General features: G+C 48.3%; 5 protein-coding genes across 10 annotated transcripts in view; 3 read left to right on the forward strand and 2 right to left on the reverse strand.

Moving 5' to 3' along the window:
* DNAJC19 (DnaJ heat shock protein family (Hsp40) member C19) overlaps window positions 1-8,131 on the forward strand; it is an 8,699-nt gene extending 568 nt beyond the window's left edge. The window contains exons 2-6 of the mRNA XM_073582170.1: window positions 2,813-2,864; window positions 3,142-3,215; window positions 3,483-3,559; window positions 4,393-4,463; window positions 7,895-8,131. Coding sequence (XP_073438271.1) covers window positions 2,813-2,864; window positions 3,142-3,215; window positions 3,483-3,559; window positions 4,393-4,463; window positions 7,895-7,965 — 345 coding nt within the window. The 3' untranslated portion in view covers window positions 7,966-8,131. The remainder of the gene's footprint in view (window positions 1-2,812; window positions 2,865-3,141; window positions 3,216-3,482; window positions 3,560-4,392; window positions 4,464-7,894) is intronic.
* Window positions 8,132-31,324: 23,193 nt separating this feature from the next.
* Window positions 31,325-33,959, reverse strand: LOC141095829 (E3 ubiquitin/ISG15 ligase TRIM25-like). The gene has a single exon (XM_073582174.1). The coding sequence runs from the start codon at window positions 33,839-33,841 to the stop codon at window positions 32,219-32,221; it is 1,623 nt and encodes a 540-aa protein (XP_073438275.1). The 5' UTR covers window positions 33,842-33,959; the 3' UTR covers window positions 31,325-32,218.
* A 29-nt stretch (window positions 33,960-33,988) lies between these two features.
* SELENON (selenoprotein N) lies at window positions 33,989-79,159 on the forward strand. Of its 2 annotated transcripts, none has more exons than XM_073582172.1 (2): window positions 33,989-34,213; window positions 72,235-79,159. In XM_073582172.1, exon 2 carries the CDS (start codon window positions 72,237-72,239, stop codon window positions 73,929-73,931), a length of 1,695 nt encoding a protein of 564 aa, XP_073438273.1. In that variant the 5' UTR covers window positions 33,989-34,213; window positions 72,235-72,236; the 3' UTR covers window positions 73,932-79,159. The 2 variants fall into 2 exon arrangements, with proteins under 2 accessions (XP_073438273.1, XP_073438272.1); XM_073582171.1 differs by lacking the exon at window positions 33,989-34,213 and adding an exon at window positions 42,719-42,786.
* A 3,035-nt stretch (window positions 79,160-82,194) lies between these two features.
* On the reverse strand, window positions 82,195-105,248 carry SEC22C (SEC22 homolog C, vesicle trafficking protein). Of its 4 annotated transcripts, none has more exons than XM_073582175.1 (8): window positions 105,098-105,248; window positions 90,683-90,765; window positions 89,736-89,947; window positions 86,876-87,039; window positions 85,939-86,094; window positions 84,359-84,474; window positions 84,097-84,162; window positions 82,195-82,469 (listed from the first exon to the last, which is right to left on the reverse strand). In XM_073582175.1, the coding sequence occupies exons 3-8, from the start codon at window positions 89,909-89,911 to the stop codon at window positions 82,269-82,271; spliced, it is 879 nt and encodes a 292-aa protein (XP_073438276.1). In that variant the 5' UTR covers window positions 89,912-89,947; window positions 90,683-90,765; window positions 105,098-105,248; the 3' UTR covers window positions 82,195-82,268. The 4 variants fall into 4 exon arrangements, with proteins under 4 accessions (XP_073438276.1, XP_073438277.1, XP_073438280.1 ...); XM_073582176.1 differs by lacking the exon at window positions 105,098-105,248 and adding an exon at window positions 104,969-105,058; XM_073582179.1 differs by lacking the exon at window positions 105,098-105,248 and adding an exon at window positions 105,030-105,048.
* A 19,994-nt stretch (window positions 105,249-125,242) lies between these two features.
* NKTR (natural killer cell triggering receptor) overlaps window positions 125,243-133,490 on the forward strand; it is a 46,272-nt gene continuing 38,024 nt past the window's right edge. For both annotated transcript variants that reach the window (XM_073582180.1, XM_073582181.1), the window contains exon 1: window positions 125,243-125,398. The gene's annotated coding sequence lies outside the window, so the exon portion shown is untranslated. The remainder of the gene's footprint in view (window positions 125,399-133,490) is intronic.

Consider the following 133,490-nt stretch of genomic DNA (forward strand, 5'->3'; position numbering starts at 1 on the left):
GCTGGGCAGGATGCTGCGGTGTTACCCCTCTGCCCCCGGGCCCTGGTGCTGGGGTGGATGCAGCGGTGTTACCCCTCTGCCCCCGGGCCCTGGTGCTGGGGAGGATGCTGCGGTGTTACCCCTCTGCCCCCGGGCCCTGGTGCTGGGGAGGATGCTGCGGTGTTACCCCTCTGCCCCCGGGCACTGGTGCTGGGCAGGATGCTGCGGTGTTACCCCTCTGCCCCCGGGCACTGGTGCTGGGCAGGATGCTGCGGTGTTACCCCTCTGCCCCCGGGCCCTGGTGCTGGGCAGGATGCTGCGGTGTTACCCCTCTGCCCCCGGGCCCTGGTTCTGGGGAGGATGCTGCGGTGTTACCCCTCTGCCCCCGGGCCCTGGTGCTGGGCAGGATGCTGCGGTGTTACCCCTCTGCCCCCGGGCACTGGTGCTGGGCAGGATGCTGCGGTGTTACCCCTCTGCCCCCGGGCACTGGTGCTGGGCAGGATGCTGCGGTGTTACCCCTCTGCCCCCAGGCACTGGTGCTGGGCAGGATGCTGCGGTGTTACCCCTCTGCCCCCAGGCACTGGTGCTGGGGAGGATGCTGCGGTGTTACCCCTCTGCCCCCGGGCACTGGTGCTGGGCAGGATGCTGCGGTGTTACCCCTCTGCCCCCGGGCACTGGTGCTGGGCAGGATGCTGCGGTGTTACCCCTCTGCCCCCGGGCACTGGTGCTGGGGAGGATGCTGCGGTGTTACCCCTCTGCCCCCGGGCACTGGTGCTGGGCAGGATGCTGCGGTGTTACCCCTCTGCCCCCGGGCCCTGGTGCTGGGCAGGATGCTGCGGTGTTACCCCTCTGCCCCCGGGCCCTGGTGCTGGGCAGGATGCTGCGGTGTTACCCCTCTGCCCCCGGGCCCTGGTGCTGGGCAGGATGCTGCGGTGTTACCCCTCTGCCCCCGGGCACTGGTGCTGGGCAGGATGCTGCGGTGTTACCCCTCTGCCCCCGGGCCCTGGTGCTGGCAGGATGCTGCGGTGTTACCCCTCTGCCCCCGGGCACTGGTGCTGGGCAGGATGCTGCGGTGTTACCCCTCTGCCCCCGGGCACTGGTGCTGGGCAGGATGCTGCGGTGTTACCCCTCTGCCCTCGGGCACTGGTGCTGGGCAGGATGCTGCGGTGTTACCCCTCTGCCCCCGGGCCCTGGTGCTGGGCAGGATGCTGCGGTGTTACCCCTCTGCCCCCGGGCCCTGGTGCTGGGGAGGATGCTGCGGTGTTACCCCTCTGCCCCCGGGCCCTGGTGCTGGGCAGGATGCTGCGGTGTTACCCCTCTGCCCCCGGGCCCTGGTGCTTGGCAGGATGCTGCGGTGTTACCCCTCTGCCCCCGGGCACTGGTGCTGGGCAGGATGCTGCGGTGTTACCCCTCTGCCCCCGGGCCCTGGTGCTGGGCAGGATGCTGCGGTGTTACCCCTCTGCCCCCGGGCACTGGTGCTGGGCAGGATGCTGCGGTGTTACCCCTCTGCCCCCGGGCACTGATGCTGGGCAGGATGCTGCGGTGTTACCCCTCTGCCCCCGGGCACTTGTGCTGGGCAGGATGCTGCGGTGTTATCCCTCTGCCCCCGGGCCCTGGTGCTGGGCAGGATGCTGCGGTGTTACCCCTCTGCCCCCGGGCACTGGTGCTGGGGAGGATGCTGCGGTGTTACCCCTCTGCCCCCGGGCACTGGTGCTGGGCAGGATGCTGCGGTGTTACCCCTCTGCCCCCGGGCCCTGGTGCTGGGGTGGATGCAGCGGTGTTACCCCTCTGCCCCCGGGCCCTGGTGCTGGGCAGGATGCTGCGGTGTTACCCCTCTGCCCCCGGGCACTGGTGCTGGGCAGGATGCTGCGGTGTTACCCCTCTGCCCCCGGGCACTGATGCTGGGCAGGATGCTGCGGTGTTACCCCTCTGCCCCCGGGCACTGGTGCTGGGCAGGATGCTGCGGTGTTATCCCTCTGCCCCCGGGCCCTGGTGCTGGGCAGGATGCTGCGGTGTTACCCCTCTGCCCCCGGGCACTGGTGCTGGGGAGGATGCTGCGGTGTTACCCCTCTGCCCCCGGGCACTGGTGCTGGGCAGGATGCTGCGGTGTTACCCCTCTGCCCCCGGGCCCTGGTGCTGGGGTGGATGCTGCGGTGTTACCCCTCTGCCCCCGGGCCCTGGTGCTGGGCAGGATGCTGCGGTGTTACCCCTCTTCCCCCGGGCACTGGTGCTGGGCAGGATGCTGCGGTGTTACCCCTCTGCCCCGTGCACTGGTGCTAGGGAGGATGCTGCGGTGTTCACCGTATAAGATAAATATTCTGATGCTTTATTAGTTCTGACCGTCTCACGCTGCGATACCAAATGTTGTTTCTTTTAGATATTAGTTCTCTTTTGGGAAAAAGAGGATGATGTGAAATTTTATAAACGTTATATTGCCCACCCCCGTTTTATTGGTTTCTCTGGGAGACCTGAACCTGTGATCACTTTTACAATACAGTGTAATACTGCAATGTATTCTATAATCCTTGATCTCCTATACCACCATCCGCATGGGACTGAGGGGGCTTGGATTGGACTCTTTCTACCCCCTCCCCACTGGGCAGAGTGAGGCCCCTCAGGCACCATGAACTCAGCTGTTTGGCTGTACACTGTAGTGGCCGTACTCGGTACTGCAGCTCAATCTGCTCGTACAGAAATGAATGTGATCTGACCTGCAGTACTGAGAACATCCACTGGATGGCGCTGTGCTATTTTGGCTGCAAACAGATGATATTGATCCATTATCCTACAACATGGCAGGTAAACGTTTGTTTCTTTTTTTTTTTCTCCCCAGGCGAGCTCATTGATCGCAGCCGGTCTCACCATTGCAGTGGCGGGATTTGCAGGTACCGAACACACTGATAGAAGAATTAAAGTTGAATAAATGCATTATACAAGAACATGGCTGCTGTCTTCCAGAAACGGTGCCACCTCTGTCCTTGGGTTGTGTCTGGCATTACAGCTCCATTGAGGCTGAGCACGTTCTGTGGATAGGTGTTTCTGGAGGAAAGCAGCCACGCGATGCACATATGAGAAGCGCGGAGCTGCTGTGGATAGCGTGGAGCTCCTCCGGAGGACTCGGCTTGTCACATTACATGTTGTCTGTGTCTTTCTTGCCTCCAGGCAGGTACGCATTGCAGGCCTTCAAACACCTGGAGCCTCAGGTCAAGCAGGCGATCCAGACCCTGCCCAAGTCGGTAAGAGATCTACCATGCATCCTGGGCATCATGCACATGGTCATGTTAGGTGATATGGTCTGGAGCTGACGGCATCTCCAGTCTCTGGGCAACGTGCCTGATCATCGTCCTCACAATCACCCGCCAAGTGGGCAGCTTACCCCCTTATACAGACATTGCTGTGTGGTTCATTCCTCCTCTCACACAGATCTGTCCTGAGACGACTACAACAACCCCTTTTTTATAATTTTTTTTCAGCAGGTAATTGAATGTTTCTTCTCCTTTTAGGCATTTGCTGGTTATTACAAAGGTGGATTTGAACCCAAAATGACCAAAAGGGAAGCTGCACTGGTCCTCGGAGTGAGGTAGGTGCTGGCCGTACATTAAAGGGAATCTGTCACCCTTTTTTTTTTTTTTTTTGCCTATCTCCTGCCGGCATTGACATCAGAGGCTTATCTACAGCATTCTGTAATGCATTCTGTAATGCTGTAGATAAGCCCCCGATGTAACCTGAAAGAGAAGAAAAAAGAGTTAGATTATACTCACTGGAGGGGATGGTCCGATGGGTGTCGCGGTCCGGTCCGGCGCCTCCCATCCTTATATGGTGACGTCCTCTTCTTCCCTTCCTGTCGTGGCTCTGGCGCATGCGCACTGCTCAGTCCTGTTGAGGGCGTGGCAGAATACTGCAGTGCACAGGCGTCGGGTGAGGTCTGGCGCCTGTGCACTGCAGTATTCTGCCACGCCCTCAACAGGACTGAGCAGTGCGCATGCGCCAGAGCCACGACAGGAAGGGAAGAAGAGGACGTCACCATATAAAGATGGGAGGCACCGGACCGCGACACCCATCGGACCGTCCCCTCCAGTGAGTATAATCTAACGTGTTTTCCTTCTCTTTCAGGTTATATCAGGGGCTTATCTACAGCATTACAGAATGCATTACAGAATGCTGGAGATAAGCCCCTGATGTCAGTGGTGGCAGCTGAGAGCCAAAAAAGGGGTGACACATTCCCTTTAAGGGATGGTGTATACTGGATACAATTGAAGCAAACCCTCAGCTGTGCAGGCAGAACGTTCAAAGTGCCAAATGCAAACTAATGTCCAAATTCACTGAAAGCAAGCAGAGATTTTGCAAATAGAGAAAAAGTGGTGGTGGATGACTTTTCAACGCTGGCGTTGACTCCCATCTGTTTTCTTGTAGCCCCACGGCAAATAAACTGAAGATCCGGGAAGCCCACAGGCGGATCATGCTGCTCAATCACCCCGACAAAGGTAAAGCAAGTGTGGGTCCCTTAACCCCTTTTTCGCGCCCGCCCCGAGACCGTTCCATACAGGGCAGCTGCCCGTTGTGTTGTATATCCAGGTCTGATTACTGCTGCTTAACCATTTAGATGCCAATGGTTTACACTGACAATGACGGCGGCATTAAATGGGTTTATCACCGCCCACATACACAATCAGGCGCCCTTTGCTTTCATCCTTTTCCTCCCCTCTTTAATTATTTCTACGCTTATTTTATTTTAAGTGAAATATAAATAAACTAGGTGAAGAGCCCGGCACTGCCCGGGCATAGTAACTAACTGTGGTTAGTTGTAGCAAATCCCATAGTCCCGTACCCATATACCCATCACACATCCTCCATCCCATAGTCCCATGCCCATACACCCATCATACATATCCTCCATCCCATAGTCCAGTGCCCATATACCCATCATACATATCCTCCATCCCATAGTCCCATGCCCATATACCCATCATACATATTCTCCATCCCATAGTCGAGTGCCCATATACCCTTCACACATCCTCCATCCCATAGTCCAGTGCCCATATACCCATCATACATATCCTCCATCCCATAGTCCCGTGCCCATATACCCATCATACATATCCTCCATCCCATAGTCCCGTGCCCATATACCCATCATACATATCCTCCATCCCATAGTCCCGTGCCCATATACCCATCATACATATCCTCCATCCCATAGTCCCGTGCCCATACACCCATCATACATATCCTCCATCCCATAGTCCAGTGCCCATATACCCATCATACATATCCTCCATCCCATAGTCGAGTGCCCATATACCCATCACACATCCTCCATCCCATAGTCCAGTGCCCGTATACCCATCACACATCCTCCATCCCATAGTCCCGTGCCCGTATACCCATCATACATCCTCCATCCCATAGCCCCGTGCCCGTATACCCATCATACATATCCTCCATCCCATAGTCCCGTGCCCGTATACCCATCATACATATCCTCCATCCCATAGTCCCGTGCCCGTATACCCATCATACATATCCTCCATCCCATAGTCCCGTGCCCGTATACCCATCATACATATCCTCCATCCCATAGTCCCGTGCCCGTATACCCATCATACATATCCTCCATCCCATAGTCCCGTGCCCATATACCCATCATACATATCCTCCATCCCATAGTCCCGTGCCCATATACCCATCATACATATCCTCCATCCCATAGTCCCGTGCCCATATACCCATCATACATATCCTCCATCCCATAGTCCCGTGCCCATATACCCATCATACATATTCTCCATCCCATAGGCCCGTGCCCATATACCCATCATACATATCCTCCATCCCATAGTCCCGTGCCCATATACCCATCATACATATCCTCCATCCCATAGTCCCGTGCCCATACACCCATCATACATATCCTCCATCCCATAGTCGAGTGCCCATATACCCATCACACATCCTCCATCCCATAGTCCCATGCCCATATACCCATCACACATCCTCCATCCCATAGTCCCATGCCCATACACCCATCATACATATCCTCCATCCCATAGTCGAGTGCCCATATACCCATCACACATCCTCCATCCCATAGTCCCGTGCCCATATACCCATCAAACATCCTCCATCCCATAGCCCCGTGCCCGTATACCCATCATACATATCCTCCATCCCATAGTCAACCATTATGACATCATAATGAGCGGCGGCGGGGCTTGCGACCTATGATGACATCAGCGTCGCCATGGCAACCGTTGTGACATCATAATGAGGGGCGGGGCTTGATACGCACACACTGCTTCCCCAGTATTAAATTATTACACAAAAAAAGAAATATTTAAAAAAAAAAAAAAATCTAAAACAACTACTTCTTTTTCCATCCAGAATACAGTACTTAAAATATGCATGTTTGGAATCACTATGAAAGTAACCCAGACAGTAATATATTAAAAAGCCAGAATTACAAGTCATCGCACCCTTCACAAAAAAAAAAAATCCAATGAAAAAGATCTAAACGTCAAATTTACCCCAAGAATAGTAACAATAAAAGATTCAGGTCACCGAGCAAAACACGAGGCCGGACGCACCTCCAATAAAGGATAAAAATCTGAGACCAGTCACTCTTCTTCTTTTTTTTTTTTTTTTTTTTTTTTCTTCTTTTTATGTACAAAGATTATTTTATTAACTGCTAATATAATTTTTCACTACAAAAATCCACTGGTCTGGGGAAAGAAAAAAATGCGATGTAGTTTTCTTTACCATTTTACTTGTATTTTTTTTTTTCAGTGCAGTAAATCCTTTATATAGTAAATTAATGTAGAACGGCATCGTGTCCCTCCCAACAAAAAAAAAAAATCAGTGGAAACCTGGAACACCATGTGGAAAAAAAAGAAAACTATCTCTGTCTCAAAAGGTTTGCTGTGACATCTTAGGGTATGTGCACACGTTGCAGATTGCTGTACGGAATGTTCCGCGCGGAATCAGCATCTTTTGACAGAATCTGCGCATTTTTTTTTATGTGGATTTCCTGCGGATTTCCCCTGCGTTTTTACACCTGCGGATTCCTATAATGGAACGGGTGTAAAAACGCTGCGGAATCCGCGCAAAGAATTGACATGCTGCGGAAAATAAACCGCTACGTTTCCTTGCGGAATTTTCCGCAGCATGTGCACAGCGGATTTTATTTTCCACAGGATAACATGGTACTGTACATCCCTTGCGAATCTGCAGCGGATCCGCAACATGTGCGCATACCCTTAAGGGTAAAATCTTTTTAAATGTACAGAGGATGAATTATAAAAATGGGAATGTGCTGCTTTAATGACAGAGCTGATGCCAGTCTTCACCTGTGTCCTCCTGACAACACTTCCTGTCACAGGGACAGTGAGTGGCTGCTTTCTACCACTAATAGTGGCCCCTGTATGTGTATAATATGTAGGCATTGATGACGGTTTGGATGACAGGAAGTGTTATCATGGGTGCACAGAAATAAATATGAACATATGGGGTTGGTGCAGAATGTAGGGTCTGAAGCCTGTCATTCAATCATTTTTGTGACCCTATGGTAACACTTATTGTCATAGGTACAGTGGGTACAGTTTTTCTTAATAAATTTGCAAAAATTTCTACATTTCTGATTTTTGTTCAGTGAAGATGGGGTGCGGAGTGCACATTAATGAGAAAAAAAATGAACTTTTTAGAATTTGCCAAATGGCTACAATGAAACAAAGAGTGAAAACTGTAAAGGGGTCTGAATACTTTCCGAACCCACTGTACATTGTGTGGAGCTCCCTGGATGGTAATTTGCAGCTTCACAATTTCCTTGCGACAGGAAGAGTTGTCATGGGGACGCAGAAGTCGCTCATTTGTGCGGTGTGATTGGCTGTTGTCTAACGCCCCTCTCCCTGTTTTCCAGGCGGATCTCCGTATATCGCGGCCAAGATTAACGAAGCAAAGGATTTGCTGGAAGGACAAGCGAAGAAGTAGACCGGAGCAGCCGTCCCTGGACTGTTTTATACCTCGAGCTTCCGGGATTTCTGGGGACTCAGTTGTCAATAAAGGAAACTGAATTGTGATCACGGGCCGAGGACGGTTTATCATGTTCTAGCTTGAAGTGGCTGATAACAGAGAGCAATAAAATGTATATATCTTTCCTCCGCTGAGTTCTCCCCAAATCAGAAAGTGGCCGATAACCAGGAGAAATACAGTCTAGCACCCGTCCGCTATTCAGGGTCGTCGTCAGTCTGAAGTGGCTGATAACAGAGAACAATGTACGGCATTGGTGAATACAGTGATATACATGGAACTGTTGGCTACGTTTCTAAAAGTGATCACTGAGGATCATGGTCCACAAAATCAGCCAGGGGGGCAAATGTGCACTATGGCAGAGAAAGGGGACTGTGCAGTGCATGCTGGGAATATTCATCTCCCTCTGTAGAACATGAACCAGCAGGGGCTGACCGTGACAGGGTGGGCCGTTTATATGGATACACCTAAATAAAATGGCAATGGTTGGTGATATCAACTTCCTGTTTGTGGCACATTAGTAATGGGAGGAGGGAAACTTTTCAAGATGGGTGGTGACCATGGTGGCCATTTTGAACTCGGCCATTTTGGATCCAACTTTATTTTTTCCAATGTGAAGAGGGTCATGTGACTCATCAAACTTATTGAGAATTTCACAAGAAACCCAACGGTGTGCTTGGTTTTAACGGAACTTTATTCTTTCATGAGTTATTTACAAGTTTATGATCACTTATAAAATGTGTTCAAAGTGCTGCCCATTGTGTTGGATTGTCGATACAACCCTCTTCTCCCACTCCTGACACAGTGATAGCTACACCGCAGAAGAAATGCTAGTCTAAGGGGGTCGGCTTCCTTGTAGGAATGCTCGGACCTGACACCCATAATGGGGTGGTGCACCATCTTGCTGGAAAATCTCAGGGAGCGCGCCATGTCCAGCGCATAAAGAGGCAACACATCATCATGGAGCAATGTCAGATATCCAGTGGCATTGAGGTTTCCATTGATGAAGAATGGCCCCACTATCTGTACCCCATATACCACACCATGCCATCTATAATGGGTGTCAGGTCCGAGCATTCCTACATGAACAGTTTCCTGGACAGTGGATTGGTCGTCGTGGGCCAGTTGAATGGCCACCAAGGTCTCCCGATTTGATCCCCTTCTCTTTGGGGTCATCTGAAGGCAATTGTCTATGCTGTGAAGATACGAGATGTGCAGAATCTGAAACAACGGACACTGGAAGCCTGTGCTAGCATTTCTTCTGCCGTGTAGCCATCAGTGTGTCAGGAGTGGGAGAAGAGGGTTGTATTGACAATCCAACACAATGGGCAGCAAGTGGTCATAAACTTGTAAATAACTCATGAAAGAATAAAGTTGCGTTAAAACCAAGCACACCATTGTTTTTCTTGTGAAATTCTCAATAAGTTTGATGTGTCACATGACCCTCCTCCCTTTGAAAAAATTGAAGTTGGATTCAAAATGGTCAACAAGGTCACCGCCCGTCCTGAAAAGTTTCCCCCCTCCCATATACTAAAGTGCCACAAACGGGAAGGTGCTATCACCAGCCATTCCCATTTTATTTAGGTGTATCCATATAAATGGCCCACCCTGTAGAATTATGAATACAGCTCTGGTTGTAAGTACATTGTGGGAGATGGAGACTTCTTCCCCTATGTATGTCGGGAGTGACCACTCCATCTCCTTCAGTGCAATGTAGCAGATTATCTTTATAGACACTGAACAAGCAGGATGGGGACGAGACTTGAGCTTGTTCCAGAAGCAGAATTCTGAATACAGCTCTGAATGTAACAAAATCGATACATAAAGTCTAGAGGAATATTTGGTCCTGCGGTAATGTGACTGGACGGCCCCTTTAAGCAGCGGATCCTTCGCTCTCATGGCACGTGCGTCCTCCGAGGTGATGAAGAGGACGAGGGTGTCCTTGAGGATCTCGGAGCTTTTCTTGCACATCTTATGAATTAAACATTTGGTCTGTGGGGAATTGACTCCGCTCACATCCTGCTGACCCGACGCTCTGCTGCCGCCGGCGCTGCCAGGGAAGGGCGGCTGCTCGCTCAGACGCCTCCTTAAGATATCGTCTGCTTGGCTTTTACATTTTAGGTAATTCTTGTGAAAAGATGAAGCTTCACTTATCTTTATTCTGCTCTAGTTACATCCAAAGCTGCAGGAATACAGCTGTGCCTTGTGGGAGGTGTAGTGATTTTATTTCTCCTTTACCAAGATCTCTGCTTGCTGTCAGTGAATGGAAACGCATTAAGAGAGAATGCTGCAATTGTGATGAGCGATCTCAATACTGTGCCTTTGTTGGCATGACTCCATTCACACTCAAAGCAGCATTCACAGCCTCTGGTTAGCTCTGAGGCTATGTGCACACGTAGTAAATTTCCCTGCTTTTTTTTTGTTGACAAAACCGCACCTCTTGGCAGAAACCGCATGTGCGTTTTTGGTGCGTTTTTTACTGCGGTTTTTCCTGCAGTTTTTTGGCAGAATTGTCTGCGGTTTTGCACTAGAAGAAATTAAATAAAGTTGGACAATACTGTACTCAAGAAAAAAAAAAGTGATGTCATTTCCTGCTCCAACCCCCCCAGCCTCCATTTTGCTTTTACCAATAAGAATGATGACTGACAGAAATGAGCAGCAGAGTGCCCAGCGGGATGAAGATTTCAGCGTGCAGCGCCAAATGGTCCGCAGGCCGTTCAAACCCAAAATTTTTTTTACGTGGGGTCCCCCTATATTTTAGGGCCAGAAAGGCTACGCAGACAGCTGCGAGCTGATATTCATAGCCTAGGAAGGGGCCATGGATTTTGGCCCCCCCCCCCCCCCCCCCGGCTACAAATACCAGCCCGCAGCCGCCCCAGAACCGGCGCATCAAAGATGCGCCAATTCCGGCACTTAGCCCCTCTCTTCCCACTCCCGCACAGTGGCGGGATGTGGGGTAATGAAGGGGTTAATGTCACCTTTCATCGGTGACATTAAGCCCGGTTAATAATGGAGAGGCGTCAAGAAGACGCCGATCCATTATTAAGCCAAAAAAGGTAATTTTGAAATAAAACACACACCAAAAAAAAAAAATTTAATGAAATAAAAAAACACAAGTTTTTGACAAAAAATTCTTATTTTTCACTCAATCCAACGCCCTCGTTCTCCTAGAAAAAAATTAAAAATAACAAACCAAATTTATACTCCCTGTTCCGTCGCAGTCCATAAACGAGGGTCCCACGACGATCTGCCATGGAGAACAGTCACATCCTGAGATGTGACCATCCTCCATGGCTGCAGAAACACACTGACAGGAGCTAAGCTCCTGCAGTGTGTTACTGCGCATGCGTGAGAGAGTTTACCGGAGTTCATTGACTCCGGTACTCTCCTTTACGGCAATGCTGCGTGGGAAAGGTCTCACGCAGCTACATTGCCGTAAAGCGAGGTCCCGGAGCACCCGAACACCGGAAAACTCCATGAAAAACGGCAGGAGCATCGCTATGTGGTGAGTATGTTTATGTTGTATGTCCTTTATTGTATGTTGTATGTGTCATGTATTTTTTTTTAACCCTTTACTGAGCAATTGTGCACGGTCGCCGCAGGGACTACTCTCCCATACAGCGACTGAGCACAATTGTGGGGCTACCGTCGCATGGGGACTGACGCACACAGACAAACACATACAGACGCACACAGACTGACGCACACACATACATACATGCATACATACCAAATCTATGAGACGGCCCACATCGATCCCCATGCGACGGTAGCCTTCCATGACGTTATGGCGACTTCCTTCTTCTTCCCTACACTCCGCCCACGCACTTCCTCTTCCTCCCGACATCACTTCCTTCTGCTGCGTTTTTTCACCCAATTCCGCAGCAATAACCGCAGATATTTTTATCTCTGCGGTTTTGCTGCGGAATTGTGTGACTCAATGGAAGTCAATGGGTGCAGAAACGCAGCAGAACCGCACAAACAATTGACATGCTGCGGATTGTAAACCGCAGCAAAACCGCGCGGAAAAATCCGCAGCATGTGCACGTTTTTTTTATTTTCATAGGAAATAAAGGGTTTGTAAAACGCAGCAGAATCCGCAAAGTGTGCACATACCCTGAAGCTGCTTAACTGAATGCTGCCCTCTGCTGGTGCAGTAAATGGGAGGGAGGCACATCTGTCGGCAGCATCCCAGTTGCAGCTCTGGATGTGATTGAAGCATAAGGCCTGCTCTAACAGTTGTGGCCAAAAGTATTGACACCCCTGCAATTCTGTCAGATAATACTCAGTTTCTTCCTGAAAATGATTGCAAACACAAATTCTTTGGTATTATTATCTTCATTTAATTTGTCTTAAATGAAAAAAACACAAAAGAGAATGAAGCAAAACATTGATCATTTCACACAAATCTCCAAAAATGGGCCAGACAAAAGTATTGGCACCCTCAGCCTAATACTTGGTTGCACAACCTTTAGCCAAAATAACTGCGACCAACCGCTTCCAGTAACCATCAATGAGTTTCTTACAATGCTCTGCTGGAATTTTAGACCATTCTTCTTTGGCAAACTGCTCCAGGTCCCTGATATTTGAAGGGTGCCTTCTCCAAACTGCCATTTTTAGATCTCTCCACAGGTGTTCTATGTGATTCAGGTCTGGACTCATTGCTGGCCACCTTAGAAGTCTCCAGTGCTTTCTCTCAAACGATTTTCTAGTGCTTTTTGAAGTGTGTTTTGGGTCATTGTCCTGCTGGAAGACCCATGACCTCTGAGGGAGACCCAGCATTCTCACACTGGGCCCTACATTATGCTGCAAAATTTGTTGGTAGTCTTCTGACTTCATAACGCCATGCACACGGTCAACCAGTCCAGTGTCAGAGGCAGCAAAGCAACCCCAAAACATCAGGGAACCTCCGCCATGTTTGACTGTAGGGACCGTGTTCTTTTCTTTGAATGCCTCTTTTTTTCTCCTGTAAACTCTATGTTGATGCCTTTGCCCAAAAAGCTCTACTTTTGTCTCATCTGACCAGAGAACATTCTTCCAAAACGTTTTAGGCTTTTTCAGGTAAGTTTTGGCAAACTCCAGCCTGGCTTTTTTATGTCTCGGGGTAAGAAGTGGGGTCTTCCTGGGTCTCCTACCATACAGTCCCTTTTCATTCAGACACCGACGGATAGTACGAGTTGACACTGTTGTACCCTCGGACTGCAGGGCAGCTTGAACTTGTTTGGATGTTAGTGGAGGTTCTTTATCCAACATCCGCACAATCTTGCGTTGAAATCTCTTGTCAATTTTTCTTTTACGGCCACATCTAGGGAGGTTAGCCACAGTGCCATGGGCTTTACACTTCTTGATGACACTGCGCACGGTAGGCACAGGAACATTCTGGTCTTTGGAGATGGACTTGTAGCCTTGAGATTGCTCATGCTTCCTCACAATTTGGTTTCTCAAGTCCTCAGACAGTTCTTTGGTCTTCTTTCTTTTCTCCATGCTCAATGTGGTACACACAAGGACACAGGACAGAGGTTGAGTCAACTTTAATCCATGTCAGCTGGCTGCAAGTGTGATTTAGTTATTGCCAACACCTGTTAGGTGCCACAGGTAAGTTACAGGTGCTGTTAGTTACACAAATTAGAGAAGCATCACATGATTTTTAGAACAGTGCCAATACTTTTGTCCACCCTCTTTTTTATGGTTGGTGTGGCATTATATCCAATTTGGCTTTAGGACAATTCTTTTTGTGTTTTTTTCATTTAAGACAAATTAACCCCTTCACGACCCATGACGCCTATGTGGCGTCATGAATTGATTGCCCCCCTGCGGGTCGGGTGACCGGGGTCACTGAAAGGTCACCCGACCCGCACACAAAGGACCCTTCAGAGTTAACACCTGGGGGTGTGGCTTAGCCCCCACGTGCCTACGATCGCTCTAATTGGCAGTTTCACTTTTAACAGCCAATCAGAGCGATTGTAATATTTCACCAATGAAAATTGGTGAAATATTACAATCCAGCCATGGCCGATGCTGAAATAGCATCGGACATGGCTGGACACCGAGACCCGACCCCCCCCCCCTACACACCGACTGACGGCACTGATCGGCTGCCGCCACCGTCTGATGGCACCGATCGGCAGCTGCCGTCATAATCTGCCCCCCCGCCTTCCCTCCGCCCCCCCAGCCCTCCGATCACCCCCTCTCACCCTCCTTTGTGCCTCCGATCTCCCGCTATCCGTCCTGGTGTCCCGCCGTCCAGCGTCATGGGCGCCTCCATCTTGGAAGATGGCGGGTGCATGCGCAGTGCGCCGAATCGAATCTGCAACGCTGCAGATTCATTTATTTTGATCACTATAATAAACTTTCATAGTGATCAAAATAAAAAAAAGTAAATCACCGCCCCCCTTATCTCCCCCATAGGTAGGGACAAATAATAAAAAAAGCAAAATATATTTTTTTTTTTTTTCCATTAGGGTTAGGGTTAGAAATGGGGTTAGGGTTGGACTAGGGGTTAGGGTTAGAAATAGGGTTAGGGTTGGGTTGGGATTATGGTTAGGCTTGTGGTTAGGGTTAGAGTTGGGATTTCATTAGGGGTGTGTTGGGATTAGGGTTGAGGTTAGGGTTATGATTAGGGTTGGGATTAGGGTTAGGGGTGTGTTGGGGTTAGGGTTGGAGAGAGAATTGAGGGGTTTCCACTGTTTAGGCACATCATGGGGTCTCCAAACGCGACATGGAGCCACCATTTATTCCAGCCAATTTTGCGTTCAAAAAGTCAAACTGTGCTCCCTCCATTTCGAGCCCCGACATGTGCCCAAACAGTGGTGTACACCCACTTATGGGGTATCAGGGTACTCAGGAAAAATTGCACAACAACTTTGGGGGTCTAATTTCTCCTGTTACCCTTGGGAAAATAAAAACATGGGGGATAAAATAATTATTTTTGTGGAAAAAAAATGATTTTTTATTTTCACGGTTCTGCGTTATAAACTTCTGTGAAGCCCTTGTGGGTTCCAAGTTCTCACTACACATCTAGATAAGTTCCTTGGGGGGTCTAGTTTCCAAAATGGGGTCACTTGTGGGGGGTTTCCACTGTTTAGGTACATCAGGGGCTCTCCAAACGTAACATGACGCCCACAGACCATTCCATCAAGTCGGCATTTCAAAACGTCACTACTTCCCTTCCGAGCCCCAACGTGTCCCTGAACAGTGCCCCCCCCCACATATGGGGTACCAGCGTACTCAGGACAAACTGGACAACAACTTTTGGGGTCCAAAATATCCTGTTACCCTTGTGAAAATAAAAAATAGTGGACTAAAAATCATTTTTTGAGGAAAAAAAAATATATTTTATTTTCACGGCTCTGCGTTATAAACTTCTGTGAAGCACTTGGGGGTTCAAAGTGCTCACCTCACATCTATATTAGTTCCTTGGGTGATCTAGTTTCCAAAATGGGGTCATTTGTGGGGGGTTTCCACTGTTTAGGTACATCAGGGGCTCTCCAAACGTGACATGACGCCCACAGACCATTCCATCAAGTCGGCATTTCAAAACGTCACTACTTCCCTTCCGAGCCCCAACGTGTGCCCAAACAGTGGTCCCCCCCACATATGGGGTACCAGCGTACTCAGAACAAGCTGGACAACAACTTTTGGGGTCGAATTTATCCTGTTACCCTTGTGAAAATAAAAAACTGCGGGCTAAAAAATCATTTTTTGAGGAAAAAAAAAGATTTTTTATTTTCAAGGTTCTGCGTTATAAACTTCTGCGAAGCACTTGGGGGTTCAAAGTGCTCACCACACATCTAGATAAGTTCCTGGGGGGTCTAGTTTCCAAAATGGGGTCACATGTGGGGGGTTTATACTGTTTAGGCACATCAGAGGCTCTGCAAACCTAACATGACGCCTGCAGACCATTCCATCAAGTCGGTATTTCAAAACGTCACTACTTCGCTTCCGAGCCCCGACGTGTGCCCAAACAGTGGTCCCTCCCCACATATGGGGTACCAGCGTACTCAGGACAAGCTGGACAACAACTTTTGGGGTCCAATTTATCCTGTCACCCTTGTGAAAATAAAAAATAGCAGGCTAAAAATTTATTTTTTGAGTTAAAAAAAATATTTTTATTTTAACGGCTCTGCGTTATAAACTTCTGTGTAGCACCTGGGAGTTCAAAGTGCTCACTATGCATCTAGATAAGTTCCTTAGGGGGTCTAGTTTCCAAAATGGGGTCATTTGTGGGGGAGCTCCAAAGTTTACGCACACAGGGGCTCTGCAAACACGACATGGTGTCCGCTAACGATTGGAGCTAATTTTCCATTCAAAAAGTCAAATGACGCTCATTCCCTTCTGAGCCCTGCCGTGCACCCAAACAGTGGTTTCTCCCCACATATGGGGTACCAGTGTACTCAGGACAAACTGGACAACAACTTTTGGGGTCCAATGTATCCTGTTACCCTTGTGAAAATAAAAAATAACGGGCTAAAAAATCATTTTTGAGGAAAAAAAAATATTTTTTTATTTTCATGGCTCTGCATTTATAAACTTCTGTGAAGCACTTGGGGATTCAGAGTGCTCACAACACATCTAGATAAGCTCCTTGGGGGTTCTAGTTTCCAAAATGGGGTCACTTGTGGGGGTTTCTACTGTTTAGGCACACAGGGGCTCTGCAAACGCAACATGACGCCCGCAGAACATTCCATCAAAGTCTGCATTCCAAAATGGCGCTCCTTCCCTTCTGAGCTCTCCCGTGCTCCCAAACAGTGGTTCACCCCCACATATGGGGTATCGGTGTACTCAGGACAAATTGCACAACAACTTTTGTGGTTCAATTTCTCCTGTTACCCTTGTGAAAATAAAAAATAGTGGGCTAAAAAATCATTTTTGAGCAAAAAAAAATGATTTTTTATTTTCACTGCTCTGCATTATAAACTTCTGTGAAGAACTTGGGGGTTCAAAGTGCTCACCACACATCTAGATAAGTTCCTTCGGGGGTCTAGTTTCCAAAATGGGGTCACTTGTGGGGGAGCTCCAATGTTTAGGCACACAGGGGCTCTCCAAATGCGACATGGTGTCCACTAACGATTGGAGCTAATTTTCCAATCAAAAAGTCACATGGCGCGCCTTCCCTTCCGGGCCCTGCCGTGCGCCCAAACAGTGGTTCATGACCACATATGAGGTATCTGTGCACTCAGGAGAAATTGCCCAACAAATTTTAGGATCCATTTTATCCTGTTGCCCATGTGAAAATGAAAAAACAGGCTAAATAAAATTTTTGTGAAAAAAAAAAGTACTTTTTTTTTTTTTACGGATCAATTTGTGAAGCACCTGGGGGTTCAAAGTGCTCACTATGCATCTAGATAAGTTCCTTGGAGGGTCTAGTTTCCAAAATGGGGTCACTTGTGGGGGAGCTCCAATGTTTAGGCACACAGGGGCTCTCCAAACGCGACATGGCAACCGCTAAATATTCAAGCATATTTTCCATTCAAAAAGTAAAATGGCGCTCCTTCCCTTCTGAGCCCTGCCGTGCGCCCAAACAGTGGTTTATGACCACATATGAGGTATCGGTGTACTCAGGAGAAATTGCCCAACAAATTTTAGGATCCATTTTATCCTGTTGCCTATGTGAAAATGAAAAAACTGATGCTAAAAGAAAATTTTGGTTGGAAAAATTAAAATGTCCATTTTTTCATTCCATGTTGCTTTAGTTCCTGTGAAGCACCTGAAGGGTTAATAATCTTCTTGAATGTAGTTTTGAGTAGCTTGAGGGGTGCAGTTTTTAGAACGGTGTCACTTTTGGGTATTTTCTGCCATATAGACCCCTCAAAGTGACTTCAAATGTGAGGTGGTCCCTAAAAAAAATGGTTTTGTAAATTTTGTTGTAAAAATGAGAAATCGCTGGTCAACTTTTAACCCTTATAACTTCCTAACGAAAAAAAAATGTTGTTTCCAAAATTGTGCTGATGTAAAGTAGACATGTGGGAAATGTTATTTATTAACTATTTTGTGTCACATAACTCTCTGGTTTAACAGAATAAAAATTTGAAAATTGCAAAATTTTCAAAATTTTCATCAAATTTCCATTTTTTTCACAAATAAACGCAAAAATGATCGACCTAAATTTACCACTAACATGAAGCTCAATATGTCACAAAAAACAATCTCGGAATCGCTAGGATGCGTTGAAGCGTTCCTGAGTTATTACCTCATAAAGGGACAGTGGTCAGAATTGCAAAAAATGGCCAGGTCGTTAAGGTCAAAATAGGCTGGGTCATGAAGGGGTTAAATGAAGATAATAATAACAAAGAATTTGTGTTTGCAATCATTTTTAGGAAGAAACTGAGTATTATCTGACAGAATTGCAGGGGTGTCAATACTTTGGGCCACAACTGTATTTCTGCGGACCCCTGCAGTATGCTATGGGTTAGGTGTAATATGCAGAGCGCAAACTTGTTGACTGTTTCCACTTACACGATATTGGCAGTTATTGTGGTCTGGGGTGTTACGGCTTCTCTTCCGGATCCCTGATGGATGCTTTTTCCAGCCTGTAGTGTGGATTGAGTTACCCCCCACACACACACACACACATTCTGCTCATGCCCCTCGTGGTCTCTTCTATTGTGCCACGCTGACAGTTTCCATTTCTGCGCAGATGTCTGTCACTAATGAGCGGCTCACATTTCTCCCTGCCTCCAGCTGTCGCATCCTGTGTGCCGATGTTATAAATGACCTTCGGGGTATATAGATAGCTATATACGTTATACAGTCACACCCTATACAGAAAAACGCCGTTCCGGGCTATGGCTACACTGGGAAAGTTATGGCAAATCCGAGCCGCCATTTATCCAGAGAATTATTGACTTCCACAGTCTGACTGATAGAAGCCGCTGTCCGCCAGCTGCTCCTGTAGGGTTAGTTTGCCCTTTAAATTGGAGGTTTTGTACAGAATGTGGTCACAAGTGCGGACAGGGCGTGAAGACATCTGCAGCTAACTAGAGTCTCCCGCCTCACCGTAGTGTGAATAGTGGCCTGAAAGGAAGAGGAGCTGCTCCATCTGGAGTAACAATCCCCATAAAAAGGACCCCCAGCATCAGAACACGGAGCAGATCTACCACCAAAGAATACAGAGTAGATTTTTATTGACACAGAATATCATGAAAAACAATGCAGAGCATACACCATCAAAAACAGAGCTATATAAATCCAGTCAAAGGTGCTAATTATGTCAAAAGGCCTTTTGGAAATGACAGGCTACCACCACATAGGGGAAAAATGAGTAGTATCATTCATATTCTACGGTCAGTGACCATTCCAGCTTTTAGACCAAGACAGTGGTGAAGCGTGTAACCCAATGCTTGGTTCTTACCCATAGTCATGGCTGGGGGTGTAGACATGCGCTTACTGCGCACTTCTCACGTCAGCTTCCTCGGGGGGCCAAGATCCTGATAATTTTTCCCCTATGTGGTGCTAGTGAGCCTGTCACTTCCACAAGTACTTTTTACATAATTAGTTGCACTGTCACTTTATAGGATTGAGGATTTGGTTCTGTGCTCCTCTTTCCCCATATTTATGCCTGCGGGGTGACACCATATTTTTGATGCACTTTTGACCGGATTTATATAGCTCTGTTTTTGATAAAACTATTTTGTGATATATGTTCAGCATTGTTTTTCATGATATTCTGTGTCAATAAAAATCTACCTTTTTAGTTACTATGTATACTTTGGTGCTTGATCTGCTCTGTGGTCTTGTATTCTGAGGCTATTTGGGAGCTCCATAATGTTATAGCCTGTATTATTCCCGGGTGACAACCATAAGACTGTTTTGTAGAATATGGTTTCTGTATCTGAGATCTTGTATCTTTTACATCGCTCAGCGTCAGTCAGTCTGTGGCCGAGGACGTCGCTCAGCGTCAGTCTGTCTGTGGCGGAGGACGTCGCTCAGCGTCAGTCTGTCTATGGCGGAGGACATCGCTCAGCGTCAGTCTGTCTATGGCGGAGGACGTCGCTCAGCGTCAGTCAGTCTGTGGCTGAGGACGTCGCTCAGCGTCAGTCTGTCTGTGGCGGAGGACGTCGCTCAGCGTCAGTCTGTCTATGGCGGAGGACGTCGCTCAGCGTCAGTCTGTCTATGGCGGAGGACGTCGCTCAGCGTCAGTCTGTCTGTGGCCGAGGACGTCGCTCAGCGTCAGTCTGTGGCCGAGGACGTCGCTCAGCGTCAGTCTGTCTGTGGCCGAGGACGTCGCTCAGCGTCAGTCTGTCTGTGGCCGAGGACGTCGCTCAGCGTCAGTCTGTCTGTGGCCGAGGACGTCGCTCAGCGTCAGTCAGTCTGTTGCCGAGGACGTCGCTCAGCGTCAGTCAGTCTGTGGCCGAGGACGTCGCTCAGCGTCAGTCAATCTGTGGCCGAGGACATCGCTCAGCGTCAGTCTGTCTGTGGCCGAGGACGTCGCTCAGCGTCAGTCTGTCTGTGGCCGAGGACGTCGCTCAGCGTCAGTCTGTCTGTGGCCGAGGACGTCGCTCAGCGTCAGTCTGTCTGTGGCCGAGGACGTCGCTCAGCGTCAATCTGTCTGTGGCCGAGGACGTCGCTCAGCGTCAGTCTGTCTGTGGCCGAGGACGTCGCTCAGCGTCAGTCTGTGGCCGAGGACGTCGCTCAGCGTCTGTCTGTGGCTGAGAATGTCGCTCAGCGTCAGTCTGTCTGTGGCCGAGGACGTAGCTCAGCGTCAGTCTGTCTGTGGCCGAGGACATCGCTCAGCGTCAGTCTGTCTGTGGCCAAGGACGTCGCTCAGCGTCAGTCTGTCTGTGGCCAAGGACGTCGCTCAGCGTCAGTCTGTCTGTGGCCGAGGACGCCGCTCAGCGTCAGTCTGTCTGTGGCCGAGGACGCCGCTCAGCGTCAGTCAGTCTGTGGCCGAGGACGTCGCTCAGCGTCAGTCAGTCTGTGGCCGAGGACGTCGCTCAGCGTCAGTCAATCTGTGGCCGAGGACGTCGCTCAGCGTCAGTCTGTCTGTGGCCGAGGACGTCGCTCAGCGTCAGTCTGTCTGTGGCCGAGGACGTCGCTCAGCGTCAGTCTGTCTGTGGCCGAGGACGTCGCTCAGCGTCTGTCTGTGGCCGAGGACGTCGCACAGTGTCTGTCTGTGGCCGAGGACGTCGCTCAGTGTCAGTCTGTCTGTGGCCGAGGACGTCGCTCAGCGTCAATCTGTCTGTGGCCGAGGACGTCGCTCAGCGTCAGTCTGTCTGTGGCCGAGGACGTCGCTCAGCGTCAGTCAGTCTGTGGCCGAGGACGTCGCTCAGCGTCAGTCTGTCTGTGGCCGAGGACATCGCTCAGCGTCAGTCTGTGGCCGAGGACGTCGCTCAGCGTCTGTCTGTGGCCGAGAATGTCGCTCAGCGTCAGTCTGTCTGTGGCCGAGGACGTAGCTCAGCGTCAGTCTGTCTGTGGCCGAGGACATCGCTCAGCGTCAGTCTGTCTGTGGCCGAGGACATCGCACAGTGTCTGTCTGTGGCCGAGGATGTGGCTCAGCGTCAGTCAGTCTGTGGCCGAGGACGTCGCTCAGCGTCAGTCTGTCTGTGACCGAGGACGTGCTCAGCGTCAGTCAGTCTGTGGCTGAGGACGTGCTCAGCGTCTGTCTGTGGCCGAGGATGTCGCTCAGCGTCAGTCTGTCTGTGGCCGAGGACATCGCTCAGCGTCAGTCTGTGGCCGAGGACGTCGCTCAGTGTCTGTCTGTGGCCGAGAATGTCGCTCAGCGCCAGTCTGTCTGTGGCCGAGGACGTAGCTCAGCGTCAGTCTGTCTGTGGCCAAGGACGTCGCACAGTGTCTGTCTGTGGCCGAGGACGTGGCTCAGCGTCAGTCAGTCTGTGGCAGAGGACGTCGCTCAGCGTCAGTCTGTCTGTGACCGAGGACGTGCTCAGCGTCAGTCTGTGGCCGAGGACGTCGCACAGCGTCTGTCTGTGGCCGAGGATGTCGCTCAGCGTCAGTCTGTCTGTGGCCGAGGACATCGCTCAGCGTCAGTCAGTCTGTGGCCGAGGACGTCGCGCAGCGTCAGTCTGTGGCCGAGGACGTCGCTCAGCGTCAGTCTGTCTGTGGCCGAGGACGTCGCTCAGCGTTAGTCTGTCTGTGGCCGAGGACGTCGCTCAGCGTCAGTCTGTCTGTGGCCGAGGACGTCGCTCAGCGTCAGTCTGTCTGTGGCCGAGGACGTCGCTCAGCGTCAGTCTGTCTGTGGCCGAGGACGTCGCTCAGCGTCAGTCTGTCTGTGGCCGAGGACGTCGCTCAGCGTCAGTCTGTCTGTGGCCGAGGACGTCGCTCAGCGTCAGTCTGTCTGTGGCCGAGGACGTCGCTCAGCGTCAGTCTGTCTGTGGCCGAGGACGTCGCTCAGCGTCAGTCTGTCTGTGGCCGAGGACGTCGCTCAGCGTCAGTCTGTCTGTGTCCGAGGACGTCGCTCAGCGTCAGTCTGTCTGTGGCCGAGGACGTCGCTCAGCGTCAGTCTGTCTGTGGCCGAGGACGTCGCTCAGCGTCAGTCTGTCTGTGGCCGAGGACGTCGCTCAACGTCAGTCTGTCTCTACACTGGAATGTCGCTCGGCGTCAGTCTGTCTCTGGACTAGGATATCGTTCAACATCTGTCTCTACACTAGGATGTCTTTCAGCATCAGTCTGTCTCTGGACTAGGATGTTGCTCAACGTCAGTCTGTCTCTGGACTAGGACATCGCTCAGCATTAGTCTGTCTCTGGAGTAGGATGTTGCTCAGCGTCAGTCTGTCTCTGGAGTAGGATGTCGCTCATCGTCAGTCTGTCTCTGGACTAGGACGTCCTCAGCGTCAGTCTGTCTCTGCACTAGGATGTCACTCAGCGTCAGTCTGTCTCTGGAGTAGGATGTCGCTCAGCGTCAGTCTGTCTCTGGACTAGGATGTTGCTCAACGTCAGTCTGTCTCTGGACTAGGACGTCGCTCAGCATCAGTCTGTCTCTGGAGTTTGGATGTTGCTCAGCGTCAGTCTGTCTCTGCACTAGGATGTCACTCAGCGTCAGTCTGTCTCTGGACTAGGACGTCGCTCAGCATCAGTCTGTCTCTGGAGTAGGATGTTGCTCAGCGTCAGTCTGTCTCTGGAGTAGGACGTCGCTCAGCGTCAGTCTGTCTCTGCACAAGGATGTCACTCAGCGTCTGTCTCTGGACTAGGACGTCACTCAGCGTCAGTCTGTCTCTGGACTAGGCTGTCACTCAGCGTCAGTCTGTCTCTGGACTAGGACATCGCTCAGCATCAGTCTGTCTCTGGACTAGGACATCGCTCAGCATCAGTCTGTCTCTGGAGTAGGATGGTGCTCAGCGTCAGTCTGTCTCTGGAGTAGGACTTCGCTCAGCATCAGTCTGTCTCTGGAGTAGGACGTCACTCAGCGTCAGTCTGTCTCTGGACTAGGACATCGCTCAGCGTCAGTCTGTCTCTGGAGTAGGATGGTGCTCAGCGTCAGTCTGTCTCTGGAGTAGGACTTCGCTCAGTGTTTGTCTGTCCCTGGCCAAACACGTTGCTTGGCTTCAGTCGAACTGCCTTATATCCCAACAGTCCATTTTATTATTGGGTATTCCCAGAAAAAAAGAGTAACTTCCTGATTGCTGGGGCCCCATAATGGCGCTCTGTAGCGCCCCCTACTGAGTGCACCTATGAAGGTGCGCATGCTCAACCTTCGCTCAACTCATTGTCTATGGGACTGTTGGAGAAAGCCGAGTGCAGCACTCCAGTCCTATAGGGAATAAGTAGACGAGTTCTCCTCCCGTTCTTGAGATCCAGAGCCACATTCTTCGGATCACTCAGAGGTAAGACCAGCGATCATTAAGTTAATGTCTTATGGAGGTAGCACCTCAGTCACGTAGGACATCTGAGGATATGCCATAAATGTCCGGGGGGGAGGATTCCCCTTAGGCCAGCAGTGAGTCCGCTCTCTATAAATGATCTTTCTTTAGTTTATTGTAGCATTTCTGGGAACAGATGATATAATATTTCCAGATTTACAGAAAGTTTTAAAAGATTACATAATAAAGGAATACCAAACATTCCCCATGGCAGCATCCGCCTCGGGGTGAGCGACCCCGACAATATCCCACTCCCATATGAGACATGGAAGCATCACTCTAAGATCCGCTCCCTGCACCAATACCATTGGAAATAACATCAGATTTATTATTGTATAATGCAAAGTTCTGCAGATTAGTTACATATTTGGGGTTTTGACTCTTTGCTATTTTCACAATCTCTGCTTGCAGTCAGTGAACGACTTCTCCTTGTTTACATCCTGAGGATAAATATCTGCACAGATCTGATACAACTGTAAGAAATCTGCACCTGTGAGAAGTAAAGTGATACAATGTAACAAATCTATCGGAACAGGAGGGAAATCGCAGAGTATTGTCTACACGCGGAGAGATGGCAGAGTATTGTCTACACGTGGAGAGATCGCAGAGTGTTGTCTTCATGAAGAGATCGCAGAGTATTGTCTACAGGAGGAGAGATCGCAGAGTATTGTCTACACGCGGAGAGATCGCAGAGTATTGTCTACACGTGGAGAGATCGCAGAGTGTTGTCTTCATGAAGAGATCGCAGAGTATTGTCTACACGCGGAGAGATCGCAGAGTGTTGTCTACACGCGGAGAGATCGCAGAGTGTTGTCTACACGCGGAGAGATCGCAGAGTGTTGTCTACACGCGGAGAGATCGCAGAGTGTTGTCTACACACAGAGAGATGGCAGAGTGTTGTCTACACGCGGAGAGATCGCAGAGCATTGTCTACAAAAGAGATCGCAGAGTGTTGTCTACACGTGGAGAGATCGCAGAGTATTGTCTACACGCGGAGAGATTGCAGAGCATTGTCTCCACGCGGAGAGATCGCAGAGCATTGTCTACAGGAGGAGAGATGGCAGAGTATTGTCTACACGTGGAGAGATCGCAGAGTGTTGTCTTCATGAAGAGATCGCAGAGTATTGTCTACAGGAGGAGAGATCGCAGAGTATTGTCTACACACAGAGAGATCGCAGAGTGTTGTCTACACGTGGAGAGATGGCAGAGTATTGTCTACACGTGGAGAGATCGCAGAGTATTGTCTACACGCGGAGAGATCGCAGAGTGTTGTCTACACGCGGAGAGATCGCAGAGTGTTGTCTACACGCGGAGAGATCGCAGAGTGTTGTCTACACGCGGAGAGATCGCAGAGTGTTGTCTACACGCGGAGAGATCACAGAGTATTGTCTACACACAGAGAGATGGCAGAGTGTTGTCTACACGCGGAGAGATCGCAGAGCATTGTCTACACACAGAGAGATCGCAGAGTGTTGTCTACACGTGGAGAGATCGCAGAGTATTGTCTACACGCGGAGAGATCGCAGAGCATTGTTTCCACGCGGAGAGATCGCAGAGCGTTGTCTACAGGAGGAGAGATGGCAGAGTATTGTCTACACGTGGAGAGATCGCAGAGTGTTGTCTTCATGAAGAGATCGCAGAGTATTGTCTACAGGAGGAGAGATCGCAGAGTATTGTCTACACACAGAGAGATCGCAGAGTGTTGTCTACACGTGGAGAGATGGCAGAGTATTGTCTACACGTGGAGAGATCGCAGAGTATTGTCTACACGCGGAGAGATCGCAGAGTATTGTCTACACGCGGAGAGATCGCAGAGTGTTGTCTACACGCGGAGAGATCGCAGAGTGTTGTCTACACGCGGAGAGATCGCAGAGTGTTGTCTACACGTGGAGAGATGGCAGAGTATTGTCTACAGGCGGAGAGATCGCAGAGTGTTGTCTACACGTGGAGAGATCGCAGAGTGTTGTCTACACGTGGAGAGATGGCAGAGTATTGTCTACAGGCGGAGAGATCGCAGAGTATTGTCTACAGGCGGAGAGATCGCAGAGCGTTGTCTACAGGAGGAGAGATCGCAGAGTGTTGTCTACACGTGGAGAGATCGCAGAGTGTTGTCTACACGTGGAGAGATGGCAGAGTATTGTCTACAGGCGGAGAGATCGCAGAGTATTGTCTACAGGCGGAGAGATCGCAGAGTATTGTCTACAGGCGGAGAGATCGCAGAGCGTTGTCTACAGGAGGAGAGATGGCAGAGTATTGTCTACATGTGGAGAGATCGCAGAGCGTTGTCTACAGGAGGAGAGATCGCAGAGTATTGTCTACACGTGGAGAGATCGCAGAGTATTGTCTACAGGCGGAGAGATCGCAGAGTATTGTCTACAGGCGGAGAGATCGCAGAGTATTGTCTACAGGCGGAGAGATCGCAGAGCGTTGTCTACAGGAGGAGAGATGGCAGAGTATTGTCTACACGTGGAGAGATCGCAGAGCGTTGTCTACAGGAGGAGAGATGGCAGAGTATTGTCTACATGTGGAGAGATCGCAGAGCGTTGTCTACAGGAGGAGAGATGGCAGAGTATTGTCTACACGTGGAGAGATCGCAGAGTATTGTCTACAGGAGGAGAGATCGCAGAGTATTGTCTACAGGAGGAGAGATCGCAGAGTATTGTCTACACGTGGAGAGATCGCAGAGTATTGTCCACACGTGGAGAGATCGCAGAGTATTGTCTACAGGCGGAGAGATCGCAGAGCGTTGTCTACAGGAGGAGAGATGGCAGAGTATTGTCTACACGTGGAGAGATCGCAGAGCGTTGTCTACAGGAGGAGAGATGGCAGAGTATTGTCTACATGTGGAGAGATCGCAGAGTGTTGTCTTCATGAAGAGATCGTAGAGTATTGTCTCCACGCGGAGAGATCGCAGAGCGTTGTCTACAGGAGGAGAGATGGCAGAGTATTGTCTACACGTGGAGAGATCGCAGAGTGTTGTCTTCATGAAGAGATCGCAGAGTATTGTCTACAGGAGGAGAGATCGCAGAGTATTGTCTACAGGAGGAGAGATCGCAGAGCGTTGTCTACAGGAGGAGAGATGGCAGAGTATTGTCTACATGTGGAGAGATCGCAGAGCGTTGTCTACAGGAGGAGAGATGGCAGAGTATTGTCTACATGTGGAGAGATCGCAGAGTATTGTCTACAGGAGGAGAGATCACAGAGTGTTGTCTACAGGAGGAGAGATCACAGAGTATTGTCTACACGTGGAGAGATGGCAGAGTATTGTCTACACGTGGAGAGATGGCAGAGTATTGTCTACACGTGGAGAGATGGCAGAGTATTGTCTACAGGAGGAGAGATGGCAGAGTATTGTCTACACGTGGAGAGATCGCAGAGCGTTGTCTACAGGAAGAGAGATGGCAGAGTATTGTCTACACGTGGAGAGATCGCAGAGCGTTGTCTACAGGAGGAGAGATGGCAGAGTATTGTCTACACGTGGAGAGATCGCAGAGTGTTGTCTACACGTGGAGAGATGGCAGAGTATTGTCTACAGGCGGAGAGATCGCAGAGTATTGTCTACAGGCGGAGAGATCGCAGAGTATTGTCTACAGGCGGAGAGATCGCAGAGCGTTGTCTACAGGAGGAGAGATGGCAGAGTATTGTCTACATGTGGAGAGATCGCAGAGCGTTGTCTACAGGAGGAGAGATCGCAGAGTATTGTCTACACGTGGAGAGATCGCAGAGTATTGTCTACAGGCGGAGAGATCGCAGAGTATTGTCTACAGGCGGAGAGATCGCAGAGTATTGTCTACAGGCGGAGAGATCGCAGAGCGTTGTCTACAGGAGGAGAGATGGCAGAGTATTGTCTACATGTGGAGAGATCGCAGAGCGTTGTCTACAGGAGGAGAGATGGCAGAGTATTGTCTACACGTGGAGAGATCGCAGAGTATTGTCTACAGGAGGAGAGATCGCAGAGTATTGTCTACAGGAGGAGAGATCGCAGAGTATTGTCTACACGTGGAGAGATCGCAGAGTATTGTCTACAGGCGGAGAGATCGCAGAGCGTTGTCTACAGGAGGAGAGATGGCAGAGTATTGTCTACACGTGGAGAGATCGCAGAGCGTTGTCTACAGGAGGAGAGATGGCAGAGTATTGTCTACATGTGGAGAGATCGCAGAGCGTTGTCTACAGGAGGAGAGATGGCAGAGTATTGTCTACACGTGGAGAGATCGCAGAGTATTGTCTACAGGAGGAGAGATCGCAGAGTATTGTCTACAGGAGGAGAGATCGCAGAGTATTGTCTACACGTGGAGAGATCGCAGAGTATTGTCCACATGTGGAGAGATCGCAGAGTATTGTCTACAGGCGGAGAGATCGCAGAGCGTTGTCTACAGGAGGAGAGATGGCAGAGTATTGTCTACACGTGGAGAGATCGCAGAGCGTTGTCTACAGGAGGAGAGATGGCAGAGTATTGTCTACATGTGGAGAGATCGCAGAGTGTTGTCTTCATGAAGAGATCGTAGAGTATTGTCTCCACGCGGAGAGATCGCAGAGCGTTGTCTACAGGAGGAGAGATGGCAGAGTATTGTCTACACGTGGAGAGATCGCAGAGTGTTGTCTTCATGAAGAGATCGCAGAGTATTGTCTACAGGAGGAGAGATCGCAGAGTATTGTCTACAGGAGGAGAGATCGCAGAGCGTTGTCTACAGGAGGAGAGATGGCAGAGTATTGTCTACATGTGGAGAGATCGCAGAGCGTTGTCTACAGGAGGAGAGATGGCAGAGTATTGTCTACATGTGGAGAGATCGCAGAGTATTGTCTACAGGAGGAGAGATCACAGAGTGTTGTCTACAGGAGGAGAGATCACAGAGTATTGTCTACACGTGGAGAGATGGCAGAGTATTGTCTACACGTGGAGAGATGGCAGAGTATTGTCTACACGTGGAGAGATGGCAGAGTATTGTCTACAGGAGGAGAGATGGCAGAGTATTGTCTACACGTGGAGAGATCGCAGAGCGTTGTCTACAGGAGGAGAGATGGCAGAGTATTGTCTACACGTGGAGAGATCGCAGAGCGTTGTCTACAGGAGGAGAGATGGCAGAGTATTGTCTACACGTGGAGAGATCGCAGAGTGTTGTCTACACGTGGAGAGATGGCAGAGTATTGTCTACAGGCGGAGAGATCGCAGAGTATTGTCTACAGGCGGAGAGATCGCAGAGTATTGTCTACAGGCGGAGAGATCGCAGAGCGTTGTCTACAGGAGGAGAGATGGCAGAGTATTGTCTACATGTGGAGAGATCGCAGAGCGTTGTCTACAGGAGGAGAGATCGCAGAGTATTGTCTACACGTGGAGAGATCGCAGAGTATTGTCTACAGGCGGAGAGATCGCAGAGTATTGTCTACAGGCGGAGAGATCGCAGAGTATTGTCTACAGGCGGAGAGATCGCAGAGCGTTGTCTACAGGAGGAGAGATGGCAGAGTATTGTCTACATGTGGAGAGATCGCAGAGCGTTGTCTACAGGAGGAGAGATGGCAGAGTATTGTCTACACGTGGAGAGATCGCAGAGTATTGTCTACAGGAGGAGAGATCGCAGAGTATTGTCTACAGGAGGAGAGATCGCAGAGTATTGTCTACACGTGGAGAGATCGCAGAGTATTGTCCACACGTGGAGAGATCGCAGAGTATTGTCTACAGGCGGAGAGATCGCAGAGCGTTGTCTACAGGAGGAGAGATGGCAGAGTATTGTCTACACGTGGAGAGATCGCAGAGCGTTGTCTACAGGAGGAGAGATGGCAGAGTATTGTCTACATGTGGAGAGATCGCAGAGTGTTGTCTTCATGAAGAGATCGTAGAGTATTGTCTCCACGCGGAGAGATCGCAGAGCGTTGTCTACAGGAGGAGAGATGGCAGAGTATTGTCTACACGTGGAGAGATCGCAGAGTGTTGTCTTCATGAAGAGATCGCAGAGTATTGTCTACAGGAGGAGAGATCGCAGAGTATTGTCTACAGGAGGAGAGATCGCAGAGCGTTGTCTACAGGAGGAGAGATGGCAGAGTATTGTCTACATGTGGAGAGATCGCAGAGCGTTGTCTACAGGAGGAGAGATGGCAGAGTATTGTCTACATGTGGAGAGATCGCAGAGTATTGTCTACAGGAGGAGAGATCACAGAGTATTGTCTACACGTGGAGAGATGGCAGAGTATTGTCTACACGTGGAGAGATGGCAGTGTATTGTCTACACGTGGAGAGATGGCAGAGTATTGTCTACACGTGGAGAGATGGCAGAGTATTGTCTACAGGAGGAGAGATGGCAGAGTATTGTCTACACGTGGAGAGATCGCAGAGTGTTGTCTACACGTGGAGAGATCGCAGAGCGTTGTCTACAGGAGGAGAGATGGCAGAGTATTGTCTACACGTGGAGAGATCGCAGAGCGTTGTCTACAGGAGGAGAGATGGCAGAGTATTGTCTACACGTGGAGAGATCGCAGAGTATTGTCTACACGTGGAGAGATCGCAGAGCGTTGTCTACAGGAGGAGAGATGGCAGAGTATTGTCTACATGTGGAGAGATCGCAGAGTGTTGTCTTCATGAAGAGATCGCAGAGTATTGTCTCCACGCGGAGAGATCGCAGAGCGTTGTCTACAGGAGGAGAGATGGCAGAGTATTGTCTACACGTGGAGAGATCGCAGAGTGTTGTCTTCATGAAGAGATCGCAGAGTATTGTCTACAGGAGGAGAGATCGCAGAGTATTGTCTACAGGCGGAGAGATCGCAGAGCGTTGTCTACAGGAGGAGAGATGGCAGAGTATTGTCTACATGTGGAGAGATCGCAGAGCGTTGTCTACAGGAGGAGAGATGGCAGAGTATTGTCTACATGTGGAGAGATCGCAGAGTATTGTCTACAGGAGGAGAGATCACAGAGTGTTGTCTACAGGAGGAGAGATCACAGAGTATTGTCTACACGTGGAGAGATGGCAGAGTATTGTCTACACGTGGAGAGATGGCAGAGTATTGTCTACACGTGGAGAGATGGCAGAGTATTGTCTACAGGAGGAGAGATGGCAGAGTATTGTCTACACGTGGAGAGATCGCAGAGCGTTGTCTACAGGAGGAGAGATGGCAGAGTATTGTCTACACGTGGAGAGATCGCAGAGTGTTGTCTACACGTGGAGAGATCGCAGAGTGTTGTCTACACGTGGAGAGATCGCAGAGTGTTGTCTACACGTGGAGAGATCGCAGAGTGTTGTCTACAGGAGGAGAGATGGCAGAGTATTGTCTACACGTGGAGAGATCGCAGAGCGTTGTCTACAGGAGGAGAGATGGCAGAGTATTGTCTACACGTGGAGAGATCGCAGAGTGTTGTCTACACGTGGAGAGATCGCAGAGCGTTGTCTACAGGAGGAGAGATGGCAGAGTATTGTCTACACGTGGAGAGATCGCAGAGTATTGTCTACACGTGGAGAGATCGCAGAGTGTTGTCTACAGGAGGAGAGATGGCAGAGTATTGTCTACACGTGGAGAGATCGCAGAGTGTTGTCTACACGCGGAGAGATGGCAGAGTATTGTCTACACGTGGAGAGATCGCAGAGTATTGTCTACACGTGGAGAGATCACAGAGCGTTGTCTACAGGAGGAGAGATGGCAGAGTATTGTCTACACGTGGAGAGATCGCAGAGTGTTGTCTACACGCGGAGAGATGGCAGAGTATTGTCTACACGTGGAGAGATCGCAGAGTGTTGTCTTCATGAAGAGATCGCAGAGTATTGTCTACACGTGGAGAGATCGCAGAGTATTGTCTACACGTGGAGAGATCGCAGAGTATTGTCTACACGTGGAGAGATCGCAGAGTATTGTCTACACGCGGAGAGATGGCAGAGTATTGTCTACACGCGGAGAGATCGCAGAGTATTGTCTACACGCGGAGAGATCGCAGAGTATTGTCTACAAAAGGTACAAAGCTATTGGGTTTGTCTGGATTTTTTCAGACTCAGGATTAAAACAAGAATATTTCCTTTTACTGACAGGAAACAGAGATATTAAAAATGTCAAAACTGTATTTTAGAAGGTCACAGAACATTGCGTTACACAATGACATTCACATTCAACATTATAGCAACGTCACCTACATCATAGGTCAAAGAACTTACAGGGGATCGGGGGCTCCTTCCTTTTAAATGGGATCACAACAATCCAAAATCTGCCCATTCAGGAGCTCCATCTCACAGAGGAGACAGACTACTGTACAGTGCATGTTGGGAACACTACATCTCCCACAATGCACCACAGCAGAACATGAACCAGCAGGGGTTGACAAGGACAGAGTTGAGGTCCTTTATCCTTCCATCTCAGACATCTTACCCCCGATATCTGCATCGCCCACTAGATACATGTGACATGACCCCTCTGGTCTACACTGGGTCTCAGCTTCTGATACGGACCCAGGAGTTATTGTACACGCAGAAGGCGGCGTGCAGAGGTTCAGTGAAGTGCGCGATGAACGTGTGCAGGTGCCTGATGGACTCACACACCTGGTAGAAGGACAGGCGGCCCGCCTCGTAGTCCAGGTATATGCCGAGTCTTTGCACCGCCGTGTCGGGATACAAGGGGTTAATCTTGGAGTCATGGATGGCGGAGTGCGTCTTATCCGACATTCGCAGGCACCAGGACTTTTTGTTGTAACCGGTCACGGCCCGGTCTCCTTTCCTCTCGATACTTGGGTAGGCCAATCCCACCATCCAGTAGCCGGACTCGCTGGTCTCCACCTCCCAATAGTTCTGTCCGGACGTGAATATCCTGGTGCTTAATATGTGATAGTTCACGAAGCGTTCCGAGGTCTTGGGTCGGCACTGCTTAGTCTCCGACCAGGAGGCCGTTTTCAGGTCCCGGGACACTGCGACATAGTCCCCGGCTGTGTTGACATCAAGCAGTATATTGGAGGCCAGCTTCATATTGAAGCCTCGCTTTGCCTTCAGGCCGGTCACGATGTCCGTTAGGGACGTGTGGAGTATGACGGAGATCAGACCTTCATCCAGATCGCACACGGCCTGGACCTTTTTCTCGTCCCTCTTCCTGTCCTCCAGTTCTCCACCCTCAACGGCGTAACAGTTGGCGGCTTCCGACTCCCGTCCTTGCAAGACGGTCAGCGGGTCGGTGATGTTGCACAGCTCTTCGATGCATTGCATCTTCTTGGTCAACTCGTCCTTCTCCATCTCCAGCTGTTGGATCAGATCGGTCACGTGAAGGGAAACCTGCTCCTCTTGGCTGGACACCTCGTTCAAGATCTTCTTCTCCAGGACCTCCAACTCTTCCCGAATCTCCTTAAACAAGAGGGTGACCCTCTCGGTGATGGCAGACGCCTTCTCTTCCACTTTTTGCCGGTGGTCTTGTAAACTTTGAACCCTCTTTTCAGTCTCTTCTCTCTTGGAGGTCAGTTTCTCCATAACGAGTCTCAGTTTCTCCTTCTTCTTCTTGGACGCCTCGTAGAGAAGTGACACCTGATGTCCCCGGTGCTCTCCGAAGGCGCAGCAGGACACGCAGATGCAGGCGGCATCCTGGGAACAGTAGTACTCCAGTAGTTTTTTATGGATGGAGCATTTTCGGTTTTCCAAAGACGTGGTTGGTTCAGTCAGTGTGTGCTCCACCAGCTTGCTGTGTGCCCGAAGGTGGATGTCACACAGGGAGGTCTCACACTGCAGACACGTCTTGACGGCGGGCACAGGACAATGGACACAGTACGTACAAAAGATACCCGCTTGCTCCTGCACCGGCTTGGAGGATAGGAAGCATTCCACAATATTGCACAGTTTCATGTTCCGCTGCACCGCGGGGCGGCTTAGATATTCGGCTCGGCATTCAGGACAGCTGTAGACCCCCGCGTCCTCTTGGCTGTCCAGGACTCGGCTGATGCAGACCCGGCAGAAGTTGTGGCCGCAGTTCAGCATGGCGGGGTCGGTGTAAATGCTCAGACAGATGGAACAGTTCAGCTCCTCTTTCAGCTCAGTCGTAGCCATGTTTGTAGATGGAGCTGCAGGAAATGACACCATGTAGCCCCCTGCAGCTGCTGTGTGACAGCTACAAGCCCACCAATGCTCCCCCAGGACAAATGGAGCCGGACTGCGGAAAAGCACAAGACTTCATCTGCCCACAGCCCGCCAGACAGTGCTCGGGGCCCCCCAATAGCAGCGCCTCTCTCAGCCCACAGTGCCGGAAAGTGCAAAGCGAGCCGGGATTGGTCGCAGTGTTGATAAGGAAGAAAACTCAGAGACAAGAAGGAAACTTCGCTTAAAGGGGCGCGGAGCGCTGATAGCGGCATTATAGGGGAGCACTGGAGAGACGTGACGCAGCGGTCCTGGGGCCCCGCACCTAAAGAGCGCCACATGGAGCCTGCAGTGGCTGATAACAGGGAGTAATAGATTGTAAGTCTTTTTTATTATTATAAAATATTTCACATGACATTACAAAATAAAACACAACAGAACAAAACTCCAGTCAGAAAACAAGACGACAAAATCAGACACAAAACACACAAAAAAAATAAACCAGAAATGGAAACAATAAGGAAAGTTCTCGACCTACAAAACGGGAAAAATAAAATTAAAGAGACAAAATAATAAAGAAAATAAAACTAAAAAGGGAAGAAACAAAATAAACATAACTACACAAATACTCCCCCATAAAATAATAAATAGCATAAAATCATGTAAAAAACCCCCAGCCCAGCTTCATTCATACTATTTTATACAACCTCAAACTACATTCACACCGTCCTATACAATATTATACACAATACTAGATGGTGGCCCGATTCTATCGCATCGGGTATTCTAGAGTCTCTGTTAAAATAAAAAATAGTGATATACTCACCTTCCGACGGCCCCCGGACTCTGTCCCTCCTCTCACCACGCTCCCGGCATCTTCCGGTCCCAGTAATGCTTTGCGTGAAACACCGCTGATGACGTTGCGCTCACATGAGAGTGACGTCATCTCCGGCCCTTCTCGCTAAGCATTACTGGAACTGGAAGATGCCGGGAGCGTGGTGAGAGGAGGGACAGAGTCCGGGGGCCGTCGGAAGGTGAGTATATAACTATTTTTTTATTTTAACAGAGACTCTAGAATACTCAATGCGATAGAATCGGGCCACCATCTAGTGTATTATACTCCTGTTACACCCGGAGTTGCTGTCACTGTTCTGCTGTTACCTAATGTATTGTACTCCAGTTACACCCAGAGCTGCTGTCACTGTTCTGCTGTTATCTAATGTATTGTACTCCAGTTACTCCCAGAGCTGCAGTTACTGTTCTGCTCTTACCTAATGTATTGTACGCAAGTTACACCCAGAGCTGCTGTCACCGTTCTGCTGTTACCTAATGTACTCCTGTTACACCCAGATCTGCAGTCACTGTTCTGCTGTTACCTAAAGTAGTGTACTCCAGTTACACCCAGATCTGCAGTCACTGTTCTGCTGTTACCTAATGTAGTGTACTCCAGTTACACCCAGATCTGCAGTCACTGTTCTGCTGTTACCTAATGTATTGTACTCCAGTTACACCCAGATCTGCAGTCACTGTTCTGCTGTCACCTAATGTATTGTACTCCAGAATATGCACAGGACTGTGCCTGTGTGATGAGCGACGCAGCAGTGATGCATTTAACGGCTGTAATGTGCCTGTACAATAAGCAATGCAGCCGTGTTGCCGCGACCACTAAGCAACTGTCGTTGATTGGTCGCGGCAGTTAGGCTGCGACCAATCAGCAAGGCGGGATTTCCATTACAGACAGACAGACAGAATTAGACAATTATATAGTAGATAAACACTATAAACACATTACAATAAATCTAATATTATACAAGACACCAAAATACAACAAATACCTACTGGTCCCACTGCCTTACCTCACAGCCTCCCCCTTATACCACCACATTCACACTACAACAAACCTAAATACAACACCATATACAAAATTAACACTTTTTTTTTTACTATATATAAACACACATCTACTCTAACTATCCCACCACCCCGATCCAGCTCTGGCCACAAAGGTCAGGAATTCTCCGAGCTAGGATCAGGCCCCAAAGTTTTTCCCCAGGCGGGGCCTGGACCAGGCCAGATCAGTCTCTTATCACCGCTGTTAAACCCCCCCATCCCCCCAATCCCCCCAACCTAACTAAGACCCTCTATTATACACAATATATACAATACCTACAATACACTATATACAATATATTCATAAACCAACATTACAGAACATAACCTACGTACTCACCACCCAAGGCTCAAGTTCGATGCCTGCAAACCTCCTATTTCAGGAGACAGAAATTCAAAACAAAAATCTAGAGTGAAAAGGCATCAGCCCACCACCAGGATATAGGAGTACTAATGGACTAAGGCATCCCGAAGGAGAAGCCCCTCCAGAGATGGGCTGCCCTCCGGGCACCCAGTCGTTCATACTCCAGAGAACGTACCTTCACCAGGGCACCTAGGATGCTGCTATAAACTTCGTCTACACGGAGGATTTTACTCTGCGTCGAAACTAAAACTTGTGCGTTCCACGTGAAGTACCTGACCACTGCGCTGACTATAAATAAAGTGACTCTGTCCCTTCTCCCGAGGTCTCCGAACGCTCCATAGGCCCACTCGGCATAGGACAGAGTAGCCAGCCGCGGCCAACCAATGGAAGCTCCCACCCTGTTGTACACCTCTGCATTAAAGGGACAATGAAGCAGGAAGTGCTCCATGCTTTCCAGCATGTTAGCACAAGCCTCACGGGGGCAATTCCTGTCCTCGGAGCTGCTGTACTTCAGTTTGTCCCTCACATACAACTTACCTTTTAAGCAGCGCCAAGTCATGTCCCAGTGCTTCTTGGGGATCCTGTTAGAATTTAACAAACTCAACCCAACCTCTAGATCCTGACTTGGGCAGTCCTTTAGGACCAATGATCTCTGAAAATGCGAAAGCAAGACCCGCATGTCGAGGAGTTTCCTCGGGAGGGACCTCACCTCCCACATTCCCAGACCTCACCAGCGCATCATTTTCAGAACCGGGGTAACATAAGCCGGGAGATGCCCGTACGGTGTGTGAAGATCCTTCAATCTTCCCCGTCTCCCATTCCTGGAAGAAAGGCTGAAACCATCCCTTGCAGGAGAATACCCACGGAGGAGCCCTCTCTTTCCAGGCTTGCCACGTTGACCTTTAAAAAGGTGTTCACTAGGAACACCACGGGGTTCACCCCCCTAGTCTACTCGTGCGGTAAGTGACGTCCTGCTTGACTAGGTTCAGTCTATTCCCCCATAACATCTGGAAGAACAAACTGTAGAACCGAGTCCAGAGAGGCTCGGGCAAGACACAGACGCTGCCCAGGTAGATTAGCAAGGGGAGCAGGAAAGCTTTGCACAGGCCAACCCTTTCTCTCAGGGTCAAAGACCAACCCTTCCATTAGTCCACTCTTTGGGCAACACCTTTGATTCTGCCTTTCCAGTTTTTTGTAGCGTAATCACCCAGGCCAAATTTGATGCCTAGAACTTTGGCATGTTCTTGGGGTTTGGGGTGTCCGGAAGATCAAACCCGGGATCCCCGCCTCCCAACCAGAGACTCTCACACTTGTCCTGGTTGACCTTGGACCCAGAAGCCTCCGAGTAGCTCTCTGACATCACCACCATCGCCTCTTCTGACGAAGAAACAAAGATAGTAACATCGTCCACGTAGGCCGCTACCCTCAGGATAGCCTCTGGCGTGACCCCACCCATCCTCACCCCCTCCAGTGGTCCACAACCGACCGTTCTCAGGAAGGGATCGATCGCAAACGCGTAAAGCAAAGGGCTAAGAGAGCAGCCCTGGTGGACACCAGATCCTATCCCGAAAGGTTGTCCAATCCACCCATTTACCAGAGGGAAAGTCTCAGCCCCTGTGTAAAGCCAGTCCACAAACCCCCCAGGCAGACCATACCTGAAAAGAGTGGACCAGAGGTACTCGTGGTAGACCCGATCAAAGGCTTTTGCCTGATCCAGGGTCAGCAGGAACCCCTTCCAAAGGCCCGCCCTGCCTTGCTCCATGGCCTCTTGGACACCTAGAACAGCACTGAAAGTGCTATGGCCAGGTATGCAACAGTGCTGAGCCTCCGAAAGGAGCCGTGATGCAAACTTTACCAGCCTGTTGAAAAGTATTTTAGCCAAAACCTTCCTGTCCACACTGAGAAGTGCTATGGGATGCCAATTCTCAATGCGTGATGGATCCTTACCCTTTGACAAAATGATCAAAGCTGACATCCTTAATGATCTCGGCAGAGTGCCCGAGGAGAGACACTCATTAAACACCAGAGTCAAGAGGGGGACCAAGGAGTCCCTAAAGGTCCTAAAGAACTCGGATGTTAAGCCATCTGGTACTGGCGATTTTTTGGGCCTGAACCCATCGATCGCCAGCCTCACTTCCTCTTCTTTGATCGCTTCTGCCAAAACGTCCAGTAAGAGGTCAGCCCCTGGCTCAGGAACAGTGTCAGCCAGGAACGCCGATATCCTGTCATGATCCAGATCTCTCCTTCCCAAGAAGTGCGAGTAGTATGAACTGACGACCTTCAAGATCCCTGATCTAGACCTCTTCAGGGATCCCTCTTCAGGGATCCCGTACTGTCTATCAGCCCCGTCACTATCTTCTTATTCACTGACATTTTGCAGCTTCTGTAAGGGTCGGGCGAGCGGTACTTCCCGTGATCCCTCTCTAAAACCAAAGATGCGTGCCTATCGTACTGACACCTCTTCAGCAAAGACTTCACACCTTAGATCTCCTCGCGGCTACCTCCAGTCGAGACAAGATGCTCGAGTTTCCTCCTCAGGCTCTGATACAGGCGGTACCTGTTCAGGCTTCTGAGGTTCGAGAGTTGCCGAAAGAATTTCTCCACCCGATGTTTGAACATCTCCCACCACTCTGACTTAGTGTTACTTAGGCCCAGGAGTGGTACCTGGCGCTGAAGAAAATCATCAAAGGACCGTCTTACAGCTTCTTCCTCAAGGAGTGATGAATTCAGCTTCCAATAACCTCGTCCAATCCTAGGAGTCTCTGTAAAGTTCAGAGAAAACATAATCAAACAGTGATTGGAGAACTCCACCTCCACAACTGACAACGGCGAGGAGACGACCTCCTAAAACCTATCTATCCTAGACTTGCACTGACTACCTCTAAAAAAGGTGAATCCCGTTCTGCCTGTGTTGTGCTGAATGTGGACATCCACCAGGCGTGCCTCACTTACTATCCTATTTAGTGCGACGCAATCGCAAGCCAGCCGGTCTCCGGAATTTCCTCTATCACAGGGTGTTGTGACGTTGTTGAAATCCCCTCCAAAGACCACCTGCCGACTCGAAAATAAGAAAGGTTTGACCATCATAAAGAGACATTTGTGGTCCCACTTGGATTGGGGACCGTAGATGTTAATGATCCAAAGCTCCTGTCCCCCCATGGAGACATCTAGGATCAATCATCTCCCCATTTCTAATTTGATTATTCATCTGCATTCATCCGTTGTGGTTTTAAAAAGGACCGCCACCCCGCTATATGGCTAAACTCTCCAAAAACTCACAAGATCAATGGAGGCAGAATTGTGGAGGTGAAATCCCAGAAGCTCTGATGTTACATGGACTTGGCCGGTTAGGAGGTCTCTGGTGGAAAAGCTTCTGATGTCAGGAAACGTGACATAATGCTGCAGATCCCACAAATGACCGATCTCAGCTCTTTACAACCTATAAAATGATTGTTGTGCAGAAGAATTTGCTGCAAATAAAGTTTTTTTTAATTTTTTAAATAAAGCCTGATATTGGGAGATTTTTCCAACAAATGTGATTTATCCTCAAATGGTCGATGATTGAACATTATATGACTCATCTGCAGCCATCATCCAAGAAAATCAGAGGAAAATAGCATTTATGTGATAATTTGTAGGGCAGTGTAGAATAGAATCATAGAATGGTAGAGTTGGAAGGGACCTCCTGGGCCATCTGGTCCAACTCCCTGCTCAAAGCAGGATTCACTAAATCATCCCAGACAGATGTCTGTCCAGCCTCTGTGTGAAGACTTCCATTAAAGGAGAACTCACCACCTCTCGTGGTAGCCTGGTCCACGCATTGATCACCCTCACTGTCAAGTGTTTCCTCACTGTCTTTCTGTTTATAGATATCCTGGATTCTTCTATTCCCTTAATAGGACAGTGAAGAACAGTTGATGTTACATTTCCTTTCTGAGAGAAAACAGATGCAAAATAGGAATTTAAAAGTTCGGTCTTCTCAACATCCTGTCTTACCATTTCATCATTTTTATCTTGTAAAAATCCTATAGCATCTTTGACTTTTCTTTTACTTTTGACATATCCCCAAAATCCTTTATTATTGTTTTTGACGTCTCTTGCAAGCCTCAATTCATTGTCAGCTTTAGTTAATCTGATTTGTGCCCTGCAGGTTCTGCAGACAGCATTTCCATTTTATAAACATTTCTTTCTTCCTTTTTAGCATGTGCTTAAGTTCTGTGTTCATCCATCCTGGTTTCCTTAAATGCTTCCTATTCTTCCCTCTTTTCGGAATTGTTAACAATTGTGCTTTGAGAATCTCATTTTTCAAAATTTCCCATCCTTCCTGGACATTTTTGTCCTTAAAGATATCCAGCCATTGGATCCCTCCAAGTCTCTTTCTGAATCCCTTAAAATCTGCCTTTTCTGAAGTCTAACCTTGACGTCTGAGTCTTCACAGGTCTTCCTCCTCTGAATGAAATGTATGATAATAGATTGATAATATTTATTTGTCCTACAGTCGCTTCTTCCCACCAAGAATACAGAGCTCAAGTAATACCACAATCACCGTGACCACTGCAGCCGGTACTCAGAGACTGGGCCAGGGGCAGTGCTGGAACGGGGGAGGCAGGAGCGCCATCGGTGTTTGTTACTTTACAACTATGCAATCACTTTCTTGAAGTTGCATAATCCCTTTAATAACAACCATGCACAGCATACAATCTGCTAATAATCTACCTGGATAAACCTGCCATATAGTGCTCCCATAGTGCGGCCATATAGGGCTCCCATAGTACTGCCATATAAGTCTCACATACTGCTGCCATATTGCTCTGTTCCCATAGTGCTGCCATATAGGGCTCCCATAGTGCTGCAATATAGTGCTCCCATAGTGCTGCCATATAGGGCTCCCATAGTGATGCCGCTGCCATATAGGCTCCCATAGTGCTCTCATATAGGGCTCCCATAGTGCTGCCATATAGGGCTCCCATAGTGATGCCGCTGCCATATAGGCTCCCATAGTGCTCTCATATAGTGCTCCCATAGTGCTGCCATATAGTGCTCCCATAGTGCTGCCATATAGGGCTCCCATAGTGCGGCCATATAGTGCTCCCATAGTGCTCTCATATAGGGCTCCCATAGTGCTGCCATATAGTGTTCCCAAAGTGCTCTCATATAGTGCTCCCATAGTGGTGCCATATAGTTCTCCCATAGTGCTGCCATATAGGCTCCCATAGTGCTCTCATATAGGGCTCCCATAGTGCTGCCATATAGTGCTCCCATAGTGCTCTCATATAGTGCTCCCATAGTGCTGCCATATAGTGCTCCCATAGTGCTGCCATATAGGGCTCCCATAGTGCTCTCATATAGTGCTCCCATAGTGCTGCCATATAGTGCTCCCATAGTGTTGCCATATAGTGCTCCCATAGTGCTCTCATATAGTGCTCCCATAGTGCTGCCATATAGTGCTCCCATAGTGTTGCCATATAGTGCTCCCATAGTGCTCTCATATAGTGCTCCCATAGTGCTGCCATATAGTGCTCCCATAGTGATGCCGCTGCCATATAGGCTCCCATAGTGCTCTCATATAGTGCTCCCATAGTGCTGCCATATAGTGCTCCCATAGTGCTGCCATATAGGGCTCCTATAGTGCGGCCATATAGTGCTCCCATAGTGCTCTCATATAGGGCTCCCATAGTGCTGCCATATAGTGTTCCCAAAGTGCTCTCATATAGTGCTCCCATAGTGGTGCCATATAGTTCTCCCATAGTGCTCTCATATAGGCTCCCATAGTGCTCTCATATAGGGCTCCCATAGTGCTGCCATATAGGGCTCCCATAGTGCTCTCATATAGTGCTCCCATAGTGCTGCCATATAGTGCTCCCATAGTGCTGCCATATAGGGCTCCCATAGTGCTCTCATATAGTGCTCCCATAGTGCTGCCATATAGTGCTCCCATAGTGTTGCCATATAGTGCTCCCATAGTGCTCTCATATAGTGCTCCCATAGTGCTGCCATATAGTGCTCCCATAGTGCTGCCATATAGGCTCCCATAGGCTCTCATATAGGGCTCCCATAGAGCGGCCATATAGTGCTGCCATATAGTGCTCCCATAGTGCTGCCATATAGTGCTCCCATAGAGCGGCCATATAGTGCTCCCATAGTGCGGCCATATAGTGCTCCCATAGTGCGGCCATATAGTGCTCCCATAGTGCGGCCATATAGTGCTCCCATAGTGCTGACACACTGTAACTGCCTCCAATGATCACATCTCTTTAACTGTACAATTGTCTTTACTAGAATTAATTCTCCCACCAGCTCACAAACAGTTAACAGAACATCTGCCGCTCCCCCCACTCTTCACACAGAATGGACGCGCCCCTCTGAGCCTCCGCTCACTTTACACCAGGGACGAATGCGTTAACCCGCTGGGCCGGGCCCGTACAGCGCAATCAGGCTGCAAACCCGACCGTACCACTGCGCGGCTAAACGGGGGGGATGCAAACATCTGACTGGTTGTTTGCAGTGCTGTGGAGCGTGTGCAGACACCTGGGACTTTACAGTGCGGGGAGATGAGTCCTGTAGATGGGGGTCTGCGCCGGGGGCAGCGGGCAGGGGGTGAGGAGCCGGCAGGAAGGTTTAGGGTCTCCCCATCCCCGACAGTGATAGTGACGCCCTGTGTGCGGGCAGCAGCACGGTGTGGCCGGGAGTGCGGGAGGTAAGCGGCGGCGGCTCCTCATCCTCCTCACCGTGAGGGGCGACCACCTCCGGGGTCACCTCTGCCACCAGCAGCAGCGTCAGGGTGGGCTGTAGGGGGCGCTCTGCTGTCTCCCCTCTGCACGGCCCCATCAGGGAGACGGTTAATCAGACGCTGCGGTTTTCATGCGATTTGAACCATGAAACTTTATTAAACACGCACACACCCCTCATTCCCCCTCACTGAGCGCTGACAATCCGCCAGAAGTCACAGAAGTTTCCGTCATCCTCATCATCATCATCGCGGCGGATTTTATCAGACGCTAAAATACAAGTTCTCTGTATTGTCGGAGCGTCAGGCGCGGAGCGTCGGGGTCCTGTTAAGTTTGGATCCAGTGACGTAACCGCACGTCCATGGGCTCCAGTGCAGGAGCTCCAGCGGGGCCATTACTGCACGTCCTTAATACAGGGGACAAAAGGACCATCGGGCCCCCGGGCTGCCCCGACTGTGACCCCCGCACGCACTCCGCTGACATCGGTCGGTTCACGGTCCGGACGCTTCATGCTCTGTCACATTCATCTGAGGACATTAATCCTCCGAGGTTTTATATCATTGCTGACATTTGTGTCATCCGGTCCAGTCCGGACTCGTGTCAGCGGCGGCTCCGCGCCTCAGCATCAGTGCAGCCCCAAACCATAGATACACGCTAAGGACACACGGTGACTACACGCTATACACACTAAGGAGACACGGTGGATACACGCTATACACACTGAGGACACACGGTGTATACACACTATACACACTGAGGAGACACGGTGGATACACGCTATACACACTGAGGACACACGGTGTATACACACTATACACACTGAGGAGACACGGTGGATACACGCTATACACACTGAGGACACACGGTGTATACACACTATACACACTGAGGAGACACGGTGGATACACGCTATACACACTGAGGAGACACGGTGGATACACGCTATACACACTGAGGAGACACGGTGGATACACGCATACACACTGAGGAGACACGGTGGATACACGCTATACACACTGAGGAGACACGGTGTATACACGCTATACACACTGAGGAGACACGGTGGATACACGCTATACACACTGAGGAGACAAGGTGGATACACGCTATACACACTGAGGAGACACGGTGTATACACACTGAGGAGACACGGTGGATACACGCTATACACACTGAGGAGACACGGTGGATACACACTATACACACTAAGGACACACGGTGGATACACGCTATACACACTGAGGAGACACGGTGGATACACGCTACACACACTGAGGAGACACGGTGGATACACGCTATACACACTGAGGAGACACGGTGGATACACGCTATACACACTGAGGAGACACGGTGTATACACGCTATACACACTGAGGACACACGGTGGATACACGCTATACACACTGAGGACACACGGTGTATACACACTATACACACTGAGGAGACACGGTGGATACACGCTATACACACTGAGGAGACACGGTGGATACACGCTATACACACTGAGGAGACACGGTGGATACACGCTATACACACTAAGGAGACACGGTGGATACACGCTATACACACTGAGGAGACACGGTGTATACACACTATACACACTAAGGACACACGGAGGATACACGCTATACACACTGAGGAGACACGGTATATACACACTATACACACTGAGGAGACACGTTGGATACACGCTATACACACTAAGGAGACACGGTGGATACACGCTATACACACTGAGGACACACGGTGTATACACACTATACACACTGAGGAGACACGGTGGATACACGCTATACACACTGAGGAGACACGGTGGATACACGCTATACACACTGAGGACACACGGTGTATACACACTATACACACTGAGGAGACACGGTGGATACACGCTATACACACTGAGGAGACACGGTGGATACACGCTATACACACTGAGGACACACGGTGTATACACACTATACACACTGAGGAGACACGGTGGATACACGCTATACACACTGAGGAGACACGGTGGATACACGCTATACACACTGAGGAGACAAGGTGGATACACGCTATACACACTGAGGAGACACGGTGGATACACGCTATACACACTGAGGAGACACGGTGTATACACACTGAGGAGACACGGTGGATACACGCTATACACACTGAGGAGACACGGTGGATACACACTATACACACTGAGGAGACACGGTGGATACACGCTATACACACTGAGGAGACACGGTGGATACACGCTATACACACTGAGGAGACACGGATACACGCTATACACACTGAGGAGACACGGTGTGTACACGCTATACACACTGAGGAGACACGGTGGATACACGCTATACACACTGAGGACACACGGTGTATACACACTATACACACTGAGGAGACACGGTGGATACACGCTATACACACTGAGGAGACACGGTGGATACACGCTATACACACTGAGGAGACACGGTGTATACACACTATACACACTGAGGAGACACGGTGGATACACGCTATACACACTGAGGAGACACGGTGGATACACACTATACACACTGAGGAGACACGGTGGATACACGCTATACACACTAAGGAGACACGGTGGATACACGCTATACACACTGAGGAGACACGGTGTATACACACTATACACACTAAGGACACACGGAGGATACACGCTATACACACTGAGGAGACACGGTATATACACACTATACACACTGAGGAGACACGTTGGATACACGCTATACACACTAAGGAGACACGGTGGATACACGCTATACACACTGAGGACACACGGTGTATACACACTATACACACTGAGGAGACACGGTGGATACACGCTATACACACTGAGGAGACACGGTGGATACACGCTATACACACTGAGGACACACGGTGTATACACGCTATACACACTGAGGAGACACGGTGAATACACGCTATACACACTGAGGAGACACGGTGGATACACGCTATACACACTAAGGACACACGGTGGATACACGCTATACACACTAAGGACACACGGTAGATACACGCTATACACACTATGGAGACACGGTGGATACACGCAATACACACTGAGGAGACACGGTGGATACACGCTATACACACTAAGGACACACGGTGGATACACGCTATACACACTAAGGACACACGGTGGATACACGCTATACACACTAAGGACACACGGTGGATACACGCTATACACACTATGGAGACACGGTGGATACACGCTATACACACTAAGGACACACGGTGGATACACGCTATACACACTAAGGACACACGGTGGATACACGCTATACACACTGAGGAGACACGGTGGATACACGCTATACACACTAAGGAGACACGGTGGATACACACTAAGGACACACGGTGGATACACGCTATACACACTAAGGACACACGGTGGATGCACGCTATACACACTAAGGACACACGGTGGATACACGCTATACACACTATGGAGACACGGTGGATACATGCTATACACACTAAGGACACACGGTGGATACACGCTATACACACTATGGAGACATGGTGGATACACGCTATACACACTAAGGACACACGGTGGATACACGCTATACACTCTAAGGACACACGGTGGATACACGCTATACACACTAAGGACACACGGTGGATACACGCTATACACACTATGGAGACACGGTGGATACATGCTATACACACTAAGGACACACGGTGGATACACGCTATACACACTAAGGACACACGGTAGATACACGCTATACACAATATGGAGACACGGTGGATACACGCAATACACACTGAGGAGACACGGTGGATACACGCTATACACACTGAGGACACACGGTGGATACACGCTATACACACTAAGGACACACGGTGGATACACGCTATACACACTATGGACACACGGTGGATACACGCAATACACTAAGGACACACGGTGGATTCACGCTATACACACTAAGGACACACGGTAGATACACGCTATACACACTATGGAGACACGGTGGATACACGCAATACACACTGAGGAGACACGGTGGATACACGCTATACACACTAAGGACACACAGTGGATACACGCTATACACACTAAGGACACACGGTGGATACACGCTATACACACTAAGGACACACTGTGGATACACGCTATACACACTATGGAGACACGGTGGATACACGCTATACACACTAAGGACACACGGTGGATACACGCTATACACACTAAGGACACACGGTGGATACACGCTATACACACTGAGGAGACACGGTGGATACACGCTATACACACTAAGGAGACACGGTGGATACACGCTATACACACTAAGGACACACGGTGGATACACGCTATACACTCCAAGGACACACAGTGGATACACGCTATACACACTAAGGACACACGGTGGATACACGCTATACACTGGAGACACGGTGGATACATGCTATACACACTAAGGACACACGGTGGATACACGCTATACACACTAAGGCCATACACACTAAGGACACACGGTGGATACACGCTATACACACTAAGGACACACGGTAGATACACGCTATACACACTGGAGACACGGTGGATACATGCAATACACACTGAGGAGACACGGTGGATACACGCTATACACACTAAGGACACACGGTGGATACACGCTATACACACTAAGGACACACGGTGGATACACGCTATACACACTAAGGACACACGGTGGATACACGCTATACACACTAAGGACACACGGTGGATACACGCTATACACACTGAGGAGACACGGTGGATACACGCTATACACACTGAGGAGACACGGTGGATACACGCTATACACACTAAGGAGACACGGTGGATACACGCTATACACACTAAGGACGCACGGTGGATGCACGCTATACACACTAAGGACGCACGGTGGATACACGCTATACACACTAAGGACGCATGGTGGATACACGCTATACACACTATGGAGACACGGTGTATACACGCTATACACACTAAGGACACGGTGGATACACGCTATACACACTAAGGACACACGGTAGATACACGCTATACACACTATGGAGACACGGTGGATACACGCAATACACACTGAGGAGACACGGTGGATACACGCTATACACACTAAGGACACACGGTGGATACACGCTATACACACTAAGGACACACGGTAGATACACGCTATACACACTATGGAGACACGGTGGATACACGCAATACACACTGAGGAGACACGGTGGATACACGCTATACACACTAAGGACACACGGTGGATACACGCTATACACACTAAGGACACACGGTGGATACACGCTATACACACTATGGAGACACGGTGGATACATGCTATACACACTAAGGACACACGGTAGATACACGCTATACACACTATGGAGACACGGTGGATACACGCAATACACACTGAGGAGACACGGTGGATACACTCTATACACACTGAGGACACACGGTGGATACACGCTATACACACTAAGGACATACACACTAAGGACACACGGTGGATACACGCTATACACACTAAGGACACACGGTAGATACACGCTATACACACTATGGAGACACGGTGGATACACGCAATACACACTGAGGAGACACGGTGGATACACGCTATACACACTAAGGACACACGGTGGATACACGCAATACACACTAAGGACACACGGTGGATACACGCTATACACACTAAGGACACACGGTGGATACACGCTATACACACTGAGGAGACACGGTGGATACACGCAATACACACTGAGGAGACACGGTGGATACACGCCATGCACACTAAGGACACACGGTGGATACACGCTATACACACTATGGACACTCGGTGGATACACGCTATACACACTATGGAGACATGGTGGATACACGCTATACACACTAAGGACACACGGTGGATACACGCTATACACTCTAAGGACACACGGTGGATACACGCTATACACTCTAAGGACACACGGTGGATACACGCTATACACACTAAGGACACACGGTGGATACACGCTATACACACTAAGGACACACGGTGGATACACGCTATACACACTAAGGACACACGGTGGATACACGCTATACACACTAAGGACACACTGTGGATACACGCTATACACACTATGGAGACACGGTGGATACACGCTATACACACTAAGGACACACGGTGGATACACGCTATAAACACTAAGGACACACGGTAGATACACGCTATACACACTATGGAGACACGGTGGATACACGCAATACACACTGAGGAGACACGGTGGATACACGCTATACACACTAAGGACACACGGTGGATACACCCTATACACACTAAGGACACACGGTGGATACACGCTATACACACTAAGGACACACGGTGGATACACGCTATACACACTATGGAGACACGGTGGATACACGCTATACACACTAAGGACACACGGTGGATACACGCTATACACACTGAGGAGACACGGTGGATACACGCTATACACACTAAGGACACAAGGTGGATACACGCTATACACACTAAGGACACACGGTGGATACACGCTATACACACTATGGAGACACGGATACATGCTATACACAATAAGGACACACGGTGGATACACGCTATACACACTAAGGACACACGGTGGATACACGCTATACACACTATGGACACACGGTGGATACACGCTATACACACTAAGGACACACGGTGGATACACGCTATACACACTATGGAGACACGGTGGATACATGCTATACACACTAAGGACACACGGTGGATACACGCTATACACACTAAGGACACATGGTAGATACACGCTATACACACTGAGGAGACACGGTGGATACACGCTATACACACTGAGGACACCCGGTGGATACACGCTATACACACTAAGGACATACACACTAAGGACACACGGTGGATACACGCTATACACACTAAGGACACACGGTAGATACACGCTATACACACTATGGAGACACGGTGGATACACGCAATACACACTGAGGAGACACGGTGGATACACGCTATACACACTGAGGACACACGGTGGATACACGCTATACACACTAAGGACACACGGTGGATACACGCTATACACACTAAGGACACATGGTAGATACACGCTAGACACGGTGGATACACGCAATGCACACTGAGGAGACACGGTGGATACACGCTATACACACTAAGGACACACGGTGGATACACGCTATACACACTAAGGACACACGTTGGATACACGCTATACACACTAAGGACACACGATGGATACACGCTATACACACTAAGGACACACGGTGGATACACGCTATACACACTATGGAGACACGGTGGATACACGCTATACACACTAAGGACACACGGTGGATACACGCTATACACACTAAGGACACACGGTGGATACACGCTATACACACTATGGAGACACGGTGGATACACGCTATACACACTAAGGACACACGGTGGATACACGCTATACACACTAAGGACACACGGTGGATACAGGCTATACACACTAAGGAGACACGGTGGATACACGCTATACACACTAAGGAGACACGGTGGATACACGCTATGCACAATAAGAACACGGTGGATACACGCTATACACACTGAGGAGACACGGTGGATACACACTATACACACTAAGGAGACACGGTGGATACACGCTATACACACTAAGGACACACGGTGGATACACGCTATACACACTAAGGACACACGGTGGATACACGCTATACACACTAAGGACACACGGTGGATACACGCTATACACACTAAGGACACACGGTGGATACACGCTATACACACTATGGAGACACGGTGGATACACGCTATACACACTAAGGACACACGGTGGATACACGCTATACACACTAAGGACACACGGTGGATACAGGCTATACACACTAAGGAGACACGGTGGATACACGCTATACACACTAAGGAGACACGGTGGATACACGCTATGCACAATAAGAACACGGTGGATACACGCTATACACACTGAGGAGACACGGTGGATACACACTATACACACTAAGGAGACACGGTGGATACACGCTATACACACTAAGGACACACGGTGGATACACGCTATACACACTAAGGACACACGGTGGATACACGCTATACACACTAAGGACACACGGTGGATACACGCTATACACACTATGGAGACACGGTGGATACACGCTATACACACTAAGGACACACGGTGGATACACGCTATAAACACTAAGGACACACGGTAGATACACGCTATACACACTATGGAGACACGGTGGATACACGCAATACACACTGAGGAGACACGGTGGATACACGCTATACACACTAAGGACACACGGTGGATACACCCTATACACACTAAGGACACACGGTGGATACACGCTATACACACTAAGGACACACGGTGGATACACGCTATACACACTATGGAGACACGGTGGATACACGCTATACACACTAAGGACACACGGTGGATACACGCTATACACACTGAGGAGACACGGTGGATACACGCTATACACACTAAGGACACAAGGTGGATACACGCTATACACACTAAGGACACACGGTGGATACACGCTATACACACTATGGAGACACGGATACATGCTATACACAATAAGGACACACGGTGGATACACGCTATACACACTAAGGACACACGGTGGATACACGCTATACACACTATGGACACACGGTGGATACACGCTATACACACTAAGGACACACGGTGGATACACGCTATACACACTATGGAGACACGGTGGATACATGCTATACACACTAAGGACACACGGTGGATACACGCTATACACACTAAGGACACATGGTAGATACACGCTATACACACTGAGGAGACACGGTGGATACACGCTATACACACTGAGGACACCCGGTGGATACACGCTATACACACTAAGGACATACACACTAAGGACACACGGTGGATACACGCTATACACACTAAGGACACACGGTAGATACACGCTATACACACTATGGAGACACGGTGGATACACGCAATACACACTGAGGAGACACGGTGGATACACGCTATACACACTGAGGACACACGGTGGATACACGCTATACACACTAAGGACACACGGTGGATACACGCTATACACACTAAGGACACATGGTAGATACACGCTAGACACGGTGGATACACGCAATGCACACTGAGGAGACACGGTGGATACACGCTATACACACTAAGGACACACGGTGGATACACGCTATACACACTAAGGACACACGGTGGATACACGCTATACACACTAAGGACACACGATGGATACACGCTATACACACTAAGGACACACGGTGGATACACGCTATACACACTATGGAGACACGGTGGATACACGCTATACACACTAAGGACACACGGTGGATACACGCTATACACACTAAGGACACACGGTGGATACACGCTATACACACTATGGAGACACGGTGGATACACGCTATACACACTAAGGACACACGGTGGATACACGCTATACACACTAAGGACACACGGTAGATACACGCTATACACACTAAGGAGACACGGTGGATACACGCTATACACACTAAGGACACACGGTGGATACACGCTATACACTCTAAGGAGACACGGTGGATACACGCTATACACACTAAGGACACACGGTGGATACACGCTATACACACTATGGAGACACGGTGGATACATGCTATAGACACTAAGGACACACGGTGGATAAACGCTATACACACTAAGGACATACACACTAAGGACACACGGTGGATACACGCTATACACACTAAGGACACACGTTAGATACACGCTATACACACTGGAGACACGGTGGATACACGCAATACACAGTGAGGAGACACGGTGGATACACGCTATACACACTAAGGACACACGGTGGATACACGCTATACACACTAAGGACACACGGTGGATACACGCTATACACACTAAGGACACACGGTGGATACACGCTATACACACTAAGGACACGGTGGATACACGCTATACACACTATGGAGACACGGTGGATACACGCTATACACACTAAGGACACACGGTGGATACACGCTATACACACTAAGGACACACGGTGGATACACGCTATACACACTGAGGAGACACGGTGGATACACGCTATACACACTGAGGAGACACTGTGGATACACGCTATACACACTAAGGAGACACGGTGGATACACGCTATACACACTAAGGACACACGGTGGATACACGCTATACACACTAAGGACACACGGTGGATACACGCTATACACACTATGGAGACACGGTGGATACACGCAATACACACTGAGGAGACACGGTGGATACACGCTATACACACTAAGGACACACGGTGGATACACGCTATACACACTAAGGACACACGGTGGATACACGCTATACACACTAAGGACACACGGTGGATACACGCTATACACACTGAGGAGACACGGTGGATACACGCTATACACACTGAGGAGACACGGTGGATACACGCTATACACACTAAGGAGACACGGATACACGCTATACACACTAAGGACACACGGTGGATACACGCTATACACTCTAAGGACACACGGTGGATACACGCTATACACACTAAGGACACACGGTGGATACACGCTATGCACACTATGGAGACACGGTGGATACATGCTATACACACTAAGGACACACGGTGGATAAACGCTATACACACTAAGGACACACGGTAGATACACGCTATACACACTAAGGACACACGGTAGATACACGCTATACACACTGGAGAAACGGTGGATACACGCAATACACACTGAGGAGACACGGTGGATACACGCTATACACACTGAGGAGACACGGTGGATACACGCTATACACACTGAGGAGACACTGTGGATACACGCTATACACATTAAGGAGACACGGTGGATACACGCTATACACACTGGAGACACGGTGGATACACGCAATACACACTGAGGAGACACGGTGGATACACGCTATACACACTGAGGAGACACGGTGGATACACGCTATACACACTGAGGAGACACTGTGGATACACGCTATACACACTAAGGACACACGGTAGATACACGCTTTACACACTAAGGAGACACGGTGGATACACGCTATACACACTAAGGACACACGGTGGATACACGCTATACACACTAAGGACACACGGTGGATACACGCTATACACACTATGGAGACACGGTGGATACATGCTATACACACTAAGGACACACGGTGGATAAACGCTATACACACTAAGGACATACACACTAAGGACACACGGTGGATACACGCTATACACACTAAGGACACACGTTAGATACACGCTATACACACTGGAGACACGGTGGATACACGCAATACACAGTGAGGAGACACGGTGGATACACGCTATACACACTAAGGACACACGGTGGATACACGCTATACACACTATGGAGACACGGTGGATACACGCTATACACACTAAGGACACACGGTGGATGCACGCTATACACACTAAGGACACACGGTGGATACACGCTATACACACTGAGGAGACACGGTGGATACACGCTATACACACTGAGGAGACACTGTGGATACACGCTATACACACTAAGGAGACACGGTGGATACACGCTATACACACTAAGGACACACGGTGGATACACTCTATACACACTAAGGACACACGGTGGATACACGCTATACACACTATGGAGACACGGTGGATACACGCAATACACACTGAGGAGACACGGTGGATACACGCTATACACACTAAGGACACACGGTGGATACACGCTATACACACTAAGGACACACGGTGGATACACGCTATACACACTAAGGACACACGGTGGATACACGCTATACACACTATGGAGACACGGTGGATACACGCTATACACACTAAGGACACACGGTGGATACACGCTATACACACTAAGGACACACGGTGGATACACGCTATACACACTGAGGAGACACGGTGGATACACGCTATACACACTGAGGAGACACGGTGGATACACGCTATACACACTAAGGATACACGGATACACACTAAGGACACACGGTGGATACACGCTATACACTCTAAGGACACACGGTGGATACACGCTATACACACTAAGGACACACGGTGGACACACGCTATACACACTATGGAGACACGGTGGATACATGCTATACACACTAAGGACACACGGTGGATAAACGCTATACACACTAAGGACATACACACTAAGGACACACGGTGGATACACGCTATACACACTAAGGACACACGGTAGATACACTCTATACACACTGGAGACACGGTGGATACACGCAATACACACTGAGGAGACACGGTGGATACACGCTATACACACTGAGGAGACACGGTGGATACACGCTATACACACTGAGGAGACACTGTGGATACACGCTATACACACTAAGGAGACACGGTGGATACACACTAAGGACACACGGTGGATACACGCTATACACACTAAGGACACACGGTGGATGCACGCTATACACACTAACGACACACGGTGGATACACGCTATACACACTATGGAGACACGGTGGATACATGCTATACACACTAAGGACACACTGTGGATACACGCTATACACACTAAGGACACACGGTAGATACACGCTATACACACTATGGAGACACGGTGGATACACGCAATACACACTGAGGAGACACGGTGGATACACGCTATACACACTAAGGACACACGGTGGATGCACGCTATACACACTAAGGACACACGGTGGATACACGCTATACACACTATGGAGACACGGTGGATACACGCTATACACACTAAGGACACACGGTGGATACACGCTATACACACTAAGGACACACGGTAGATACACGCTATACACACTATGGAGACACGGTGGATACACGCAATACACACTGAGGAGACACGGTGGATACACGCTATACACACTAAGGACACACGGTGGATACACGCTATACACACTAAGGACACACGGTGGATACACGCTATACACACTAAGGACACACGGTGGATACACGCTATACACACTGAGGAGACACGGTGGATACACGCTATACACACTGAGGAGACACGGTGGATACACGCTATACACACTAAGGATACACGGATACACACTAAGGACACACGGTGGATACACGCTATACACTCTAAGGACACACGGTGGATACACGCTATACACACTAAGGACACACGGTGGATACACGCTATACACACTATGGAGACACGGTGGATACATGCTATACACACTAAGGACACACGGTGGATAAACGCTATACACACTAAGGACATACACACTAAGGACACACGGTGGATACACGCTATACACACTAAGGACACACGGTAGATACACTCTATACACACTGGAGACACGGTGGATACACGCAATACACACTGAGGAGACACGGTGGATACACGCTATACACACTGAGGAGACACGGTGGATACACGCTATACACACTGAGGAGACACTGTGGATACACGCTATACACACTAAGGAGACACGGTGGATACACACTAAGGACACACGGTGGATACACGCTATACACACTAAGGACACACGGTGGATGCACGCTATACACACTAACGACACACGGTGGATACACGCTATACACACTATGGAGACACGGTGGATACATGCTATACACACTAAGGACACACTGTGGATACACGCTATACACACTAAGGACACACGGTAGATACACGCTATACACACTATGGAGACACGGTGGATACACGCAATACACACTGAGGAGACACGGTGGATACACGCTATACACACTAAGGACACACGGTGGATGCACGCTATACACACTAAGGACACACGGTGGATACACGCTATACACACTATGGAGACACGGTGGATACACGCTATACACACTAAGGACACACGGTGGATACACGCTATACACACTAAGGACACACGGTAGATACACGCTATACACACTATGGAGACACGGTGGATACACGCAATACACACTGAGGAGACACGGTGGATACACGCTATACACACTAAGGACACACGGTGGATACACGCTATACACACTATGGAGACACGGTGGATACACGCAATACACTAAGGACACACGGTGGATACACGCTATACACACTAAGGACACACGGTAGATACACGCTATACACACTATGGAGACACGGTGGATACACGCAATACACACTGAGGAGACACGGTGGATACACGCTATACACACTAAGGACACACGGTGGATACACGCTATACACACTAAGGACACACGGTGGATACACGCTATACACACTAAGGACACACGGTGGATACATGCTATACACACTATGGAGACACGGTGGATACACGCTATACACACTAAGGACACACGGTGGATACACGCTATACACACTAAGGACACACGGTGGATACACGCTATACACACTGAGGAGACACGGTGGATACACGCTATACACACTAAGGAGACACGGTGGATACACACTAAGGACACACGGTGGATACACGCTATACACACTAAGGACACACGGTGGATGCACGCTATACACACTAAGGACACACGGTGGATACACGCTATACACACTATGGAGAGACGGTGGATACATGCTATACACACTAAGGACACACGGTGGATACACGCTATACACACTAAGGACACACGGTAGATACACGCTATACACACTATGGAGACACGGTGGATACACGCAATACACACTGAGGAGACACGGTGGATACACGCTATACACACTAAGGACACACGGTGGATGCACGCTATACACACTAAGGACACACGGTGGATACACGCTATACACACTATGGAGACACGGTGGATACACGCTATACACACTAAGGACACACGGTGGATACACGCTATACACACTAAGGACACACGGTAGATACACGCTATACACACTATGGAGACACGGTGGATACACGCAATACACACTGAGGAGACACGGTGGATACACGCTATACACACTAAGGACACACGGTGGATAAACGCTATACCCACTATGGAGACACGCTATACACACTATGGAGACACGGTGGATACACGCAATACACTAAGGACACGCGGTGGATACACGCTATACACACTAAGGACACACGGTAGATACACGCTATAGACACTATGGAGACACGGTGGATACACGCAATACACACTGAGGAGACACGGTGGATACACGCTATACACACTAAGGACACACGGTGGATACACGCTATACACACTAAGGACACACGGTGGATACACGCTATACACACTAAGGACACACGGTGGATACACGCTATACACACTATGGAGACACGGTGGATACACACTATACACACTAAGGACACACGGTGGATACACGCTATACACACTAAGGACACATGGTGGATACACGCTATACACACTGAGGAGACACGGTGGATACACGCTATACACACTAAGGAGACACGGTGGATACACGCTATACACACTAAGGACACACGGTGGATACACGCTATACACTCTAAGGACACACAGTGGATACACGCTATACACACTAAGGACACACTGTGGATACACGCTATACACACTATGGAGACACGGTGGATACATGCTATACACACTAAGGACACACGGTGGATACACGCTATACACACTAAGGACATACACACTAAGGACACACGGTGGATACACGCTCTACACACTAAGGACACACGGTAGATACACGCTATACACACTGGAGACACGGTGGATACATGCAATACACACTGAGGAGACACGGTGGATACACGCTATACACACTAAGGACACACGGTGGATACACGCTATACACACTAAGGACACACGGTGGATACACGCTATACACACTAAGGACACACGGTGGATACACGCTATACACACTAAGGACACACGGTGGATACACGCTATACACACTGAGGAGACACGGTGGATACACGCTATACACACTGAGGAGACACGGTGGATACACGCTATACACACTAAGGAGACACGGTGGATACACGCTATACACACTAAGGACGCACGGTGGATACACGCTATACACACTAAGGACGCACGGTGGATGCACGCTATACACACTAAGGACGCACGGTGGATACACGCTATACACACTATGGAGACACGGTGGATACACGCTATACACACTAAGGACACACGGTGGATGCACGCTATACACACTAAGGACACACGGTGGATACACGCTATACACACTATGGAGACACGGTGGATACACGCTATACACACTAAGGACACACGGTGGATACACGCTATACACACTAAGGAGACACGGTAGATACACGCTATACACACTATGGAGACACGGTGGATACACGCAATACACACTGAGGACACACGGTGGATACACGCTATACACACTATGGAGACACGGTGGATACACGCAATACACTAAGGACACACGGTGGATACACGCTATACACACTAAGGACACACGGTAGATACACGCTATAGACACTATGGAGACACGGTGGATACACGCAATACACACTGAGGAGACACGGTGGATACACGCTATACACACTGAGGAGACACGGTGGATACACGCTATACACACTAAGGACACACGGTGGATACACGCTATACACACTAAGGACACACGGTGGATACACGCTATACACACTATGGAGACACGGTGGATACACACGATACACGCTATACACACTAAGGACACACGGTGGATACACGCTATACACACTGAGGAGACACGGTGGATACACGCTATACACACTAAGGAGACACGGTGGATACACGCTATACACACTAAGGACACACGGTGGATACACTCTATACACTCTAAGGACACACAGTGGATACACGCTATACACACTAAGGACACACTGTGGATACACGCTATACACACTATGGAGACACGGTGGATACATGCTATACACACTAAGGACACACGGTGGATACACGCTATACACACTAAGGACACACGGTGGATACACGCTATACACACTATGGAGACACGGTGGATACACGCAATACACTAAGGACACACGGTGGATACACGCTATACACACTAAGGACACACGGTAGATACACGCTATAGACACTATGGAGACACGGTGGATACACGCAATACACACTGAGGAGACACGGTGGATACACGCTATACACACTGAGGAGACACGGTGGATACACGCTATACACACTAAGGACACACGGTGGATACACGCTATACACACTAAGGACACACGGTGGATACACGCTATACACACTATGGAGACACGGTGGATACACACGATACACGCTATACACACTAAGGACACACGGTGGATACACGCTATACACACTGAGGAGACACGGTGGATACACGCTATACACACTAAGGAGACACGGTGGATACACGCTATACACACTAAGGACACACGGTGGATACACTCTATACACTCTAAGGACACACAGTGGATACACGCTATACACACTAAGGACACACTGTGGATACACGCTATACACACTATGGAGACACGGTGGATACATGCTATACACACTAAGGACACACGGTGGATACACGCTATACACACTAAGGACATACACACTAAGGACACACGGTGGATACACGCTATACACACTAAGGACACACGGTAGATACACGCTATACACACTGGAGACACGGTGGATACATGCAATACACACTGAGGAGACACGGTGGATACACGCTATACACACTAAGGACACACGGTGGATACACGCTATACACACTAAGGACACACGGTGGATACACGCTATACACACTAAGGACACACGGTGGATACACGCTATACACACTGAGGAGACACGGTGGATACACGCTATACACACTGAGGAGACACGGTGGATACACGCTATACACACTAAGGAGACACGGTGGATACACGCTATACACACTAAGGACGCACGGTGGATACACGCTATACACACTAAGGACGCACGGTGGATGCACGCTATACACACTAAGGACGCACGGTGGATACACGCTATACACACTATGGAGACACGGTGGATACACGCTATACACACTAAGGACACACGGTGGATACACGCTATACACACTAAGGACACATGGTAGATACACGCTATACACACTATGGAGACACGGTGGATACACGCAATACACACTGAGGAGACACGGTGGATACACGCTATACACACTATGGAGACACGGTGGATACACGCTATACACACTAAGGACACACGGTGGATACACGCTATAGACACTAAGGACACACGGTAGATACACGCTATACACACTATGGAGACACGGTGGATACACGCAATACACACTGAGGAGACACGGTGGATACACGCTATACACACTAAGGACACACGGTGGATACACGCTATACACACTAAGGACACACGGTGGATACACGCTATACACACTAAGGACACACGGTGGATACACGCTATACACACTATGGAGACACGGTGGATACACGCTATACACACTAAGGACACACGGTGGATACGCGCTATACACACTAAGGACACTCGGTGGATACACGCTATACACACTAAGGACACACGGTAGAAACACGCTATACACACTATGGAGACACGGTGGATACACGCAATACACACTGAGGAGACACTGAGGAGACACGGTGGATACACGCTATACACACTAAGGACACACGGTGGATACACGCTATACACACTATGGAGACACGGTGGATACACACAATACACTAAGGACACACGGTGGATACACGCTATACACACTAAGGACACATGGTAGATACACGCTATACACACTATGGAGACACGGTGGATACACGCTATACACACTGAGGAGACACGGTGGATACACGCTATACACACTGAGGAGACACGGTGGATACACGCTATACACACTAAGGAGACACGGTGGATACACGCTATACACACTAAGGACACACGGTGGATGCACGCTATACACACTAAGGACACACGGTGGATACACGCTATACACACTATGGAGACACGGTGGATACATGCTATACACACTAAGGACACAGTGGATACACGCTATACACACTAAGGACACACGGTAGATACACGCTATACACACTATGGAGACACGGTGGATACACGCAATACACACTGAGGAGACACGGTGGATACACGCTATACACACTAAGGACACACGGTGGATACACGCTATACACACTATGGAGACACGGTGGATACACACAATACACTAAGGACACACGGTGGATACACGCTATACACACTAAGGACACATGGTAGATACACGCTATACACACTATGGAGACACGGTGGATACACGCTATACACACTGAGGAGACACGGTGGATACACGCTATACACACTGAGGAGACACGGTGGATACACGCTATACACACTGAGGAGACACGGTGGATACACGCTATACACACTAAGGACACACGGTGGATGCACGCTATACACACTAAGGACACACGGTGGATACACGCTATACACACTATGGAGACACGGTGGATACATGCTATACACACTAAGGACACAGTGGATACACGCTATACACACTAAGGACACACGGTAGATACACGCTATACACACTATGGAGACACGGTGGATACACGCAATACACACTGAGGAGACACGGTGGATACACGCTATACACACTAAGGACACACGGTGGATACACGCTATACGCACTAAGGAGACACGGTGGATACACGCTATACATACTAAGGAGACACGGTGGATACACGCTATACACACTGAGGAGACACGGTGGATACACGCTATACATACTAAGGAGACACGGTGGATACACGCTATACACACTGGATACACGATACATGCTATACACACTGGATACACGCTATGATGGATGCACACTGTGATGGAAAATATTCAGAATTGAGAGTCCTCAGTAGTCGATACCTTTTAGTGGCTAACTGAATAGATGGTAAGACATTGCAGCTTTCGAGACTACTCAGGTCTCTTCATTAGGCATTGACTAATACAAAATCTGAAGTCACATATTTATGCACAATACAGCCTAGAAAAAATGCACTAGATAAGACAAGTGACGTGAAGCAGAACTATCAATATGGGAGAGGGAGAAACATAAATATTGGAGCAGTTCATAGACAAAGAGTAAAAGTTTTATTGTCCTCGGATTGGGGTCTTCTAATGTGTTGTGATGCCCCCTGAAGGTCTGAAGAGCAAATTCCTTGATTGATGTAAAAGGACATAAATCCATGCGACACATTCATTCCAGCATTGAGAGTGTCACAGGTCATCATGAGCTTGTACTCCCGGACTCTTCTCTCTCTCGGAGATGTGAAGTTGCCTTTTAATACCAGTAATTTAATGTCCACCATGCTATGACCAGGGATACAAAAATGTTTGACCACAGGTAGATCCATTCATCCTTGTTCTCAGTTTTTGCCCCATCTCCCCCACATACAGACCGCCAGTAGGACATTTAGTACAAATAATTAAGTACACCCCATTAGATGTGATGCAGCTGAGAGTACCTGGGATCTTGTAGTCCTGATGTGAGTTGGGATTTTTATCTTGTCCGTGGTCATTATAGATGGACAGGTTTTACAGAAGACCTGTGGATTAGCCTGCGGTTTTGCCCTGCGGTTTATCACCTCTACAATGGAGGAGATGCCAAACCGCAGCGGAATCCGCAGAAAAGAATGACATGTCAATTCTTTCTGCGGATCCCGCAGCAAAAACCGCATGGAAAATTCTGCACCGTGTGCACTGCGGTTTCCGTTTTCCATAGATTATAATGGTACTGTACAACGCAGCAGATTCTGCTGCGGATCTGCAGGGCCAAATCCGCTGCAGATCCGCAGCGTGTGCACATACCCTAAGCCATCAGATACAATCATATATGTTCCAACCCCATGGATATGGACATGAAATTACTTGTATTGAAACGTAACTTCAAGTCTCAGAGAGACAGGAGAGTCTGGGAGTATAAACTCATGACAACCTTTGACACGCTCAGTGCAAGAATGAATGTGTCACATGGATTTATGTCTTTTTACATCAATCAAGGTATGTGCTTCTCAGACCTTATGGGGTCATCACAACACAGAACCAGACCCCAATCAGAGGACAATAAAACATTCACACTCCTTATCTATGAACTGTTCTAACATTTATGGCCATATCTGTCCATCACCCTCCCATAATGATAGTTCAGCTTCACATCACTTGTCTTCTCTATTGCGTTATTTCTGTGCTGTCTTGTGCATAAATATGTGATTCTCCAGATTTTGTATTAGTCTATGCGCCTGATGAAGAGACCTGAGGAGTCTCAAAAGCTGCAATATTTTTACCATCTTTTCAGTTAGGCCTCTTTCACACCTCCGTTGGCGGCGATCAGCTGCAATCCGCCAAAGGTGAAAATGAACCGTCGCCGTACAGAGAAGTGCTGACGACAGCGAACCACTGATCCGCGGAAGGAGGAGAGCGGCGTCATTTAAAGGGACCGCGTCCAAAGATCTTGCGGGCTTGAATGCATCGGCGCGATATTGCTGGCTTTCAAGACTCCCAAGATATCTTCGCCGAGATCTCGCGTGCTCATAGGAGCAAGATCGTCGAGATGTTGCGGGGCTTCAAGATATCTTCGCCGAGATCTCACGTGCTCATAGGAGCGAGATCGTCGCGATGTTGCGGGGCTTCAAGATATCTTCGCCGAGATCTCACGTGCTCATAGGAGCAAGATCGTCGAGATGTTGCGGGGCTTCAAGATATCTTCGCCGAGATCTCGCGTGCTCATAGGAACGAGATTGGCGCGATGTCGCGGGGCTTCAAGATATCTTCGCCGAGCACATCATAGGAACGAGCGAAGTCGCGGGCTCCAAGAGAATTTCGCCGCGATCTCGGTGCTATGGAGAGACAGAGAGAGATATAAATTCAGGGTTAAATGTCCGGCAAAGGCAAATCTTCTGCATGCGCAGTGGTAAATGCGGATCCGGCCAGCAAAAAAACGTTTCCTTGGCGGTTCCGCAAAAAAACGGATCGAACGGATGACCATCCGTCAAGATCCGCCGATAATGCAAGTCTATGGGGAAAAAACGGATCCGCCAAGAAAAATGGCGGATCCGATTGTTTTGCAAAACGGCGGATTTTAACTGATGGAGACAAACGGATGTGTGAAACAGGCCTTAGCCATTAAAAGGTATCAACCACTGAGGACTCTCAAGTCTAAATATTTATCCATCTACTGTCTAACACGGTACAAAGATATACATCTTTCCTGTATCACTGTGGTGGATGCACACTATGGATACACGGAGGCTGCACGCTGTGGTGGTACACGCTATGGTGGATACACACTGGTGGATACACACCGTAGATACATTGTAGGCTCTTCGTTCGGGGGGATATTTTGTTTCTTGCCTCTCAGACTTTCATGGCTTTCTCACGTCGCAGTGCTGGATCACTCGGACACATTTGGCCGCCATTATGGTTGCGTTTGACCTTTCTGGTCTGTGAGCAGTAAAGTTTCTTAAAAGGCTTCTCCTCACCTTAGTGCAGTGAGATAGTGGGGGGCGTTCAAGCCTGGACCATAAACATGTCCTAGAATGAGGGTCCGCTCAGAATAAACCCCTCACTATTTCATATATTTTTTTATCCATGTGTCGCTCTCTGCACGTGTCCATGTCAATAGTTTTCGGGGTACAGTTCCCCTATGGGTTCCTTCCTGATCAGTCTGGGGGGGGTCATCAGGTTCCTCTCCCTGAAAACCACAGTCTCCGCTCTCGGGAGGGAACCCACCTATTCTTGTTCCTGTGGATGCTAGGGGCCGGGTTGGGTGTCCCTAAGCTTCGGCTAGGGTCACTGGTCCCTGACCCTCATTGTGGCCGTCTGGCTACGCGGGACGCTGATCGTTTATTGGGGGTCTTTTTCCTGTTGGAGGGGGCTACAGTGTACCACATCCTAGGGCACTTTTTGTGATAGAGCACAGGACTCAGGGTCGCCTTTTCCCCCCCGGAGAGGATTTTTTCACAGGATCTTGTCATTTACTAAAAGTTACGGGACTAAGCAGAGCAGGGGCCCTCTCTGCAAGGGCCACAAGTAGTCACGTGAGTTTCTGATTTTTCTCTTATAACCTGTGTCCTTTGCAGCCCTCGGGGTCGCTCGGCTTTCACCAACAAAAATGTTCTAAATCTGCATTATAACATACACTCACCGGCCATTGAAAAGACTGACAACATCTATAGCAAAAATAATGGCAGCCGACTATGGTTGTCACCATCATCTCCTACCAGGCGAAATTAGAAATGGTGGAAGAAATGATAGAGCCCCTTTATTTTTAGGATTTAAGGCTCCCCCATTCCCACTGACCAAAGGATAATGGGAATATCCCTTTAAGGCTGCACACAGTAGGACGACTGACAAGTGTGCACAATGCAGAGGCGACGTACGTTATGCCCCGGAGCCCGATATTGGCATTGATCTAGGTGAATGCCCGCAGGCTACACCTGCACTTAGTCTTCTTTTACACTTACCGTGTTTTTGCGGGCCGTCTTTGCGACTTTGCGTCTGCTCGATCTTTTTCACGGCGTACGGACATGGCCTCCATTGAAAATCAATAGGGCCACAAAAACAAACAGAAGTTTGCTTTTGCAGTGCACCGTCACTTCCGGTTTTGCGGAACACATTTTTTATTTTGCAATACCATGAAATACTTCTCCAATACATGAAAAACGGCGATCCGCAAGTTTTTTTGCGGTTTGCTATTGCGGTAGACCGTAAAAATTGCGGCGATACGGCCCACAATAACGGGCTGCAAAAAACCCGGCATGTGTAAAAGAAGTCTTACTCTGATTTTCATGGCTGTTGTGAAAAGAGGCAAAAATCTAATTCATTCTTTGCTGTGCGGTGAGGGAAACAATAGAAAACAATGTACACAGATGTAGCAGAGCTCAGACTGTCACTGCACAAATCGCGGTGATACTAAGATGTGCAAATTAAGAGAAGCCACCTCCAAATATAACGCTAAGCTTGAAAACACGAAATGTATGAAACTAGAATTACTGCACTAGAAAATGGGAAAAACGAAGATACTTAGCTCATAAATTGGCCAATTCATGTATGTTCAGCACCAACAACAAGGCGACCCTCTTTATTAGGAACCTAATCTAATGTAGTTATATTCTTGTACATAGGGGCAGTATTATAGTAGTTATATTCTTGTACATAGGGGCAGTATTATAGTAGTTATATTCTTGTACATAGGGGCAGTAGTATAGTAGTTATATTCTTGTACATAGGGGGCAGTATTATAGTAGTTATATTCTTGTACATAGGGGCAGTATTCTAGTAGTTATATTCTTGTACATAGGGGCAGTAGTATAGTAGTTATATTCTTGTACATAGAGGGCAGTATTATAGTAGTTATATTCTTGTACATAGGGGGCAGTATTATAGTAGTTATATTCTTGTACATAGGAGCAGTATTATAGTAGTTATATTCTTGTACATACGGACAGTATTATAGTAGTTATATTCTTGTACATAGGGGCAGTATTATAGCAGTTATATTCTTGTACATAGGGGCAGTATTATATTATTTATATCCTTGTACATAGGGGCAGTATTATAGTAGTTGTATCCTTGTACATAGGGGCAGTATTATAGTAGTTGTATTCTTGTACATAGGGGCAGTATTATAGTAGTTGTATTCTTGTACATAGGGGCAGTATTATAGTAGTTGTATTCTTGTACATAGGGGCAGTATTATAGTAGTTGTATTCTTGTACATAGGGGCAGTATTATAGTAGTTGTATTCTTGTACATAGGGGCAGTATTATAGTAGTTATATTCTTGTATATATGAGCAGTATTATAGTAGTTATATTCTTGTACATAGGGGGCAGTATTATAGTAGTTGTATTCTTGTACATAGGGGCAGTATTATAGTAGTTGTATTCTTGTACATAGGGGCAGTATTATAGTAGTTATATTCTTGTACATAGGGGTCAGTATTATAGTAGTTATATTCCTGTACATAGGGGCAGTATTATAGTAGTTATATTCTTGTATATAGGGGCAGTATTATAGTAGTTATATTCTTGTATATAGGGGCAGTATTATAGTAGTTATATTCTTGTACATAGGGGGCAGTATTATAGTAGTTATATTCTTGTACATAGGGGGCAGTATTATAGTAGTTATATTCCTGTACATAGGGGCAGTATTATAGTAGTTATATTCTTGTACATAGGGGCAGTATTATAGTAGTTATATTCTTGTACATAGGGGCAGTATTACAGTAGTTATATTCTTGTACATAGGGGCAGTATTATAGTAGTTATATTCTTTACATAGGGGCAGTATTATAGTAGTTATATTCTTGTACATAGGGGCAGTATTATAGTAGTAATATTCCTGTACATAGGGGCAGTATTATAGTAGTTATATTCTTGTACATAGGAGCAGTATTATAGTAGTTATATTCTTGTACATAGGGGCAGTATTATAGTAGTTTTATTCTGGTACATAAGGGGCAGTATTATAGTAGTTTTATTCTGGTACATAAGGGGCAGTATTATAGTAGTTTTATTCTGGTACATAAGGGGCAGTATTATAGTAGTTTTATTCTGGTACATAAGGGGCAGTATTATAGTAGTTTTATTCTGGTACATAAGGGGCAGTATTATAGTAGTTTTATTCTGGTACATAAGGGGCAGTATTATAGTAGTTTTATTCTGGTACATAAGGGGCAGTATTATAGTAGTTTTATTCTGGTACATAAGGGGCAGTATTATAGTAGTTTTATTCTGGTACATAAGGGGCAGTATTATAGTAGTTTTATTCTGGTACATAAGGGGCAGTATTATAGTAGTTTTATTCTGGTACATAAGGGGCAGTATTATAGTAGTTTTATTCTGGTACATAAGGGGCAGTATTATAGTAGTTTTATTCTGGTACATAAGGGGCAGTATTATAGTAGTTATATTCTTGTACATAGGGGCAGTATTATAGTAGTTATATTCTTGTACATAGGGGCAGTATTATAGTAGTTATATTCTTGTACATAGGAGCAGTATTATAGTAGTAATATTCCTGTACATAGGGGCAGTATTATAGTAGTTATATTCTTGTACATTGAAGCAGTATTATAGTAGTTATATTCTTGTACATAGGGGCAGTATTATAGTAGTTATATTCTTGTACATAGGAGCAGTATTATAGTAGTAATATTCCTGTACATAGGGGCAGTATTATAGTAGTTATATTCTTGTACATTGAAGCAGTATTATAGTAGTTATATTCTTGTACATAGGGGCAGTATTATAGTAGTTTTATTCTGGTACATAAGGGGCAGTATTATAGTAGTTTTATTCTGGTACATAAGGGGCAGTATTATAGTAGTTTTATTCTGGTACATAAGGGGCAGTATTATAGTAGTTTTATTCTGGTACATAAGGGGCAGTATTATAGTAGTTATATTCTTGTACATAGGGGCAGTATTATAGTAGTTATATTCTTGTACATAAGGGGCAGTATTATAGTAGTTTTATTCTGGTACATAGGGGCAGTATTATAGTAGTTATATTTTGTACATAGGAGCAGTATTATAGTAGTTATATTCTTGTACATAGGGGCAGTATTATAGTAGTTATATTCTTGTACATAGGGCAGTATTATAGTAGTTGTATTCTTGTACGTAGGGGCAGTATTATAGTAGTTTTATTCTGGTACATAAGGGGCAGTATTATAGTAGTTTTATTCTGGTACATAAGGGCAGTATTATAGTAGTTTTATTCTTGTACATAGGGGCAGTATTATAGTAGTTATATTCTTGTACATAAGGGGCAGTATTATAGTAGTTTTATTCTGGTACATAAGGGGCAGTATTATAGTAGTTTTATTCTGGTACATAAGGGGCAGTATTATAGTAGTTATATTCTTGTACATAGAGGCAGTATTATAGTAGTTATATTCTTGTACATAAGGGGCAGTATTATAGTAGTTTTATTCTGGTACATAGGGGCAGTATTATAGTAGTTATATTTTGTACATAGGAGCAGTATTATAGTAGTTATATTCTTGTACATAGGGGCAGTATTATAGTAGTTATATTCTTGTACATAGGGCAGTATTATAGTAGTTGTATTCTTGTACGTAGGGGCAGTATTATAGTAGTTTTATTCTGGTACATAAGGGGCAGTATTATAGTAGTTTTATTCTTGTACATAAGGGGCAGTATTATAGTAGTTTTATTCTTGTACATAAGGGGCAGTATTATAGTAGTTATATTCTTGTACATAAGGGGCAGTATTATAGTAGTTTTATTCTGGTACATAAGGGGCAGTATTATAGTAGTTTTATTCTGGTACATAAGGGGCAGTATTATAGTAGTTTTATTCTGGTACATAAGGGGCAGTATTATAGTAGTTTTATTCTGGTACATAAGGGGCAGTATTATAGTAGTTATATTCTTGTACATAAGGGGCAGTATTATAGTAGTTATATTCTTGTACATAAGGGGCAGTATTATAGTAGTTATATTCTGGTACATAAGGGGCAGTATTATAGTAGTTATATTCTTGTACATAGGAGCAGTATTATAGTAGTTATATTCTTGTACATAAGAGCAGTATTATAGTAGTTATATTCTTGTACATAGGAGCAGTATTATAGTAGTTATATTCTTGTACATAGGGGCAGTATTATAGTAGTTATATTCTTGTACATAGGAGCAGTATTATAGTAGTTATATTCTTGTACATAGGGGCAGTATTATAGTAGTTATATTCTTGTACATAAGGGGTAGTATTATAGTAGTTATATTCCTGTACATAGGGGCAGTATTAGTTATATTCTTGTATATAAGAGCAGTATTATAGTAGTTATATTCTTGTATATAGGGGCAGTATTATAGTAGTTATATTCTTGTACATAGGGGGCAGTATTATAGTAGTTATATTCCTGTACATAGGGGCAGTATTATAGTAGTTATATTCTTGTACATAGGGGCAGTATTATAGTAGTTATATTCTTGTACATAGGGGGCAGTATTATAGTAGTTATATTCTTGTATATAGAGGGCAGTATTATAGTAGTTATATTCTTGTACATAGGGGGCAGTATTATAGTAGTTATATTCTTGTATATAGAGGGCAGTATTATAGTAGTTATATTCTTGTACATAGGGGCAGTATTATAGTAGTTATATTCTGGTACATAAGGGGCAGTATTATAGTAGTTATATTCTTGTACATAGGAGCAGTATTACAGTAGTTATATTCTTGTACATAGGGGGCAGTATTATAGTAGTTATATTCTTGCACATAGGAGCAGTATTATAGTAGTTATATTCTTGTACATAAGAGCAGTATTATAGTAGTTATATTCTTGTGCATAAGAGCAGTATTATAGTTGTTATATTCTTGTACATAGGGGCAGTATTATAGTAGTTATATTCTTGTACATAGGGCAGTATTATAGTAGTTGTATTCTTGTACATAGGGCAGTATTATAGTAGTTGTATTCTTGTACGTAGGGGCAGTATTATAGTAGTTGTATTCTTGTACATAGGGGCAGTATTATAGTAGTTGTATTCTTGTACGTAGGGGCAGTATTATAGTAGTTGTATTCTTGTACGTAGGGGCAGTATTATAGTAGTTGTATTCTTGTACTTAGGGGCAGTATTATAGTAGTTGTATTCTTGTACTTAGGGGCAGTATTATAGTAGTTGTATTCTTGTACGTAGGGGCAGTATTATAGTAGTTGTATTCTTGTACGTAGGGGCAGTATTATAGTAGTTGTATTCTTGTACGTAGGGGCAGTATTATAGTAGTTGTATTCTTGTACGTAGGGGCAGTATTATAGTAGTTGTATTCTTGTACGTAGGGGCAGTATTATAGTAGTTATATTCTTGTATATAGGGGCAGTATTATAGTAGTTATATTCTTGTATATAGGGGGCAGTATTATAGTAGTTATATTCTTGTATATAGAGGGCAGTATTATAGTAGTTATATTCTTGTACATAGGGGGCAGTATTATAGTAGTTATATTCTTGTATATAGAGGGCAGTATTATAGTAGTTATATTCTTGTACATAGGGGCAGTATTATAGTAGTTATATTCTGGTACATAAGGGGCAGTATTATAGTAGTTATATTCTTGTACATAAGGGGCAGTATTATAGTAGTTATATTCTGGTACATAGGGGCAGTATTATAGTAGTTATATTCTTGTACATAGGGGCAGTATTATAGTAGTTATATTCTTGTACATAGGGGCAGTATTATAGTAGTTATATTCTTGTACATAAGGGGCAGTATTATAGTAGTTATATTCTGGTACATAAGGGGCAGTATTATAGTAGTTATGTAATAGGGAGTCTATTACCTTGACTGTTCTTCCAGTTTGATATGAAACCTATTAATCCCATTTCTGATGTTATGTGAGCGGTGATGATTTCATGTATTTACAGGTTCTCCTTATTTTCAGATATGACAACTGATCTTCGCAAAAGGAAAAAAGACACAGACTTGAACAATGTCGCACACAAAGAAACTTTGGACAAAGAGAAAGTCAAGAAAGAAAAAATCTCTTCCTTTTGCTTAAAGTGCTTTCGATGGACAATGATCCTGGTTTTGCTCGTGGCCTCGGTGATTGGAGTTCGGTTGTACCGGGATAATGAACTGGTGAAACGGCAGGAGGCTGGCCTGCGGACTCTGGGTATCGAGGGTCTCCTTCTCTTCTCTTCCCTGGATGCTGACAAGGACATGTACATAAATCCTGAGGAGTTCAGACCTATTGCTGAAAAATTTACTGGGATCTCTCCAGCATTCGACTATGACGAAGAGGACAACTTGGATCCCAACGGGGAGACACTGACTGTTGCCGCACAGTTTCAGCCTTTGCTCATGGAGACCATGACCAAGAGCAAGGATGGGTTCTTAGGAATCACCAACAGTGCTCTTTCTGGGCTGAGAAACTGGACGACGCCAGTTGTGCCCACCACTGTTTTTTTTGCTCGGCAGTTCAAGGCTTTCCTCCCACCAAAAACCAAAGTCGATCTTGGTGATCCTTGGTGGATCATCCCCAGCGAACTCAACATCTTCACCGGTTACTTACCCAATAATAGAATTTATCCTCCACCTCCGAAGGGAAAAGAAGTCCTCATCCATAAACTCCTGTCTATGTTTCACCCTCGTCCCTTCATCAAGACCAGGTTTGCACCTCAAGGATCGGTGGCTTGTATCCGAGCAGTCAGCGACTTCTACTATGACATTGCTTTTCGGATCCATGCCGAGTTTCAACTTAACGAGCCACCAAATTTTCCTTTCTGGTTTTCTCCTGGTCAATTCACTGGCCACGTAGTTCTCTCCAAGGACGCTTCCCATGTGAGATACTTCAAGTTGTTTGTCCCAAATAACCGGACGCTGAATGTTGACATGGAATGGCTGTATGGAGCCAGTGAAAGCAGCAACATGGAGGTGGACATCGGCTACCTGCCCCAGATGGAGATGCAGTCTTTGGGTCCGTCCATCCCCACCATGGTGTACGATGAAAACGGAAATGTCATAGATAGCCAGACTGCTGATGGGGAACCTCTAGAATTTGTATTTGAGGAGATAACTTGGGAGTCTGAGATAAGCTGGGAAGATGCGTCCAAAAAACTTGAAGTCACCATGTACCCCTTCAAGAAGGTTTCGTATTTTCCTTTTACGGAAGCGTTTGATAGAGCGTTGGCCGAAAAGAAACTTATTCACTCGGTCTTACTTTGGGGGGCACTGGACGACCAGTCCTGCTGAGGTTCGGGGCGAACTCTCCGGGAGACCGTCCTGGAGAGTTTGCCCGTTCTTGCTCTGCTCAACGAGAGCTTCATCAGTAGTTGGTCATTGGTGAAAGAACTCGAGGAACTTCAGGGCAACAAGGAAAACAATTCGTATGCCACTTTGGCTTCTCTGCACCTGGAAAAATATAACTTTCCTGTGGAGATGATGATCTGTCTTCCTAACGGAACCGTCGTGCATCATATTAACGCCAATTATTTCCTAGATATCACTTCCGTGAAGCCAGAAGAAGTGGACTCCAGCCTGTTTAGCTTCGCTGACGGTTTGGAAGATGTGTCCACCTCTACGTATGTGAAATTTTTGAAGGAAGGGTTGGAGAAATCTCGACCGTATTTGGAGTCTTAAGTGAAGAGGACGAAAAATGTATTTTGGGATGTTTTTTTTCTTTTTTTAGGGTTGTATTTTCTTTTATCATAGGGTCTTGACTAAGATTTTCGTCCGATATCACGTTGAGTCTTCCCTCCCTCTACATTATTATACAAGTATGTTCCTCAACTTTGCAGGTACTACTCTTGGGGTGCACAACCAGCAGATCGGGGGGGAGAGGCTACATGCCTGCTTTGGTATTTTCTGTGAACAGATGATGCGCGTATGAAACAATAAGGGTAAGTTCACACTAGGGGTTTTTTGCTGCATTTTTTATGCAAATTTTTAGCTGCGTTTTACAGTATCGGCAAAGTCTATGACATTTCGGAAATCGCATGCACACAGTGGTTTTTTGTCATCAGTATTTTGTGGTTTTCCGGACATAGAGGATGTCATCTCTTTCAGCGTTTTTTCAGCATTTTTCACCTATTGACTTGAATGGGTGGTGAAAAAACGCAGGTATCAGGTTTTGTTTCGTTTTTTTTGTGCCAAAACCTGATTGTATGGAATAGGACCTTATTTTCAACATTATCCCCTTTCTGACCTTGGACGCAATAGTATGTCCAAGGTCAGATCCCCCGCTTTGAAGAGGTCTCCGGCGGTGAGCCCGCATCAAAGCCGGGGCACGTCAGCAGTTTTCAACAGCTCATATGTGCCCACAATAGGTGCAAGTGGAATCGCGATCCGCCCGCGCCTATTAACTATCTAAGTGCTGCTGTCAAACGCTGGAAATACGCAAATTGCTGACCCCTGTCACGTGATCGGGGGTCACCGATGCATTGGCATAACAACCAGAGGTCTCCTAGAGACCTCTATGGTTGTTGATGCCGCATTGCTATGAGCGCCACCCGGTGGTCAGCGCTCATAGCAATGCAGTAATTCAGCTACATATAGGCGATCTGCTCATCACCTATATGTAGCAGAGCCAATCAAGTTGTGGATGCTTCTAGTCTCCCATGGAGGCTATTGAAGCATGTCAAAATTTAGAAAAAAAAATGTTTTAAACATATAAATGTTTACATTTCGTCCCATTCAAAATAAAACAATTAAAGAAAAAAAAAAATCACACATACACATATTTGGTATCGCCACGTTCAGAATCGCCCGATCAATAAAAAAAAAAAAAAAAAAAAAGAATTAACCCGATCACTAAACAGCGTAGTGGGAAAAGAAAAGAAAAACGCCAGAATTATGTTTTTTGATTGCTGCGATATTGCATTAAAATGCATTAACGGGCGATCAAAAGATCGCATCTGCACATAAATGGTATCCTTAAAAACATCAGCTCGCCGCGCAAAAAATAAGCCCTCACCCAACCCCAGATCATGAAAAATGGAGACGCTACGGGTATCGGAAAATGGCGCCTTTTTGTTTGTTTTTTTTCCACCACTTAGATAAAAAAGAACCTGGACATGTTTGGTGTCTATGAACTCGTAATGGCCTGGAGAATCAGAATGGCCGGGCAGTCTTATCATTTAGTGAACCTAGCAAAAAAGCCAAACAAAAAACAAGCGTGGGATTGCACTTTTTTTTTTTTTGCAATTTCACCGCACTTGGGATTTTTTTTCCCCGTCTTCGAGTACACTACGTGCTAAAACCAATTATGTTGTTCAAAAGTACAACTCGTCCCACAAAAAAAAAGCCATCACACGGCCATATTGATAGAAAAAATAAAGAAGTTACGGCTCTGGGAAGGAGGAGAGCGAAAAACGAAAAAAGCTCCGGTCATTAAGGGGTTAAACTTTATCACCATGCACAAGAGACCAATCTATCATGAAAAAAACCCACAACAAAAATGCAAGAAAAAGCAACCAAAACCTGCTTAATTTCTGCAGTTTCCTTCCTGCCAAGAGATCAGGTTTTGCTGCTGAAAAGCCCCCCTAGTGTGAACTTACCCTTACGGTTTCTTACTTTTCAGAGTGCTAAAAAAGCAGCGGGGGGGACGTCTATACTTATCTGACATTTATAAGGTCTGTCCCTATGGCATAAACATCTGATGGGGGTAGCGGTTTTTTTTTCATTGCAGTCCTTGGGAGTGGTACAATCAGATATTACCCACCACTAAGGATCAGCTTTGCTTGGGGGGGATCTGTAGGATTCATTTAAAGGGGTATCCTCCTCCCAGACTCCCGTAAAAGCAAATGAAGAGAGCTCAGTGATGTGGTCATTTTTAAAGGGGTTGTCTACTTCTGGGCACTACCTCCTTAATTAAGTCCCCCAGATAAAATAAAAAGTAGAACACATACTGACCTCCCAGATTGCTGCCGGTCGACCCTTTTTATTCTGGCAGCGGCGTCTTATTGTTTCAGTATTTCTTCACCGTGGTCGTCCGCTCTGTGGGAATAGTGAAGGCTGCAGCCGATCCATGATCCCTGATTGTCAGCAGGGGTCACGTGACATCATGTCGTGACCACTGAATAAGCCAATATGGCTGGAACGGCGCAGAACTAGAGGAAGAATGACTTTTATTTTAGCTGCAGCACCCAAGCAGTTAAGATGGAGTTGCCCTTTAATAGAATGGTCTGGGGTGGGAAGAGCCTGTTATTCAATATATGTGGGATCCCCGTTTATGAAATCTTTATCATGTAAACTTTGGATATGATGAAAGTCTGTGATGGAAATACCCCTTTAAATGTATCCCTGACTAGGTGATGATAATCCCGCCCCTCGGACTCCACAGACGCGGCACTAACACCACTCCCCGGACTCCACTGACACGGCACTAACACCACTCCCCAGACGCACTAACACCGCTCTCCGGACTCCCCAGACGCACTAACACCGCTCTCCGGACTCCACAGACGCACTAACACCGCTCTCCGGACTCCACAGACGCACTAACACCGCTCCCCGGACTCCACAGATGCACTAATCCCACCCATCGGACTCTACAGACGCACTAATCCCGCCCCACGGACTCCACAGATGCACTTATCCCGCTCGCCGGACTCCACTGACACAGTAATCCCGCCCATCGGACGCCACAAATGCACTAATCCCGCCCATCGGACTCCACAGACGCTCTAATCCTGCCCATCGGACTCCACAGACGCTCTAATCCTGCCCATCGGACTCCACAGACGCTCTAATCCTGCCCATCGGACTCCACAGACTCACTCATCCCACCCCTCGGACTCAACTCACTAATCCCGCCCCTCGGACTCCACAGACACACTAACACCGCCCCCTGGACTCCAGACGTACTAATCCTGCCCCCCGGACTCCACAGACTCACTAATCCCGCCCCTCAGACGCACTTATCCCACCCCTCAGACTCCACAGACGCACTTATGCCACCCCTCGGACTCCACAGATGCACTTATGCCACCCCTCAACCTCCACAGACACACTAATCCCACTCCCCGGACTCCACAGACGCACTAAGGACTTTAGGGAATTATAATGTAGACAATAGTAATATTTTTAGATTTTTGGGACTTTTTTCTCCCCCATGTGAACTATGCATCATCGGAGCCTTGACCAATGATAATTCTGCTTTTCAGTATTATTAGTGTCGATTGTTTTGTATCTTACGGCAGCGGAGAATGAGAATTTCCCCTCCTCCCAGGCGAGTTGCGTTCTATGACGGTTTAACCCTAAATTTACTTTTAACGGATTAGACCTGATATTTCACGCCGCTCACGCTCCGGGCGGGGGAAGCATTTTCTCTCCGTTTTTTGTTTTTTTTTCTACAATTTTTTTTTTGTATTTTTGTAAAGGACCCTTGGAAAAGATCCTGGTGGGTTGTCCATTATATCATCACTGTATGTGGGGTCTTCAGCGACTGCAATAACGTACGTGGATTAGGGTACTTGGAGGTGACTGCAAATGTATGATAACGAGTGGTGGGGGGGGGGGAGTGATGGATGACGCCAAAGTAAAATGACCAGGAATGGGGCCCTTATGTTGGAGACATTTAGGAGACTAGAAAGCTGCACAATCACAACTTTGTAGCTTTGCCCTTCATAGTATAAAACTAAAAGGAACAGTCCATGAAAGTCTAGCATTAAGTAACTAGAAGCTCATGGGCCTCAGGGGTGGAGAATGGTATTGGTTTAGCTCCTTTGTTAAACTCCGCCCCTGAGGATGTAATATACAGACCTTCCCATGAGGAACTAAGGTGTTTAAGAATTTAGGGTTTGTATGTGGAAACCATCAATCCTAAGAGGGGATCACCCCGCGTTGGAGAAAGGGATCCAATGTTCCCTCATCACGTCAGCGACCCCTGTAATCATTACCTCCATAACCAGGTCCTATCAGGTCGCGTACAGCTCCACCTGTTGGTGTCGCCCTCTGCCATGTTCCCTGACCCCCTACATCTTAGTCTCCTGTTACATTGTACGTTGTGAGAATGTCCCGACATGATTACTAAGTGTCGCTATGCAGAGATCGGATCCGTCGCATCGATAGGACGGCTCCACACACTTTTTTATATTTGTATTTAGACAATTTAACTATTTTTCTATTTCTCTTCTATTTTAGCAATGTTATTAATTTATGATACATTTTCACCTACGTTGTGCTGTCCAGAAGGCTCGAGGGTTAATTCACTTTTTTTTTTTCTATAAGACGCACCAGAAACACAGGCGCGCTTATACTTATGCAACTGCATTGGGTGTGGACTTGTCTGACACTTGTGCAATTAACCCCCTGCCAATCCAATATGGAGCCATGAACCGGCCCTTTAATAAGTGGGAGGGCCATATGCAAATAAAAGAAGCTGGGCCTTAAAATGTATTCACGATTTGAAAGAAAAAAGTTACAGAAAGGAAGTAGTAAGAAAGTAAAAAAGCATCAAAAGCACATCATAAAGGGGAGGGGCTGGCAGTAGCTGCCAATCCGATCGCACGCATTCATGTAGTGCTGGACTGATTGGCTGGGCAGAGCCCCGCCTCTTCCGCCTGCGCTGGTTTTTGCACTACTGGTGTTTTATACCTTGTTTCTTTTCTATGGCGGCAGTCAGGACGGATTATTGTGGATTATTTTGCTTTTTCTTAAATTTTCTGTTCTTTTTTGATGGTCTGATCTGAAAGTGACATTGTTGCGGGATCAGACCTGAGGACGGCGGACAGTGGTTTAAGAAATAGCAAGAAAAAATAAATAAAAGTATTCTTTCTGCTAAAATTGTTTTTTTCAGAAATTTGTAAACTTTTTTTTCCCGCTTTCATAATTTGATGCATTAATAATAAAGTGATGTGTGTAATTGATGTCGACCGTTTCACTGATCCATTGCTAAAAGTCAAAGGTTGAAAAAGTTTGAACAATTTAATGTCTTTGATTTAAAAAAAATAGAGAAAATTACACAAATGACGGCACAAAACAAGAAATTCTATCCAACAGCGAGTCTGTCTGTATTCAGCTCCCGTATGTACGCACAGGAGGCGGCCCGACGAAAGGGACGGCTCAGCACACAATCACCGACCCCGTGTAACGTCATCCATGGAACAGTAAAAAAAAAGTTTTGTTTTTTTCAAAGTGTAGATTTTTTTAAGCCACTGATATAGTAAAAAAAAAAAAAAAAAAAAATACTGGTTTGGTACTGCCGTAATTGTGCCGATATGAAGAAGAATAAGACCCAGTAATTTTTATTACAAAATTAGTGCCACAAAACTGAAACCCACCAGCGGGTGCTGTTATGGCCATAGAACTGCACCCTCTAGTGGCCAGTGAACAAAGCACACTGGTGATCACAGAGCAGCGCCCTCTAGTGGCCAGTGAACAGAGCACACTGGTGATCACAGACCAGCGCCCTCTAGTGGCCAGTGAACAGAGCACACTGGTGACCACAGCTTCGCCCTCTAGTGCCCAGTGAACAGAGCACGCTGGAGACCACAGAGCAGCGCCCTCTAGTGGCCAGTGAACAGAGCACGCTGGAGACCACAGCTTCGCCCTCTAGTGGCCAGTGAACAGAGCACGCAGGAGAACACAGAGCAGCGCCCTCTAGTGGCCAGTGAACAGAGCACACTGGTGATCACAGACCAGCGCCCTCTAGTGGCCAGTGAACAGAGCACACTGGTGACCACAGCTTCGCCCTCTAGTGGCCAGTGAACAGAGCACGCTGGAGACCACAGAGCAGCACCCTCTAGTGGCCAGTGAACAGAGCACGCTGGAGACCACAGAGCAGCACCCTCTAGTGGCCAGTGAACAGAGCACGCTGGAGACCACAGAGCAGCACCCTCTAGTGGCCAGTGAACAGAGAACGCTGGTGGCCACAGAGCAGCACCATCTAGTGGCCAGTGAACAGGGCACCTTAGTAGCCACAGAGCAGCGCCCTCTAGTGGTCAGTGAACAGCGCACGCTGGTGGCCACAGAGCAGCACCCTCTAGTGGCCAGTGAACAGAGCACGCTGGTGACCACAGAGCAGCGCCCTCTAGTGGCCAGTGAACAGGGCACCCTAGTGGCCACAGAGCAGCGCCCTCTAGTGGCCAGTGAACAGGGCACCCTAGTGGCCAGTGAACAGAGCACGCTGGTGGCCACACCGCAGCTCCCTCTAGTGGCCAGTGAACAGCGCACGCTGGTGGCCACAGAGCAGCACCCTCTAGTGGCCAGTGAACAGTGCACGCTGGAGACCACAGAGCAGCACCCTCTAGTGGCCAGTGAACAGAGCACGCTGGAGACCACAGAGCAGCACCCTCTAGTGGCCAGTGAACAGGGCACCCTAGTGGCCAGTGAACAGAGCACGCTGGTGGCCACACCGCAGCTCCCTCTAGTGGCCAGTGAACAGAGCACGCTCGTGGCCACACAGCAGCATCCTTTTGTGGCCAGTGAACAGCGCACGCTGGTGGCCACAGAGCAGCACCATCTAGTGGCCAGTGAACAGGGCACCCTAGTAGCCACAGAGCAGCGCCCTCTAGTGGTCAGTGAACAGCGCACGCTGGTGGCCACAGAGCAGCACCCTCTAGTGGCCAGTGAACAGAGCACGCTGGTGACCACAGAGCAGCGCCCTCTAGTGGCCAGTGAACAGGGCACCCTAGTGGCCACAGAGCAGCGTCCTCTAGTGGCCAGTGAACAGAGCACGCTGGTGGCCACACCGCAGCTCCCTCTAGTGGCCAGTGAACAGAGCACGCTTGTGGCCACACAGCAGCATCCTCTTGTGGCCAGTGAACAGCGCACGCTGGTGGCCACAGAGCAGCACCCTCTAGTGGCCAGTGAACAGAGCACGCTGGAGACCACAGAGCAGCACCCTCTAGTGGCCAGTGAACAGAGCACGCTGGAGACCACAGAGCAGCGCCCTCTAGTGGCCAGTGAACAGAGCACGCTGGAGACCACAGAGCAGCGCCCTCTAGTGGCCAGTGAACAGGGCACCCTAGTGGCCACAGAGCAGCGTCCTCTAGTGGCCAGTGAACAGGGCACCCTAGTGGCCAGTGAACAGAGCACGCTGGTGGCCACACCGCAGCTCCCTCTAGTGGCCAGTGAACAGAGCACGCTCGTGGCCACACAGCAGCATCCTTTTGTGGCCAGTGAACAGCGCACGCTGCTGGCCACAGAGCAGCACCATCTAGTGGCCAGTGAACAGGGCACCCTAGTAGCCACAGAGCAGCGCCCTCTAGTGGTCAGTGAACAGCGCACGCTGGTGGCCACAGAGCAGCACCCTCTAGTGGCCAGTGAACAGAGCACGCTGGTGACCACAGAGCAGCGCCCTCTAGTGGCCAGTGAACAGGGCACCCTAGTGGCCACAGAGCAGCGCCCTCTAGTGGCCAGTGAACAGGGCACCCTAGTGGCCAGTGAACAGAGCACGCTGGTGGCCACACCGCAGCTCCCTCTAGTGGCCAGTGAACAGAGCACGCTCGTGGCCACACAGCAGCATCCTCTTGTGGCCAGTGAACAGCGCACGCTGGTGGCCACAGAGCAGCACCCTCTAGTGGCCAGTGAACAGAGCACGCTGGTGACCACAGAGCAGTGCCCTCTAGTGGCCAGTGAACAGGGCAACCTAGTGGCCACAGAGCAGCGCCCTCTAGTGGCCAGTGAACAGGGCACGCTGGTGACCACAGAGGAGCGCCCTCTAGTGGCCAGTGAACAGAACACGCTGGTAGCCACAGAGCAGCGCCCTCTAATAGTCACTGAACAGAGCCATCTAGTGGTCATAAAGCAGCATCTTCTGATGGCCAGAGCTTCTCACTAGTTATAGTACAGCTCCCTCTAGTGGCCACTGAATAGAGCCATCTCATAGTCATGGTGTCACAGAGCAGCGCCCTCTATTGGCCAAACGTATAATTACAGTGTTGAGTAATCCGCTTGAATCTTTTCTTGGAATTTCATTTATAAAACAAAATTAAATAAATTGCGATATAAATAAGAGTCCGTGCCCCGCTGCCGTCACACCCCACAGTCAGTGTGTCTGTCCACACGCCTCCGAGTCACGATCTGCACCGCAGACAGGAACGCCACCAGGACGTGGAAGCCGATCTGCCACAGGTTGCGCAGTCCGTACAGGTAGAGGTTACACAGGCCGATCACCAGGAACGAGCCCCAGGACTTCAGGGCGCGGGCCGGAGAGAAGACGACGTACAGATGACACTGGGGGCCGAAGAGAGAAAAGTTACAACACCGGGACATCAACTTCTCGCCCTCTACTGAGCCGCCAGTGTCCGCTACTGCTCTCTGGTACCAGCCAAGGCAGCTTACTGGAGCGCTGTTTAACCCCTTCCTGACTACAATTTTAATATTACAGTATATAGAGAAAGCCACGGTCTGTAGGTCACAAAAGTACCAAGATGGCGGCGACCACTCATCTCTAATCAGAAAACTACAGCAGCAATCAGCTGCTCCGTGCACAGACGTCACACAGCAGGAAGGGGTTAATGGGATAAGTGACGAGAAGTAAAAAAAAAAAACATCCAGAATCCCCAACACGACATCTGTGCTAACTGCATGGCTCCGGAAACGTCAGAAAGAGGAGATTTCAAGGGAACATGCATCAGTCTGGGGTCTGGGCTGAGGGGTTGTTACAATGTATCAGTGCAGGTAACATGTATCAGTCTGGGGTCCGGGCTGAGGGGTTGTTACAATGTATCAGTGCAGGTAACATGTATCAGTCTGGGGTCCGGGCTGAGGGGTTGTTACAATGTATCAGTGCAGGTAACATGTATCAGTCTGGGGTCCGGGCTGAGGGGTTGTTACAATGTATCAGTGCAGGTAACATGTATCAGTCTGGGGTCCGGGCTGAGGGGTTGTTACAATGCATCAGTGCAGGTAACATGTATCAGTCTGGGGTCCGGGCTGAGGGGTTGTTACAATGAATCAGTGCAGGTAACATGCATCAGTCTGGGGTCCGGGCTGAGGGGTTTTTACAATGTATCAGTGCAGGTAACATGTATCAGTCTGGGGTCCGGGCTGAGGGGTTGTTACAATGTATCAGTGCAGGTAACATGCATCAGTCTGGGGTCCGGGCTGAGGGGTTTTTACAATGTATCAGTGCAGGTAACATGTATCAGTCTGGGGTCCGGGCTGAGGGGTTGTTACAATGTATCAGTGCAGGTAACATGCATCAGTCTGGGGTCCGGGCTGAGGGGTTGTTACAATGAATCAGTGCAGGTAACATGCATCAGTCTGGGGTCCGGGCTGAGGGGTTGTTACCATGTATCAGTGCAGGTAACATGTATCAGTCTGGGGTCCGGCTGAGGGGTTGTTACAATGTATCAGTGCAGGTAACTTGTACTAGTCTGGGGTCCGGGCTGGTGGTTTGTTACAATGTATCAGTGCAGGTAACTTGTACTAGTCTGGGGTCCGGGCTGGTGGTTTGTTACAATGTATCAGTGCAGGTAACTTGTACTAGTCTGGGGTCCGGGCTGGTGGTTTGTTACAATGTATCAGTGCAGGTAACTTGTACTAGTCTGGGGCCCGGGCTGGTGGTTTGTTACCTTGTATCACTCTGGAGTGCAGACCGTTCAGACTTGACACAATTGTAAATAAACCTCAGCAGTGAGGAGAAATATCGGAATATTCCCATTCACTGTCAGTGGTTGCTGAACCGTTCAGGAGATATTGACTATTCGTTCATTTATATAAATAAGTGGACATCTTATCTTCCCTGAGCCCAGCGGTGCGCAGGAAACCTGGGGAACAGCGCTCCCCATCCTCTCTGGCTGTACGGTTGTTTTCCACCATCTGAGATTTTTGTAATATTTTTGTATTTTCTTCTCACCTGCAATAAACTTGCAGAAAAAGCCAAAAGAAAAGCCAGAACTTTTCCTGCATTTTCATATCCGTCCTGTAAAGAGAAAAAAGGTCTATTCTCATTACATCTATTATCTTAAAGAGGCAGCGCGCTTTATACCAGGGAAAGCGTCAGACATTAGATGATGCATCTTAGTCACTCTGCTGATATACAAGAGGCAGCCGCAATGTGATTTCTGCTCCTCACTCCCCAGCAAGTTATCAGACGTGTCACAATGCCCGGCGTGTACCTGGAGCGAGTTCTCGGCCAGGTGGACTCCCCGGATGAGGCTCAGCGAGCTGCACATAATGTTCAATGTCAGTGACAGGATGCCCAGTGCGCTCACCGGGCTCAATCTCTGATTGGCTGTGAGGAAAAAATAAGATGGAAATCAGGAAAATGCAGCAAATATCAGGAAGGAAAATTACACCACCGAGCAAGTCTGGACTCTTACTGAATTCTGCTGATTTAATTACAGATATACCGTTATAAAGGAATGAAGATCATTTTTTGCCTGATACAGAGCTCCAAATATTGAGATACATGATTATATTCTGGTTATCAGCAATAACAACTAAAATGTAGCTCAATGTACACAGACTTATACAGCCACCACTAGAGGGAGCTCATTAAATACCGATTTATACAGTCACCACTAGAGGGAGCTCACTACATACAGATTTATACAGCCACCACTAGGGGGAGCTCACTATATACAGATTTATACAGCCCAATAGTGATGAGCAAGAATACTCATTGCTCAGGTTTTTCCGAGCATGCTCGGGTGACTTCCGAGTATTTTGGCGTGCTCAAGAGATTTAGTTTTCATTGCCTCAGCTGCATTATTTGTGGCTGCAGGACAGCCTGAACACATGTGGGAATTCCCTAACAAACAGGCATTCCTCACATGTATTCAGCCTGTCTAGCAGTCGCAAATCATGCTTCTATGGCGGCAGAAACTACATCTCCGAGCACGCCAAAATACTCGGAGACCACCCGAGCATGCTCGGAAAAACCCGAACAACGAGTATACTCGCTCATCACTAACAGCCACCACTAGGAGGAGCTCACTACATATAGATTTATACAGTCACCACTAGGGGGAGCTCAATACATACAGATTTATACAGTCACAACTAGGGGGAGCTCACTACATACAGATTTATACAGCCACCACTAGGGGGAGCTCACTGCATACAGATTTATACAGCCACCGCTAGAGGGAGATCACTCCATACAGATTTATACAGCCACCGCTAGAGGGAGCTCACTCAATACAGATTTATACAGTTACCACTAGGGGGAGCTCACTCCATACAGATTTATACAGCCACCACTAGGGGGAGCTCACTACATACAGATTTATACAGCCACCACTAGGGGGAGCTTGCTACATACAGATTTATACAGCCACCACTAGGGGGAGCTCGCTACATACAGATTTATACAGCCACCACTAGGGGGAGCCCACTACATACAAATTTGTACAGTCACCACTAGAGGGAGCCCACTACATACAGATTTATACAGTCACCACTAGAGGGTGCCCACTACATACAGATTTATACAGTCACCACTAGGGGGAGCCCACTACATACAGATTTATACAGTCACCACTAGGGGGAGCTCACTACATACAGATTTATACAGCCACCACTAGAGGGAGCTCACTCCATACAGATTTATACAGTTAACACTAGGGGGAGCTCACTCCATACAGATTTATACAGTCACCACTAGGGGGAGCTCACTCCATACAGATTTATACAGTTACCACTAGGGACAATCATTATTTATATACACTGAACCAATCCTTTAAATCCTTCCTACCTGGACTCACTTGTGTGGCTATGTGTCCATTAGCAACACCATTTGCTTCCGTTACCTCCTCGAGCCTGACAGACACCGGTGTGGCGCTGAGATCCAGGTGTATGGGCGGGCTGGCACCAGAGTTAAAATTGTGTTTTACACGTTGTATGATGCTGTCTGCAATATGGATACAAGAGGAACAAAATGAGAAAATGTAGACAAATGTCTCTCCTCGTTCCTGCAATCTTCCTAACTTCCAGGTTCCGCTGCAGACAATCTCATCCCATGTCTGCTGCTGCTCCCAGAAGCGGAGAGGATAACACGGGAGCAAATGCAGCGTCTGGTCTGAGGGTCTATATTAGTTTAAGGGTCCTGGTCTGGGGAAATGATTTTACTTAGAGGGTATGGCTTGGGGAAGGGGGATCTGTATTTATTTAGAAGGTCTGGGGTCTGTGTTTATTTTGGGGGACTGGTCTGGTGGTCTATTGATGGGGTCTAGTTTAAGGGCTATATGACTTTAGAGTTTCTCTTCTGGGGCTTGTATTAGGGTACGGGCTTTGGTGTAGAATCTCTTAGTTTACTGGGTCTGGAGGTCTATTAGTCTTAAAAGGTATTAGTATGGCATCTGTATTTATTCAGTGGGTCTATTATGGATTCTATAATTTTAGTAGGTCTCGTCTGGGGACTCTTACTTTAGGGGTCTGTGTTATTTTAGGGAGCCTGGTCTGTATTTATTCAGGGGGTCTGGTCTTGGATCTGTGTTTATGTAAGCAGTATGGTCTGGGGTCTGTATGGTTTCTGGTCTGCAGTCTGTATTTATTTAGGGTGTCTGGTATCTGTTTTTAGGGGGTTTAGTCTTGGAGGTTACATTACTTTAATGGTCTGTATTAGTTTTGGAAGCCTGGTCTGGGGTATGGGCATCCATTTTCTGCCCGGCCATCACTTGTTTATAACTCACCGAACTCCAGGAAGGCGTATGGTCTGGACGCCAGGGCTATGGCGGTGCTATTATACGAAGCGGAGAACTCCCAGATGAGCTCCTCCAGGAAGGAGAACGCGGCTGCGGACTGGAAACTGCTGGAGCAGATGGTCATAGAGGAAATGTCACCTGAAGAACAGAAACTGGGGAGAAAGAAAACACACATGAGCGAGAAACAAAAAACAAGGGGTCATGTAAACACCTTAGATGCCGTGGCCGCTATTAGCTGTGGCATTTAAGGGGTTAAGAAAACAAGAAATCATTTCTATGGGCCCTTAGTGCCTTGATGCCAGTTCCATAAATGGCTAAGATTCTGCTTGCTGTGAGTGAACGGAAATCTTCATCTCCACAGTCAGCGTCTTTGTGGCACGAAGGATTTCATCTGGACAGGAGTCAACCGGGAATCTTTTCACTGACAAGGAACCCACGTATTACAGGACACGCGCCGCGGGGAGGAACCAGCGTATTACAGGACCCGAGCTGCGGGGAGGAACCCACGTATTACAGGACCCAAGCCGCGGGGAGGTACCAGCGTATTACAGGACCCGAGCCGCGGGGAGGAACCAGCGTATTACAGGACCCGAGCCGCGGGGAGGAACCAGCGTATTACAGGACCCGAGCCGCGGGGAGGAACCCCCGTATTACAGGACCCGCGCCGCGGGGAGGAACCAGCGTATTACAGGACCCGAGCTGCGGGGAGGAACCCACGTATTACAGGACCCAAGCCGCGGGGAGGTACCAGCGTATTACAGGACCCGAGCCGCGGGGAGGAACCAGCGTATTACAGGACCCGAGCCGCGGGGAGGAACCAGCGTATTACAGGACCCGAGCCGCGGGGAGGAACCCCCGTATTACAGGACCCGCGCCGCGGGGAGGAACCAGCGTATTACAGGACCCGAGCTGCGGGGAGGAACCAGCGTATTACAGGACCCGAGCCGCGGGGAGGAACCCCCGTATTACAGGACCCGAACCGCGGGGAGGAACCCACGTATTCCAGGACCCGAGCCGCGGGGAGGTACCAGCGTATTACAGGACCCGAGCCGCGGGGAGGAACCAGCGTATTACAGGACCCGAGCCGCGGGGAGGAACCCACGTATTCCAGGACCCGAGCCGCGGGGAGGAACCCACGTATTCCAGGACCCGAGCCGCGGGGAGGAACCAGCGTATTACAGGACCCGAGCCGCGGGGAGGAACCAGCGTATTACAGGACCCGAGCCGCGGGGAGGTACCAGCGTATTACAGGACCCGAGCCGCGGGGAGGAACCAGCGTATTACAGGACCCGAGCCGCGGGGAGGAACCAGCGTATTACAGGAACCAGCGTATTACAGGACCCGAGCCGCGGGGAGGTACCAGCGTATTACAGGACCCGAGCCGCGGGGAGGAACCAGCGTATTACAGGACCCGAGCCGCGGGGAGGAACCAGCGTATTACAGGACCCGAGCCGCGGGGAGGTACCAGCGTATTACAGGACCCGAGCCGCGGGGAGGAACCCACGTATTACAGGACCCGAGCCGCGGGGAGGTACCAGCGTATTACAGGACCCGAGCTGCGGGGAGGAACCCGCGTATTCCGGGACCCGAGCCACAAGGAGGAACCAGCGTATTCCAGGACCCGAGCCGCGGGGAGGAACCAACGTATTCCAGGACCCGAGCCGCGGGGAGGTACCAGCGTATTACAGGACCCGAGCCGCGGGGAGGAACCCACGTATTACAGGACCCGAGCCGCGGGGAGGTACCAGCGTATTACAGGACCCGAGCTGCGGGGAGGAACCCGCGTATTCCAGGACCCGAGCCACAAGGAGGAACCAGCGTATTCCAGGACCCGAGCCGCGGGGAGGAACCAGCGTATTACAGGACCCGAGCCGCGGGGAGGTACCAGCGTATTACAGGACCCGAGCCGCGGGGAGGAACCCACGTATTACAGGACCCGAGCCGCGGGGAGGTACCAGCGTATTACAGGACCCGAGCTGCGGGGAGGAACCCGCGTATTCCAGGACCCGAGCCACAAGGAGGAACCAGCGTATTCCAGGACCCGAGCCGCGGGGAGGAACCAGCGTATTACAGGACCCGAGCCGCGGGGAGGTACCAGCGTATTCCAGGACCCGAGCCGCGGGGAGGAACCCACGTATTACAGGACCCGAGCCGCGGGGAGGTACCAGCGTATTACAGGACCCAAGCCGCGGGGAGGAACCCCCGTATTACAGGACACGAGCCACAAGGAGGAACCAGCGTATTCCAGGACCCGAGCCGCGAGGAGGAACCAGCGTATTCCAGGACCCGAGCCGCGGGGAGGAACCCACGTATTACAGGACCCGAGCCGCGGGGAGGTACCAGCGTATTACAGGACCCGAGCCGCGGGGAGGAACCAGCGTATTCCAGGACCCGAGCCGCGGGGAGGAACCCGCGTATTACAGGACACGAGCCACAAGGAGGAACCAGCGTATTCCAGGACCCGAGCCGCGGGGAGGAACCAGCGTATTCCAGGACCCGCGCCGCGGGGAGGAACCAGCGTATTCCAGGACCCGAGCCGCGGGGAGGAACCCGCGTATTACAGGACCCGAGCCGCAAGAAAGATGCGCACAGGACTTGAATTCTCATACCATAATGGATAGAAATTGTGTCACTTTCATAATTTTTTGTACAATGAGCAATTCAGAAACTTTCATGTAAAGTTTGGGTTTTAATTTCTCTGCTTAATTATGTTGATATGCAAAGGCTGAACACAGACTGAGAGACACGACTTATCACAGCTGAACGCTTGTTACAATGTATTCAGTCTAAAAAATGAGAAATAATAATCATCCCCCCATTACAGATGTTCTGTGGGTGTGGGACTCACTGTATGCTGAGGTCGCACACCCTGGCACTGCCTCTGGCCGGACGCTGGGACAGGTCCACACACAACCTCCGCAAACATTTCTTGCACTCCAACACTTGCTTGTTCAGGTGGAAATCTGTGGAAGCCGAGAGCGGGAGACCGTCCTGTAGCCTCACGATGCAGGCGTAGAGGATCATGGGCAGACGCTGCCGTACGACTCATGAAGTCACCACCTGCATTAGAGGAGGAAAGAATATCACTTTATAGTAATTAATGTGCAGATCATACAGAGAAAACTGCTGAATCACCAAGTACCATTCCGGTGTTACATCCTGCATTATACTCCAGAGCTGCACTCACTATTCTGCTGATGCAGTCACTATGTACATACATTACATTACTGATCCTGAGTTACCTCCTGTATTATACTCCAGAGCTGCACTCACTATTCTGCTTCCTGACACCTAATTTTACCTGCAGCGCCTGGGGCAGGGAGATTAATCTAGAGTTGGGGTCTTCCAGAAGGTAAAATCCAGACACCTACAGCCGGACCCCACAGAGCAGAGATAGGAGCTTTCTCTCCTGTGTATGAATTTAGGAATTACTGATACTTTGTGCTATAAATGTAGCAAAGAAAACAGACACTTTAGAGGATTATGTGGATCTGGGGATTTGTTCCATCCTTACAATTTAACTCTTTAATTAGACGACAGCAGTCACGTGAGCTGCAGTATGACCACCAGTCCGACACTCGCTAATTAGTCCATAGGTGGGTGAACTATAGAGAGAATGACATCAGCTATTACATTCCTCCTTGCAGCGCTCAGACACGTCCTATCCCCCCAGCTCCAATCACCATGTTCCTCCCATGCAGCTGAAGAAATCATGTCTGCCTTATATAAGAGCAACGACATTAAGGGACTCCATCTAACGAAGATCTGCGGCTATAAAACTCCTTTGTCTCTTACCTGCGAGTGCAGTGTGCAGAGTCTACAGCAAAGCCTGCGAGATGGTGCTGTAAAGAGCGCTCCCTGCCTCCTGCTTGTAAGAGCTGATAAAAAAACAAAGCATACGTCAAGCAGAAGGCAGGAAAACTTTGTTGTATATACATCACATCCAATATATACACACAGCACAGATATATACACCCCCTGGACACACACAGCACAGATATACATCCCCCCCTCCCTGTATACACACAGCATAGATATACAACTCTGGCAAAAATTAAGAGACCACTGCACAGTTTTATAAAAATCCGCTTCTCTCCATGTCTGACAGCCATTCCATTCCAGTGTCAGTTGAATTCCAACCAGAGGACACCTCATTCTACTTCATGTGCTTCTGATTAGGTGATCACCTGAACCAAATCTTATTTAACGAAGGAAAGTATAAAAACCCTGCTGTGGTGTTCAAAATCCTCCTGCAATAGGACAAGCTGGATGGCAAAACAAGTGCTAGTAATATCTCAAAAGGAATAGGAATAAAAAAATAACTTTTAACCATGCCAAAGGAGTTGTGAGGAAAAGAAGGGCTCAATTCTGGCGTTAATAGCAGAGGGATACAGTGAGCGTCATGTTACCTCTATTCTTAAAATTTCTAAGATGGCAGTCCATTACAACAAGGTCAAGCAGCAGACATTGGGGACAACAAAGCTACAGACCGGCATAGGGCAAAAACGACTCTCCACTGACTTGGATGACCGTCATCTTATTCGAATGTCACTCAGCAACCGCAGGATGACATCAAGTGACCTACAAAAGGAATGGCAAATGGCAGCTGAGGTGAAGTGCATTGCAAGAACAGCTCATAACAGGCTCCTAGAGGCAGAGCTCAAGTCATGTAAAGCTAGAAAAAAGCCTCTCATCAATGAGAAGCAAAGGAGAGTCAGGCTGAAGTTTACCAAAGACCATAAGGATTGGACCACAGAGGACTGGAGTAAGGTAATCTTCTCTGATGAGTCTACTTTTCAGCTTTGCCCAACACCTGGTCATCTAATGATTAGACGGAGACCTGGAGAGGCGTACAAGCCACAGTGTCTTGCACCCACTGTGAAATTTGGTGGAGGATCGGTGATGATCTGGGGATGCTTCAGCAAGGCTGGAGTTGGGCAGGTTACTCTTTGTGAAGGACGAATGAATCAAGCCGCATACAAGGTTATCCTGGAAAAACAGCTGATTCCTTCTGCTCAGGCAATGTTCCCCAACTCTGAGGACAATGCGCCATGCCACACAGCTAGGTCAATCAATGTGTGGATGAAGGACCACCACATCCAATCCCGGTCATGGCCGCCCAATCTCCAGACCTGAACCCCACTGAGAACCTCCGGAATGTAATGAAGAGGAAGATGGAGAGTCACAAGCCATCACACAGAGAAGAACTGCTTACATGTGTGTCCCAGGAGCGGCATAAGGTCACCCAAAAGCCGTGTGAGAGTCTGGAAGAAAGCAGCCAAGACGCAGGAAAGCTGGGATTAACAATCATGGGGATCCCACAGAATATTGATTTCTGAACTCTTCCTGAGGTAAAACATTAGTATTGTTGTTTCTACATGATTATGAACTTGTTTTCTTTGCATTATTGGAGGTCTGCATTTTTTTGTTATTCTTACCATTTCTCGTCTTCTAAAAATAAATACAAAATTTATTGCTTGGAAATTCGGAGACATGTTGTCAGGAGTTTATAGAATGAAAGAACAATTTACATTTCAATTAAAGGGAATCTGTCACCTCATTTCTCTGTATATAAGCTGCGTCACCACCATCAGGGGCTTATCTACAGCATTCTGTAATGCATTCTGTAATGCTGTAGATAAGCCCCCGATGTAACCTGAAAGAGGAAAAAAAAAAAGTGTTAGATTATACTCACCAGAGGGGGCAGTCCGGTCCGGCGCCTCCCATCTTCTAACGGAGACATCCTCTTTGCTTCCCATCGCGGCGCAGGCGCACTGCTCTGTCCTGTTGAGGGCAGAGCAGAGTACTGCAGCGCGCAGGCGCGAGAAAGGTCAGAGAGGTCCGGCGCCTGTGCACTGCAGGACTCTGCTTCCCTCAACAGGACAGACCAGTGCGCCTGCGCCGGAGCCGCAACGGGAAGCAAAGAGAATGTCACCGTTAGAAGATGGGAGGCACCGGACCCGGTGAGTATAATATGACTTTTTTTTTTTCTTATCTTTCAGGTTACATCGGGGGTTTATCTACAGCATTACAGAATGCATTACAGAATGCTGCAGATACGCCCCTGATGAAGTGACAGATTCCCTTTAAAAATATACCTCTAAGGCCGGGATCACACATGCAAGGAATACAGCGGAGTCTCGCATGTGAATACCCCGCACTGCCGCCGACACTCAGGATCGCAGCACGCGAGGTCGCATAGAAATACATGGAGCCTCACGCTCCACTCCCGAGTGCCGGCGGCAGTGCCAGGTATTAACATGCGAGAAAATGTTGCAGTGGTCTCTTAATTTTTGCCAGAGCTGTAGATATACCCCCTGTATACACACACGGTACAGATATACATACACCTCTGTATACACGCACACGGGACAGATATACATACACCCCTGTATACACACACACGGTACAAATATACATACACCCCCTGTATACACACACACGGTACAGATATACATACACCCCCTGTATACACACACACGGGACAGATATACATACACCCCCTGTATACACACACACGGTACAGATATACATACACCCCCTGTATACACACACACGGTACAGATATACATACACCCCCTGTATACACACACACGGTACAGATATACATACACCCCCTGTATACACACACACGGTACAGATATACATACACCCCCTGTATACACACACACGGGACAGATATACATACACCCCCTGTATACACACACACGGGACAGATATACATACACCCCCTGTATACACACACACGGTACAAATATACATACACCCCCTGTATACACACACACGGGACAGATATACATACACCCCCTGTATACACACACACGGGACAGATATACATACACCCCCTGTATACACACACACGGGACAGATATACATACACCCCCTGTATACACACACACGGGACAGATATACATACACCCCTGTATACACACACACGGGACAGATATACATACACCCCCTGTATACACACACACGGGACAGATATACATACACCCCCTGTATACACACACACGGGACAGATATACATACACACCCTGTATACACACACACGGGACAGATATACATACACCCCCTGTATACACACACACGGGACAGAAATACACACACCCCTGTATACACACACACGGTACAGATATATACACCCCCTGTATACACGCACACGGGACAGATATACATACACCCCCTGTATACACACACACGGGACAGATATACATACACCCCCTGTATACACACACACGGGACAGATATACATACACCCCCTGTATACACACACACGGTACAGATATACATACACCCCCTGTATACACACACACGGTACAGATATACATACACCCCCTGTATACACGCACACGGGACAGATATACACACACCCCCTGTATACACACAGGGAACAGATATACACACACCCCCTGTATACACACAGGGAACAGATATACACACACCCCCTGTATACACACACACGGGACAGATATACATACACCCCCTGTATACACACACGGTACAGAAATACACACACACACGGTACAGATATACACACACCCCTGTATACACACACACGGTACAGATATACATACACCCCCTGTATACACACACACGGTACAGATATACACACACCCCTGTATACACACACACGGTACAGATATACACACACCCCCTGTATACACGCACACAGGACAGATATACACACACCCCTGTATACACACAGGGAACAGATATACACACACCCCTGTATACACACTGGGAACAGATATACACACACCCCTGTATACACACACGGGACAGATATACATACACCCCCTGTATACACACACACGGTACAGATATACATACACCCCCTGTATACACACACGGTACAGAAATACACACACACACACGGTACAGATATACACACACCCCTGTATACACACACACGGTACAGATATACACACACCCCTGTATACACGCACACGGTACAGATATACACCCCTGTATACACGCACACGGTACAGATATACATACACCCCTGTATACACACACGGTACAGATATACACCCCTGTATACACACACCCGGTACAGATATACATACACCCCTGTATACACACACGGGACAGATATACATACACCCCCTGTGTACACACACACACGGGACAGATATACATACACCCCTGTATACACACACACGGGACAGATATACATACACCCCTGTATACACACACACGGGACAGATATACATACATCCCCTGTATACACACACACGGGACAGATATACATACACCCCCTGTATACACACACACAGAACAGATATACATACACCCCCTGTATACACACACACACGGGACAGATATAAATACACCCCTGTATACACGCACACGGTACAGATATACATACACCCCCTGTATACACACACACGGGACAGATATACAAGATATACATACACCCCCTGTATACACACACACACGGGACAGATATACATACACCCCCTGTATACATACACCCCCTGTATACACACACGGTACAGATATACACCCCTGTATACACACACACGGGACAGATATACATACACCCCCTGTATACACACACACAGGACAGATATACATACACCCCCTGTATACACACACGGGACAGATATACATACACCCCCTGTATACACACACACACACGGGACAGATATACATACACCACTGTATACACACACGGGACAGATATACATACACCCCCTGTATACACACACGGGACAGATATACATACACCCCCGTATACACACACGGGACAGATACACATACACCACTGTATACACACACGGGACAGATACACATACACCCCCTGTATACACACACACGGTACAGATATGCACACACCCCCTGTATACACACACGGGACAGATACACATACACCACTGTATACACACACGGCACAGATATACATACACCACCTGTATACACACACACACGGGACAGATATACATACACCCCTGTATACACACATGGTACAGATATACATACACCCCCTGTACACACACACACACGGGACAGATATACATACACCCCCTGTATACACACACACACGGGACAGATATACATACACCCCCTGTATACACACACACACGGTACAGATATACATACACCCCCTGTATACACACACGGTACAGATATACATACACCCCCTGTATACACACACGGTACAGATATACACCCCCTGTATACACACACACGGTACAGATATACACACACCCCCTGTATACACACACATGGTACAGATATGCACACACCCCCTGTATACACACACGGGACAGATATACACACACCCCCTGTATACACACACGGGACAGATATACATACACCCCCTGTATACACACGGGACAGATATACACACACCACTGTATACACACACACACGGGACAGATATACATACACCCCCTGTATACACACACACGGGACAGATATACATACACCCCCTGTATACACACACACGGGACACGGGACAGATATACATACACCCCTGTATACACACGTGGCACAGATATACATACAACCCCTGTATACACACACGGTACAGATATACATACACCCCTGTATACACACACGGTACAGATATACATACACCCCTGTATACACACACGGTACAGATATACATACACCCCTGTATACACACACGGTACAGATATACACACAACCCCTGTATACACACACGGTACAGATATACATACACCCCTGTATACACACACACCCTGTATACACACACGGTACAGATATACATACACCCCCTGTATACACACACGGGACAGATATACATACACTACTGTATACACACACGGGACAGATATACATACACCCCCTGTATACACATACATGGGACAGATATACATACAACCCCTGTATACACACACGGGACAGATATACATACAACCCCTGTATACACACACGGCACAGATATACATACACCCCCTGTATACACACACGGGACAGATATACACCCCTGTATACACACACACGGGACAGATATACATACACCCCCTGTATACACACACACACGGGACAGATATACATACACCCCCTGTATACACACACACAAGGGACAGATATACATACACCCCCTGTATACACACACACACGGGACAGATATACATACACCCCCTGTATACACACACGGGACAGATATACATACACCCCCTGTATACACACACGGGACAGATATACATACACCCCCTGTATACACACACACGGGACAGATATACATACACCCCCTGTATACACACACACGGGACAGATATACATACACCCCCTGTATACACACACACGGGACAGATATACATACACCCCTGTATACACACACACGGTACAGATATACATACACCCCCTGTATACACACACACGGGACAGATATACATACACACCCTGTATACACACACACGGGACAGATATACATACACACCCTGTATACACACACACGGGACAGATATACATACACCCCCTGTATACACACACACGGGACAGAAATACACACACCCCTGTATACACACACACGGTACAGATATATACACCCCCTGTATACACGCACACGGGACAGATATACATACACCCCCTGTATACACACACACGGGACAGATATACATACACCCCCTGTATACACACACACGGGACAGATATACATACACCCCCTGTATACACACACACGGTACAGATATACATACACCCCCTGTATACACGCACACGGGACAGATATACACACACCCCCTGTATACACACAGGGAACAGATATACACACACCCCCTGTATACACACAGGGAACAGATATACACACACCCCCTGTATACACACACACGGGACAGATATACATACACCCCCTGTATACACACACGGTACAGAAATACACACACACACACGGTACAGATATACACACACCCCTGTATACACACACACGGTACAGATATACATACACCCCCTGTATACACACACACGGTACAGATATACACACACCCCTGTATACACACACACGGTACAGATATACACACACCCCCTGTATACACGCACACAGGACAGATATACACACACCCCTGTATACACACAGGGAACAGATATACACACACCCCTGTATACACACAGGGAACAGATATACACACACCCCTGTATACACACAGGGAACAGATATACACACACCCCTGTATACACACACGGGACAGATATACATACACCCCCTGTATACACACACACGGTACAGATATACATACACCCCCTGTATACACACACGGTACAGAAATACACACACACACACGGTACAGATATACACACACCCCTGTATACACACACACGGTACAGATATACACACACCCCTGTATACACGCACACGGTACAGATATACACCCCTGTATACACGCACACGGTACAGATATACATACACCCCTGTATACACACACGGTACAGATATACACCCCTGTATACACACACCCGGTACAGATATACATACACCCCTGTATACACACACGGGACAGATATACATACACCCCCTGTGTACACACACACACGGGACAGATATACATACACCCCTGTATACACACACACGGGACAGATATACATACAACCCTGTATACACACACACGGGACAGATATACATACATCCCCTGTATACACACACACGGGACAGATATACATACACCCCCTGTATACACACACACAGAACAGATATACATACACCCCCTGTATACACACACACACGGGACAGATATAAATACACCCCTGTATACACGCACACGGTACAGATATACATACACCCCCTGTATACACACACACGGGACAGATATACAAGATATACATACACCCCCTGTATACACACACACACGGGACAGATATACATACACCCCCTGTATACATACACCCCCTGTATACACACACGGTACAGATATACACCCCTGTATACACACACACGGGACAGATATACATACACCCCCTGTATACACACACACAGGACAGATATACATACACCCCCTGTATACACACACGGGACAGATATACATACACCCCCTGTATACACACACACACACACGGGACAGATATACATACACCACTGTATACACACACGGGACAGATATACATACACCCCCTGTATACACACACGGGACAGATATACATACACCCCCGTATACACACACGGGACAGATACACATACACCACTGTATACACACACGGGACAGATACACATACACCCCCTGTATACACACACACGGTACAGATATGCACACACCCCCTGTATACACACACGGGACAGATACACATACACCACTGTATACACACACGGCACAGATATACATACACCACCTGTATACACACACACACGGGACAGATATACATACACCCCTGTATACACACATGGTACAGATATACATACACCCCCTGTACACACACACACACGGGACAGATATACATACACCCCCTGTATACACACACACACGGGACAGATATACATACACCCCCTGTATACACACACACAGGACAGATATACATACACCCCCTGTATACACACACGGGACAGATATACATACACCCCCTGTATACACACACACACACGGGACAGATATACATACACCACTGTATACACACACGGGACAGATATACATACACCCCCTGTATACACACACGGGACAGATATACATACACCCCCGTATACACACACGGGACAGATACACATACACCACTGTATACACACACGGGACAGATACACATACACCCCCTGTATACACACACACGGTACAGATATGCACACACCCCCTGTATACACACACGGGACAGATACACATACACCACTGTATACACACACGGCACAGATATACATACACCACCTGTATACACACACACACGGGACAGATATACATACACCCCTGTATACACACATGGTACAGATATACATACACCCCCTGTACACACACACACACGGGACAGATATACATACACCCCCTGTATACACACACACACGGGACAGATATACATACACCCCCTGTATACACACACACACGGTACAGATATACATACACCCCCTGTATACACACACGGTACAGATATACATACACCCCCTATATACACACACGGTACAGATATACACCCCCTGTATACACACACACGGTACAGATATGCACACACCCCCTGTATACACACACGGGACAGATATACACACACCCCCTGTATACACACACGGGACAGATATACATACACCCCCTGTATACACACGGGACAGATATACACACACCACTGTATACACACACACACGGGACAGATATACATACACCCCCTGTATACACACACACGGGACAGATATACATACACCCCCTGTATACACACACACGGGACACGGGACAGATATACATACACCCCTGTATACACACATGGCACAGATATACATACAACCCCTGTATACACACACGGTACAGATATACATACACCCCTGTATACACACACGGTACAGATATACATACACCCCTGTATACACACACGGTACAGATATACACACAACCCCTGTATACACACACGGTACAGATATACATACACCCCTGTATACACACACACCCTGTATACACACACGGTACAGATATACATACACCCCCTGTATACACACACGGGACAGATATACATACACTACTGTATACACACACGGGACAGATATACATACACCCCCTGTATACACATACATGGGACAGATATACATACAACCCCTGTATACACACACGGGACAGATATACATACAACCCCTGTATACACACACGGCACAGATATACATACACCCCCTGTATACACACACGGGACAGATATACACCCCTGTATACACACACACACGGGACAGATATACATACACCCCCTGTATACACACACACACGGGACAGATATACATACACCCCCTGTATACACACACACACGGGACAGATATACATACACCCCCTGTATACACACACACACACGGGACAGATATAAATACACCCCTGTATACACGCACACGGTACAGATATACATACACCCCCTGTATACACACACATGGGACAGATATACATACACCCCCTGTATACACACACGGTACAGATATACACCCCTGTATACACACACACGGGACAGATATACATACACCCCCTGTATACACACACACACATGGGACAGATATACATACACCCCCTGTATACACACACACACACACGGGACAGATATACATACACCCCCTGTATACACACACACGGGACAGATATACATACACCCCCTGTATACACACACACGGGACAGATATACACACACCCCCTGTATACACACACGGTACAGATATACACCCCCTGTATACACACATGGTACAGATATACACACACCCCCTGTATACACACACACGGTACAGATATGCACACACCCCCTGTATACACACACACGGGACAGATATACATACACCCCCTGTATACACACACACACACGGGACAGATATACATACACCCCCTGTATACACACACACACACGGGACAGATATACATACACCCCCTGTATACACACACACACACAGAACAGATATACATACACCCCCTGTATACACACACACGGGACAGATATACATACACCCCCTGTATGCACACACACACAGAACAGATATACATACACCCCCTGTATACACACACACACGGGACAGATATAAATACACCCCTGTATACACGCACACGGTACAGATATACATACACCCCCTGTATACACGCACACGGTACAGATATACATACACCCCCTGTATACACACACGGTACAGATATACACCCCTGTATACACACACACGGGACAGATATACATACACCCCCTGTATACACACACACACACGGGACAGAAATACATACACCCCCTGTATACACACACACACACACACACACACGGGACAGATATACATACACCCCCTGTATACACACACGGGACAGATATACATACACCCCCTGTATACACACACGGGACAGATATACATACACCCCCTGTATACACACACGGTACAGATATACACCCCCTGTATACACACATGGTACAGATATACACACACCCCCTGTATACACACACACGGTACAGATATGCACACACCCCCTGCATACACACACACGGTACAGATATGCACACACCCCCTGTATACACACGCGGGACAGATATACATACACCCCCTGTATACACACACACACGGGACAGATATACATACACCCCCTGTATACACACACACACGGGACAGATATACATACACCCCCTGTATACACACACACGGTACAGATATACATACACCCCCTGTATACACACACGGTACAGATATACACCCCCTGTATACACACACATGGTACAGATATGCACACACCCCCTGTATACACACACGGGACAGATATACACACACCCCCTGTATACACACACGGGACAGATATACATACACCCCCTGTATACACACACGGGACAGATATACATACACCCCCTGTATACACACACGGGACAGATATACATACACCACTGTATACACACACGGGACAGATATACATACACCCCCTGTATACACACACACGGGACAGATATACATACACCCCCTGTATACACACACACGGGACAGATATACATACACCCCTGTATACACACATTGCACAGATATACATACAACCCCTGTATACACACACGGTACAGATATACATACACCCCTGTATACACACACGGTACAGATATACATACACCCCTGTATACACACACGGTACAGATATACACACAACCCCTGTATACACACACGGTACAGATATACATACACCCCTGTATACACACACCCCCTGTATACACACACGGTACAGATATACATACACCCCCTGTATACACACACGGGACAGATATACATACAGTACTGTATACACACACGGGGCAGATATACATACACCCCCTGTATACACATACATGGGACAGATATACATACAACCCCTGTATACACACACGGTACAGATATACATACACCCCTGTATACACACACGGGACAGATATACATACACCCCCTGTATACACACACACACGGGACAGATATACATACACCCCCTGTATACACACACACACACACGGGACAGATATACATACACCCCCTGTATACACACACACGGGACAGATATACATACACCCCCTGTATACACACACACACAGAACAGATATACATACACCCCCTGTATACACACACACACGGGACAGATATAAATACACCCCTGTATACACGCACACGGTACAGATATACATACACCCCCTGTATACACGCACACGGTACAGATATACATACACCCCCTGTATACACACACGGTACAGATATACACCCCTGTATACACACACACGGGACAGATATACATACACCCCCTGTATACACACACACGGGACAGATATACATACACCCCCTGTATACACACACACACACACGGGACAGATATACATACACCCCCTGTATACACACACACGGGACAGATATACATACACCCCCTGTATACACACACACGGGACAGATATACATACACCCCCTGTATACACACACGGTACAGATATACACCCCCTGTATACACACACGGTACAGATATACACCCCCTGTATACACACATGGTACAGATATACACACACCCCCTGTATACACACACACGGTACAGATATGCACACACCCCCTGTATACACACGCGGGACAGATATACATACACCCCCTGTATACACACACACACACACGGGACAGATATACATACACCCCCTGTATACACACACACACGGGACAGATATACATACACCCCCTGTATACACACACACACGGGACAGATATACATACACCCCCTGTATACACACACGGTACAGATATACACCCCCTGTATACACACACATGGTACAGATATGCACACACCCCCTGTATACACACACGGGACAGATATACACACACCCCCTGTATACACACACGGGACAGATATACACACACCCCCTGTATACACACACGGGACAGATATACATACACCCCCTGTATACACACACGGGACAGATATACACACACCCCCTGTATACACACACGGGACAGATATACATACACCCCCTGTATACACACACGGGACAGATATACATACACCCACTGTATACACACACGGGACAGATATACATACACCACTGTATACACACACGGGACAGATATACATACACCCCCTGTATACACACACACGGTACAGATATACATACACCCCCTGTATACACACACGGGACAGATATACATACACCCCTGTATACACACACGGGACAGATATACATACACCACTGTATACACACACAGGACAGATATACATACACCCCCTGTATACACACACACGGGACAGATATACATACACCCCCTGTATACACACACGGGACAGATATACATACACCACTGTATACACACACGGGACAGATATACATACACCCCCTGTATACACACACACGGGACAGATATACATACACCCCCTGTATACACACACGGGACAGATATACATACACCCCCTGTATACACACACGGGACAGATATACATACACCCCCTGTATACACACACGGGACAGATATACATACACCCCTGTATACACACACGGGACAGATATACATACACCACTGTATACACACACGGGACAGATATACATACACCCCTGTATACACACACACCCCCTGTATACACACACACGGGACAGATATACATACACCCCCTGTATACACACACGGGACAGATATACATACACCCCTGTATACACACACGGGACAGATATACATACACCCCTGTATACACACACGGGACAGATATACATACACCCCTGTATACACACACGGGACAGATATACATACACCACTGTATACACACACGGGACAGATATACATACACCCCCTGTATACACACACGGGACAGATATACATACACCCCCTGTATACACACACACACACGGGACAGATATACATACACCCCCTGTATACACACACACGGGACAGATATACATACACCCCCTGTATACACACACACACACGGGACAGATATACAGACACCCCCTGTATACACACACACGGTACAGATATACACACACCCCCTGTATACACACACGGGACAGATATATGTACACCCCCATACTCACACAGCAGAGATATGCAGCCCTCGTATACACTCACAGCAGAGATATACATATATACACACACACTCTTCAGCGGTATACACAGAAGATAGAGCAGGTGTTGCCGTGTGACGTCACTAGAGCTCCCCCTACCTGTCAGTGCGGGGGTTACAGAACGCTCCAGGTGTGAAGACGAATCCCCGCGGCCAGGCCAGAGCCGCTCACTGAGCATGCGCTTACAGTGGGGTCTGCTCTTAAAGCAGCAGCAGTCTGCTGGATGTTCTTAAAAGGGCAAGCACAGTGCTGAAGCTGCGGTTAGCTCCTCCGGTCAGAGCCCAGGCACAAAGCTAATGTGCAAATGCCTGCAGCCACATAGACCAAATGGGTGACAGCAGCATGATCTGGCTGATAACAGAGAGCAGCAGATTGTTATTACAGTTGTCAGCCACTTTCCAATCTGAAGGGGAGGATAACAGAAAGCAATAATTACAGTCATGAGGAAAAGTATAGGAAGAAGTGTTACCCTGGGAAGCCGATAGAGGGTGGCCCGCGAGCCTCCGGGCTGGAGTATAACCCCCAGCAGTATATCCGCAGCGTCTCAGGGCGCAGACTGAGGTCATAGAGAGCAGCCGGCACAATGACGGCAGGACGGGGCCAGAATACACCCCATTATCAGCAGAGAGCAAAGTGCAGAAGCCTGAGCTAACCTGAGGGACCTCAAGCCAGTCACATGCCACGAATCATGGAGAAGACGCCACACAGGGCTCCGGGGGCACACAGGAAACAGCGCGATCATCCCCCGAGGGGGCACACAGGAAACAGCGAGACCATCCCCCGAGGGGGCACACAGGAAACAGCGCAACCATCCCCCGAGGGGGCACACAGGAAACAGCGCGACCATCCCCCGAGGGGGCACACAGGAAACAGCGCGACCATCCCCCGAGGGGGCACACAGGAAACAGCGCGATCATCCCCCGAGGGGGCACACAGGAAACAGCGCGACCATCCCCCGAGGGGGCACATAGGAAACAGCGCGACCATCCCCCGAGGGGGCACACAGGAAACAGCGCGACCATCCCCCGAGGGGGCACACAGGAAACAGCGCGACCATCCCCCGAGGGGGCACACAGGAAACAGCGCGACCATCACCCGAGGGGGCACACAGGAAACAGCGCGACCATCCCCCGAGGGGGCACACAGGAAACAGCGCGACCATCCCCCGAGGGGGCACACAGGAAACAGCAAGACCATCCCCCGAGGGGGCACACAGGAAACAGCGCGACCATCCCCCGAGGGGGCACACAGGAATCAGCGCGACCATCCCCCGAGGGGGCACACAGGAAACAGCGCGACCATCCCCCGAGGGGGCACACAGGAAACAGCGCGACCATCCCCCGAGGGGGCACACAGGAATCAGCGAGACCATCCCCCGAGGGGGCACACAGGAAACAGCGCGACCATCCCCCGAGGGGGCACACAGGAAACAGCGCGACCATCCCCCGAGGGGGCACACAGGAAACAGCGCGACCATCCCCCGAGGGGGCACACAGGAATCAGCGAGACCATCCCCCGAGGGGGCACACAGGAAACAGCGCGACCATCCCCCGAGGGGGCACACAGGAAACAGCGCGACCATCCCCCGAGGGGGCACACAGGAAACAGCGCGATCATCCCCCGAGGGGGCACACAGGAAACAGCGCGACCATCCCCCGAGGGGGCACACAGGAAACAGCGCGACCATCCCCCGAGGGGGCACACAGGAAACAGCGCGACCATCCCCCGAGGGGGCACACAGGAAACAGCGCGACCATCCCCCGAGGGGGCACACAGGAAACAGCGCGACCATCCCCCGAGGGGGCACACAGGAAACAGCGCGATCATCCCCCGAAGGGGCACACAGGAAACAGCGCGACCATCCCCCGAGGGGGCACACAGGAAACAGCGCGACCATCCCCCGAGGGGGCACACAGGAAACAGCGCGACCATCCCCCGAGGGGGCACACAGGAAACAGCGCGACCATCCCCCGAGGGGGCACACAGGAATCAGCGAGACCATCCCCCGAGGGGGCACACAGGAAACAGAGCGACCATCCCCCGAGGGGGAACACAGGAAACAGCGCGACCATCCCCCGAGGGGGCACACAGGAAACAGCGCGACCATCCCCCGAGGGGGCACACAGGAAACAGCGCGACCATCCCCCGAGGGGGCACACAGGAAACAGCGCGACCATCACCCGAGGGGGCACACAGGAAACAGCGCGACCATCCCCCGAGGGGGCACACAGGAAACAGCGCGACCATCCCCCGAGGGGGCACACAGGAAACAGCAAGACCATCCCCCGAGGGGGCACACAGGAAACAGCGCGACCATCCCCCGAGGGGGCACACAGGAATCAGCGCGACCATCCCCCGAGGGGGCACACAGGAAACAGCGCGACCATCCCCCGAGGGGGCACACAGGAAACAGCGCGACCATCCCCCGAGGGGGCACACAGGAATCAGCGAGACCATCCCCCGAGGGGGCACACAGGAAACAGCGCGACCATCCCCCGAGGGGGCACACAGGAAACAGCGCGACCATCCCCCGAGGGGGCACACAGGAAACAGCGCGACCATCCCCCGAGGGGGCACACAGGAATCAGCGAGACCATCCCCCGAGGGGGCACACAGGAAACAGCGCGACCATCCCCCGAGGGGGCACACAGGAAACAGCGCGACCATCCCCCGAGGGGGCACACAGGAAACAGCGCGATCATCCCCCGAGGGGGCACACAGGAAACAGCGCGACCATCCCCCGAGGGGGCACACAGGAAACAGCGCGACCATCCCCCGAGGGGGCACACAGGAAACAGCGCGACCATCCCCCGAGGGGGCACACAGGAAACAGCGCGACCATCCCCCGAGGGGGCACACAGGAAACAGCGCGACCATCCCCCGAGGGGGCACACAGGAAACAGCGCGATCATCCCCCGAAGGGGCACACAGGAAACAGCGCGACCATCCCCCGAGGGGGCACACAGGAAACAGCGCGACCATCCCCCGAGGGGGCACACAGGAAACAGCGCGACCATCCCCCGAGGGGGCACACAGGAAACAGCGCGACCATCCCCCGAGGGGGCACACAGGAATCAGCGAGACCATCCCCCGAGGGGGCACACAGGAAACAGAGCGACCATCCCCCGAGGGGGAACACAGGAAACAGCGCGACCATCCCCCGAGGGGGCACACAGGAATCAGCGCGACCATCCCCCGAGGGGGCACACAGGAAACAGCGCGACCATCCCCCGAGGGGGCACACAGGAAACAGCGCGACCATCCCCCGAGGGGGCACACAGGAAACAGCGCGACCATCCCCCGAGGGGGCACACAGGAAACAGCGAGACCATCCCCCGAGGGGGCACACAGGAAACAGCGCGACCATCCCCCGAGGGGGCACACAGGAAACAGCGCGACCATCCCCCGAGGGGGCACACAGGAAACAGCGAGACCATCCCCCGAGGGGGCACACAGGAAACAGCGCGACCATCCCCCGAGGGGGCACACAGGAAACAGCGAGACCATCCCCCGAGGGGGCACACAGGAAACAGCGCGACCATCCCCCGAGGGGGCACACAGGAAACAGCGCGACCATCCCCCGAGGGGGCACACAGGAAACAGCGAGACCATCCCCCGAGGGGGCACACAGGAAACAGCGCGACCATCCCCCGAGGGGGCACACAGGAAACAGCGAGACCATCCCCCGAGGGGGCACACAGGAAACAGCGAGACCATCCCCCGAGGGGGCACACAGGAAACAGCGCGACCATCCCCCGAGGGGGCACACAGGAATCAGCGCGACCATCCCCCGAGGGGGCACACAGGAAACAGCGCGACCATCCCCCGAGGGGGCACACAGGAAACAGCGCGACCATCCCCCGAGGGGGCACACAGGAAACAGCGCGACCATCCCCCGAGGGGGCACACAGGAAACAGCGCGACCATCCCCCGAGGGGGCACACAGGAAACAGCGAGACCATCCCCCGAGGGGGCACACAGGAAACAGCGCGACCATCCCCCGAGGGGGCACACAGGAAACAGCGAGACCATCCCCCGAGGGGGCACACAGGAAACAGCGCGACCATCCCCCGAGGGGGCACACAGGAATCAGCGCGACCATCCCCCGAGGGGGCACACAGGAAACAGCGCGACCATCCCCCGAGGGGGCACACAGGAAACAGCGCGACCATCCCCCGAGGGGGAACACAGGAAACAGCGCGACCATCCCCCGAGGGGGCACACAGGAAACAGCGAGACCATCCCCCGAGGGGGCACACAGGAAACAGCGCGACCATCCCCCGAGGGGGCACACGGAAACAGCGCGACCATCCCCCGAGGGGGCACACGGAAACAGCGCGACCATCCCCCGAGGGGGCACACAGGAAACAGCGCGACCATCCCCCGAGGGGGCACACAGGAATCAGCGCGACCATCCCCCGAGGGGGCACACAGGAAACAGCGCGACCATCCCCCGAGGGGGCACACAGGAAACAGCGCGACCATCCCCCGAGGGGGCACACAGGAAACAGCGCGACCATCCCCCGAGGGGGCACACAGGAAACAGCGCGACCATCCCCCGAGGGGGCACACAGGAAACAGCGCGACCATCCCCCGAGGGGGAACACAGGAAACAGCGCGACCATCCCCCGAGGGGGCACACAGGAAACAGCGAGACCATCCCCCGAGGGGGCACACAGGAAACAGCGCGACCATCCCCCGAGGGGGCACACAGGAAACAGCGCGACCATCCCCCGAGGGGGCACACAGGAAACAGCGCGACCATCCCCCGAGGGGGCACACAGGAAACAGCGCGACCATCCCCCGAGGGGGCACACAGGAAACAGCGCGACCATCCCCCGAGGGGGAACACAGGAAACAGCGCGACCATCCCCCGAGGGGGCACACAGGAAACAGCGCGACCATCCCCCGAGGGGGCACACAGGAAACAGCGCGACCATCCCCCGAGGGGGCACACAGTACACAGCGAGACCATCCCCCGAGGGGGCACACAGTACACAGCGAGACCATCCCCCGAGGGGGCACACAGGAAACAGCGCGACCATCCCCCGAGGGGGCACACAGGAAACAGCGCGACCATCCCCCGAGGGGGCACACAGGAAACAGCTCGACCATCCCCCGAGGGGGCACACAGGAAACAGCGTGACCATCCCCCGAGGGGGCACACAGGAAAAAGCGAGACCATCACCCGAGGGGGCACACAGGAAAAAGCGAGACCATCCCCCGAGGGGGAACACAGGAAACAGCGAGACCATCCCGCGAGGGGGCACGCAGGAAACAGCGCGACCATCCCCCGAGGGGGCACGCAGGAAACAGCGAGACCATCCCCCGAGGGGGCACGCAGGAAACAGCGAGACCATCCCCCGAGGGGGCACGCAGGAAACAGCGAGACCATCCCCCGAGGGGGCACGCAGGAAACAGCGAGACCATCCCCCGAGGGGGCACGCAGGAAACAGCGAGACCATCCCCCGAGGGGGCACGCAGGAAACAGCGCGACCATCCCCCGAGGGGGCACGCAGGAAACAGCGCGACCATCCCCCGAGGGGGCACGCAGGAAACAGCGCGACCATCCCCCGAGGGGGCACGCAGGAAACAGCGAGACCATCCCCCGAGGGGGCACGCAGGAAACAGCGAGACCATCCCCCGAGGGGGAACACAGGAAACCGCGCGACCATCCCCCGAGGGTGCACACAGGAAACCGCGCGACCATCCCCCGAGGGTGCACACAGGAAACAGCGCGACCATCCCTAGAGGGGGCACACAGGAAACAGCGAGACCATCCCCCGAGGGGGCACACAGGAAACAGCGCGACCATCCCCCGAGGGGGCACACAGGAAACAGCGCGACCATCCCCCGAGGGGGCACACAGGAAACAGCGCGACCATCCCCCGAGGGGGAACACAGGAAACAGCGCGACCATCCCCCGAGGGGGCACACAGGAAACAGCGAGACCATCCCCCGAGGGGGCACACAGGAAACAGGGCGACCATCCCCGAGGGGGCACACAGGAAACAGCGCGACCATCCCCCGAGGGGGGCACACAGGAAACGGGGTGACCATCCCCAAAGGGGAAACACAGAAATAAGACGACCATTCCCGAGAGGGCACACAGGAAACAGAGCAACCATCCCAAAGGGGCACACAGGAAACGGTGACCATTCTCTCAGGGGGCACACAGGAAACAGGGTGACCATTCTCTGAGGGGGCAGACAGGAAACAGGGAGACCATTCCTGAAGGGGCACACAGGAAACACGGCAATCCTTGTCTCGACTATTGTAACTCTCTTCTAATCGGTCTCCCTCTTACCAAACTCTCCCCTCTCCAATCTGTCCTGAATGCTGCAGCCAGAATCATATTCCTCACCAATCGTTACACCGATGCCTCTACCTTGTGCCAGTCATTACACTGGCTACCTATCCATTCCAGAATCCAGTACAAACTTATTACCCTCACCCACAAAGCCCTCCATGGCTCAGCACCACTCTACATCTCCTCCCTTGTTTCAGTATACCACCCTACCCGCGCCCTCCGTTCTGTTGATGACCTGAGGTTAGCATCCTCAATAATCAGAACCTCCCACTCCCGTCTCCAAGACTTTACACGTGCTGCGCCAATTCTTTGGAATGCACTTCCCAGGTCAATACGATTAGTCCCCAATCCCCACAATTTTAAGCGTGCCCTGAAAACGCATTTTTTCAGACTGGCCTATCGCCTCAACACATTAACCTAATCTATCCCTGTGTGGCACAGCCAAAAGTTTTACCATAACCAGATTTCCCGCATCATGTTCCCACATGCTTTATGCATCCATTAGCCCTCTGTGTCTGTACTGTTACACACTTAACATTATGGCTGGTCCATACAATCAGGGCAACTGTTACCACCCACCTTTCGTGTCTCCCTCTTTCCTCATAGACTGTAAGCTTGCGAGCAGGGCCCTCATTCCTCTTGGTGTCTGTTATGATCTATGTGATTATTGTTATGCTGTAATGTCTATTGTCTGTACAAATCCCCTCTGAAATGTAAAGTGCTGCGGAATATGTCAGCGCTATAGAAATAAAATTTATTATTATTTATTATTATTATAATCCTCTGAGGGGGCACACAGTAACCAGGGCACCCTCCCAGAGGGCGTGCATAGATCATAGGGGTGGGAGCTACCCACCAAGACACAGTCATGGGAGGAAACAATAATTTCGCCTGTAGATGAAAAAAAAGTTTCTGGTTTGGCTTTTCATCCTGTCATGCTGCACAGCTTGTTAATAAGACCCTGACAGCAGATATATGTTGCCCGATCCAATCAAATAAGGAAATAACATTTTATAATCAACTTGTCTCATTCACAAATCCCGGCACCTCCGGCCTCGGCTGCTGTCACTGAGGATAATAATGGTCGTCTGAGGAAGGTTCTGCAGCTGAATGCACTTGGGCAAATCAGAAAGATCCGCTGCTGGCAGCTCCTGTGTAATCACAGGCCAATGACGTACACAATGTGCTGGATGGAGACAAGTCTGGAGATGCCGCAGCCACGGGAGCAGGTTTAGGCCACATAGGGGGGGTGTCATATGGAAAAATGGCTCTTGGGGCGCTTTGGAGAAATGGACGCACTTCCTTAACCTCAGTGATAGCAGCCAAAGCTGTAAGTGTGGAGATTTCTGCAATGGGCTCAGACTACACACTGAATAATCCAGAGGTTTAGAAAATGTTGTTTTCCTTCACCATTTGTTGATCACCGACGTCTCCATCCTGAGATTTCCATAATTCCATCACTTTTCCTTCTTGGTGCTGTAATTTATCGGTTTCTGTTGAGGAGCGAATCATAGGAATAGACGTACTTTATCAACAGCTCCCTGCACACAGTACGACGCACCCGCCACACGATAAGATGCTTCCCACACATAATACGATTCCCCCACACACAGTACGATGCCCCCACACACAGTACGATGCCCCCACACACAGTACGATGCCCCCACACCCAGTAAGATGTCCTCCACACACAGTACGATGCCCCCACACACACAGTACGACGCACCCGCCACACAATAAGATGTTTCCCACACAGTACGATGCCCCCACACACAGTACGATGCCCCCACACACAGTACGATGCCCCCACACACAGTAAGATGTCATCCACACAGTACGATGCCCCCACACCCAGTACGATGCCCCCACACCCAGTAAGATGTCCTCCACACACAGTACGATGCCCCCACACACAGTACGACGCACCCGCCACACAATAAGATGTTTCCCACACAGTACGATGCCCCCACACAGTACGATGCCCCCACACACAGTAAGATGTCCTCCACACAGTACGATGCCCCCACACACAGTACGATGCCCCCACACAGTACGATGCCCCCACACATAATATGATGCCCCCACACACACAGTACGATGCCCCCACACACAGTAAGATGTCCTCCACACAGTACGATGCCCCCACACACAGTACAATGCCCCCCCACACACAGTACGACGCACCCGCCACACAATAAGATGTTTCCCACACAGTACGATGCCCCCACATGCAGTAAGATGTCCTCCACACAGTACGATGCCCCCCACACACAGTACGATGCCCCCACACATAGTATGATTCCCCCACACACACAGTACGATGCCCCCACACCCAGTAAGATGTCCTCCACACAGTACGATGCCCCCACACACACAGTACGATGCCCCCACACACACAGTACGATGCCCCCACGCACAGTACGATGCCCCCACACAGTACGATGCCCCCACACACAGTACGATGCCCCCACACACAGTACGATGCCCCCACAACAAGTATGATGCCCCCACACACAGTACGATGCCCCCACACACAGTACGATGCCCCCACACACAGTATGATGCCCCCACACCCAGTATGATGCCCCCACACACAGTACGATGCCCCCACACAGTATGACGCTGCACACATGAACTGACTAACAATAAAAAAAAAAATATTTCTCCCGGTTCCCCTGCTCCGGTCTGTGCGGAGTGTGGACTGAGACTATGCGCAGCATGCACGATCTAGTGATGACACCGTGCGTGCTCCGCTAAGACTCAGACGCACAAGCTGAATGGGGTCAGAGGAGGCCGAGGTCTCGGTGTTTCACCACTGTGTTCATCTGCATTTGTATCCCGAGAACATACAATAGATACCATTGAAATCATTGACTACTGCAACCTCCTGCTCTGTGGCCTCCCCTCTAACACTCTCACACCCCTCCAATCTATTCTTAACTCTGCTGCCCGACTAATCCACCTGTCCCCCCGCTATTCCCCAGCTTCTCCCCTCTGTCAATCCCTGCACTGGCTCCCCATTACCCAAAGACTCCAGATCAAAACCCTAACCATGACATACAAAGCCATCCACAACCTGAGTCCTCCATACATCTGTGACCTCGTCTCCCGATACTTTCCTGCACGAAACCTCCGATCCTCACAAGATCTCCTTCTGTACTCCCCTCTTATCTCCTGTTCACACAATCCCATACAAGATTTCTCCCGCGCATCCCCCCTACTCTGGAACTCTCTACCCCAACACATCAGACTCTCGCCTACCATGGAAACCTTCAAAAAGAGCCTGAAGACCGACCTCTTCCGACAAGCCTACAACTTGCAGTAACCACTGATCCACCAAACCGCTGCACGACCAGCTCTACCCTCGCCTACTGTATTCTCACCCATCCCTTGTAGATTGTGAGTCCTCGCGGGCAGGGTCCTCTCTCCTCCTGGACCAGTCGTGACTTGTATTGTTTAATATTACTGTACTTGTATGTATTATGTATACCCCTCCTCACATGTAAAGTGCCATGGAATAAATGGCGCTATAATAATAAATAATAATAATTGAATTCGAGACACCAGCGTAGTGCGATATGCCACTGTAGTTAACCCTTTGGCTGTACCTGTCCATGGGTTGGACCGAAACAACCAAAGGCTGAGATGTGGCTGTGGACTGCAGTTTGCCCCATCTGACGGAAAGGATTTTTCCCATCTTCACACATGGAAATTGTCAGAGAGGGCATGGAAGCACAAGAAATATTGCAATTTACAGCTTATTAACATATTCAGCCGTTTTTGAGATATTAACACCTTTCTTGTGTTCACAGAGCTCTTTGCCGTGGAGACCGACTACCAATGATAGAAAGCAGAACATGTGCAGCGATCGCCGGCTCTAGCACTGGTTTGAATCTGGCCAGGATCGCCGGAGTGAACCGTTACCTCTTAATCTCAGCCAGCCTGAGTGCAGTGCTTATAAGCTAGACCGCAGCGGTGGTCGGTCTCCCGGGCAACAATCTGTAAACAAAAGGATAAATATCTCAAAATGGCTGCAAATTTTAATACTCAGTAAATTACGAAAATGTTTATATTTACAAGCACCATCGGACAATATCCATCGATGAAGACGGGAACAACCCCAAAGTTCGGGTCAGATGACCCATGGCTGGTCCTGGCATGGAGGTCCATACTCCCACTGTGAAAGGAAGATATTAGCCTGATTGCAACAAGACAGACTGGATCCAATTGTAACAAACCTTCAGCTGTAGAGAAATAAGATCAGCTCCTACATTCCATATGATGACAATGTAAATAAGGAGGATGTATTAAAATCAGAAGGTAAGGAGGGGTCCACACAGCAGCAGGACCCCCCAAGTATTCGGAAAGGTTATGGTGATATACCGTATTTAGTAGGACGGGGAGGCGGACAGTCTGGCGTGGAGCTCTGGGTGATATAATGCCGCCTTATTGTGCCACTCTCTGCTGCAGAAACACTGAATATCTAATATTTATTTTCGTTGGCCAGAGCTGATGGCGCTCAACATTGACTCCTGCCAAAATCACGAGCCTTAAACTTTACACAGGAACGCGACACCCGGGCACCGCGACACTGCTACATGAACCCTTTAACTGCCTGGGCAGATTTTACTTCCTTACCAAATGTGATAGATGACATATGAGAGCTAGAAATGTATGTGACGGAAAGATACACTGATAGAAGATTATTATCCAACTTTCTCAAGTGACCATGATTTATATCAATTACCTGGCTAAACCCTCCAGGATTCTACACTAAATGGAGAAAAGTATGTGCCCCCTCCATAGCCTTCTCTGACCTCCATCGACATAATATGGAGTCGCTCCTCTGCAGATATAACGGCTCTCACGGGAAGGATTTCTACTAGACCTTGGGGGTGTCTGTGGGGATTTTTGGCCCTTCATCCAGAAGATCATTTGTGGGGTCAGCCCCTGATGTTGGGGGTCCAGGCTCACAGTCTCCATTATAGGATGGGGCTGAGGTCCAGGCGCTCATGTTCTCCCCCCATGTCTGTATGAAGCTTGTGCACAGTCATGGGGGGCAGATAAGGGTCTCCCCCAAACTGTTCCCACAAAGCTGAAGCTACAATTATCCACAATGTCTTGTGCTGAAGATTTCCCATCACTGAAGCTGAGGGTCCAAGGCCGCCCCCCTGATAACAGCGCATAGCATTATCCCCCTCCACCATCTGTACAGGGGGCACATTGCAGTCAGGGGGTAACATCCTCCTGGAGTCACCAAACTCAGACTCCTCCATCAGACGCAGAAGTGCGATCCGTCACTGCACAGAACACGTCTCCTCCAGAGTCCAGTGGTGGCGGCTTTACACCTGTTTGGCATCAGGTTCCTGCAGCTGCACAGCAGGAATCCAGAGCCTTGCATCCTGCGGTCTCCCATTCTTCTCCGACCGCTCAGGAACCTGCACAGCAATCTCAGTGTCGCAGGAGCTCTGCTCAGACCAGCTCTGTGGGACTGGTTGTTGCTGCCACCTCTTGGTCGGCAATAGCAGCGCAGGCTGCCCTGCAGCAAGCCACTCCAGTGGCTGTCCTCTCGTCAGGCTACTGGGCATGCTCACGAGACGATCTCCCATTGGAGATCGGGAGTCACGTGCTCAGGTCCTTCTCCTGATCTGATTGGTCCATCCCAGAGATCTGGAAGGTCCCGCACGGCTATAAAAGGTCCACTTGGCCGCTCGGCCATGCGCTAGTGTAGTCTCTAATTGCTACTGTGTGAATCATGATGGATGCATGTGCCTGCGAATGACTCATTAAGATCCCCTCCCTCTGATATTACGTGTGTGGATAGGGACTTAGCATGACAGTCAGTGGCACGCTGTAGCTCACACAGTGCTCATCTCCACAGAGCTAGCATCCGACAGTGCGCCCCTCCTGGGCATTGTCGTATAGTGGCTGAGTCTGTGGCAGCGCTGCAGTCAGCAGCACTTCTTGGCGTCCGCGGTAGCAACGCTGCATGCACGGTAGGTCTAGACGGACACCGACACTGTGTCTTGGGCCCGAGTCCTGTGACCATATCCCGTGCGTGCACACCGCTGAGACCTGTGAGGTCAACAGGCTCGGCATTTATGTTTATGCCTTAAGGCGACTCTGTGAATATAACAGAGTACGCCCAGTGCACACCGGGTGATGTTCAACCCGTGTGCGATATACCGCCATATTGTGCGTCTGCCATTATATAGCAGCAGTTTAACACCTCTGCACGGTGGCGAACACACTTTTTATTATTTTATATTTAGTGCGTTCCGCCGTCCCTAACAACACCACTCCAGCAGAAGCTCTGTATTGTGCTTGGTGATGCACAGATGAATGCCGCTGCTCGGCCATGAAGCTCCCGGCGGGGGCGCAGCTGATACCAGAGGAGGTCTGGACTCTGCAGTTATGGGGTCAGCAGAGCGGTGGGGACTTTTCTGTCCTCAGCACTCGCCCCCCCACCCGCTCTCTACCGTGACAGGGTCTACACTTTGTGACTGCAGTTCCTTCCACTTCTCAAAAATATCACTCACAGGTGATGGGGGAATATTCAGGAGGAAGAAATATCATGGATGGACTTGTTACCCCGTTGGCTCCAATTGCAAGACAGCGCTGGTATCAGTGAGCTCTGCACCACCGGCCGCTCTGTCACATGGTAGTAAAAGAAAACGGCATGTGGGGGGCTGGAGGTTATACATCGGGGGGCCAGATGTTATACAGTCGGGGTATATGGGAGGCTGGATGTTATACACTGGGGGAGCGAGGGGGCCGGATGTTATACACTGGGGGAGCGAGGGGGCCGGATGTTATACACTGGGGGAGCGAGGGGGCCGGATGTTATACACTGGGGGAGCGAGGGGGCCGGATGTTATACACTGGGGGAGCGAGGGCGCCGGATGTTATACACTGGGGGAGCGAGGGCGCCGGATGTTATACACTGGGGGAGCGAGGGGGCCGGATGTTATACACTGGGGGAGCGACGGGGCAGGATGTTATAAACTGGGGGAGCGAGGGGGCCGGATGTTATACACTGGAGGTAAATGGGTATTATATTTCTCCGTATAGTGTATATCTATGAGCTCACGCTGTCAACCCTCTGTATGTTATGAAATGTGCCTGTCAGCCCCGTTGACATCGAGAATAGTCTGTGTGACATACAAGTAGGTGATTTTCGGTGGATTTGCCCTTTAAGCCAGGTGTGATCTGTTTCGGGCAGATGAACAATATAATTATGTGTACACTCCTGATCACATCCCGGATACAATATGCTCCATAATGAAGTCAGACGCGCCCACATCCTTGTCTGGCGACTTAGAAACTGTCAGAAGTTCTTCCAAGTGCGCAAGAGCCGCGTCCTGGACATGTAATTAAAGGAGCTGGAAATCTGCCGGCAAAGAATGAAAGCAGCTGAGCGCAAGTGGAACAAATATCACGGCAGCTCTCTGAAGATACGTATATTAAAAATAATAATAGTCCCTCCTCAAAATTAAAATTACCTTCCAAAAATCAGTATACCCCTCAAAATCAAGGATAACCTCTCTAAAAATATATAGTGTTGTTCAAAAGTCCTGCATAGGCGTGAAGAAAACTGTGTTTCATACTTCTGCATCTCTACAGTGAAACTGGTGGAACATATATGTTTTGTAATCCCTCATTGTATGCCATACTCATTTTTGAATGTCCCAAGTGTATAAATTGTTATGGTATGCGCATTTTTAATGGGGTTTTTTACAGCATAACCATACCTACACCAGTACAGTGTGTAGAATGGTGAACAGGTTTCTAAGTTCATTAATTTCCAATGCAAGTTCACACAGACTTAAATTTTACTTTTTAAGATTTATTATTTTTTATTTAATTCAGAGTCCTGAGAAGGGCCTTTTGAGTGCATCTTTAGCTTCTAATACTTTATTGGCCTTTGCTCTTGAGCACCAGCTTGCATCTCTGTGGCATTGAGTGAACAAGCTTCTGCAGATGTTCCCGAGTGATGATGTGGTTCCAGGCCTGTATCAGAGCCTCAATCAACTCACTCTTGGTCCTTGGCTGCTTTCTAGATATCTCTAATGATACCTTGTGCCACAAATTTTCAATTGGATTGAGGTCCGGGGACTGAGCTGGCCAGTCAATAGGAGCCACCTTGTTCTTTTTTTCCCATTCCGTTACTGTCTAAGGCTAGTTTCACATTAGCGTTTTTTTGCGCAGCGCATCGGGCGCATAAAAAACGCAAAGAAAAACGCAAAACAAACGCGCGTTTTTTAACGTCATGCGCACGCTGATGTGTAAAAAAAACGCAGCGTTGTTTGCGTTTTACATGCGTTTTTTGCATGCGTTGGCGTTTTTTATGCGCATGCGTTTTTAAGTGTGACGTTTTTTCCATTGTCTAGAGAACGTTCTAGACTTGTTTCACTCAAAAACGCATGCGTAAAAAAACGCAACCGTGCGCAAGACCATGCGCACGCATGCGTTACCATAGACTTCAATGTGTTGTTTTTGCGCATTCCGTGCGCAAGCGTGCGCATGCGTTTTTTTTGCCGAGACAGCGCGCACCAAAAAATCCAACATGTTGCGTCTGGCGCACCTGGCGCAAAAGACAAAAAAACGCATGCGCACGAAAACACAAGTGTGCGCAAAAACATGCGCACGTCATGTTAAACATAGGTGCGCAGTGCGCATGCGCACGGGTGCGCACGATGCGCTGCGCACAAAAGCGCAAATGTGAAACCAGCCTTAGCTCTGTGACAAGGAGCATTATCATCCTGGAAGATATAATCCCCTGAAAACAGGTGTTGAGCAGAAGGCAGCATTTTCTTCTTAAGGATGTCTATGTATTTTTTTGCATTAACCCTACCCTCCCCAATATGAAGCCTTCCAACACCATTGGCTGCCATACAGCCCCAGACCATTACTTTCATCGGATGTTTCACAGAGACGCTCAAACTCTCTGGCTTGTACTCTTCTCACATAAGACTTGCCATCATTTCCTATAATGCAAAAAGTGTTTTCATCACTAAATAGCACTTTTTCCCACTCCTCCTTCCTCCATTTTAAATATTTCAATGCCCACAGTTTTCGCCTTTGTCTTTGTATGGCTGTCATCAATGGCTTCTTTCGGGCCTTGCACCCTCTCAATCCTGCTTCCAACCTCATCTGTGATTGGCTAATTTTGGATCTGAAGCTGTACAATATTTAGTTGTGCTTTCAATTTCCATATTGTTGCAATAATTTCAGGCAAAACTGCTTCAAAAGCTAAAAATATTACAAGGAGAGAATGCAAAATTGTATTCTGAACAAAACCATATACAATGTCATATTAGCATCGAAGATATTCGTCAGAAAACGTTTAAAACTTGAAAAATCAATTTATCCTATGCAGGACTTTTGAACACCACTGTATATCAGAATACCCACCTGAAAAATACCCCCAAAAATTGGAATAGCACCCCTAAGAAAAGACTAATCCAAAAATCAGAAGAATGCCATGAAAAATAGAAGTGCTCCCAACAATCAGAATAACCCCCCCTAAAAAAAAGAATGTCAACGAAAATCATAGCACCCTCTTTTTAAAAACAGGTCCTCGAGTTGTGTTTTCCAATAAATTCTAATCGGTAACTTGAATTACATCTCATAAACAAAGATCCCTCTCCGAAAATCAGAATAACACCATGACAATCATAACAGCCCCCCAAAAATTAGTGTGAACATCCAAAAAACAGCAGATTAACCCACCAAAAAATCAGGATAACTCCCCGAAAAGCAGAATACCTCCTTATACCTACAGATCCTTGAGCTGCCGCTTTCTACACATTTAGGTCACGTTCGCACTGTATTTGTTCAGTGTTTTACAGTGGATGTAAGATAAAACCCAGAGTGGGTGATAAATCCTGAAGTGGTGACGTGCCTCTAATTTTCCTCTGATTGTTCCTCTCCTGGCTTACACATACTGATGTAAAATACTGAACGTGGCCTTATGGTTCACTCTCACTTGCATATTAAAAAAAAAAAAAACAGAACAAAAAATAAAAAAGCCTAATTCTCATCCATAAAAGTGGGACCACTTGTCATCTATGTCCAATGTTTTTTTTTACACAGGAGCTATTAATCTTTTATAGGACCATTTACAGTTTATAATTAGAATGTATCTGTACACAGCGGATGTTATTCTGATGTCCGCATGGCGTCCTGTTTTCTTTTCTCGCACTGTCCGATTCTGGAGTGAAATCACAGCACGCCGAGTACAGCTGACAACACGCGGATCTGCACAGCCTCATTGAAGAACATCGGGGCGAGTGCAGGCCGATGATTTCTTGCATTGCACTCGTCCGATTTATACACTCGTGTACGCGAAACCTATACTATATAGTCAGAATAATGTCTCCAAAAAGGAATAAAGCCTTCTAAAAATCAGAAGAGCCCCCACTTCCAAAAAAAAAAATAGGAATAACCCCTCTAGAAAATTAGAATAGCCTCCCAAAAAGCAAAGCCCCCCTCGAAAATGTGACTATCTCCTTATGAATACAGGACGTCGGCTTTATGTAGAAATTCTGTTCTATAATCAGAATCAGAAAAATGAGACTAGACCCCAAAAATCACAACCATCACCCCCCAAAAATCATAACCATCACCCCCCAAAAATCATAACCATCACCCCCCCAAAAATCAGAACCATCACCCCCCAAAATCACAATCATCACCCCCCAAAAATCAGAACCATCACCGCCCAAAAATCAGAACCATCACCCCCCAAAATCACAATCATCACTGCCCAAAATCAGAACCATCACCGCCCCCCCCAAAAAAATCAGAACCATCACCCCCCAAAAATCAGAACCATCACCCCCAAAATCACAATCACCGCCCAAAAATCAGAACCATCACCCCCCAAAATCAGAACCATCACCGCCCAAAAATCAGAACCATCACCCCCCAAAAATCACAATCATCACCACCCAAAAATCAGAACCATCAGCCCCCAAAATCACAATCACCACCCAAAATCAGAACCATCACCGCCCCCCAAAAAATCAGAACCATCACCCCCAAAAATTAGAACATCACCGCCCAAAATCACAATCATTACCCCCCAAAAATCAGAACCATCACCGCCCAAAATCAGAACCATCACCGGCCAAAATCAGAACCATCACCGCCCAAAATCACAATCATCTCCGCCCAAAAATCAGAACCATCACCCCCCAAAATCACAATCACCGCCCAAAATCAGAACCATCACCGCCCCCCCAAAAAAATCAAAACCATCACCGGCCAAAAATCAGAACCATCACCCCCCAAAAATCAGAACCATCACCCTCCAAAATCACAATCATCACCACCCAAAAATCAGAACCATCACCCTCCAAAATCAGAACCATCACCGCCCAAAATCAGAACCATCACCGCCCAAAAATCAGAACCATCACCCTCCAAAATCAGAACCATCACCCCCCAAAATCACAATCATCACTCCCCAAAATCAGAACCATCACCGCCCAAAAATCAGAACCATCACCCCCCAAAAATCAGAACCATCACCCTCCAAAATCAGAACCATCACCCTCCAAAATCAGAACCATCACCCCCCAAAATCACAATCACCCCCCAAAATCAGAACCATCACCGCCCAAAAATCAGAACCATCACCCTCCAAAATCACAATCATCACCCCCCAAAATCAGAACCATCACCCCCCAAAATCACAATCATCACCCCCCAAAATCAGAACCATCACCGCCCAAAAATCAGAACCATCACTCTCCAAAATCAGAACCATCACCCCCCCAAAATCAGAACCATCACTCTCCAAAATCAGAACCATCACCCCCCCAAAATCAGAACCATCACCCTCCAAAATCAGAACCATCATAGCCCAAAATCAGAACCATCACCGCCCAAAAATCAGAACCATCACACCCCCAAAATCAGAACCATCACTGCCCAAAAATCAGAACCATCACCCTCCAAAATCAGAACCATCACCGCCCAAAAATCAGGACCATCACCCCCCAAAATCAGAACCATCACCGCCCAAAAATCAGGACCATCACCCCCCAAAATCAGAACCATCACCCCCCAAAAATCAGAACCATCACCCCCCAAAATCACAATCATCACCCCCCAAAATCAGAACCATCACCGCCCAAAATCACAATCATCTCCGCCCAAAAATCAGAACCATCACCCCCCCAAAATCAGAACCATCACCGCCCAAAATCAGAACCATCACCCCCCAAAAATCAGAACCATCACCCCCCAAAATCAGAACCATCACCCCCCCAAAATCAGAACCATCACCCCCTAAAATCAGAACCATCACCCCCCAAAAATCAGAACCATCACCGCCCAAAATCAGAACCATCACCGCCCAAAATCACAATCATCTCTGCCCAAAAATCAGAACCATCACCCCCCCAAAATCAGAACCATCACCGCCCAAAATCAGAACCATCACCCTCCAAAATCAGAACCATCACCGCCCAAAATCACAATCATCTCCGCCCAAAAATCAGAACCATCACCCCCCAAAATCAGAACCATCACCCCCCAAAATCAGAACCATCACCCCCCAAAATCAGAACAATCACCCCCCAAAAATCAGAACCATCACCCTCCAAAATCAGAACCATCACCCCCCAAAAATCAGAACAATCACCCCCAAAAAATCAGAACCATCACCCCCCAAAATCAGAACCATCACACCCCAAAAATCAGAACCATCACCCCCCAAAATCAGAACCATCACCCCCCAAAAATCAGAACCATCACCCTCCAAAATCAGAACCATCACCCCCCAAAAATCAGAACCATCACCCCCCAAAATCAGAACCATCACCCCCCAAAATCAGAACCATCACCCCCCAAAAATCAGAACCATCACCCTCCAAAATCAGAACCATCACCCCCCAAAATCAGAACAATCACCCCCCAAAAATCAGAACCATCACCCCCCAAAATCAGAACCATCACCCCCCAAAATCAGAACCATCACACCCCAAAAATCAGAACCATCACCCCCCAAAATCAGAACCATCACCCCCCAAAAATCAGAACCATCACCCCCCAAAAATCAGAACCATCACACCCCAAAATCAGAACCATCACCCTCCAAAATCAGAACCATCACCCCCCAAAATCAGAACCATCACCCTCCAAAATCAGAACCATCACCCCCCAAAATCAGAACCATCACCCCCCCAAAATCAGAACCATCACCCCCCAAAATCAGAACCATCACCCTCCAAAATCAGAACCATCACCCCCCAAAATCAGAACCATCACCCCCCAAAATCAGAACCATCACCCTCCAAAATCAGAACCATCACCCCCCAAAATCAGAACCATCACCCCCCAAAATCAGAACCATCACCCCCCAAAATCAGAACCATCACCCCCCAAAATCAGAACCATCACCCCCCCAAAAATCAGAACCATCACCCCCCAAAATCAGAACCATCACCCCCCAAAATCAGAACCATCACCCTCCAAAATCAGAACCATCACCCTCCAAAATCAGAACCATCACCCCCCAAAATCAGAACCATCACCCCCCAAAATCAGAACCATCACCCCCCAAAATCAGAACCATCACCCCCCAAAATCAGAACCATCACCCTCCAAAATCAGAACCATCACCCCCCAAAATCAGAACCATCACCCCCCAAAATCAGAACCATCACCCCCCAAAATCAGAACCATCACCGCCCAAAATCAGAACCATCAGCCCCCAAAAATCAGAATCGTCATCCTCACAAGAATCATTAAACCATATAACAATGGCGGCCCTGATTTTCTGGTCACGTCACTTCCAGAAGTATGGAGACAGAAAAAGCCATTATGAAGAAAACCGTCCCACAATTTGGCCTGATAATTCCTGCTGGGAGATGCAGTTCCCTATCGGCATAAACACAGCACTGACTGACACGTCACCATAGAGACAGCGGGAACCTGCAGACAGGCGAACACAACGGGCAGCCCTGCTGACCAAGACGCTCCCAGAAATCAGCGCGGCAGAGGACCCCTGGACGCCCCGCCCCCTTTGCGGAGCTAGGACGGCGGAAACGACGAGCGGACGGTGGATGAGACGTTGAGGGGTCAGTACACGTGACGGGGCCGCCACGGATATACTGCGTGCTGCTGTAACGTCCGGGAGACATCCGCATATCACTGTACGGGCGGGAAAACTGTATACCGTCACATCCGCCACGTATACAGTCTGTAGCCCGAATATACACAGTGTATATATACACCTCACGTGTCCCCGTATACACTGTACATTATATATACACCTCACGTGTCCCCGTATACACTGTACATTATATATATATATACACCTCACGTGTCCCCCGTATACACTGTACATTATATATATATATACACCTCACGTGTCCCCGTATACACTGTACATTATATATACACCTCACGTGTCCCCCGTATACACTGTACATTATATATACACACCTCACGTGTCCCCCGTATACACTGTACATTATATATACACATCACGTGTCCCTGTATACACTGTACATTATATATATACACCTCACGTGTCCCCGTATACACTGTACATTATATATACACCTCACGTGTCCCCGTATACACTGTACATTATATATACACCTCACGTGTCCCCGTATACACTGTACATTATATATACACCTCACGTGTCCCCCGTATACACTGTACATTATATATACACACCTCACGTGTCCCCGTATACACTGTACATTATATATACACCTCACGTGTCCCCGTATACACTGTACATTATATATACACATCACGTGTCCCCGTATACACTGTACATTATATATATACACCTCACGTGTCCCCGTATACACTGTACATTATATATACACCTCACGTGTCCTTGTATACACTGTACATTATATATACACCTCACGTGTCCCCGTATACACTGTACATTATATATACACCTCACGTGTCCCCGTATACACTGTACATTATATATATATATACACCTCACGTGTCCCCGTATACACTGTACATTATATATATATATACACCTCACGTGTCCCCGTATACACTGTACATTATATATACACCTCACGTGTCCCCGTATACACTGTACATTATATATATACACCTCACGTGTCCCTGTATACACTGTACATTATATATATATACACACCTCACGTGTCCCCGTATACACTGTACATTATATATACACCTCACGTGTCCCCGTATACACTGTACATTATATATACACCTCACGTGTCCCTGTATACACTGTACATTATATATATACACCTCACGTGTCCCTGTATACACTGTACATTATATATATACACCTCACGTGTCCCCGTATACACTGTACATTATATATACACCTCACGTGTCCCTGTATACACTGTACATTATATATACACCTCACGTGTCCCTGTATACACTGTACATTATATATACACCTCACGTGTCCCCGTATACACTGTACATTATATATACACCTCACGTGTCCCCCGTATACACTGTACATTATATATACACACCTCACGTGTCCCCGTATACACTGTACATTATATATACACCTCACGTGTCCCCGTATACACTGTACATTATATATACACATCACGTGTCCCCGTATACACTGTACATTATATATACACACCTCACGTGTCCCTGTATACACTGTACATTATATATACACCTCACGTGTCCCCGTATACACTGTACATTATATATACACATCACGTGTCCCCGTATACACTGTACATTATATATATACACCTCACGTGTCCCCGTATACACTGTACATTATATATACACCTCACGTGTCCCCGTATACACTGTACATTATATATACACCTCACGTGTCCCCGTATACACTGTACATTATATATATATATACACCTCACGTGTCCCCGTATACACTGTACATTATATATATATATACACCTCACGTGTCCCCGTATACACTGTACATTATATATACACCTCACGTGTCCCCGTATACACTGTACATTATATATATACACCTCACGTGTCCCTGTATACACTGTACATTATATATATATACACACCTCACGTGTCCCCGTATACACTGTACATTATATATACACCTCACGTGTCCCCGTATACACTGTACATTATATATACACCTCACGTGTCCCTGTATACACTGTACATTATATATACACATCACGTGTCCCCGTATACACTGTACATTATATATACACCTCACGTGTCCCTGTATACACTGTACATTATATATACACCTCACGTGTCCCCGTATACACTGTACATTATATATACACCTCACGTGTCCCCCGTATACACTGTACATTATATATACACACCTCACGTGTCCCCGTATACACTGTACATTATATATACACCTCACGTGTCCCCGTATACACTGTACATTATATATACACATCACGTGTCCCCGTATACACTGTACATTATATATACACACCTCACGTGTCCCTGTATACACTGTACATTATATATACACCTCACGTGTCCCCGTATACACTGTACATTATATATACACATCACGTGTCCCCGTATACACTGTACATTATATATATACACCTCACGTGTCCCCGTATACACTGTACATTATATATACACCTCACGTGTCCCCGTATACACTGTACATTATATATACACCTCACGTGTCCCCGTATACACTGTACATTATATATATATATACACCTCACGTGTCCCCGTATACACTGTACATTATATATATATATACACCTCACGTGTCCCCGTATACACTGTACATTATATATACACCTCACGTGTCCCCGTATACACTGTACATTATATATATACACCTCACGTGTCCCTGTATACACTGTACATTATATATATATACACACCTCACGTGTCCCCGTATACACTGTACATTATATATACACCTCACGTGTCCCCGTATACACTGTACATTATATATACACCTCACGTGTCCCTGTATACACTGTACATTATATATATACACCTCACGTGTCCCTGTATACACTGTACATTATATATATACACCTCACGTGTCCCCGTATACACTGTACATTATATATACACCTCACGTGTCCCTGTATACACTGTACATTATATATATACACCTCACGTGTCCCTGTATACACTGTACATTATATATATACACCTCACGTGTCCCTGTATACACTGTACATTATATGTATACACTGTACATTATATATATACACCTCACGTGTCCCCGTATACACTGTACATTATATATACACCTCACGTGTCCCTGTATACACTGTACATTATATATATACACCTCACGTGTCCCCGTATACACTGTACATTATATATATACACCTCACGTGTCCCTGTATACACTGTACATTATATATACACCTCACGTGTCCCCGTATACACTGTACATTATATATATACACCTCACGTGTCCCCTGTATACACTACATTATATATACACCTCACGTGTCCCCGTATACACTGTACATTATATATATACACCTCACGTGTCCCCGTATACACTGTACATTATATATACACCTCACGTGTCCCTGTATACACTGTACATTATATATATACACCTCACGTGTCCCCGTATACTGTACATTATATATACACCTCACGTGTCCCCGTATACACTGTACATTATATATACACCTCACGTGTCCCCGTATACACTGTACATTATATATATATACACACCTCACGTGTCCCCGTATACACTGTACATTATATATACACCTCACGTGTCCCCGTATACACTGTACATTATATATACACCTCACGTGTCCCTGTATACACTGTACATTATATATACACCTCACGTGTCCCCGTATACACTGTACATTATATATACACCTCACGTGTCCCTGTATACACTGTACATTATATATACACCTCACGTGTCCCCGTATACACTGTACATTATATATATATACACCTCACGTGTCCCCGTATACACTGTACATTATATATATATACACCTCACGTGTCCCCGTATACACTGTACATTATATATATATACACCTCACGTGTCCCCGTATACACTGTACATTATATATATACACCTCACGTGTCCCCGTATACACTGTACATTATATATATACACCTCACGTGTCCCCGTATACACTGTACATTATATATACACCTCACGTGTCCCCGTATACACTGTACATTATATATACACCTCACGTGTCCCCGTATACACTGTACATTATATATATACACCTCACGTGTCCCCGTATACACTGTACATTATATATATACACCTCACATGTCCCCGTATACACTGTACATTATATATACACACCACGTGTCCCTGTATACACTGTACATTATATATACACACCTCACGTGTCCCCGTATACACTGTACATTATATATACACCTCACGTGTCCCCGTATACACTGTACATTATATATATACACCTCACGTGTCCCCGTATACACTGTACATTATATATATACACCTCACGTGTCCCCGTATACACTGTACATTATATATACACCTCACGTGTCCCCGTATACACTGTACATTATATATACACCTCACGTGTCCCCGTATACACTGTACATTATATATACACCTCACGTGTCCCCGTATACACTGTACATTATATATACACCTCACGTGTCCCCGTATACACTGTACATTATATATACACCTCACGTGTCCCCGTATACACTGTACATTATATATACACCTCACGTGTCCCCGTATACACTGTACATTATATATATACACCTCACGTGTCCCCGTATACACTGTACATTATATATACACCTCACGTGTCCCCGTATACACTGTACATTATATATACACACCTCACGTGTCCCCGTATACACTGTACATTATATATACACACCTCACGTGTCCCCGTATACACTGTACATTATATATACACATCACGTGTCCCCGTATACACTGTACATTATATATACACATCACGTGTCCCCGTATACACTGTACATTATATATATACACCTCACGTGTCCCCGTATACACTGTACATTATATATATACACCTCACGTGTCCCCGTATACACTGTACATTATATATATATATACCTCACGTGTCCCCGTATACACTGTACATTATATATACACCTCACGTGTCCCCGTATACACTGTACATTATATATATACACCTCACGTGTCCCCGTATACACTGTACATTATATATATACACCTCACGTGTCCCCGTATACACTGTACATTATATATATACACCTCACGTGTCCCCGTATACACTGTACATTATATATATACACCTCACGTGTCCCCGTATACACTGTACATTATATATACACCTCACGTGTCCCCGTATACACTGTACATTATGTATATACACCTCACGTGTCCCCGTATACACTGTACATTATGTATATACACCTCACGTGTCCCCGTATACACTGTACATTATGTATATACACCTCACGTGTCCCCGTATACACTGTACATTATATATACACCTCACGTGTCCCCGTATACACTGTACATTATATATACACCTCACGTGTCCCCGTATACACTGTACATTATATATACATCTCGTGTCACTGTATACACTGTACATTGTATATATATATATATATATATATATATATATATATACATACACCTCACGTGTCCCCGTATGCACTTTACATTATATATACCTCACGTGTCCCCGTATACACTGTACATTATATATATACACCTCACGTGTCCCCGTATACACTGTACATTATATATATACACCTCACGTATCCCCGTATACACTGTACATTATATATATACACCTCACGTGTCCCCGTATACACTGTACATTATATATATACACCTCACGTGTCCCTGTATACACTGTACATTATATATACACCTCACATGTCCCTGTATACACTGTACATTATATATACACACCTCACGTGTCCCCCGTATACACTGTACATTATATATATATATATATATATATATATACCTCACGTGTCCCCGTATACACTGTACATTATGTATATACACCTCACGTGTCCCCGTATACACTGTACATTATATATATATATATACACCTCACGTATCCCCGTATACACTGTACATTATATATATATACACCTCACGTGTCCCCGTATACACTGTACATTATATATATACACCTCACGTGTCCCTGTATACACTGTACATTATATATACACTTCACGTGTCCCTGTATACACTGTACATTATATATATACACCTCACATGTCCCCGTATACACTGTACATTATATATACACACCACGTGTCCCTGTATACACTGTACATTATATATACACACCTCACGTGTCCCCGTATACACTGTACATTATATATACACACCTCACGTGTCCCCCGTATACACTGTACATTATATATACACACCTCACGTGTCCCCGTATACACTGTACATTATATATACACACCACGTGTCCCTGTATACACTGTACATTATATATACACATCTCACGTGTCCCCGTATACACTGTACATTATATATACACACCTCACGTGTCCCCCGTATACACTGTACATTATATATACACACCTCTCGTGTCCCCCGTATACACTGTACATTATATATACACACCTCACGTGTCCCTGTATACACTGTACATTATATATATACACATCACGTGTCCCTGTATACACTGTACATTATATATATACACCTCACGTGTCCCTGTATACACTGTACATTATATATACACCTCACGTGTCCCTGTATACACTGTACATTATATATACACACCTCACGTGTCCCCCGTATACACTGTACATTATATATACACACCTCACGTGTCCCTGTATACACTGTACATTATATATACACCTCACGTGTCCCTGTATACACTGTACATTATATATACACACCTCACGTGTCCCCTGTATACACTGTACATTATATATACACCTCACGTGTCCCTGTATACACTGTACATTATACATATATATATATATACATCTCGCGTGTCCCCGTATACACTGTACATTATATATACACACCTCACGTGTCTCTGTATACACTGTACATTATATATACACACCTCACGTGTCCCCCGTATACACTGTACATTATATATTCACACCTCACGTGTCCCTGTATACACTGTACATTATATATACACACCTCACGTGTCCCTGTATACACTGTACATTATATATACACACCTCACGTGTCCCCCGTATACACTGTACATTATATATTCACACCTCACGTGTCCCCGTATACACTGTACATTATATATACATCTCGTGTCACTGTATACACTGTACATTGTATATATATATATATATATATATATATATACATACATACACCTCACGTGTCCCCGTATGCACTTTACATTATATATACCTCACGTGTCCCCGTATACACTGTACATTATATATATACACCTCACGTGTCCCCGTATACACTGTACATTATATATACACCTCACGTATCCCCGTATACACTGTACATTATATATATACACCTCACGTGTCCCCGTATACACTGTACATTATATATATACACCTCACGTGTCCCTGTATACACTGTACATTATATATACACCTCACATGTCCCTGTATACACTGTACATTATATATACACACCTCACGTGTCCCCCGTATACACTGTACATTATATATATATATATATATATACCTCACGTGTCCCCGTATACACTGTACATTATATATATACACCTCACGTGTCCCCGTATACACTGTACATTATACACTCACTGGCCACTTTATTAGGTACACCATGCTAGTAACGGGTTGGACCCCCTTTTGCCTTCAGAACTGCCTCAATTCTTCGTGGCAGAGATTCAACAAGGTGCTGGAAGCATTCCTCAGAGATTTTGGACCATATTGACATGATGGCATCACACAGTTGGCGCAGATTTGTCGGCTGCACATCCCTGATGCGAATCTCCCGTTCCACCACATCCCAAAGATGCTCTATTGGATTGAGATCTGGTGACTGAGGAGGCCATTTGAGTACAGTAAACTCATTGTCATGTTCAAGAAACCAATCTGAGATGATTCGAGCTTTATGACATGGCGCATTATCCTGCTGAAAGTAGCCATCAGATGTTGGGTACATTGTGGTCATAAAGGGATGGACATGGTCAGCAACAATACTCAGGTAGGCTGTGGCGTTGCAACGATGCTCAATTGGTACCAAGGGGCCCAAAGAGTGCCAAGAAAAAATTCCCCACACCATGACACCACCAC

This window comes from Dendrobates tinctorius, unplaced genomic scaffold (genome assembly GCF_039654945.1).
Source record: "Dendrobates tinctorius isolate UK_male_01 unplaced genomic scaffold, ASM3965494v1 ptg000070l, whole genome shotgun sequence".
Classification (NCBI taxonomy): domain Eukaryota; kingdom Metazoa; phylum Chordata; class Amphibia; order Anura; family Dendrobatidae; genus Dendrobates; species Dendrobates tinctorius.

Coding starts and splice junctions, on each gene's coding strand:
- LOC141095829 (XM_073582174.1), bottom strand. CDS start 33,841: ATGGTGTCATTTCCTGCAGCTCCATCTACAAACATGGCTACGACTGAG.
- SEC22C (XM_073582175.1), bottom strand. CDS start 89,911: ATGATCCTCTACGCCTGCATCGTGAGGCTACAGGACGGTCTCCCGCTC. Junction 87,040..89,735: donor GTGTGCGACCTCAGCATACA/GTGAGTCCCACA, acceptor CTTTCTCCCCAG/TTTCTGTTCTTCAGGTGACA. Junction 86,095..86,875: donor ATACGCCTTCCTGGAGTTCG/GTGAGTTATAAA, acceptor TCCATATTGCAG/ACAGCATCATACAACGTGTA.